The following is a 143,094-nucleotide window of genomic DNA, read 5'->3' as shown; positions in this document are numbered from 1 at the left end:
ATAAAACAAGTAATGACACGATGAAACAAAAGCTGAAAAAAACCTTACAAGAAGATATTTCAAGAGGTTTCATTTCTAGCTGGCAAACTTGTGTTCCTAAAATTCAACCTCTGAAACTGAAAATTTCATTCCTTGAAAATCGTTACAATCCCAGATACATAGGACAGTATTTTCCATACATTTTATGCGTGATTTTTTTCCCTGTTTTGTTTTGTCATCAAATACAGTTTACAATGTGTTAAAAAAAGTGTGTTTTATCAAGTTTGTGTTTAAAGCACGTTGGTGGATAAAACTATATGAAAACAATATGAGGTCTTTCTACGTACACTTTTTCAACTTGTGGATTTTTTTTTCCAAACAGACGGCCACCATTTATCAGCACTTGTAGATTTACAGCATTTCAAGTTTCATTTTAAATATAAAAAAGGCAATATAGTACATGTTGTGACATGCTGTTTACAAATGAATAATAACCAGCCATGGGTCAGAGTTTTTTTTTTTTTTTAATTTTGAAGCAATCACTTACCATTTTTTTTCAAAAGCCTTTCATGAGGGTACTGCTGCTACCTTTGGTTCTCTGACTATTTCCTGCATTTGCATTCACTGATTGTTTGGACCACCGTCCCTCCCTAGTGGGCGAGCCGGCGATCCGCATCTTTGAGCAACCCAGGATGAGAGGAATGCGCTTCCGGTACAAGTGTGAGGGTCGTTCGGCTGGCAGCATCCCCGGTGAGAAAAGCACGGACAACAACAGGACCTACCCCAGTCTGCAGGTGACGACTGTTTATTGTTTTATTGTCCACTCAAATAAACTTGTCGCGACATCCTTTCTTGAACTCACTTACTGACTTTCCTTGTGCGTGCTTGTAAATCAACTTTTCCACCCACTCCCTCTTGTTCCTCCACAGATTCTGAATTACAGTGGCAAGGGTAGAGTGTGTGTTTATTTGGTGACAAAGAATGAGCCATACAGGCCACATCCTCATGATTTGGTGGGCAGGGACTGCACAGATGGCTACTACGAGGCCGAGTTTGGGCCGGATCGCAAAGTAATCGCGTGAGTTTCACGGGGCTTGTACTAACATGCTAGCTGAATCATTATCACCTTCGTCGCTATTTGAATAGGTCAAGCATCACAAATAAATAAACATGCCTGCACACACACGAAAAAAAAATTAAAAATGGCATCATGGGAATTCCCCACGTGACATCACTGATACACCCCGAACGTGTGGTAGAAAGGGAAAACTGAGGTTGTGCGCGTGCGTGCGTGCGTGTGTGTGTGTGTGTGTGTGCTCGAGCATGTGTGAATGAGTCAGAATATTTTGGTTTGTCAAATTTGCAATTCTCTCATGGACCTCGCTATAGTAAACATTTACATAAAGCACAAGGCTTTGTTCGTCGATTGAGCATTTCTGATGCCATTTTGGCTCCATGAAACAGGAAGTAGCCCGCTAACTAATTGTTCGGCAAATTGTTTGCGAAGTTTGTGCCTCTGTAGTTGCCGTGGCTCATGTAGTATTTCGTGATTGGCTTAGTTTCCAGAATCTGGGGATCCGGTGTGTGAAGAAGCGGGAGGTGAAAGATGCCATTTTACAACGGATTAGCAAAAGGATCAACCCCTTCAATGGTGAGTCCTGGGATTGTCTCAGTCTTTTCATTGCTCTTTGAGGAAATCTTCCATAACAAAGTCATGTGAATGAAACCAAGTGGTGACAAAAAAGGGGGACAGTTTGTTTGCTTGTGTTCCCAATTGTGCATTCCACCTTTCATTCAGTCGGGCCCAGCGTTAAAGCTGCCCTCCATGTAGATTCAAAACCACAAAACCATTAGTGTCTCGGGTGACCTGGAGCTTGTCCCAGCAGACTTAGGGGAGAGAGGCAGCGTACACCCTGGACGATAGCCAGTCATGCACATATTGACAAATTCAAATTCACATCTAAGGACATTCAAGAGTCACAGATGAACCTTCCACGTATGTTTTTGGAGGAGGAAGCCACTCTACCGGCAGTATACCCACAGGAGCATGGGAAGACCATACAAACTCCACACAGGAAGGCCGTTGCCAAGAAACCCCGGACCTCAAAACTATGAGGCAGACTTGCAAACAGCATGAAATATTTGCGTGACAAATACTGCTTGACTTCCATTCGCATTCACGCGGCTGTTAAAACATTGTGACATTCCGACTGTGGCGATTTTATCTGAACAAAAACCACAGCATGACCAATCTTCGATTGAGCTGAAAATGACTGTTCCATCAGAAATTGAATCGAAATGTCGCAAAAACAACAAATGATAGACATTAATTGAGTTATATAATGCCACACGAGACAATCCTAGCAATCCTCTAATAACAGTGCATTGAAATGAATGTTCTCATTTCTTTGCTTGTCGTCAACAGAAAGGTCCAATTCTACAATTTCTCAACACAATTCAATAGAAATCGCATGCCAGTGTTTTCTCGAGTTTCCCTTGATATTTCCCTAACGATTGGCCGGCGACCAGTCACCCGGCCTCCAGTTTACCAGTGACCTCACAGAGGACGAGCGCTATGGAAAATGAAATGGATGGAAAATTACAAACTGCAATCGTCTTGTCAACTTGTTTTTTTTAATGTTGTTGCTAAGCCAAAATACAAATAAAATAAACAAAAGGGGGGAGCATAACCCTGCTTAATGCATCGCAGTGTACACTAATCCTTAATCTTGAGATTCAGTACTAAAATGCCCCAAAGGTATGCAACGTTATGACATCTTGCTTTTCTTTTTCTGGGATCAAAGTGGCGTAGTGTGACTGCTCATATCTCAGCGGTCATGAAATAATTGAGATAGGCATCTGGTAACTATTTTCTTCCTTTTGTTGTTGTTTTTGTTTTTTTTTATTTTGCTGCTGTTACAATATCATGTCATCATGTTATGAGCGTATTATCTTTATCAGTACTGAGTTGTCTTTGCTCATGATCCTTTTGTTGACGCCGCTGCCGCTGTGGTTGAAACATTTCAAAAGAGCCTGACCCAATTTTTTTTTCTCACGTCCCACCAAAGCTCTGATTTTAGATATCTAGTGAAACGCCATTTCCCCTCTCTTTCCATTTTGCGCCTGTGCAGATAGACAGCGGCCGCTGTCACGCAAACAAGCGTTAGGCTACTTCCCCGTTCTTGGTCACAGTTGCTCAATTGAGCACATGGAAAATGCCGCGTGAGATATGGGAATGCAGGATTCATTCATAGGGGGGAGGTGTTAACTGGGAGCGGCGGGGTTGAAGTTAAAAGCGAAGTTAGCTATTATTTTCGTCATGCAGCTGTCAAACTACGGGGAGATGCGTTTAATTCTTAGACTCCTGCTTTACGTTTTGTCGACAAACATGGCTGAGTGCCTCTGACCTTGAAGCCTACTGAGGATTCATAGGGCCTCTGGTTGTTGTCACTTTCATGTTTTAATCCTCACTGAGGTAAATTTGGCAAGCTGTACAGAGACGAGGTGCGGAGACTGTTCACGTCGGTCAGTGCCTTAGCCAATCAGGATGCAGAACGCAATTCACTGTTTAAAAGCATTAAAAAAACTGCACTAAAAAAATCAGTGAAACAGCGAAGCCGCGGAAAGTGAACCGCGTTAGAGCGAGGGATCACTGTATATCGGACATTGAAATATTGGAATCAGCCTAAAAAAAATACATATGGGTCAGACCCCATGAATCTATTGCCAAATTTTGAGTGATGCTGAATCAACAGCCGCCATGTCCAAATTGAGAATTATACACATGGCAAATGGGCCGTCACTTGTCTAGCGCTTTTCTACCTTGGGTCCTCGAAGCGCTTTACGCTGTTATCTCATTCACCTACTGGTAGCGCAGCATCAGGAGCAACGCCAAAGCAGTTTGTAAATCTTAGTCTGTTGTGTGTCTTGAACGTATCCCCCTCAGGCAGCTCACATGATGCGAATTGAGGGCTGCTGCAAAATGACTGCTTTTAGGGCTTTAATGTACATCCTGAAAATCCAGTTCCGTTCCTACGGTGAGACAATACCTAAATTTGTATGAAAATCACCATGTGTATCTACGCTAACACAGTCGTGAAATAATAATTAAAACACTCCATCAGTATTAACAATCAAACAGCAAGTTGTGTGGTAATTGGGCAACTCTTGTTGTGCCGCATCACAACGTGCAGTATTCTCACGTCGCTACAAATTAGCTCACTGCATGCTGTTAGTAACCTCGAAATGTCATAATTACAGCCAATATTTATATGACAAGCGGAAAAATTACAGTTCACCCTAAATATAAAACAATCACATGAACAACAGTAAGAATATCGCTAACTAAATGGGCACCATTCACAACTCCCAAGGCAAGGAAAAATCGACTTGCTTGATGCCGTATGCAGTGAGCTGTGAAACCACAGCCATACTTTATCATGGGAACTCTATAATTTCCAAATTGTGGGTTGATCCGAGCTCCCCCACAGCCCCATCGAAGTACTGTACCTTTGAGCGAGATTTTGAAGGGCTCATTGATCCTGAACCCGTTAGCTTTCTTGGTATAACAAGCGGTCATCATCGTCAATTGTACTTTTAAGTGAAGCCGATTTATAATTATCAAGTCAAGTATCAAGTACAACTTTATTGTCAAATGTGATGTACAGCACAGATGAAATTTCTTCCCTCTCACAACATACAACAAGAGGAGCCGCTGCGGGTGCCCGCACCGCCATCAAAAGAAAAGTTAACATAAAATGACAAAATTATACAAGACAACACATTAGACACAGACAATCGTGCAATCTTAACCACTTTCCTGCATACACTTTGTTGTCTGAAGCATTTATAGATGAAAGAGGAGCAAATCAAAGTGTCCTTTTCACCAGTGGATCAAAGACGTCATACTGCTATGTGCACACGTCTGCTACAAGCTAAGCTTGAAAACAAGAAGAAGCTGTAGCATCCATAACGAAAAAGAGGTTGGCTCTCTCCTCCTGTCCCATGTAAATCCGCTTCAATTCCAAGCCGCGACTCCCAGTTCGACATCCGCATTGGCGCTCCGCGCTGACGCTCCTTTCTTCTCGTCGTCGGCTCCTCAAGCCATGCATCATCCAGCCTCAGACTGTCCATCAGCACCGACTTTTCCGCTGAAAAAAATCGGGGCTGTGAAAATGCTGCCTACTTCAGGCGCAAGACACAAGCGCCCTGGAACTGTTTATACATTTATTTATTTTACGTTTTTCTTTTGGGTTTTTTCCCCTTCAGTTTTGTACACATATGCAGCCGATTGAGAAAAGTATGTTCACGTTTGGCATAATTTCAACTTCCATACTTTGGTGGGCTTGAATTAATTTCTTGTCTACTAATCCTAGTGAGACTAACATCAACAGAGTTAGGGTGGCATACATTTAATACAGAAGTACCATCTGACCAATGGTTTTCACTAAAAGCAGTACTGTATTGCCACCGTTTGTGTGATGTACAATGTAGCTCTCTTGCGCGCTGTCTCTCATTAGCTCACTTCTGCTCTGAAACTTGACTTCTCCCTGCATCGGAGGGCATTACTTCCTCTCTCTATTCATCCCAACACACTCAACCAACCTCCATTAAAAACTCACAAACTCCCCTGACAGATCCACGCTTGTAAGCGTGAAAAAGTGCCTACTTGTCAGTAGTTAAGCATGTTATCTGTTCACAGATGATGCTAGCATAGTATCACTTTAGTTTCTTTAATTCATTCCAGCCTTTTCAAGAACCACAGAACCAAAACTTTACACACAATATACTGTAGGTATACACATTTGTCAATACACTGCCTATTTATTCATAAGTCCTTCAGCATGCCTGAAAAAGAGTAAAACGAACAAATCTTTAATTCTACCCGTACTCCAGTCTTCACCAATCACCGCCGATATTAATCCCAAATCGCGTAAATCCTGTCCAGCAATACTACAAGCAACAGTTTTCTTGTTTTGAAGCATGATCCCCCCCGGTACCATTATATTTAGAGTGCTAGCTCCCTATATTTATTGATGACCACCTTTTAATAGAAAATGAGTGAAGGGCATGCATTCTTTTTAACCGTCGTTGTCAGTTGGCCTTCGGCGCCAGTGCTCAAGATCATTTGCAATATACTGTAATGTCGGTCAATTTACTATCGGGCTGACGGGATTGTAATGCAAGAAGTACATCGAAGAAATAGAAATATACTATTTTAAAGAGCGTAGTGCACTCATCAAAGATTATTCATGTGAAAAATAATCAAGCACGATACAAACACTTTCCATTTCATCGATATATCCTCATGCACCCTGTAACCGGATAACATGATAAGCTGTCCACTGTAGTAACCACTGTCGCTGAAAGGGTTAAAAACAGTGGTCAACAGCACTCACTCACTTCACTTCCAGTGTACATATTGGTGAGAAGAAAATTACCACCCATGCCACAGGAGGCGAGTCACGCTTCTCTGCATAGATACATTGATGTTTGATTCTGCAAGCGCAGAGAAGCGAGCAGGGAAAAACACCCACCAAGCTAGTTGCAATATTTATGCTACTCAACACGTTCTAGATGAATGAGTTTCCATCTCGTGCGTCGCAGCACCCCAGTCAAAGATTCACGCTTTCTGGTCCCACTACATTACTTTCACATACGTCACAAGCCATTTTCAGGCAATTGTGTTGGGAGTCTCAGCTCTCAGTTATACACGCAGGCACACGCACGCGCGGGCACACACACTTCTTTCCACTCGACTGTGACATTGCTCAGCGTCACTGTGGCAACAAATTGTAGGTGGGGAGCTGAAAACCGGTGTTTGACAGCTTTTGTTTTAGCGTATCTCAGTCTTGCTGCAAGGTGTGTTTAATGTGGGGGTGTCAAACTCGATTCACATTGTGGGGCCACATACGACCTTGGTAGATGTCAAGTGGGCCAGATCATTAAAATTATACCATACTCTGCTATAAATAACCAAAATAATATGTCTTTCCTTTGTTTTGGTCTAAAGAAGCACAAGAACATTTGGAAAATGTCATATCTTTTACAAAACATTTCATGAAGCACCTTAGATTTCCTTATCCTCCCACTGATTGTACAAAGGCACAAAACTTTAACAAGTAATTGGTATTGAAAAATATAGTAATGCACTTTAAGATTAAACGAGATTTATAAAGAAAGGAATTTTTAAACCATTTACACATGTGCATATAAAATCTAAATTTAATCCCTGCCTACACCTTACAAACTAAGGAGAGTGCTATTAAATGTGGAAAGAATAAAGTATTCACATATCCTTGATATCGTCTGCGGTGTTGGGTGTGTCTCAGCGACAGACTGAGGCTGCTATTGTCTTCTTCTCTGATCAAAACAATGTTGTCTTCTACTCTGATCAAAACAGTGTGTCCCCTAGCGAATACTCCATGAATTGCACCTTATTAAAAATATCCATTCCGTGTCTTTTATCCGTTTATTCACTTTTAAATGATCCTGCGGGCCTGATCGAACCTCCTTGGGGGCCGGTTTCAGCCCACGAGTCGTATGTTTGACACCACTGGTTTAATGCCTATGATGTGAAGATATTTGTACAAAAATTCAAAATCATTGTTCATACAGACGTTCTCAGGAGTCATTTCTACATCGCGTCAATGATTGCCGCTTTAAGTGCGTTCAGCTATGTGGAGTTTTCTTTTTACGTTTTCTGTGCCGTCTACTCACGAATGAGCTTGTTATCTGCGGAAACGAGTCGACTGTAATATCAAAATATGCTTTGAAATTGCTCTCCGATAATAACAAGTGTCTTGGTGTTTTTGTGCATGTGTGTTTGTGCATGTGTGTGACCACAGTGCCGCAAGAGCAGCTGCTGCAGACAGAAGAGTATGACCTGAACGTGGTCCGCTTGTGTATACAGGTTTTCCTGCAAGATGACAACGGCCACTACACTCGAGTACTCAACCCTGTAGTCAGCAACCCCATCTATGACAACAGTTAGTGACATTTTTTTGTTCTTGTTTGTTTCTTTGTATCATGTTTGGCTTCAAAGTTTACTCCGGAAAATCATAATGGAAAAGTAAATAAGTAATTCTTGGCTCCGAGCAACTATCACAAAAGTCTGCAGTACCCGTACAGGTCATGTTTTAGGTCATGTTTATCATCCTTCATCATGCAAGTGGATAAGTAACCTCTGTTAATATTAACATTTTAACTTAAGACAAATAATGCAATACATCACAATCATGTGAGTCACTTTTTAGATGCGCTTTAATCATCCACAAACCCAATTCCAATGAAGTTGGGACCTTGTCTTAAATAAACATACGGTGATTTGCAAATCATGTTCAACCGATATTTAATTGAATACACAACAAAGACAAGATATTTCATGTTTAAAATGATGAACCTCATTGTTTTTAGCTACTGATCATTAACTGAATTTTTTTATGGCTGCAACACGTTCCCAAAAAGCTAGGACAGGTGGCAAAAAAGAAAATTGAGGAATGCTCATCCAACACCTGTTTGGAACATTCCACAAGTGAACCTCAGGCTATTCAATGAAATATAGGTCAAGCATGATTTGCAAATAATTGTGTTCTGTTTTATTTATGTTTAACACAACATCCTAACCTCACTGGAATCGGTTTTATAATATTTAATTTCCTTTTTCTGTGTTTTGTTTGACTGTTCAGTGTGTTTCGGCAAATACGACCGTAAGATAGACGTCCTCATGTCTTTGGACAATCTTCGAAAGAAAAATAACATACCACTCAATTTGGAGCAGAGGACGTAAAATTTAAGCCTATGATAATACTTGTGCAAAAGTAGTATAAAAACATTGCACTATTTATTGTTCAACCTCATTTGCGCCCGTTAGAATTATCACATGTATCTCTTAAAACAGTTGCAGGTGCTTCAGTCACTTGTGAACTAATTCAGTGTTTTATCTCACACACACACACACACACACACACACACACACACACACACACACACACACACACACACACACACACAGACAACCACACACACACATGCACGCACGCACATCCACACATTGAGAAAGGGGAAGTTGTATACTGTACACATGAACCCTCAAACAAGTGTCACCATGGAGTACTTCCTCTTCTGACAACAGACATGTGACTCAACTTGGCGAGGCTTCAACTTGAATGCTGCCCCTCAGTTTGTTTTCATCTGCCTTGATGGCGCTCAAAATGTGTTTCCGACCTGACACGCCACCTGTGATTCCACCCGTTTGCTCTCTTGTATGTTTCAAACGACAGGGGCCCCAAACACTGCAGAGCTGAGGATCTGTCGGGTCAACAGCAACAGCGGCTCTGTTAAGGGAGGAGATGAGATCTTCCTCCTTTGTGATAAAGTGCAGAAAGGTACACTGTGTGAAGTGTCTTCCTTTCCATTTCTTTTTTGGTGTTTAATTCCGATTGCTTCCTGTTTCTTGTTCTAGACAGAGGTGGGTCGCGACATTTACTTGACTGCTTTTATTTTTATTGTTGCTTGTGCAATCTATTTGTTTTTCTGTTGCCAGCGAGACATTTGTCACATGACTATGTTTCACCAATCTACCGTAACCAGTGGTGATTTTTTGGCACATTTGGACCAGTCAACAGGAGTTAGCAACGTTTCCAAAGTGACGCATTTACGTGACACGGAGCATGGTAGAACACTGACTTGATTAGATTTTTCACTCAATACTTACCCTTACTCAAGTCATTATTTGGGGGTCTACATTTTACTTTAACTTGAGTCATATTATTGCAAAGTTCTGGTCCTTTAGAGCATAGGTGTCAAATTCAAGGCCCGGGGGCCAGATCTGGCCCGCCACATCATTTTATGTGGCCCGCAAAAGCAGATCAAACATGTCAACTTCCACGATGTTTTCTAAAACGTCTACCAAAAATTTAAATTCTCATATGTAATAAATAAGAGAGATATTCTTAGCATTTTCTTGTGACGAAACCTCTCGTGATAGTAACTTAAACAAGAGTTGAATCAACAGTTAACTTGACTTCTTTACATGGTTTCAGTCATCACGGCCCTCCAAGGGAAACGGTAACTAAAATGTGGCCCGCGTCAAAAATTAGTTTGACATCCCTGCTTTCGAGCATTGGTACCGAGCCGCACAGAAAGACTAAATAACTTACATTACTTCCGTTTTATTTATTTCACAATCTGAAAGATGTTTTATTTTGAAAAAAAAACAAACCGAATTCTCTATTACATCCATCTACAGTGTGTCATTATTGACGCAGCTCAAGGCGCTTTTCTTGGTCACGTGATAGGTTACTGCTAAAATGAAACCCAGGAGCGAGCAAAATGAGTAAAAAAACAAACACCTTTGGAAAGTTTCTTTGGGAAGGGGAAAAGGCCCAGCCAGGAGACAGAAGAGGAGCGTACGACTTTCAAAAAAAAAAAGAAGGCTACATTTAATAGACAGCATCAGGGGTCCTACTTAAAATACGGATTTATCTCAACGGGAGATTCCCACACACCAAGCCTACTCTGCATAATTAGCAGCGATGGTGAGTCGTATTTTTCATGCACTTTGTATTTGCAGTGTATCTTATTTTGAAGGCCGTTTAAACATTACCATAGCGTCCAGAGAGTGTTGCAGCCAGATAGGACGTTCCTTGTGTCATGATTCGTGTTTATTATTATGTTTAGAAAATACCACAGTTTTCATGCAGGTCATATCATATTATTTGGGTGTATTTAGTCGCCACAGCTCAAAGGCCGGTCCCTGAAAATATTGTCTGACATTAAACTGGTCCGTGTGGGCAAAAAAAGTTGGGGACTGCTGCTTTAGAGTACAATTTTAAGCGACTCCACCCCGATTCTGATCTGAGGCTTAGCCATTCATCTCTTTGCATACTCATGTTTCCGTCATCCCGCTTTCCTTTAGATGACATAGAAGTCCGATTTTTCTCTTCTAATGGCTGGGAGGCCAAAGGCTCATTCTCCCAAGCCGACGTTCATCGCCAAGTGGCCATCGTCTTTAAGACGCCGCCTTTCTACAACACCTCTATCACGGAGTCGGTCACTGTACACATGCAGCTACGCCGACCGTCCGATGTGGAAGTGAGCGAGCCACTGGACTTCCGATATCTTCCCGATGACAAAGGTGAGCCGGTATGCCGGGAAAACATGCACCGGATGGTGGCCGCCCTTTATTACTTAGTTGGATAAGAAGCTGCACGACCTTTCTCATACAATACATATTTTATGCTTTTTATGCTTGTTTTTTTTCTAGACCCTTATGGCTATAATAAGAAAAAACGCAGTCGAGAGAATTTAATGAAGATGTCCGGATTGTCAGGTAAGATTTGCCACTGAACGTAATCGGTTAAACATTAGCCCTATGCCCAGTATGTTCACATCCAGAGTGAGTACCTAAATGCATGAATGTGACAAAGGTGTTTCTGCATTTTTCTAGCTGTTCCCTTTTCTAGTCTGGCTACGAGCAGGCAAAGGGCAGTGCCACAGAGCACCAGGAATCACATGCAAGGTACAGTAATGACTTTGATTCATGTAGTACCTTAAAAGAGACTCTAGGACATACAAAAGAAAAGATCCCGAGACAAATGGTGTCAGGAGTTTTGGATATTCCGTGACCTTCTATCTCCATGATTGCAATGTATTGCCAGGTCATCTTTTTTCAAAACAGATTTACTCACAACACTACCAAAGATTGACCACATTTACCCACAACACTACCAGTGCCCATTTTCCATTTCAATTGATTCATGAATTATGTTTGTCTGTTGCAAATAGTTATCTGTCCCTACATTCATTTCCTATTTTGAAGTAGTTACCAGTTCCAACAATTTCCAGTTGCGTGTTCAAAATACAGTCATTCCCCATTCCATCAAGTATTTATATGGATTTATTACACCGGTAAAATGAGAAGTCCCAACTGGCAAGTGGCCACCCTTGACAGTCGCATTTTACGGTAGCATGATGATGGTATATTGCACAGGTGTCAAACTCAAGGCCCGGGGGCCAGATCCGGCCTGCCAGGTCATTTTATGTGGCCCGCGAAAGCAAATCGTGTGTGTCAACTTGCTAAAATCTGTACTGAAATGTCAAATTGTAATGTGTTATAAATAACGTTGCGATTTTGCAATGATTTTGTTACCCCGTTTACTCTCACTTGAACAATAATTGAGCAAACTATTACACTTGACTGATTTTTAAAACGGGTAATCTATCAATTTGTTGTGTACAAGTAATAATTTTGTGGTTTCATTGTCCTAACGGCCCTCCGAGGGAAGACGTAACTCCGAATTGGCCCGCGGCTAAAATGAGTTTGACGCCCCTGCTATAGTGGGTCCTAGCTAATTTGGCAGTGATCCTTCATTTAATGACTATACCTATCACGACACCAAAATCATCATAATTCTATGTTGATCTGTCATAAAAGTTATTTTATTTTTATTTATTTATTTTTTGTTTTGTCCCCAGGCCTCAGCATGTACCCGAGGCAGCCTCCACCTCCAATGCAGCAGCAACCTGCATTCAACCAACCCTACCATGCAAATGTTCCAGTCAGCCATTCTTGGACAAACCCCAACCAAGTACTTCCGATGGATACGGCCTCCGTCAATCCTTCTAACATCATGGGCAATCCGCCCCGGCCGAAGAACTGTCGGCCACAGCATCAAAACCATGGTTCTGCTTTCCCCTGTGAAAGCAGTCTCCTCCCTGAGCTCTCTATGAGGGACTTGCAGTGCTTGGACGCAGTTCCTCAAGTTCCTGTGATGAGCCAGCCTGAGTCCCACCCACTCTTCCATTCACAGCACCAGGGGCCAGGACCTGCCTTTGATAACCGGGTCCAGAACCACCTTGGGAGTCAGAACCAGGGCTTTCAAAATGCGTGGAACAATTTTAGTGCCCTCAGTCCATTTCAGATGGAGAGCACAGTTCCTGGTTCAGAAAAGAGTGCTCAGGGGCTGGGAAATTTCCCACTCCTGGAGGGAATGGAAAGAAATGAATTTATGAAGGGCCAAGTCGGAAGAGAATCTCAGACGGGGTTCCAACTGAAGCAAGAGTCTCACGTCTCAGTCAAGCAAGAGTCTACCTTGCCTGCGATGCCTTTTCCTCAAGAACCCCACGCGAACACATACACCAACCTTCTTCCTCGTTCTATGAGTAACGGCACCAACACGAATGTTTTAAGGCAGGACGGTGGAAGAAAACCACACCTTGCTCACCCGAATCTTAAAGACCCTTACTCTACCAATCACATGACTTCTGAGAGTCACTTTTCAACTTTGGAGGACTGGATCAGAGCCGAGACAAGCCATTCCTTAAAACAGTGACCACTAGGAATCACATCAACAGAAGGTGCTCGGATCCAAAGAATTCATCTCGTCGCATTGAGCATTGAATTCCTGCAAATTGAAACCGATACTAGTCCTAAGCATGCTAATTGGGCATTTGCTTTGCCGTGTAATGTATTGTGGATGACATCAGTGGGTGAGCACAATCATTGGTACAGTTGTTCCACACGCTAACCAGCGCCAGGGAACGATTTCATGGCACTTGGTAATGCAAATCTTTATTTGGTGGAGTACTTCATTATTTTCACCAGATAATAACTAATCATATTCCATTTTAGATCATTTATGACAGGAAAAATTGCTGCAGTTCCAATGCACTTTTGTCTTCTGTTATTTTGAGCTTTCGTCAGATTTCTTAAACGTAAACCAGAACAAGAGATGAGCTTGTGATGAAGGCCACGAAAGTTAGAGGAGGATATCGAAGTGGGCTCGTGGTACACTCGCTTGACTTTGGTACAGGCAATGTGGGTTCAGTTCCCACTCAGTGACAGTGTGAACGTGAGTGTCAGTGGTTGTCTCTCCCTATTTATGTCTTGTGATTGTCTGGCAACTTGTTCAGGGTGCAAGTTGCCTGTTGCCATAAGTGAGCTCGGGTCGGCTCCTGTTCCTCCTATCCATAAGAGCAGTGTTTTTCAAACCTTGTGCCGCGGCACACTGGTGTGCCGCAAGATATTGTTAGGTGTGCCGTGGGAAATTATACAATATGTATGCCTGTGCGGTCGATTGCCTGGAATAGTAATCATGTAGTTCTCTTCCATACCAGTAGGGAGCAGCAGCAGCTGGAAATTTCCTTATGTTTCGAGACAAGCGAAGTTTCCGACGCGAGGCAATACAATGAAAGGTATCTTTCATTTCGATTTACTTTTTACCGGAGATGCAACGGCACCAATGTTCCCTCTAAGCTGTGCAACTGCGCACTGGTCTCACACTGTCAGCGCACAAGAAAACCTATCCAGCACAGTAAACGCACTGCGAATGAATTAGATATGTAACTTTTTTTTCTGTATCAATTTGCTGTGTAATTCAGTGAGTGATAGGTGTCCAGCCAATCACACGATACGATGCAATGACACTATGCAGCCAATCACGAAAAGAACCCGCTGTCACACAGAAAAAAATCCGACCCTGAGCAAGTTAAGGTTCTAATCTTTTACTTGCCATTAAAACGAATGCACCAAATATGAGATTGATGTTGATTTGATTCCTATTCAAAGTGTAATAATATTGCATTAATTTTCAATGTTAAAAAAAAACGCTTATAGTAACAATATAACACTTAATTGTTAAAATAAGCTTTTTTTCACATTTTCAGGTAGTGGTGCGTCGCGGGATTTTTTCAATGAATGAAATGTGCCTTGGCCCGAAAAAGATTGAAAAACACTGCATAAGAGGATAAGCGCTAGAGCAAATGGATTGTTGTACTTTTTTTTTTTTTCCTCTTGTGATGTGTCATTCCTTGCTGCTGCGAATCAAGTGCAAATGTATCATGATTTCATTGGAGGTTCAATTGTTTGGGGGGGAAAAGATGGGGAATTTTCAAATTACCGTGGCTCTTTGAATTGCTTTGTAAAAGAATGCCACATATTGCGCATGTGCATTTAGATTTTTTTTCCATTGTTTTTTGTCGAACAACATTTTTGTCATTTTAGCCGTAATTCAGTACTCGCTGAAGGGCTCATGAATTGACAAGGTACTAAATTTTCCAATGAGGAAGTTGGAGGAAGCACGCAATGTTGTGACTTTCCTCAGTAATGACTATGTCACACTAGTGATCACATGTGTTATTCTCAAAGAGGCAAACAGATGTGTGACTGATACAAATGTAAATATTTTCTTGTTTTATTCATTCAGCTGAGGCTTCTTTGATTGTTTTCTTTTTTTTTTTTTTATCGAGAAGTGGCTAATGAAGGACGAATGTTCGCTCTTGTTCAGAGCTACTTTGTCATCTGTGGCCAAGCTCATCATGTCTTTTACTTGTACCTCCTTAAGAACAATTTTTGACTATATTTCTGGGTGATTGGAGGGTTTTGCAGCATGATCAAATCTTAATAAACAATGGTATTCAAAATCTGATGTCACTTACTAGTTTAAGATGTATGATAATATTAATAATAATAATAATCACAATAATAATCAGGCAAAACCTTTATTATGATGATGATGATTATTATTATTATTACTACTGCTATGACTACGAATACAATGGTCAATGGGAAATTTTAATCAGAGATGGCTTTATGTGTTCCTAAAATTATTCTTTGAGGGTGATTAAAAAAAGGCCTTTACTTTTTTCGAGCACATCAGGTTTTGGAGATATTTTCATTCCTTGATTTTAAGTTTGACCAATGAAAGATTTTATGTGTTTTTTGCTGAACCTAAAACCTTCAGCCACAAATGCTATATTACATATTAGATTAATAGTAGTAGTAATATTATTAAAACCTGATGTGCTGGTGGACCAACGAGGAAAGATTCAGAATCTGTGTAAAAAAATTTGCAAGAAATGTTTACTTTCATCTTCGATTCAAAAAAAATTGTAAAAAATTGTTGACCATTATTATAATTATCATTCTCATCATGATTAATACCATTCTTCTTCTTCTTATGATTATTATTATTATTATCATTATTATAGCAAAGTAACAGGACGCCATAGAAAACCCACACATGCGTGGAAAGAATAAATAAACTCCACAGAGGACCCCTTACCTCAGAGCAGTGAGCCAGCCACAACCAATTTTTATGCGCTACATGACATGTAATAGTTTTTCCAAATTTTGTTCAGTTGATTTGTATTTTATTAAATCTATTTTACAGTGAGTATAAAAATGGCTACACTACGCGTTCAAATGCCGGTTTATTTGTGTGTTTTTTTTTAAATGAGACACAAATGAATGATTTTAATAACTTGTGCAAACTTGAGCAATGAATTATAAACTGCACAACGCAAGTGGATAAAAAAAGTAATTTCAAGAAGGGAAGTTAAAAATAAATACAAATACTGAGGTAAGGTGGATGGTGGCTGTGTAGTTATTGAGTTAACCATTCACATTCAGTCATATGTTAAATATGAGTTAGCACGCACCTGCCACCATTGACTGTTCATTTGATTAGCCACAAATAAAGTTAATAAAGAGTAGGTTTTTTCTGACATTTGATTACAATTTGTACTCACAGCACCAGCCATGGTCCATAAAAAGCTTTCACAGCATCAGAGGGATCTCATTGTTCAAAGGTAACAGTCAGGAGAAAAGTACAAAAGAATTTCCAAAGCATTGAATATGGATGTGACAGTTTGACATTTTCCTGACAGTGAAGACAGTCATTATTAAATGGAGAAAATATGGCTGAATCGTGAATGGGGACCAGAACCCCCGCCCCCTGCAAAAGATGAAAAACCGCTAGGTAGGATTTGCACCCCCCTTAGGAATTTTCGTGTTTGTAGGTACCAGTATGTTTAAAATATTTGTGGCGCTCACAAGGCAGTGAGGAACAGTTGCACATTTGTAAGCAGAAGAACAAGCTTACTTTTTTGTCTAGTCACACAATGCCAGGTGTTGCCAAGTCATTAGTCAGCATATCATGCACAATCATGGTGTCACGTCAAAACTGAAATGATCACATAACAGAACTATAAAGACTGAAACAACAAAAACAATAGAAGAAATAAGTAACAGAAAACATGCATTTAAACACTATTTACAATCGAGGTACATTTGTATGCCGTAAGCGCTCTTAACGTGCGTCGTGGGAAATCAAATTTCACTCAAACGGCCCAAAATTTACATATTTATAGTAAAATAATGTATCTTTGTTTGTCGATCTATGCAAGTGATTTATTGAGGCAGACAGACCTAAATTCATAATCTTCGATTAGATGGCAGAAAGTATAGAATTGGCATGTAGCCACTATTTATGATCATTTTGTTTGGAGGTGTGCCGTGAGATATTTCCAACTTAAAATGTGTGCTTTGGAAATCACTGTATTGATGTATGCCTGTTTGCTATTTTTTTTTTCCAAATCCATACTGTGCTCCCCTCCTTCCAGGAGTTCAGTTGCACCGAACGTTATTTTCAGTAATGCTGTAATAGGCTGTTGTCGATAAGAATGGGCATCAATCAAGTATAATCATACTTTTTTTATTTTTAATGCCAAGTGAGCCTGTGTTTCCACAACATGTGCATTGTATACACACACACACACACACACACACACACACACACACACACACACACACTGTACTTGCAGCTAATTGGACCTGGGTTACAAAATTGCTCTGCGTGAGTCTGTCTACACCGCAAATTAGTCCATCATTGCAGTATTTATTCATCTCAGACTCATGTGAGAATTTATTTTCATGAGGCTTTCAAAAATAAAGCTCTTTTGTGAAAGGAAAAAAATCAAATAAAATGTGAATTCAAGTTTAAACATTTGAGATTAACACAGGTTAAAAATAAGAGAAATTAATGAGAAATCCGTCGTCAAGTTAATCAAAAAGTGAAACATTATTAGAGTTTAAGGTGTACAAAATTCAGCAGTGGAGGTAAAGGTATGTGAAGCTAGAATACAGGTATACAGTGTTTACTTTTATGTATGATGTATAGTTCCAAAAAAAAAAGCTCAGCAATACATCAAAACAATTATTTTTCAAGATTCTAACATAGTCAGTGGCACTATCAAATGTTGACTGATTGTTTGAAAACGAGGAAGTGAGAGATGAGAGCAAACTAATTCTATTGTCCTGCTTTGCCACTAAAAGTATAAAAGGTAAGTACCGTATTTTCCACACTATAAGGCGAACCTAAAAGCATTCAATTTTCTCAAAAGCCGACAGTGCGCCTAATAATCTGATGCGCTTTATATATGGATCAATATCCTGATTGCTTGGATGTAGTATTTTACATGTTCTGTAAAATGCTTTGTTATAGCTGCAGGCGATTGAGAAGTCTATATAAATAAAGCTGTGTTGAATTGTATTGTATTCCCTTTAGCGCAGCTCCATCTAGCGGATGCATAACGCAACCTCAGCCACTATTGTAGCTTCTATTCGATGCGCCTTTTACTGCGGTGAGCCCTATATATGAAAATAGTTTTAAAATAATAGGCCATTCAGTGAAGGTGCGCCTTATACTCCGAAGTACCTTATAGTGCGGAAAATACGGTAATGTATATGGTAGACAAATGATATTTTAGTCCGTGCTGTGAACTGCTAAAAACAAAAGGCCATAGGTTTGGGCACCCCGAAAGTAATTGAAAATAATAATAATTTCAAATTCAAACGATGGCCCACCCCTACTCTAGAGTCCAACCAGTGCGACGAAGGAAAAAGTAGATAAAAATAGTCGCGATGAAGTTAGAAAAAGTTTTTTTTTTAATAAAATTTGAATAAAAAATAGCTCGCGGAAATTCTGATTGGCTGGTAACTTTATAGAGTCACCAGTCAGATTGATTGCTGTTCAAAAAAGTTAATTTAGAAACCTGTTCATTTGATTATCCAACAGTAATTAGTAAACGGGAGTTTGTCTTGTTTTGTCCCACTGACCTACTTTTTACATAATAAAACAGGTTTGGGATATTTTTTCTTTCTTTTATTCAATTATGTCACCAGTTGCGTCAACAAAGAAGGATCCTAAAACTGGTTTCTGCAATCGGTCATCAAATCTCCTATAAAAAGACTGACTCTGCTGTTGTCACGCATCAAGTTTTCATTTCTTCTGGAAGCTATTGCAGTGAGTGTTTTCACAATGCATGCATGCACATGACGTATGCAATGATGATGTATGCAACCGTTGAGAAATTTTGTCTGTGAAGCTCGCTCATTGCTACACATCGCTCCGTATCATATGATTATGAACATCGATGTGGAAAACACACGCTGGACCAGTTGGGCCACCCGTTTCCAGTCAAGCCCGTCTCATCTGGCTGCGGATCCTCACCTTTTCCTTTCCTGAAGCCTGTCAGACTCCCACATATCAATCAGGCTCACAAACCCACAATCACTGGTAACCTGGCAACGCAACGCACTGTAGTACAGTGAGGTTATCTAATCTAATTATACAGTTGTGTTTAGAAGATAGCTCTGTGATTTTTTTTTTTTTTTTTTTTTTTTTTACAACCAGGGCATTGGCAGCTGTGTTTGCACTTATGAAATGATAGATTGTTTTTGTTTTTTTTAGTACTGGTACTTTTTATATATATGTGTCTCAAGGGTTTTATGTATGAACAAACAAATGTACAAAATCAGTAAAGCGCAAACTCAAAACAAAATGTCAGAGTAAGATTTACAAATTGCACTTCGATCAAACGCCTTGTCAATGGAAGAAGAAGTTGAAGATAAGTTTGGCCCTCTTGGGGGAAAACTGCTAATATCTATCTATCTATCTATCTATCTATCTATCTATCTATCTATCTATCTATATATCTATATCTATATATCTATATCTAGATATAGATATATAGATATATAGATATAGATATAGATATAGATAGATAGATAGATAGATAGATGATTTGAATGTTTTATTCAGCATTTGTAATACATTGTTGTAATCGCTGAATGTTTTATGCAACAATCGCATCCTCTGCTCAACAAGTCAGTGCAACAGTAAACGTAAATGACACCCTGCTCTGATTTAATTAGTGGTGATCTAACTGATGGAAGGAAGCCCAGTCCGCAAACTGTCATCTTCAACGTCACTATGCTCGCTTAGATAACAGACAATCTCAGTGCCGCAACATTTAGAAACCTTCTGCAGCACATTTTAATTATAGCAATTAAAGCTTAAGAGTTAGACTCTGCTTGAAAAAGTTACTCACAGAGCTGGGAAAATCCCACCCACACTATGAGATTATTTAAGAGTACGGTGCAGTATTTCACAATAGTCAGACACGCCTCCCCCTAACTACTTGTTTTTTTTTTTTTTTGTTAATGTTCACAGTGGGATCCTGTGTGGGACTCTGCCACTCTGGTTCCAAATGAAGTAATTTTGCATAAAATTCTTCAACTCGTTAGTTCATTTTTGCTATTTGCTATTTTTAGTGTTTGATCATTCATGTTTTGAGTTTTTGTATTGTCATATTGGCATACTTTCCAAATAAGACATCTGGTTGGGGATATTCTTGGGGTTTTCACTTTACCTGAGTAAAAAGTTCTCATTAAACTAGCCTGTCTAATAAAAATACGAGTAGCTGTAATTCGAAATGGAATCACCTATTCTTATACATACAAAGGCAAAATTGTTGGGACGCTTCTGTTCAAGAAAAACAAAAGAAAAATGCACAAAAGGTCACTGAAACAAGTGAAAATGACTACAATAATGACAAATAACGGTTTGGTGAACAGTGAACTTGAGTGTTTGAAGGCGGATGTTTTAATTTTCAGTCCTGTCGTAAGACTCGTGAACTGTGGCTGAGACCCAGCCATCTGACATATTTCGGTCCAGGTACACACAGTTTGCTTGACTAACAATTTAGCCTCTGTGTGGATGTCACCATTCTTTATTTCTGTGAAAAGTTGAGTCAGTGACTGCCTAAGAATGAGAGAACATTTTCATATCGCGAATCATACCGGAGTGGGCATGCACGTGCATGTAGACATGGCGTTTAGTGACGATGTGTGCAGAATACTGACACTTGCAGCAGCGTGCCTCATTCAAGTTTTCAAACGAGAAACAAGTTGAGAATCAAAGACAGTTTCACTGACATTCTCAACCGCATTTTAGGAAGCGCCATGTTTTATCCTGACTTGAATGTTGCTGGGTGTGCCAAATATGTTTGTCTGCCCCACGTGCTTTGGCTGTCACTTTACTCCATGTTATGCATGGGATTTTGTGCTCAAAGGTCACATTTGATTTTTAAATTGAACAGGGCCAGGTCATTTGCAGATGTGCCGCAGAAAAAAAAAAAGAACAAAATTGTTCCTGCTGTTGTGATCGTTAGGGTTCCTCGCAGAGTGTCACTCACATGATTTGTTTGGTACAGATTTCAGATTTTACTGCAAATGTTCGTCCTGACACAACACCCACTTGCTTTTGTCAGGGCTTTTGACCAGCTGCGCCTGGTAAATTCAATATTATAATGAATTAAATGAATACAGGTGATCCAGTGGTTAGCATGTCGATCTCACAGTGCAATGGTACCGCGTTCAATTCCAGCTCCGGCCTACCTGTGTGGAGTTTGCATGTTTTCCTCGGGCCTGTGTGGGTTTTCTCCCGGTACTCCGGTTTTTCCTCCCACATTCCAACAACATGCATGGCAGACTGATTGAATACTCTAAATTGTCCCGAGGTGTGGGTGTGAGCATGGATGGTTATTCGTCTCTGTGTGCCATGCGATTGGCTGGCAACCGGTTCAGGGTGTACCCCGTCTATTGCCCGAAGACAGCTGGGTTAGGCTCCAGCACGGCCCGTGTCCCTTGTGAGGATAAGCGAAAATGGATGTATGGATGGATGGATTATTAATTAAGCAACTTCAGGCAAAAACTGGCTAAAGTAATACAATAACTAGAGCAGGAGACTTGATCATGTACAGTTACTCTGTGGTCTGATAAAAGAATTGAGCCAGCCGTATGTGGCCCGCGAGCCCTTGTCTGATAAAATGCAAGTAGTCTTTGTCTCTAATCTCCGTAAATCATGACAACGCAAAAGGTCATGGGTTCTTTTCATTAACCTCAAAGACCAAGCCCACCATCAACTCCAGCGCCTTCCCACACGCTTTGACATCAGAAGCCAATACTTTCTATTCCCAGGAAAAACGACAGCATCATCTCACAAATGGCAGCCAAACTTTCACACGCCCACAGTAATAATACCATGCAGGCATTTTATGCAGTTCGCCCCACAGCAAAGCTGCTGTGACGGCTCTGCACACACGCCTGCACCGCAGCATTGACATCACTTGGCTTGTTTGATGAAACCACAATACACACCTCTGCACTCGCTGCTTGTCTTTAGGAGAAGCTCTCCTCATAGTGGCAGCAGCCGCCTCTTCACACACCTCAATCCGGTGTCAGTGTCACTGTCGCTTGACTTTACTCTTCACCGCATCATGGGGGAATTTCACGATAATGTCACTTTATAGCTATAATTGCAACTATTGCGTTAGGTACAGAAATACAGGCATTGAGTTTTAATCATTTTGACTTTAACACAGTCGAACAATTATGCATAGAAATGATGCATATCAACAGTATCATACAGGATACGTATTGGGTGTCTAATTAATCATCGTTATATTATATAGCAGCACTGTTAATGATATATTTCCTACATGATTTACCACTCACGATCAATTCAATGCCCTGAGGATGAAATGACCTGGAGGAATGAGAATATTCACAAAGACTTCACACTTGCACTCATTGTACAAATATGCTTGAATATAGTTCGTAATCGAACTATATTTATTATGTACCACATACCACATATTAATCCCCCCCCCCCCCATTCTTATTGAGATTAGATTTCAATCTCTTTTAAATTGTTTTGTTGTGTTTTCGTGCGAGTCTTGCTGGAGTCACCAGCAAAAGGAAAACAGTAGCATGATAGCGAAACAAAACAGACTAGTACACTTGTCACGAGAGTAAAAAAAAAAAAAAAAAAAAACAATTCGCATAGCTGCGGGACTGGGGACTCTTCGCTTTGCCCGACAAAAAGTATACTTGGCTTGTTCTGAAAAGTATACATGTACTCTTAAAACTTAATTTCTTCCAATTTAGTATGAAAAATTACACTTTACATACTTATACTTGAGTATACTTTAAAAATTATGCCTATATCTACCACTTTTTCGTAATGGGTGACGTCCTTGTGTTCAGGGTGCAGGAATTTTGCCCCACCCAGGCCCTATATATTCCATTGAATTATGAGCCACCGTGCATGTCAAACTTTTACGCAGGAGGATTTTTTTTGCACTTCTGAGCGGCTGTTTTGTCACTAAAACAGCAGAGATCAATGCAATAACTTTACCCATAATTACCTATACTGTTTAACCTGATCATCTCTAAATAAAAATGCTCATATTTCAAAATATTTTCACTTCAACGATCAATATTTGTTATTTACTGTTTTGTTCTCAAATTAAGTAATGTGCTGACCACTGCCAGTGTTGTGGCGGCACTCTGGCGCCCTCTACCGACCAGTAACCGAACTGGGTACTACCGGTATATGCAGTTTATCCGCAACATGACATATTTTTTGTACTGTATACACTTTTAGGATTTATAAAAGTAAACCTTTAAAATTATGAAACACTCTCTAAAAGGACAGCAGTCTAGTCAAGTCTTGATGGCCTATTGTCGTATCTAATTTTCCACACGAAAAAAAACATTATCTATCTATCTATCTATCTATCTATCTATCTATCTATCTATCTATGCGGCTGTCTGTCCATCTATCTGTCTGCCTGTATGTCTGTCTTGTTGTGGCCTTTGAATGTTTTACTTCATCATAGCTCTCTCTGCCGGAAGAAATGTTGCAATGCATGTCATATTACATTTTGCAGCACAGCATGAGGAAATAGAATGTAATACAACGTCACGTTTATCTGCATCGCTTTAATGTCTTAAATTGAAAATAAATGATGATGAAAATGAATGTAGAGCCCCTGTCACCCTTGGACCCGTATAATCCTCTTGATTTTTCGTCTCACAATAACTCACTACTAGTCCACCGTGCGGAAATAGGACTACAATTAAATCGGACTACTCTCTGCAACAAATTTTAACAAATACTAGAATAAAACAAATGCTCTTAACAAATACTAGAATAAAACAAATGCTCTCAACATCCCCTTTGAATGGTCCAAAATGCAAGATATAGAAATATACGAGGAGACATAGGAACGCATCACGAGAGGCGTTCAGGGGCTTTTGGTCTGAAACGCTTCGGGTTATTTTGACACTTCGGGGCCATTTTTGTGCGATGGATTCGCAACCGCCGCCAAAGCCGTGGGAACGGCGGATTCCCGGGACCATAGGTGCACCTGTAAATTACAGGTAAACGAATGGGGCTGTTTTCTTTCGTAATATCTGTTTTTTGAAGTAACATTTGTCGATGTAATCGTAGTGCCCAGTTCGCGTGCATGCTAACTAGCCATGCTAAAATCCCAATTCGATGGACTGTACCTAATAAATTAGGCGTCTGTGAAAGCCTGGTTGCGATCAAGAAGAATTATATAACTTTCCTCTGTGCTCTAACGTCTTCTCACCACCTGGAGAAGTTGCAAGGAAACGTTGTTGTGTTGTTTTGCTCACTTAGCCTGGCCTAACACCATGGCCTTCCAATATGTTGTGAAATGAAGATACCTCATTACACAATACTGTACGCCTCTGTTTTTTTTAACTTGTCAATATTTGTCCACAGTATTCAACCACGCGGTGTTTATGCGTTCCGAGTTTAATGTGTTCGCAGTTTAACTATTTTTGACTATTCGTGCTTATTCTAACACCAAAGGATTACGATACGAATAACCTATGCAGAGGTGGCAAAAGTACTCACACTCTGTATTTAAGTACAAGTACAAACTAGTCAAAGTAGAAGTTGTCAAACTCTTAATGAAGTAAAAGTTAAACTAAAAAAAGTTCACACTGAAATGTAATTAAGGGCAAGAGGGAAAAATACTATCAATTATATCCAGCACCCCATTTGATAACTTGGCTCAACGAAAAACACTAACACATTAAGTCTTTTCTCTTTTATTAATTTAAATAACGCTTATACGGTGAAGTTGGGGGCAACGATAGATGAATAAACCGTTATTCTTGACTTCTTCATATGGTTTCAGTCTTAACGGCCCTCCAAGGGAAACTAAATCTAACTAAAAACTACTAAACTAAACAAAAACAAAAAAATGTAACAAAAATCTGGCCCGTGACAAAAATGAGTTTGACACCCCTGCTCTAAGCTGTCCCAAGGTGTGAATGGTTGTTTGTCTATGTGTGCCCTGTGTTTGTCTGGCAGCCAGTTTGCATTTAAATCTATTATCACCAAACAGGTCGACGGACTTTGGACCTCCTGCAGGCTCCAGTATTGGCCCTCCCATCCTGACCAGAGTTGCACCACCGCTGCCCCCACGTCCTGTGCAACAATCTTACCGTCCAGCTTACAGCTCCTTCACCTCCTCTTACAGTCCCTACGGGAGCTCCATGTACGGGGGCTACAGCCCCTACAGCCCCTACAGTGGTGGCTACGGCCTCGGAGGTTACAGTCGCTTCTCTCACGTGGAGGATGCCGCCCCCAGTCGCTTCGTGCAACAGGCTGAGGAAAGCAGCCGCGGCGCTTTCCAGTCCATCGAAAGCATCGTCCAAGCCTTCTCTTCAGTTAGCATGATGCTAGACGCCACATTTTCAGCCGTCTATAACAGCTTTCGTGCTGTGCTGGATGTGGCAAACCACCTGACACGGTTACGTGCGCATCTCACCAGGGTTTTGTCAGCATTTGCCTTGGTGCGCACTTTGAGATACCTCTACCGACGTTTACAGAGACTGCTTGGTCGAGGGTCCGCTGCTGAGGTTGAGGATTTATGGGCGGACAGTGCAAGCGATGCTCTGGCAGTACCCAGAGGCTCTGGAGCCGGAATGGACGATCAGACCGTTAAGTCGTGGCCAATCATTTTATTTTTTGCCGTGGTCCTGGGTGGTCCTTACCTCATTTGGAAACTGCTGAGCTCTGCCACTGGCTCTGAAGATAGGGGTGAGATTTGTCTTCCACAAAAGAATTTATACTTGAAGAAAAGATTGTTTATGACACAAAAAGTTCTTTTTTTTTTTTTTTAAGAATTATCACACATTATGCGCTCGTACGGGGTAATTTTTGCAATGGTTGAGCACTTTTGATCAACGTCCTGTTAGTATGATCCAGTGATGTGAAAAAGTATTTGCCCAGTTCCTTATGTTTGTCTTTCCATATTTATCACACACACAGATTTCAGTTCATCAAACCAATTTTAATATCACACAGAGACAACCCAAGGAAATACGAAATGCAAATTTTAATTTATTTAGACCAAAAAAAAAAACATTTATTCAATATCCATGACATCCAACTTTAGGTCCATGTACTAGTACGCTCTTTGTCCGCACTAGTACGACAATACAAAGCAATAGTAGACCAACCAAGCAGCACGAACGATGTTTTTTTTCCTCACAACCACTCTCTTGATTTTAATGGGTGTGATTGTGTTGTCTCGTAGCGACTAACTGGGCCAGTGGAGAGGATGACCATGTTGTGGCAAGAGCAGAGTACGACTTTTCAGCTTCATCCGAGGAGGAGATTTCTTTCCGGGCTGGGGACATGCTCAACCTTGCACCGAAAGGTGAGGATAGGGAAACAGGCGTGAGTGTCTCATCTTAATTAGTTCGCTTTCGTTGGCATTTTTAGTTTGCAAAGATCATATTTGAGTGGAGTACTTGTAATAAACGCTCTATTCAAGGGAAAAAAGCCATCTGCTTTGTTTACCATTCTTTCAGATTGAGAAATAGTGTAAACATTTTTTAATGGAGGTTAGGTGTATAAAAAAATATTCCTTTATTATTCATTTTCATGCTATTGCAACATGAAATACGGTCAAACGTTTTTTCTAGCATCCATAGTCGCAAATAAAATAGGTAGGGAAAAAAAAAAAATCAAAACTCTTTTATAAGAAGTATTTGTTAAGGAATTCATTCCAGAATGTTAGTCCACCACTGGTTTGTTTGATTTCATTTTTTTTTTCCCAAAAACAAAATCCAGCATTAAATTGTTCCCATTACAAAAGCTTCATCAGTTTACTGTTTGAAAGCACAAAAATCATATAAACAGGCAGGCTTACCGTAATTTCCCGTCAAATACACAATTTTTGTCGTTGAAGAAAATTAAATAAATACCCAAATTTGCCACCGATATTGTACGTAGGTCATTGAAAATTATGAAAATGTTTCACATTTAATAGATGTTCACCAATACCAAGAGCAGGAGTGCCCATTACGTCGATCGCGATCGACCGGGACCTCGCGCGCTGGTCCCAAGTTGATCATGAGGGGTGTAGAGAGAAAAAAAACCCCAAAACAATCCAAAAAAATTTGTGTGTCTGTGTGCGGGTTATTCATATATTTTTTTTGTGTTCAACCACACTGCACCCTAATCATCCTGTCAGTCTCACTTTCACAAAAAGTATAAAAAAAATAAAATAAAGCAGGTCACCTTTAAACTACGATGGCGGGTGACCTGCGTCACCATGGGGTTGTTAGTGCTCAGCAGTCTGCAATTGCAACATGCGTCCAGAGCTGTTGCGATATAGCTTTTATTTTTATGATGATTATTATTTTTAGTATCAGTCAAAAGTTCCTTTCGTGTACCATTCACCGATGGCACTCGCACATGGCAATCTGGAGGGCTGAGAGAAGCATTTTAAAATGGTGCACGTAGTATATTATGCCACTACCTTTTCTTTTTCATGTGATTTTTATTTGTTTATTTCGTCTCAGTTCATTCAGCCATGGCTCCCGTTGCATTTTTACAAGCTGAAAGTATTTTCCTCACTCTTTCTCTCATCCTGTTTAGAGCAACAGCCCCGTGTGCGCGGCTGGCTGCTGGCCAGCCTGGACGGTCAGGCAACAGGCCTCATCCCCGCCAATTACGTCAAGGTCCTCGGCAAGAGGAGAGGCCACAAGCAGGCAGAGATGGAGAGGCTCACTCAGGTGCAGCAAGAGAACTCGCAGGACTCCCGGGCTGCCCTCTCCGCAAATGGGAATCCTTCGTCCGTGGAGTTGTTGGAGTCAGTGTACAAAGAAACACCAACTTCCACCAGTGTAGGACTTCCAAATTGCAGTTCCAATACAGTCGTTAACATCCCGGAGAAAACTGACCTGTGAATCTACTGCTAGTTTGAATGTATGCAAGTCTGTTTTTTTTTTTTTGTAAATGACTCACTTTCACTGTTCAACTGTAAATGTTGACTGATTAACAGTAAAAGTAGTATGTGGAACTACAGTATCTTATAAAGGGTCAATTCACACATTTTCATGTTTCTTGGTTTAGAACCTGCGTTGGAACTTCGAGAGTTGTAATAAAATAATATATATAATTTTATTTGTGTAGTCCTGATGTTGATCATGTTTAATTCAAAATGCGTGTGTTTATAATGAGAAGCAACTGATTTTGACCACCCCCGGAAACAGCATAAATACATAGTAAAATTATTTTGTCAAATAAATCATTTGAAAAAGCTTAATCGTGTAGTTTTGCCTACTTTGAGGACATTGTTTCATTCATTGTTCACGTCACTAAGACCTAATGGCTCAAATCAGGGGTGTCCAACTGTCCATACCTCAGGCGCTGCTGTCCTGCCTAATTCAAATACTGTATTAGAATCGTCCTCCTGCTGGTTCAGAGCTGGCTATTAGCTCATCAGTTGAATCAGGTGTGTTGCAGCAGGAAGAGATGGAAAAGAGGCAGGACAGCGGCCCTTGAGGGCCGGAGCTGGATATGCCTGGCTTCAATGAAGACAAATTTAACTTCCTGGACTTGTTTCTACTAAAGCCGTCGTCTCTTAGCAACGGGACGCCCAGCTTCCAGTTTTGGTTTACAACTAGACCAAATAAATCAACTAAACCAGGGTTAATATTCGCATGATGAAGCTTTGCTTTTAAGATTCGTCTAACACTGCAGTGTATTGTCGGCGCAAATTTGGTAATTATGATTTACCGGTACATTTTTTTGCTTCTCTGCTTGCGTTACCCTTATGGAGCATTCAGTCAACAAGTAATTTGACAAAACCAAAGTAACGTTGTTACTTTGGGTATAGTATAGCCACGATTGTCAATAACATTAAATATCCTAAATATGCTTTAACTGTAAGGATATGTACATGGACATTTATTGTTTGAAAAGCCAAGTATAACCATTACAATGATCTCTGCGGCTCACCTGCCGCTAATCGTTCCCGAAATTACGAGGAGTCATTGAAGGCACCAAGTATCCCTCAAAGTTAGCTCGCGTTAGCAATGCGGTTCGCCGCCAATAGGACGTCTCAGCATCAGCATCACCGATTCCCAATGACAAAACGCACGTCGACACAGGTTCCTGTATAAAACTGCAAGAAAATAACTCTTTGACAGCAGATAAGTATGTAACTGATGTTTTATGCGTGTGCTGTTTTCTATCTGGGTTCATTTAGCGAACAAGATCGTTAATTTCTTTGGGGGCGGGGGGCATCGTACAGGAGAGACACTTGGCCTGTGTTAGCATCATCCGCCAACACCAGTGTAATGGTGTGGACACCGCAAGCATGTCTAGATATCCTTAAATGCTGTTACTGTCGCAGAAAAAAAAACATCTAAAATGTGATGACAACTGAGTCATTTGCTGTTATACATCTGAACTTTTAATCTGCATTAGTAGTGAGTGAAGTATCTAATCCAATAAATAATAAGTAAAAAAATCACTAACTATGCTGAAAATTGCAATAATATAGTGACCTTGTGTTCTTGCCAGAGATGAGTCACTGCTCCTTGGACAACAACAACTTTCCCTACGACAACAATGTGCTCGTTCTGGACATGGTGCTGGGCTCCCTTTGGGGACTGGCCCAGCCAATAGACTGGGATAGTGTGGCAAAGCTTGTTCCAAGTTTCACTCCCAAAGAGGTACATACTGTACATACAGCATATGAACGGTCTGGCAGCCTGTGATTGATTGCCTGTCACTAGGCACCTGGTTTGTAATATGGAGCTTCTTACTGGATTTTACAGTGCGCACTCCGCTTTGAGGAGCTGAAAAATTCTGGAGGTCTTCCTCATGTGGATGACCAGTGCAATGCTGTCACAAAAGGAATGCCCACAGATGGCGTGTCAACCGTACTGGAGATTGCTCAAGCAGTGGGGACAGAAAGTAATCACAGCGCTGCCTATAAAGAAACAGGTAATTCACTTCCTAAAAATGCCTTCTATTTCTGGACTACTTTACCTTTTTTTGGTCTTAATTTATTGAAAACATCAGTTTACAATAAATGTCATGCATCAAAAACAAATTTCAAGAATGGCTAAATAAATTGGCTATTAAGGGTGACTGAGGTGATTCAATAAAAGCTATATGTACTGTATGTAAAGATAGATGATGAAATGGGAATTAATTGGTTCCAGAGTCAAACATCATCTTTGTATTTTGTGTCCGTGCAGGCCGCAAATTAACACTCTCTGAGAGTGTTTGCACTTTAGAGAAGAAAGACAAAGGAGCCTTGACTGAGGGGGGTGACAAACCTCAAAAGCTAAGGGAGTAAGTTCGTATCTTTCTTGTTTCTGCAGCGCTGCCCAAACCACAGCGCACATTCGTACTTGTCTTAATGTGACATACATTGTCAAATCAGTGATGCAAAATTGTCCCCGCACAGTCCCAACATGATCATCCACGTGTGTGACGAGACCAAGAACCTGAAGCAGGATTTCACATGTCCCAGAGATCTTCTAGTTAAAGAGATGCGCTACTTTGCTGAATATTTGTCTGTGGACACACAGAGATGGGAAGAAGTAGACATCTCGGTTCATTGCGACGTTCAAATCTTCGACTGGCTTATGAACTATGTCAGGAGGAACTCATCCAAAGACAAACCTCGGCTCGGTAAAATCTTGGAGGAAACTCTTACTGTTTTCACATTCCATTTGGGAGCAGCTGAGCTGTCACTTCTGAACTGGCTTGACTTATTGTTGTGTTCGGTGGCGTGTTGTTGGTTGGTCGCATGGGGTTTGTCACTTACAGAGCCCAGCAATGTGATCTCAATCCTGATCTCCTCCGAGTTCTTGAAGATGGACACATTGGTAAGTGGAGTGATGTGTAATGTTGGGTTATTGGGGTTAAGGCATCTTGCTTTTCTGATGTACCGTATTGGCCCGAATATAAGACGGCCTGATTATAAGACGACCCCCTCTTTTTCAAGACTCAAGTTTGAAAAAATACTTTTTGAACACCAAATTAATTTTTATACAGAAAATAATTACAGTACATCTGAAACAAATGATTCTAACAATATATTTGAGTGAAAAAGCCTGTTATTTTGCCTCATTCAAATTTTAATATCTGAACATTTAAATACGTAAACTAAAGTGCAATCACATTCGTAAATGAATGGCGTCTGGTTCTCTTCTATTATTTTCTTCTCTTTTCTTTCTTACCGCTATTTTTTATTTTTCTTCTTCGTGCTACCGTTATTTTTATTTTCATTCTTCGTGACGTGTTCACTTTGGCCTGGGGAGTCAAGTTCAGCATTCGCTTCAGTGATATCTGGCGCCATCTAGTGTTGTGAATGGGTATAATGTCTAGACCCCGAATATAAGACAACCCCCACTTTTTCAGTCTTATTTCAATGCAAAAAACACCATCTTATATTCGGGCCAATACGGTAATTACTCAATTAGAGAAGTCTCCCTCTGAATGTTCGGAAGTCCACTTTAGAAGCCAGTACGGGATTGAACAAAGGAGAAGAAAGTAGTTAGCATAGCATAGGTCTACGTGGATTATCTCCTCTTCCCCTCACTGATGTCATGTTGATGTTCTTTACACCACAAACCTGTTGAGGCTGAATCAGCTGTGTCCCTGCCGGTTGCAGCCAAGTAATGCATTCCATTTGGCCTTAATTATATATATATAGCTCCTGGGATCATATATATATATATATATATATATATATATATATCACATACATACATATATGTCTGGAAATTACACAAGAAAGTAGAAAGAGCCGTAACATAGATATTACTGATTAAATGCATCCCTTTGTACCATTCTAAAGGATCCTGGTAACTTCTAATATTGTGCATTTAACCTGTAACCCGATAATAGTCGGCCATTGTCTTACCACGTTTCAAAAATGTGCAAGTTTGGTTCATTGGACACATTCTTAGGTGTGAATGGTTGTTTGTCTTCAGCATACAGTATGGAGACTGTATTTGGCTGGTGATAGGTTGAGCTGGGAAGGCTCCAGCTCACCCGCAACCCGAATGAGGCTAAGCTGGACGGATAAATCCAAACAAAACTTTCGACATTCTTTTGCCACGTTCTTGTCTCATTTCCAGCCAGCAGATACCATTTGAATGTCATTGAAATCACTGAAACTGATACGTTATCTTTTGCGATTGTATGGCATAGTGCAATGAAAGGAACAATTTCCCAAGAACCATTATTCCTCTATCTCTGCACAGGTGGAGGAGTGTGTCCAGTACTGTCACAAACACATGAGCGCCATCGTGGCGACGCCCTGCAACATGAACTGCATCAACAGCAACTTGGTGTCACGCGTCGCCGAGCTGTTTAACCACAATGAGGCAGACGACATCAGGGACAAAAAAGATAAGTTTAAGAGGTAAGAAGTCCTGTCAATGGATTCACGGCACCTTTCCAATATCCCAAAGCGTCGAATCATACACGTGTGATGTCATCCTCATACATTACGTTAAGGAAACATGTCACAGGTATTGATAGTACATGTGTACTTTAATTCATGCAGTCAGGTCAAGTGATGTATGGACACCCTGATTTGATCGCCTCTCAGTCACTGCGCTGAGGTAAAACTGAAAAATGTGGCAGACATAACACTGAAATTAATAACACTTTTTTTTCTCTTATTCTTCCCTCATTTTACAAAGCAAATTGTTCCAAAAGAAGATTGAGCTTCTCTTCGACCCGAACTACAAGAACCGAGATTCTCCAAGAAATGCCACAACCCTTTACAGGTCAAGACAGACAGAAACATTTTCGTTTTCAACGACACATTTTTTTTTGTACTCAGTAAGTGACATTTTTATGTGGGTGGGTGGGAGGATTGCATCATGACTACTTAATTTGGGTACTTAACACATTTATTAGACCACCTATCATAAAGCGAGTGGCCAACGTCATGAAGTGCTCTCATGCATTACCATACCATTTTCAGCATGCTTGAATGAGTCATTTCAAACTGAATTCACCGTTTATACCCAAGTTTGGGAATGCTTTGCTGGGCTTCTCTGATATTTTTTTTTCTTCTTATCAGCCATGTTTTATTTGAAACTGTAAATTTGAAAATTTGTGCGTAAAAATAACACTGGTCAAAAAGTTGTGATAATTTTATTTTATTTTTTTTGTCAGAGTTGCAAGTAAACGTTTCTAGATCAAGGTTTTTCACTGATTTCCAATTTAGCCTTCCTTCTTTCTCAAGCGCTTTACATTTTTATAATAATAATAATAATAATAATAGTACATTATGTCATATTGCTATATTGTGCACCCCTACTGAGAAGTCATTGTTTATCATAGCATCCTCAGTCATGGTTTCATGAAATAAAATGCACATGCAACCAATTTTACACACACACACACACACACACACACACGCACACACACTCTAATACAAACAGGAACAAACTTAAGTTAAAAAAAACAAACAAATGTTTAGAATTGTGTAGAATTAAGATATGTTTGTGTCTTAGTGCTTTTTCGACGATCTGAACGAACGAGCCATTGATCGCAGTATGTAAAATGGTGTTGGCCATTGGTTTCGATTGTCCACTCTCTTTGGCTGTTAGCTCCTCAATCGGTGCATGAGAAGTAGACTATGAGCAAAGAAAATGTCATTAACTAGTAAATTAAGATCACCCTATTGTTGCTTTTGACTGAAACTTGCTCCTGCTTGATTACGAATGTGACGGGCGTTGTTCTGGATATGTTGCAGTTTTATTTCATGAGACCTTGACTGTGGATGGTATGATGAAGTATGATGCACACATGGAAAAAAAACAACTACAAATAATACAAAGTTAAAAAAAAAAAGTCCATACCTCGCTTGGTCATGCATGGACCCAAACAGTATTCTTGACATCATGAGTGCTAGCATTCCTCTGGCAATTATGACCCCAAATATAACAGCCATCCTACACAATGGCTTTGTATGATATGAAATTAGAACGGCACTCATGAATGATCCGAACAATGAATGTTTAAAGAGCAGTGTGAGTGAGTGCTGGTCAGTGGGGGGTATGAGAACAAGGGAAATCTCAGCCATGTCCTTTAGGGTTCACATGAGTTCACATCCTATGAGTATGTATGAAAAGACAAAATGTGACATTTGGCCCTTTTTCTCTTATTGTCATCAGGGATGTGAAAGTACTTCTCTGACCTTCCACACTGTCACTGTGCATCCTTGAACGTTGACTGTGTCTCCCATTCAGGTGCGGTCTGTGCTTGAAGATGCTGACTGAAGACACGCAGTGGAAGATTTCTTGTGTGCCAGGCAAAATTAACATCGACTCTCATGGAGAGATTGTGTACACACACTCAAGGTATGACAGAACATCTTTTGGACTCAGCATGACTCCACACCATGCTGTGATGCGCTGCACTTGGCCAATTGTGAATTTTGGACCCCTGATCACATGATCCTCGTGTGCGTTTTTGCAGACAGAAGAACTGGGATGCCAATGAATACATTAGCGAATTGTATGAGGAGCTCAAATCATGGGTCCTGGTCTACTGGAGAATCTGGGGGACCATCAACTGTCTTAGCTGCTCCCGTTGCCATCAGGTTTGCAAATACAAGGAGAAACAACATCAAATTGGAATGATTTTTTTTGTCCTAGTGTTTGTGTTGTGCGTTGTGTGTAGGAGTTTGTATGTGCAGAGCTGACCCACTGCTGCTACCACCCAGAAAGTGTGACGTACCCCAGCGCAGGGGTGGATAAAAGCTGGAATGGGACGGGAATCTACCCCTGCTGCAAACAGACGGTACTGCGCTTTGACCCCAGTGGTATGCCCAAGGTACACTACACGGACACGCACACTCATGATCACACAAACAGGAAAATATGATTCCGCCTCTGTCCTCGGATGCCCTCGTGTCATTTTCAAGTACTTCTTTGGCTGGTGACAAAGCACAAACGTGTGTTGAGCAAAGTGTACTTTCAGGGTTGCAGAACGCGAGACCACATCGTGAAGGTTCCCAATGAGGAGGACTGCGATGAGGCCACCTCGGCACAGACCAGAGTTCTCAATGATCTCCTGCTGCACAGAGACTCCGTGTGTGTGGTTGACTTAACACCCGCCCATGTGTGAGTGTGTTCACCGTATGTCGGTCCAACATTGGAATCACTGAGACTGTCTCCATCATTAAAACTATTGACTGTGCAATGTGTTTCGTGATGGTGTGTCTGTCAGAGGCGAAGAGTGCCCAAGCAATGTGGAGAAGGAGTGCGATGTCCTCTTGGAGCAAAACCTGCTCAGAATCCACAGAGGAGACTCGAGCACTGTAAGTCTTTCTCTCTTTCTTCTTTTCTCTTTTTTTCCCTCGCCCATTTCTGACTTGTTTTTCCTTTCTCTTTTAACCAGCTTTCGCTTTTGAAAAACTGGACTCTGCAACTGGTAGAACTGCTCCCTTTCTATGTCTGTAAAAATTCCGCTAACCCATCACTCAACTGTAGGTTGCATTTTTTTTTTTGTCTTGAAAGTAGGTATGAAGGTATTGAGCGAACAATTTAGAGGTGCATCATAAAGATGGGTGTGTCTAATATTTTTACTCTCGTGTAGAGTCACATGCATATTTCTACACGACTGCAAACTATAATTATTTTTATGAGGGACTGGTTTGATATCCTTAAAATTCATTCAGTACCAGCCAAGTACAGCCCCCTTTTTTGTTTTTACCCTAAGTCTTGGAAAAATTGAAAAAAAAAAGTATCTGGGGTTGAACGTGTGGAGTGTGAAAAGACATATAAGTATGTCTTTGGGAGTGAATGAGTTTTAAAGAGGAAGTCAAGTCGCTCACCTGTTTTTTGGATTTGGCCAAGTGGCTTTCATAAATTGAGCCAGAAATGATAAGATAAGAAAGCCTTTATTTGTCCCACAATGGAGAAATTTGCAATGAAGATTAATCATAATTCTGCGTGTTTAGACTAGTGGGGGTAGTTGCATTGAACATATTGTAAAGAAAATGTTTTACTTGACTTGTCCTTTGAATCATGATCAAGCTTTCCCTTCCAGACAAAGAGGAAGTTAACTTAAGTTAACAGTAACAAAAATATCAGTCGAGAAGTCACCCCTGCGTGCCTGTTTTTAGAACTCTGGCCTAGCATGCCAAACTGTCTGTCTGCGAATCATGAAAATATGCAGTAAAAACAAACAAACAAACAAAAAAAAAAAAAACCTTACAATTTGAACTTGTCCTTCCAGAGGCAGCAGTCTCTCCTATCAGAGGATGAGGAGTGCACCACGGGGTCCGAGGTCACGGAAGATGAGGTGGGAGATGAAGACGAGCTGTCCAAGAAGCAAGGTGATGTTGTTGCTTTGTGACAAAGTGCGATGTGTGTGTGAGGCCCATCATTGATATCAGGACACCAATTTACAACCGGTTCACTCGACCGCCATCGTGTTCCCTTTGTCGTGAATTATAAATCCCTTTTATAGACGACAAACAATGCACATTTATTTTTCAATCATAGCCTCAGAAAACATATGCATGCCATCTTTAGGGGCACTTAACTACGACTTGTGCAAACTGCCTTTCAAAGCACATTTTTATCCCCCCCCAAAAAATTAGTTCAGGTCAGTGGTAGTCAATGGCGTTCTAAAATGTTCGACACATAGTTGAATGATCCAACACTTATACAATCGAGGGAGCTTGCAATTGCCTCAATGATGCCCATTAAATTTACGTTAACTATGCTGTTGCCAGACGACCTCAATTTTAAGGCCATGTTTCCATGGCAACACGCTTGTTTCAGGCAACATTTTGTTAGGGCACGCTGACACGACAGTGATGATGGCGCCGAGCAACTGTCGTGTGAAGAAGCCGCAGCCTGAAGTCTCAACATGACTACTGGGAATTTGTTGTTCTGCGGCGCAAGTCTTCGGTGAATTTGTACTTTGTGTGCGGGTCACGCCCTTTTGCTCACCCTTTAACGTCCATTTCATGTCGGTAGTGAAGGAGTGTTGTTGGCGAAACACAGTTTTCATCCCATCGCCCAACACTCGGATCAGCTTCCCAAATTTAACTCTTTCATTCCACAAGATGTACTTGTACTCTTTTTAAAATTAGGCCCCACCTACCAAAGACGTACTTGTACGTCTAAGTCTTTTTTTGCTTCATAGAGAGGAGGAGGGTCTGATGCAATCTGTGAATCAGAATAAGCCGTTTGCATTGTAAATCATATAAAAAAGCGGCCAGTAGGTGGCAGTGGTGCATCATGTGCTTGAAATGCATGCTTTTACAAAAAGCTCTTTTTCTCCGTTTTTTTTGCCCAGGAATCGCCATTTTCATGAAATTTAGCCATTTTGTAATGCCGATTGCTGAAGAATGGAAAAAGATAGAAACATTTTTTTTTTCTGCTGAAAGAAGAGAGTCCAAACTTTATTTTGGTAGGCTCCATGTTTATATCGCATTAGAACCAAATATTCTGTGGGCCTTGCACGATCAGTCAAAATCCAGTTAAAACGCTGGGATTGAGGGGGTTGCTCCAGTGAAAATGGCTGGGATTGAATGAGTTAAAATGAAGTGGCCTCGTTTGAATTATTCATCGGAACAATCCAAATCCAAAGCATGTTAACCGCGGCTACAAGTGGAACCTCAAAAGTGGAACATAAAATGTTTCAGGATGCTTGCAGACCTCAGATTTTGTGAACCCTTTCATGCACCCTGTAACCTGGTAACATGATCAGCGGTCCACTGTCGTAACCACTGTCCCTGAAAGAGTTAAACTGCCATGCAAGCCTAAAAAGAAATCAACTGTCGCGAATATTGAAATGGGAAATTAAATTGTAATATTTCACGGTGCCCTCAAAATGTTTCTGACTTGGAGGTCCAACAACTCCTGGTTTGTCTGCTCGGAACCAAAATAGTGAGCCTGTCAGTGACACATAGAGTCAATGACGTGAAGTGCACACAGATTAAGAAACTATTTTTAACAGCTTGCCTCACTGTTTGATTCCTATCGTTTCTATTTCAAGCGGCTACACTTGCGCACAAAGACTTTTAATGCTCTTTCTTCTTTTTTATTTTTTTATTATTATTCAACTTCATTTTGACATGCAGCCCTTTGTTCATTTGCACAATATTAATAATGCAGTTGATGTCCTCAGCATGTACTCCGAATATCAAGCTGCATTACTGTATACGTGAAATGCCTGATTTCCCGGTTTTATCTTGGACATTTAAATTGGCTTTACTGCTCCCTTTCTGAACAGTATGCTTTGAAAAGTCGTTTGCCCTTCTGCGAAGTAATTGAGTGTCTTTATGCTTAAAAGCATGACATGTATGTGTATTCAAAGGCTTTTCTTCTTTTTTAAATAAATGCACTTTGTCTCTACTATAGTGTCAGAAAAGAGCGGCGATTATTTACATTATACTGTATTATAACATGATGTACACACACACACACACACACACACACACACGCACACACACACACACACACACACTACTAAATGCTACAACGAAATAGCCTTCAAATAAATTGTTATAGTGTTGATGTTTGTAAATATTGAACAATATTTTGCCATCAAAAGCACATTTTCATTGTTGTTTTTGTTGGTATTTTATCGAAAAAAAGTACTGCTCAGATGATTGAGGGGTCACTCGAGGAAAATTTATTAGCATCAAAATCAAAAGCTTGCTTTCTGCATTTTTTGTTCCAAATAGGTGATTTTGCAGAAACCAACCCATATTCTAGTGCTCGATCCTAAAAACTGGAATGAGGTAGAAACAAAATTTGTTTTGGGATGGAAGAAGAGAGTCAAATCTTTCATTTGGTAGTTGCTGTGTTTACGTAGACATAAAACGAAATAGTCATTAAGTTTTGCAAGATCAGCTAAAATGCTCTTGATTGGCTGGCACTTAATAGGTTCGCTTTTTTTCTTTTTTCATAAATGGCTGTGAGTGATAGGCTCGGCTCCAGCACCCCCGCGACACTGTTAAGAATAAATGGTGTTGAAAATGGGTTGATGGCAATGAGAGAGTAAACTATGTACAGATTGAGGACAAGCGGTTCAGAAAATGAATGAATGAATGAATGTACACTTTACATCGACACGTCCAATTTCTTTCCTTGACCAGCAGATGGTGTCAGATGTCTCCGAAAGTTATCTGCTCATGTTCTTGTGTGTCTGCAGCTGCCAAGAAGGCCAAGAACAACAGAGTTCTTAAAAAACAAATGTCCTCGCCAAACCTCCACCGAAAAGTCAAACCGGACAAAGTGAGTCACAGTTCGGATATACATTATGAACGGTACTACAATGCTGAATAATATTATTTACATTAAAAACAGTACTTGACATATTTGACTTTTCAAACTTGTGTTTGATTTTCTTGCTACAGTCACAGCCCAGAGACAACAGCCCTTTCGTGTGAGTTCATCTTTGGAAACAATAACATTATTGTAATGTTGTCATGATTCAATACATTGTCCAGGCCCAGGCAACATCAATCACTTGTGTCAAAAGATGTCAGTCACACCCATCAAGACTGTTTTGAGTCCAAAAATATCTCATGAAACACATAATATTCATCGATTCATCCGCTCCCACATTCCAAACGCGTGTGTGCTCGACTGACTGAAGACTTGAAAGTGTCCATAGAGGTGAACGCAAGTCTGAATGGCTGTTTGTCTACTATGTACCCTGTTATTGGCTGGTGACCAGTGCAGGTTGTGACCTCTCACCATAAAAGTGAGACGGGATTGGCTCCAGTGCACCCTTTTGACAAGAATGTGGACAAGCAGTCAAGAAAATGAATGGAAGGAATTCTGCAATTAGATCACTGCTCTTTGTGAAGAATAAATAGGGGGAACACAGCACCATCTGGCATTCCTTTCACTCTTGAAAAGCGGCTTTAACTCTACAAGATACTTTTGCTAAATAACTAAGTGACCACTTGTTATTTTTGTGCTGTAGAGTGAGTGTCCAGAAAAGTAAGTGGGACAGTTCTCGTTCCATGCGGTACAACCAGGATGCTCAGAGAGAAGAAGGTAAACACATTTTGTGGAGATGTTTAAATAGCTCTCAGCGCTTGCAGTCAAGCACATTTACATGATAACACCTCAATTGTCTCCTTAACAGATCAGCGTCGCATGGCCGAGATCATTGACTACCTCACCAAGATGCGCTTTGGAGACCAGGAGCAAAACAGATCCAAGGACACAAAAGAGGTGTGTGTCCAATATGTGGCAATACATGCCACGTATGAGTTTCCTTGGATTTATTTGCTGTGTGTGTAGGGATGAAGCTATCAAATATTTTGGCATTCAGATATCCTACTGAAAATTATGTTGAATAATCAGGCATTCGGATAAATTACACTCATGCATGGCATGAACAATTGTGGCTGCAGTTAGCTTGACTTCTTCCTGACAGCGTACGCGCAAATGAATGGTCACTCAAGGCACAAAAAAAAAAAAATTCTCAACCAAACCAAATCGCTCGAGGACTTATTTCAGCCCAATGTGAGTATGTGTGAACTGTTGCAGCCAGCAGGGGGAATCTACTCCAGACTGGAGGCGCAATTCAAGAGTACCACTCAAAGCCGACACACCTTTGACAAGACACCAAGGTGGGCTACATCGTAAACCCCGCATCGGTGCAAATCAGCAGTGAAAAAATAAATAATTGACCAAGTATCTATTTATTTCTCTGTGTCACCCCCTTGTTAGACCGAAAATACGCTACGCTCAGATCCGGACAACCATAGAGAAGTAATCCCTGAGACTGTACAGTAACCTAATAATGTGCACCAGGCACATCTGCTTGCTCCGTGGCCATTCATCGACCCTGCCCCCTTTCCCCTCCCACCCGCATTTCACGTCGAGCGGCCATCGAGCGGCCTCTTCTGCTAAACTCAGGTGACCGTCCGTGTAGGCCCTACACATGCTGATCTCCGCCTACACTGTAGGGGATCAGCACGCTCTGCAATTTGTTTATGCAGCTGTGTTCAGTCCTTGGAAAAACAAGGAGCTCCCTGGGCCCGGCTCAGTTCGGAGGAAGCGCCACCACAACTGGTTGCACTTCTCAAGTGTTTCTGGACGATTTTTATTTTTGGACCACAGACAAGTGGTTGCAGGGGAGGGGCTATCCAAAAAAAAAAAAAACAATGAGAGCATATCATAGCGTGCACTAACAGTTTCCGGTTTGACCTGTGTTCCGCAACGGCGCAAGAACTGAGCATGAAGCAGGAGGGCGCATGTGTGTGATTGGTGGGCTCTGTGACACCCCCCATCTTCATCACTTGCAACCTTTCAGTTACCACAATCCGCATGGAATGAAAGGGAAGTGTGTGATATGGTGATTGTTGACCAATCTTGATGTCACTGCTATATTAGTTTGCTTTTACCATAAATAAAACAGCTAGACAACACTGCTTATCGATTTGCATTTTTCCTTTTTATATTCTATGTACCCATTTCTGGTAGTACATTGTACTTTGACGTGATGTGGACCCAAGAAAGCAAAGACACTTGTAAAACTCTAAACTTTAATCAGTTCAAAAAAAAAAAAAAAATTCACAACAAATGTAACACCTTGAGAAGGGAGATTTGCCATTCGAGACGGGTACTTACTCGGAATTTATACATTCTTGAGCCTAATTGTTTATTTGAACAGAACTCAACACGTATGGATGAAAAAGGCAAAAATACAAAATTAAATGTAAACCCGATTTATTATTTGTCATTTTGCTCTACAGGTAGTGTCTTGAAGCACTACTGCGTGGTAAACAATCTAAATGAGCACAACCGAACACGTTGAAAGCCGTCAACCAAGAACCCATAAATACCTCTGCCACTTTAAAACGTCTCATTCATGGAGGCTCGCAAATGAGCAACAATCCTCTTAGAGGAAAACAAAAGCCTGATGTCGACTACGCGACAGTACCCATACACACGCGCACACACGCACACCAAAAGAAACAATAGAATAAGAGGAAAAAATATGTTCCCATGGTATTAAAGATGCTATACAATTGGGATGATATGCACATTGTTGCGTTCCTTAGAAAAGTGTTCAAACAACTCAGGTGTCGCACAAATCACAATGAAAAGATGTTGACATCTTTTAAGCCTTCATTCATTAGCCGTTCCATTCATTCTCCCACCAAGCGGTGTATGTGCCTCAAAAAGACCTTCCAACTCTACAAATCTTGATGCCGATCAACAGAAACCTCTCTCACTGTATATAAATATATATATTTAGCACACACATATATATATTTATATATCAACAAATATATGGGGAGGAGGGAGTAGGGGAAGTGGAGCAAAGAACAAAAACAAGATGGTTGACTTGTTCATGCAGTTCAGCGGCAAGCCGGACTGATAAAACTCAAGTTGTGGAAAGAGATTAGAGGAAAAAAGTCTCCATACAAAACGTAGATTATGTAAAAAGGGCCACGGTTCATTTACATGTTATTGGCGTTGTTTTGCACGACCGGCATCCTCTCCGTGGAGGGAGCGGAGCCTCCCGTCAGTCATCGCGCTGAAGTGCCTCTCTTGGCTTTTGTTGTCTTTGCTGCGGTTAGTTGAGTTAGTCGGACAGTTTGACGTGGCGGCCCAGCGAGCGGGAGTCAGTCGCACATCTCCTCGGGGATCTCGTGCGGGTTGAGGATGCCTGGAACCGACATTTGGATTTTGTGTTTCTCTTCCTGAGCCTGACGAAGCGACGCTTCCCTCTCCTCCAGGAACAGGTCCGTCGTGTCCTCGCCAGCAAACTCCTGCGGAGCCACACACCAGCTGGTTACACCCCGCGAATCGCACCGTTTATTGCTTTTAAAATCATGTGACGCTTTGGTGACAACTTTCCAACACTCTCGGAAAATGAGCAACAAAGCGTTTCCGTAGAAATACAAATTTAAATGTCAATCAGGGGAATGTATTTTCTCTTGCCAGATGTTAAAGTAATTTATATTATCAGTCATGAGAACTGAATCCTGCCACAAATATAACCCACCCAAAAAAATCCACAAAATGACGCCCACACAAAGGTTTATATTTGGCTCCAGATTAGGGATGAATAATTAATTGAATTTAAATCAACATTGCAATGCAGTCGAATGCAGTTTTCAGATCGCAAAGAAAGCAACTTGGCTCATTCTAGTGGGTTGGTCGGTTTATTTTTCCATAACTACTAATGAGGTTAAACAGTATGGAGAATGAATGAAAATGAAACGATGAATATTTTATTATCATTTGTACTTACTATATTTATTTATCCATTAACTGAAAAACTCACTCAGAATTTACACATCTAATATGTACTTATTATAAAACAAATGAAGTTATTGTTTGTTTTCGGAAAAAAAAAACATTGGAAGAGAGCCTTGAAAAAAATTATTTCATATTAAATTGCAATCGTAACCTTGAGGAGAAAAAAAATATATCGCAATTAGATTATTGCTCTACAATCATTCAGCCATACCGTAGTGTCCAGTTCGGGTGGGATCAATGCATTTTTTGTTTTAGACAAAGATCTGGCCTGACGAAATGAGGCTCCTCCCCTCAGTTCAACATGGAGGCCTGGCACACAATGATGCCACTCACTGGTGCCAAAGCAAAATTTTTATAAGACGCGGCCTTAGTCAACGTTAAGGTGACTTTGACTACTTAAAGCCATCCTGCAGATTTTCTCACCTTAATCTGGACGAGGAAGTCCCGAAGGTGCTCCTTGAAGGCAGGAATGTCCTGGTTGAGGCTGAACAGTCCAGTTACAAACACCTTCACCTGAGCACTACGGAGAACATACAAAAGCTGACATTAGATGAGGAGCGGAGCAGAAGATGGGCTGTGCTTGCACATGGACTTACTCCTGCAGGTGAGGGAAGGCCGTCTTGAGCAGGTTGGCTACGTACTCCTGAATGAACACCTGGTTGCTGGCGGGAGAGGCGGGGTTCAGTACAGTGGTAATCTTGCCTTCCTCCACCAGGTTGAACATGTAGGCCAGGATAGACGCGTGCATGGTCAGACCTGAGGAGAAACGGGGGAAAAAAAAGGCACCAAATGTCACCAACGGACTAGGGAGGAAATGGGATAACAATTGCCGGTGGCATGACCAAAATGGTCAAAATGATCATGAGTGTACTAAAAGTAACATGAGCATAGAAAAACATACACACTGCAGTTGATTCGGAATGCCCAAAATATACAAATTAGAAACGCAAAGTGACATTGGAAATTGTAAAACTGGGCACTCCCCCGCACAACAAGTACTTAAAATGATTACGACGAGAGAGATGCATTTCATAGTGGTGGCACTGTTAGTAATGAAATACATATTTGGAAGAAAATTGTTATTCAAACTAAATTCGAATCGGATGTTTTACCCTTCAAGTTAAATGCAGTAATCAGGTGAATTAACATTCGAAACGCTTAGACTCATCATGATCACAATTTATCGTCAAATTGTTCCATTCCGTCAGCGCGGTCGCGATGCTGCGGGCAAACTCACCGGCAGTGTGAGATGTGTCGGTGACCACGGAGAAGATGTGTTGGAGGATATCACAGAAATACGTCTGGTAAAAGCTCTGAGCTGCGGCTTCCTCCTGGGCCACGTTCTGAAGCATCGTGTAGAGAATCTGCAGACCTGGTCAGCACAAAACAATTGCACGGCGCTATTTCAAAACCCACTCGACGTCAACAAAGTCTCCGCACTGTCATCCTTTGAAGGCGCGCTCAACAGCTATGGTCTATTGTCTCCATGTGCCCGCATTTGTGACTGTGCCATCATACAGCATTCTTGCTCGGTGACATTTTCACAGGGTAAGTCGGGCCCAGTGTCATTACCGGTGTCAGCAACATTCCTCATGGTGTGTTTGAAGGCCCAGATGATGGAGTCCAGCACCAGTTTGAACTGGGCAGGGGGGATGGCGAGGAACGCAGGGAAGCAGTGCGAGTTGACGGCTTGCAGCAGGTAGAAGAAGTGAGTTCGGTGTTCGGGATACTCTTCAAAGTTCTGAAGGACACGACGACAAACGCACTCAAGATTTCATGCGTGCGCTTCATTCATTCACTCTTTCCAAATATTGAATCACGCCCTTCTCATTAGAAGTGAGTACATAGTCGTAATTCAGTCAAATGTATTTATTGGTGTGCCTGATGAAGTGGTCAGTGACTGTCAGCGATTACAACCAGTTAAGCCGCCATCATACTGCCTGGAAAAGTCGGCATAAAGGCATAGACCTAATATCAGAGGTAGAATCATCGATCATCAACCCGTAGGACATCCATGGACGGCACCGGTGTTGGGAGCAGGGGTAAAATAATAGATTTGGGTTGTTCATAAAGAATAGTTTTTATTTCAGTTTGACTTTTGTTTCATCGATCCAGTTGATTTGATTCGTTCTGAGAGTAGGTCTGTTAGATGTTAATAGTTTGCTTTTTTGAGTAAAAAAACAAAACTAAACACAGGTTTAGTTTTGTTGATATGATATGTAGTATTTGTCAAGTGCGAGTTAAAAAAAAGGCCACTAAATCATGTGTAATAAATTAAACGCCAATTCTCAAAAGACTGACATTTCTTCTTCTGTACGGCTGTACAGTAACACTGAAATAAATCAATTCAAAACAAACACCAAAAGCTCATGCATATAAAATTATTGATGAAAGAAGATGAAAACACAGAGGACATTTTCACTACAATTATACTTGCTATTGCAAAATGGAGTGTTGTCTGTGTTTTGTTTTTTTTAAGCACTCTTGTTTCTATTTCATTTCCTTCGGGGAAATAATATTGTGAAACTTTGGTTTTAGTTAGTTTCCATTCAACTATAATAACCTTGGTTGGGAACGCAGAACAATGTTATGTAGTTTGACCCGCTCCCTTTCCTGTTGTGCAGAAAGCAATCTTTGCTGTCTGTCACACCAACAGCTGACACCACCTTGACTCGGGTGGTGGTCCCTGCTTTAAAGCTAGGGGACTCGAGACACATCAGTTAGCACCGTCCTCAGTTGGGGAATTTTGGAAAATTTAAAGCTTTAGAGCAGACTACAATCCATCAGTTGATACGAAGCCATCTCACTGCCTGCAGACAGGTAAAGCCTGAAATAAAGTGATATAAAATCTCAAAAGTCCAACCATACCTTGTTGATCATGTTTAGAGTGCACTCGAAGACAGCGTCAAAGATTTGGGGGATCTCAGTGGTGAGGTGTCCCCCCAGTTTGTTGACAATAGTCGCCATGGTGCTCAGAACCTCAGGCTCTCGGGCAGCTGGGACGTTGCGTTGATAGTCGATGAGGACAGCGTCTAGCAGCGGAGGGACAAAATTCTCTCCGACCTGCAATGGACAGGATGGCTCAAAAGAGACGCTGCACCAAGTACATCAAGAAACTGCAGAGTTAAGGCGAGTCGGTGTAGAGTCCTCATTGTTTTCAGTAATGATTTCATGACAGTTTCTCACCATCTGCGGATCATTAGATCGGCTGACCCAGCCCGAAATCAATTTCAAGGTCTCTCGTTTCACAGTTCTCATGCTCCTGATCAGAGGCTGCTTGGTCACCATCTCACCTGCACACACAGAGCAACATGTCAAACACATCGTACAACCAAATTCACAAGGGAAAGATTCTGGTGCCTGGATTTGCCTTTTGGTAGCTCCACCACACTACTGACCTCGAAAAACGCTTTTCCACTACAGGTTCCAGAACGGCCTGACACCACACCGCACAGGCCTTTCCGTTGCGTTTCCATTATAACAGGTGCCAATCAATTGGAGTGGAATCAACTGAAATGTGCAAGCCTCCACTGCACAGTGCATATTCACAGTGTGCAAGTTTCTGCCATAAAATTTCCGGGTTTAAGCGAGAGACACAGCCGCCCGCCACCAAGACAAAAATACACTATACACAGTACAACATTTACAACAATGTGTAACCATACTGACAATTTCAGATGTAGCAATGGATGAAATGGTGAAGCTTTTTTTTTTTTTTTGCAAGCAACGCGCACTGCTTGCCGGGTCTATTCACTTAAGATAGAGCTCTCATCCATATCGAATATGGAGAACTCTGTCTTAGTCACACTCTCATTTACGTGACCGCCTCTTCGAGTTCTGTCTCCAGCTCATCGTTGTTACCCTTCGGCGGCCGGAGGACCGCCAAGGCTCTAGCCTGTGCTGGAGGCCTTTTCATTCAAGTGAACGCTGCATGTGCTGGCAATTTTATGTTTTTTTTTTTTACCACAAGCTTCTCTATTTCATCCATTGATACAAATAAAATTCTAAGTATGGTTAAGTGTTGCTGTAAAACACAATTGTGTGAACTATATATCTTGTATTTCCAGGACTTGGCAGGGGCCGACAGGCGGCTCTTGTCTCGCAGGACATGCATGTGCAGTGGAGCTACTTGCCACGCCGTTTCTGTCAGCCAATCAGATGACAGAGCTCTCACGTCCCTACTCAGCCTGCATTTTAGAACCACCTCGGAGGAGGTTCTGAAGAGTGGTTCCATTGTAACCACACGGTCTTGGGAATAGTGTAAGGGAGACACGACCCCTCGGGTGGAACTGGTACAATGTACAATGGAAAAGCGGCTTAAGACTCTTCAACCACCATTACCTAAAGTGTTTGCTATTATTTAGCTTCTCAAGGAATACTAACATCCTTTTAAACTTAAAATTTATATGAAAAATCAATTTTCATTTTGTCATGTAGCTGAACTGTCTTGAAGCAAAGTTGGCATAATTGATTTCATGGATTAGAGGGAACCAGCAGAGGGCGTAATTATCTCAATTCTAACAAGCGTGCTGTTAAATGAGTGGCTATGAAAGATAAATTCATCCATTTTCTCTACAGCTTACGCTCGCTGTGCACTCTATTAATGCCAGAGGGAAATTAATCGCATGTATCACCTGTATACCTGTGCATATCCACAATTTTGTTCTACTTGTAATATGCACTTGACTTTTAGAAGGTGCAGGGGAGAACACCTGCTTTAAATGAACTGTTCCCCCCTCCACGGTCCCCATTATATGTAAACAAGGACATTAATTTTTAAAGGAAATCTCTGCCTTGAGGTCTTTTCCTCGAAACTGTTGAATCGGTTTAAAGTGAGCTAGTAATGGGCGAAATGTCTGATTAATTACTTATCCTAAATAAGAACAAACAGCAAATTAGTTGCTGTGCCATTACCTAAAATAATAGTTACTCTAAGATCTTTTAAAAAAAAAAAAAAGAAGAAAGTATGACGACTCAATCACCACGTTGAATTTGGATACTCCTCAAATATGTCCAAAGTCCAATCACATAAATGCCATAATGAACACACACCTCCCATACCATTTGTCTGAATGGCAGCAGATATGTTCTCGCTGAGGCACTTGTACACATTGAGCATGTCGAGGTAAATCCGTCCCAGTTGGATGACAAATGGGTGTCCAACAGCCTTACAGGCTCTGACATTGGTCTTTAGGATGCTGCCCAGTTGTTTCACAGTCTCTGGATCCTTCAAAATGTCCACATTCTGAATGTGGATGCGGCAGGAGAAAGCAGAGAAATTGGATTCATGTGAATTCAACAGAAAATCAACAGCACGACTCAAGTCTTCAAATAGTGCGTCACAAAATATGATTCCCTGTGGTCATACATTTAGGATGACGTTCAAATGTTCAACATGCTGAATGAAGGCGCATGGATAGGAAAACATGTCAAACGCAAATGTGCATGTAGGTTTACGTGTACGTCATACTCACACTATGTTGAAATACAATACTCGAAAGAGACCGTGAAAGTTACCTTGGTGGCCTGCTGAATGATACTGTCCCAAACTTGATTTGGGAGCAACATGTATTTCTCGATAAGATGCTCCTGTACAGCCTGGTCTGTCTGTGCGCCGATCATATAACCGACAGCTTCATAGAACGTGTGCACCTTGAACACAAACGAGATTAGGTGAACAGACGAGTTGAACGCGATGACCGTCTTTCTGTACTGCACCTGTGAAACAGAAGCGCATCTCTGAACTGACCTGCTGTGGCTGCAGATCACAGATGATGGTGTTGATGTTGTTGAGGATCTCGTCAATAAAAGGCATCACCTCTCCCACCTGTACCTGGATGAAGTGCCGTCGACACTTCTGGGCAATCTTGATGAATGTGTCACAGGCCATGTCCTGAACTCCATCATGGGTCTCTGATGACAAGGGACCATTAACAGCGCTCAGATTATTACGTGAAAACACGATACAGGACTAAATATTGTTCACTCTCAAAATCTCACCATGCATGAACTCAAAGAGCTTGTTGACCACCGTTTTGAGGAACTTCCAGTGGGCTCTGAGAAAGCGAGGATACTGGCCGACGATGTACATAATGTTGGAGGCGATAATGGCCTTGTTGTCCTTTCCCCGCTTTTGTTCACACAGACCCAACAGATCCTGGGACAAACAAGTCACATTTATAACAATTATACCTAACATAGCTGAAGCAAACCAACCGAAATCCTTTTCTGCGCACATTCTTCATCAAGTCAGTTTACAGGGTGACCACAAAAACACTTCCTCATGATATCGAAAGCAAATTAAAACATATTGTTGAGTATGGTGTCAATAGATTCCCCTTGTCAACGATGTATTTTATATTATTTCCATGACTAGCTGATGACAGTGGTGGGTGGTGACGACCTTTTTCAGCAATATTGTGCACTTGATGAAGAACAGCCAAACCAATTGATGGGCCATGCTGGTTAAGACGATTCGGTGTTCTACGGGTGACCTGCAACTTCACTGAACCTAACGGATTGGGACATCTTTCAAGAGTAAAGTTGACACATCTCCACTTTGTGCAACTCTGCATGAGATGCAAAACTATACCACAGAATCACATCAGATATGCTACAGAGAATACAGAGGGGTGTCCAAAGATAGACTATCGCATTAATGCAGAGTAACTGCAGGGGCGCACATTAAGTGAGGGCTGGTAATGCTCCCCTTCGACACCCACATGAACCTGAAGGAAAAAAATGCATCTGTAGCTACTAAGAAAGAATGAAGTGAAAGAATGTTACAATTAATTTGCATCTTACACCTCTTCAAACTCAAGAAGCATTTTGTGGACACCATGAAAATCTGTATCAACTTTATTTGCTGATTAATATCTCCCACATCATTTATAACGTCTTACAATACCTTTATGACTGTGACCAAGAACCTCTTTTCATCCTCTTCATGCATTGCCCCACTGATAGATCCAATGGCCCAACACAACGTGTTGAGATTCTTCCAGGACCACTCAGTGCCATTCACCTGGTTGTGAAGCTTCTCAGTCATTATACGCTCTGTGTCTGCATAGTCCAAGTGAGTCAGGTATACTGCAGAGAAGCAGACAACATTTATGATCAGCGTTTCGCTGGAGCCAGTGCTTGTCTAGAATGGTAATGGGACAAAATATAAATATACAGCACATTTTTTCATACCCTGTTCCAAATCTTGACTATTAGAGACAAGGAAGGAAAAGAAAATATTGAAGGAAAAACTTCTGAATGTCACTAATATTTAACTACAGCAACTGCACAAGTCAGTGATCAAACTAAACATTACAAGAGTTTTGAGCATTTTTTTTTGTTACAATGTGCACAGTAAATATTTATGAGGGTGATTTGGGAGGAAGGAGTGGTTTTTAAGAGAGCTTTACAAGAGAGAACTGAATTGACATGGACAGAAGACCCACCAAGTGTTTCTCTCATGTTCTTGTAGAGGTTTATGGAATCTGTGTCCTTCATAAACTCTCTGACCACCTCCCCTTGGTCATTCTCCACCACTAGTACTTCCTCTGGTTTGGCCATCCTGCTCACCATCAGCAGACGAACCTGTTGGGCAAGGGTGGCAGCAAAATAAATAAATAAAATACAACTAGTCATGTATGAATGAGTTACACAACAATTTAATCATGGATATTTGCGTCAGAAATGATGCTTTGTGCAGCACAAAGTTTGTGCTCAAACGCGTAGACCAAAGCAGATTTATTCCACTCACAGCAGAGCAGTTTTTACAACTGATCAGAATTCAATAATTAGAAAATGCAAGATGCATTGGAAAGCATCAAAAATCAAATCATATCCTTGCAATGTTACTCAAACCTAATCATGAGATGGTTACAGATTGCAGCTCTTAATGCTGAGAGCAGGAAGGCATGTCAAGCTAGGGCTGAACGATTTCAGGAAAAGATTGAATGGTGAGTTTTCTGACAGAAATATCAATTAAGATTCGCTTAAGCCCCCCCAAATCAAGGTTCAGGGCAATATTCCGCATGTATATCAAATTCAAAACATTAAAAGCTATTGAATAATGTAAGGACACTAAGGATACTGTGTGAAAGAGGCTCTCCTATTCAAAAAAAAAAACATTTTAACTGGTTAAATAAACCAAGATTATGAAGAACATTAAAATCTAACGACAACAAAGATTCCCAATCTGATCCTGGCTAATGTAATAGATTCATTTGGGGATTTTTTTTGTGTCTGCTTACAGATTTGATGTCCGCTGTTGATGTTGCTACACCTTGTCTGCTTTTAGTGATAACAATGTTTTGTTTTTCCTTAATTTCCGCCAGGGAGGCCAGGATTTGTGACTTCGAGGTGAGGAACTGCAGGCAGGTGGATAATGTTTACCCATGGCACCTAGCATTTGCAGCTAGTAGCTTGTGGCTCAGCACTGTGTGTGTGTGTTAGTGCTAAGTATTTTGCCCCGTTAGCGAGCACCAGGTTCCAGGACCTGTCAGAAATTGCATGTCACTTCTGATTGGTGAGCATGATGAGAGAGGAGGGAGACTGTGTTTGTGTGCGAGATTGTTGATACAACAGAATAGTGGGTCGTAGGGAGTGCTGCAATACATCAATAAATTACACAAAACCTTTACCATCACGTAATCTGTAATCACGAGTTCGATTTTTAAAAATCGTTCAGCCATAGTGTCAGCGCACACACTCAGGAGAAGAATCTGCTCACTTGCACACAGAAACTTTGCTCATGTGGATCAATGCCAAAAGGCACGATATGTGATGGCTTTCACCGCCAGCAAGACTTCTATGATGACTGAAAGATTGCAAGCAATATATTTGTACTGATTCAAGGATTAAAATGAATCAGTAAGTGGTACCTTGGACAATACAGGCAGGTACAGCTGCCTGCGTGGCGGCACGTCAAAGTGCTGGTTGCCAGACAGCAACGGGGATGTGGACGTAGAGAACGGACTCTCTCTGTACAGCTCGGCCGCCAGATGGTTCCAATATTCCAGACAAATTTTAAAGATTTCAGTCTCTTCCACCTCTGACACCAGCAGCATGTAGTGAAGAGCCTGAAGCAGGGCAGTAAGATCAAGTTGGCATATCATAAACCTGTTGTACATGCCCTGATCCGAATACATTGTCTTCAACTCTCCTCCTGACCCGCAACTTACCTCCAATAATGTATCTCTCAGGCTAATCCGTGTTTCAATGAGTGTCCCATGCTCTTTCAGAAAGGTACAGAGGAACAGACTGAGGTTCTGGATAAAGTTCTGCTCCTCATCCTTTCCATTGGCATAGGCCAGCCGGATGTTAGTGTTGGGGGGAAGCATCTAAATACATACGTGTTGGGTTAGAGTTCTATTTTGTATGAGCCAAAAGGATGCGATTTTGCTTATCAGAGTCCATCAAGAAGGTCACCTGCATGAGCTGACACATCGTCAGGGTGAAGAGTGTGACAAACTGCTCCTCGTACTGGCTGACACTTACTCCGGCAATTTCTGTCAAACACTTCAGTGTCACGTTCCGGAACATGGGCACGTTCAGGAACTAAAAACCGTTAGAAAAGTTACTTTGCTGCGTAAGACCTGTTTGATAATACTGTATGATCAAGTCTTACATTCATTCATTCACTCACTCACTCCATCACTCTGCGCATGCCTACCTTATACACTAATGTGCTGATTAGCTTGGTTTCAAAGATATAGCCCAAAGGAATCCAGTTAAGGAAACGTAAGAGGGTCTCCAGAGTAGCATGAACCAGGGGGGCATTCTGGGAATTTTCCTGCGATACAAGATGATAAGATTTATAAGAGAAACACTCTGGAAACCAAATGATATGATAAGGGACTGGGAATTAAATACCATAACAAACTGGCAAAGCTGGAATATCTGGGAGAATTCATTGCACATACTGAAAGAAACACAAGGCCATTATTGTGGGCTACATACAACAGATAGTCGGGGTTGTCTTTTTAAGTACAATGCTCTACTAACCTGTCTTTCAGATGTTTCGCTTTGACCTGGGTCATCTGGCCACTGGAGAAATCAAAGACCTCCTCGCTAAGCAGTTTGAGAATGACCATGTTGTTCTGACAAAGACTCTCACTGGTTCGGCTTGCTCCGACAATGTCGCTGATGAACGTGGGCCAGTGCTTGGGCCACTCCTGCTTCAAGATCTACACACACAAAATGATATGTACAAGTAATGTTCAAGTTATGGTCACATATTATAACGCAGCAACAGAGTGAACCCGCCATCCATTTTATCACTACCCCTGAAACAGACACATAATGGAAACATTTTCTGGCCATTCCTGTACACATTTCATCATCCCATCATTTCAAATATTCTTTGAAGACTTACCTGAACAAGAATCATGTTCAGCTTTCCAATGTAGACCTTTTCTTTCTAAAAAGTTCAAATGGACAACAAATCAGATCTTGGATTGTTTCAAAGGCAACAATACTGACAATATTTGGCCTTGGCAATTTGTTAACCAGGACTATTCAAGGCTGTGAGTACCACCAGATGATTTTATATGGTTGTTGTAAGTTGGGGGAGGGCTAACAAAAACACCACTGCGAGACCCCAGTGTCTTGAGATACATAATGACTTGAATTAGGAGTTTTGAGATGAGCCAACATCCGACCATGTTTTTTTTTTTTTTAACTAACTTGCAAGCGCAGCCTTGAGACACAAGCATTGTATGGTGGGATCGACTCAACTCACTTCACAAGAAGCCACAGTTTGACAGATGCACAAGTGAACAATTATTCAAAAAAAGAATATTCATGCTGTTAAATGACTCTCATGTCAAGTTTATGGTAAAACTAAACAAACAGAATTACACTTTGCGGATTGAAAACCGCCTTACAGTCCCTTAAGCTTAATGCTAAAAAGCATCTATGCATGGGGTGCCCAAGTGCGGTCCTCGAGAGCCCCTGTCCAGACCGTTTTGGATGTCTCCCTCCTCCAACACAGTTTAATAAAAATGATCCGTTCATTAGTAGGCATTGGAGAATCCTGACAGAGATGCTGATCATTTGAATCAAGTGTGTCGGAGGAGGGAGACATCTAAAACCAGCTGGACTAGCTGGGACTCTTGACGGCTTGACTTGGGGGACCCTGATCTCTGCTTTTACTTTTAAGCAACGAATTGGACGTAGACGGCGCAGAAACACATGTAGACAGACATAACAGAGCAGTCATAAATTCATTATCTTCTGTGAAAAATCCCTGTATTAAGGCCGTACTGATAAAGCTGAGAGGAGTTGAGCTGTGTCAAGGAACAATATACATGTATATTTCTGTCTTATACTTCCCCCAGACTAGACTAAATTCATCATTTAAATGAGTCTAAATTCCACTTTTTGAATAGAACATGATACAAAACAGTGTTACATACCTCCACATTTGCAGCATCAGATGACGTCTTAATAATGAGACCGACAACATACTTTTTTATCCCTGGAAAATAGAGATAGTACAAACACTGTCAACTTATTCCAATAAAAAGTGACATAAAAATAGCCTGACATAAAAGTTGCCTGCCGCTAACATCCTTCAATACAAACTACGCTTCTCCATTCACAAATAATCAACTAGTTGTTCTAACAATGTTGCGGGTTTTGAATTGCTTGTTTAATAGAAATTACATTTACTCAGGCAATGTGCCAGTGTAAACAGAGTGTTTTAAAAACTATTTTCAGCTCCCTCACATTGCTTTTTCAGGCCAGCAGGAACATTGAATTTCTATATCAATGTCGCTGGATGAAGCAAGTGGAGATGAAAAAAAAGCCAATACTTTTCCACAAGGTGGGAAAAGGCATTCTTCCCAGTCACCATTCATTGGATTTGCCACAAAATGTATTCATGCACCTACAGCCAGAAATAAGGAAATCTCAAGGTCAATTTAAAAAATAATAATGAAGGAAAAAAAACATCTTCTGGATCAATGAGAGACCAGCAATGGTATCACCCATATAGCATTGGCTTGGCAAGCTGGAAACCACTGAGAAGATACTGTGCAACGGCAAACATAACTGGGATATGATTGGAGGTTTTTAGAATGTTTTGACAGCATCATATGTAAAAAGTAGAATAAAAATGTACCTTCACATTGATTCCGGGGAAGAATTTTCCATCTTGTTTTGATAACAGTTTCCAAGATCTGAAGAGCATAGTACTGGAACAAAGAGAGGTACAAGATACAGCAAACATGACCGTTTTGTGCAAACTTTTGGAAACGCATGAATAAAATGGAAAAGCATGTGCTAATTTATTTTGGAGGTAAAAAGTTGACAGAACCTAATCTTTCATGTACGTAGATGTTCTATCATTTTGTATGCAGTAAGATGAGAGTATTCAAGACTTCTGTTTCTCCTAGCATCATAACAGACCAGGCAGAAAATAAGAAAATCCATGAATTGCAAGGGTGATTCTCATAGGCGAGAAGGTACAGCTATAAATGTGTCTTTATCCCAAGATGAACCAAGGTAATGGAGGGTTGAGCACTATGAATGGTTTGGAACAGAACAGGAACTGGTACCAATATGACACCAATGACAAATCTTTTAAATTGTGCTTGCAGAAATGTCAAAACCCAGCCACGGTCACCTTTTCATACATGGAGTTCTGTAGTGAGGTGAGCCTTTGACTTGAAAAGTAAACTCCATGTATTTAATTTACACAGCACCATATATACGGCGTGAGTGCCAAAGCCCGAGATACAAACAATTAATGCAAAGCCCTATAATGTGGGCTTCGACCAATCTCAACCTTTTCAGCAACACAGCAAACATGTTAAGTCAAGCAAGTCAATTCCATCATGCAGAGGAGTCTGGGAGACGGCTCGCTGTTGTTGCTGTAGACCAGTGGCGCTACCGACCAGAGGATAATCGAGGAAGCAATCCGAAATTTGCTTGCCTCATCAGAAAAGGTGAAGCGAATTATAAAGGCTATCTCGGCATTTATTTTCAAACATTTACATCCCTTTTCCATCGTGGAAAATTAGGGACCTTTGCTTGGACCATTGCTACTTACATTGGAGCACAGGTACCCCCTGCCATCCTAACGCTATTTTACCAATACAAGGATGCAGACATTCTACAACCAAACCAAAACAGAAGTCCAGGTACCACTGTTGCTGGAGAACGAGTTTTAGACTGCAGGACATATTGTCACTGCACAACGCACCACACCATTATCTGAGCATGTTGATAAGGACTGACAAGCTAAGCACATTTGAATTGACCTGCATTGACATTTTATAGTGGCCTGATTTTTGGGGGAATTTTTTGTAGCACTGACCTGTTGAAAACACTTTTAAAATGAATTGTTATGTTTTGTCAATTAGATTCTGTGACAAGCATTTAGTCTGAAGTCAAGGTGGTATTTTTGTAAGATGGAGCCAGATGAAGTTTTTTTCTTAGTTTTAAAACACAATTGAGTCATAAGTACAGAACTATACATTCATGTAACTCAGGTGAGCCTTTATAATTTGTTGAAGATTGAATTGCTGTGCTGCTGATACAGAAGAAGTATTTTATTACCATTTGATGTTTACAGACATTAAAAATCAGCAAAGCACTTTTTGAGCTGCTTGTACTGAAGTACATGCACATTTGGTAATGTTTGTATTAATTTATTATTAATAATAAATTATTTTATTTATTTAATTTTAAATTATTATCATTATTATTATTATTTTATTTATATTGAAGAGCCAAAACATGCTTTTTGCTTGGTTGGGTTTTTTTCCCCCCAATATGCTGCCAGTTATTTTGGTTGAGCAATATTTTGTCTCAATGTTATTGATTACAGCATTCCACAAATGTTGTAACTTTACAGTTTGCATGAATTTTCATCAGTAAAATAGAAAGGAAATGAATTCATCACTTTTTTTCTTACAACTTTCAAGTGAATCCTTGATGAGACAAAAAAAATCTGCGGTGTGAAAAAGTGCATCAATATAGATAAATTAAAGATGCCTCAAGCTGGAAAAAAAAAAAAATCACATTGGTAGGTTAATGTTATTTAAAAAAAGTAAACCAAAATGAATTATTTCAAACCTTTTCCACCATTAAATGTGACCAGAAATCTCTTAAGAGGTTAAGAAAAAATAAACAAGATAAATGTGGTTGCACAAGTGTGAGAAACCTCTTCTGAAATTGGAGATCTGGCGGTGTTCAGAATTAACCATCCACATTCATGCTCATGCTAAATAGGAGTCAGTACACACCTGCCAACATTTAAGGCACCTATGATTAATCCCAAATAAAGTTCAGAAGTTCTATTCGGATTTTCCTGACATTGTCCACAGGGAGTATTTATATTGAAGAGCCAAAACATGCTTTTTGCTTGGTTGGGTTTTTTTCCCCCCAATATGCTGCCAGTTATTTTGGTTGAGCAATATTTTGTCTCAATGTTATTGATTACAGCATTCCACAAATGTTGTAACTTTACAGTTTGCATGAATTTTCATCAGTAAAATAGAAAGGAAATGAATTCATCACTTTTTTTCTTACAACTTTCAAGTGAATCCTTGATGAGACAAAAAAAATCTGCGGTGTGAAAAAGTGCATCAATATAGATAAATTAAAGATGCCTCAAGCTGGAAAAAAAAAAAAATCACATTGGTAGGTTAATGTTATTTAAAAAAAGTAAACCAAAATGAATTATTTCAAACCTTTTCCACCATTAAATGTGACCAGAAATCTCTTAAGAGGTTAAGAAAAAATAAACAAGATAAATGTGGTTGCACAAGTGTGAGAAACCTCTTCTGAAATTGGAGATCTGGCGGTGTTCAGAATTAACCATCCACATTCATGCTCATGCTAAATAGGAGTCAGTACACACCTGCCAACATTTAAGGCACCTATGATTAATCCCAAATAAAGTTCAGAAGTTCTATTCGGATTTTCCTGACATTGTCCACAGGGAGCACTGCACAAAGGCATCAGTCAAAGGGGTACAAATTAATCTCCAAGAAATTAACTATAGCATAGAAATCAGTGAAGACAGTCATCATCAAGTGGAGAACAGATAGCACAACAGTGACAATGCCAAGAAATGGACATCCCTCCAACGTTGATGAAAAGACTAGAAGATAACAGGTCACGGATGTTCCCAAAAGGCCGATAGCAGCATTTCTGGTAACTACTGGATGTTTAGTATCTGTGACATGATTTGGAGCAGTTTTGGCAAAGAAGTGTGAGCAAATGTTGCCACTGATGCTGATATTCTATGTTTGCATAGGTTTCCGCCAGATCCTCCGACTACCAAAGGTGTGCATGTGAGTGTAAATGATTGTCTATGTGCCCTGCAATTGGCTGGTGACCATTCCAGGATGTCCCCTGCCTCTCACCCAAAGGTTAGCTGGGATATGCCTGAGCTCATCAGTGAACCTAATGAGGACAACTGTACAGGAAATGGAGGGATGGATGTTCTGATCTTGATGAATTCCTTTTTTTCTCTTCAAGAAGACTGAGGCCACACTAGCAAAGCAGATGCTGCAAATATTTCCAGGAGTCTTCCTCTACTTCCAGTGGGTCCAAAATGCTCCCACAATAACACAGTCACACTGCTGAATAAACAATAGTGACTTTTCCAAATTGAAAGGCCTTTAAAATCAATATCAAACAAAATACCGATGAAAAAAATACTTCAATTGTCAAGCCATCTTCTCTGTGATGTCCCGTGAGACAAACATCTTTCTTTGGCCACCACCGAAGGCTCCCAGAAAAATCAAAAAGCCTAACATGATGAGGATCATGCGTACATATTCACTATAGCAGTAGCATGGCAACAATAGTAGCATACACTTCTGTTCAGTTCCGTCCGAACTTCTGCTCGCTCTTTTCATTTTGTCTTCAATGCTCACTATACTATGAATGACCAGATAGAGAGCTGTGAGTCAAAGTCTAATAGATTTAGTACCAACAAAGATGAATACCAGAACGATCGACACATGGCTGTGAAGCCTTATCAACCACAAAGACATCAAAGAAATTCTAAACTGTCCAAAATGATTCCCCTGTTCATATATTGCCATGGTCAACGCCCACACAGGGGGCGACAGCCTAAACAAATGTCTGTATGTGTACCAAACTCTTGTCTTGTGGAAATAGTACCTAGTATGTAGTGGAATGTCTTCACAAACCCTCCCATGCTTTAAATGTGACAGAGTGAATAGTTTTATTCTACGTATTGATTACTTTTATACTTGAATGGCTGTTCAGAAAGTTATGTTCCATGAAACATTGCCTGTACAGTTTTTAAAGTTTTTATGGTGGTGACAGTTTGACACTAGAATGGATAACTAAGATTTCCAGTCTCCCTAGGAAAAAAATGTTTCGACCATTGAACTAAATATTGGTCAATTAGTGTACAAAAGTAGATTGTGTTTGACTACATGCCTACATTGTACATTACTGTACTTTGTGTATTCACCAATTTGGTCTCTGCTGGTATGTGCCAAATTCCCACATTTAAAATAAATCACTGAAGACGGCTTACTTTGGTGTTCATATTCTGGGAGAACTCCAGGATGGTGTCCACTCTTGTCCAAGCATCTGGGTGTTCTTTGAGGTGTGTCAAGACTTCTTGCGCCATCCTTTGCTGCAAGAGAATTATTCAAGACACTAAAGAATTCCAATTTACAAGAGAGGGGGATATAATGTGTTGAGGTACAGAAGTGTAGAGATTTAGACTTGAGCTGTGAAATTCAGAAAAATATTAGGCCACGGAAATTATTTTTTAAAATGTATTTGCAACATAATTTACCTGTGGTCCCACCCCATGATATAAACAGTTCACCACATTATCCAGCAGGTTGATATCCAGTTTCTGGTTGAAGTCCAGCAGCTGCTGTGCTGCATGGTCTGCTAACATTGTCATAATTGCTGGCATAGAGCTCTGCAACAACGACAGGAAAGAGAGGGGGGGTTATGGAAGCACCGAACTCATTCAACAGGCAAAGTCATGTGCACCATGTTTTGAAACAATTCCAAACAGCTGACAATGAAACTACAACATCCACTCAACCCACTATCTGTCAACAACCAGGCAACATGTCTGAAAGCATTCAAAAGGACATCAAACTGTCAGGTTTAGAAAAGTTCTAGTCACGATGGGCAGGGCAAAGTGAAATTATAGCACCCAACAAACTGTACAAAGTGCAACAGTACAGACCAAAACGGTTACCTTAACATAGTTGTTTGATTAAGTAGTTAACCAAGTCACGTGTCGGATACAAAAGTCGACGTCACTTTGTTTACATCTCGAAGAAACCAAGCTAACACATCCAAAGTCCAACTAACAAAAGTGAGCAATTAACGAGCAGCAGTTTCAGCCATGTCAGCATTCACTGTGCACAACTTGACACACAAAAAGCGAAACATTAAATTGCCCTGAAGGTCTATTTTGTGAAGCTCTGGCGTGGCTAACAGTTCCCATGTGGTCCAGCAATGGCGTGGTACAACCCCTCCCACCACAAGCCACTCAGCGCCACCGATTTGCTCAGCGGAACGTGAAAGGAGTTTTGGTACTGTCCCTTGCTCTTACCTAAAAATTTACAGTTTGTGCTTTTAAGATGGTACGCTGCGTACGCGTGACACGTGACAAAGAGAAGGCTAACAGTGGCGAGCAACTGAATGCCTAGCAACACCAACTTGACATCCGCTGCCATCACGTACACGAGTGATGCTGGCGAGCTGGGAGAGGCGTGGATTCAATCACACTACGTTGCTTTCAAACCAAGTTCAAACAAATTTCGGGCAACACGCGTGACTTCCACCGTCGCTACACAGCACACGCTAGTCCCGCGCGTGGCTATTTGATTACACAAAGTATGTTATCAATGTGATTTAAGAGCCGTTTAGTGAGCACAATGAAAAGCTCTGCAAACATGACCTAAAACAATACAATATCCGCTAGCTATGCCCGGCACAGGTATAGAATACAGTCAGCCTAACGACAACTTGGCGCTTTGCGCTTCACTCCAATTTACGTACCTATAGTCCGAGGCTCTGATTGAAAAGTGCGGCGTTAGCTACAGAACGCACAAGATATAGTGAACACTTGAAATCACAGTTGATAAGAAAAGCTTTCCTATTTCTGCAGCGTTGACTATCTCCAGCTCCAGCAGCGAGGGATGTCTGACTGCTAATAACCACTGATTGGATCCCAAAACTACTATCAAGGCAAAGCCAGCAATCCGTCATTCCAAGACATTTTAACGAAACAAAACAAACGTTGATTCACAAACCTAATAAATGCGTTACTCTTATTAAATTTCCAGCGGGGCGGTATAGAGGTTGTGTGCCTGCGCCTCCTTTCCTCTCTCAAGCAACTAACTCGCAACCGGTTGAAACCGGTTCAGACTGGGAGATTCCATCTCGGTTTAGTTTTCAGCCGATGGCGCCGCGTAAAGTTTGGACTGGAGTTCCGCCCATTGCGCGCGGTGATTGGCTGTAGCTTGAGCTGAGAAATCCCGGCTGCGCTTTCATTGTACGGAAAATCCGTCAATCAATTTCAATTGGCTCAAGCGCCCACGCGACCACTCCGCCAGGAGAGAAAAAGAGGGCAGACTCCTATGTAGAATGGATTTCTTCACGAATCTCGGTCAGAATAGCGAACGGGTAAAACACATCATTAATTGCAGTAATCGAGGCTTAAAAGACAAAACACTGTCATTTACATCGCATCTTATTATTATCACATACGCGAAAGGCAGTTAAAAATTGACTCCGTTCAATAAATCTATCCCCTGGACTCTAAATTTGAGTTGTTTCCAAATTGTAACATTATTTTTTGAAAATATCGGCATGTGCCTCCGACGATGAGATCCACTGCAAGTCCCATCCATGTGCCTGCCTGTTGCTTGTAAGCTGGTAATTTTCCACCAGCCACGAGTGGGAGTGGTTACACGATCACGAACGCACGAGGTTACAAAAACGACCTGGAGGAGAATTTGCTTGGAGAATGGGAAATGACAGGTGGACTTTAGGTACAAACATCATTCGTAGTAGCCTAAATAGATCATGAAGTAGAACATTACTGGTTTAGCCCGTCCCGAGCCATACTCTGGCCATTGCTGTCAACTAGGATGCAAACATGACAGCACCCCCACCCGCTCTTCACCCACCCTCTCTGGTCACGTGGTCCAGCGCGCTACTTGATGGAAAAATACTGGATTTGGTGTTGAGTGGAGAGACAGTACACAACCTAGTACAAAGTCATTCACGGAGGATTTTTCTTCGGGCGTCTTGGGTATCACCCAGCAACAACGTTTTATGTCTACGTGAACCATAAAGGACCATGCTTGTTTGTTTTTGTACGTTCTTTTTTAGTTTGCTGCAACGACGGTACTAATATAAAGTCACATTATTTCAAATTCTGCTTGGGCAATGTTCATATGCGCGATTTACTAAAAATGCAATGCAACATTCATTGCAATTCGTTTAGTGGCAAAGGGGTTGTCATTCGATATGCAAACAAATACATTGGCAAGCATAGCAGGTGCATTTGTGCGTACTGTACTGTAATGCAGAAATCACAATAAGGTGCATTGACGAGGAAGGGTGTCAAGCTCATTGTGGTTCAGGGGCAAATAACATCCACATTTGATGTCACGTGGATTGGACCAGTAATAATATAGCATAGCCAAATGATTGCAAATAATAACTTGTCTTTTTCGTTTGTTTTATTTGTTTTATGCCATTGTATGAATAATAGGATTGCACCAGTCCAAACTCTTTTGTAATTAAGCTGTTGACTAATATTTAATTGCACATTTTACAGTTATCAGCACATCAAGAATTCATTTTCACAGAGCAGAAATAGCTATTCTGTATAGTTATATGCCAGACAGTTGTCTTAGATCACTATCTTCAAAATTAACACTAACATATTTCAAAGTCTGTTGTCCATGTGTCACTTAAAAGTACATTTCAGTTTGTCCTTCATGCCCCACGTTGTTTGAACCCCACTACACTTACATTCAAATTGGCAAAAAAAAAAGTAACAAGAAAAATGAAAATAATTTGTTTTAAAAAACGCCGCTGTCTATTTTGTTAGGCGCCACTTTTGTTGTGGCTGTGATTTCCTCACATAATAAAGTAAACCGAACCTTATTCCCTGAATGCTGTTGTTCAGTGTACTAATTTCCATCTTAGCAAAAAAACATGGGCTCAATTAAGATTTCACTCGCAAGTCAAGATAGAGTTTATAGAATCAGTGCTATTCTTATTACTGATAACAAAGTGCTGTTTTTGTAAGTCAATTTCTGAAAGTAGCCTATTTGGAGTAAAGAAAGAAAGGAAAGAAGTCCAGTTGCCTTCCGGCTTTCTTTTTATATACAAATTGAACTCCCCTCAAAGCAAACAAGAAGGAATGTATTGTTATACATGTGCGAAGTTCGGGAGAGAGCGAGGAGAGTCAGGTGGAGGCTGGTTATAGCTTGTTTAGTCTGGTTGACGCGTGACGCTTCATTTACATGTATTATTACGCCACACTATGTGTTGACCAACACGTGGAAATCGGTTAAACAGAATTATTTTGAAACAACAATATGCTGTTATCTAAACCATCGGCTGAATGCGTCTAAAAAAAGTGATTTTTACTTTTTTATTTCATTTGAGTCAATGTATCTTTATTCATATGCTTTTGCTGTTTAATTTTTACTTGTAACTGTCGAACAGAAAATGTGATCGGAAAATGACTAGTCACGCTACTCCAGTCCATGCTTTCAGACAACTTAAAAAATATCAACAATAAACAGTGCCATCTTCTGATTCTTCTGTGGATTACGTTGTTGAGTTCAAATGTGAATCTGTACTGACCTCTGGTGGACAAATATATTAGCGCTGTTATAGAAACGCCAGACAAATTCGAATCCTGTAATAATAAAATGAGGCAGATACGAGCTATTTTCTATTACTTTTGAATCCGATACACCTGTAGAGACGAATTTCCAATTCATAATCTTGAGGTTTTCTAGCATTAACTGAATTATAGGTGTTCTGAAAATCCTTGCCACATTTATGGTCCAGTTGAAACATTATACATTTACATGCAGTACAATCACTTTGTTTATTGTCGATGGTTTATGTTTTGTTGTATTATTTTTATTATATGTTAAATGTTCTATAAAACGTTTTCTCACAGCTGCAGCTTCCGTGAAAAGGCAATTTAAAGATATGCGGCACAATAAATAAATAAATAAATATGGGCAGCATGTTTTAATACAGGTTAACACCTCTGCGCACAAGTTTTTATTCATTGCCCACCCTCTCTCATCTGTCTTTCTTCCCGCCTCCACGCTCTTCTGTCTTTCTCTGCGTGACGTGCGCATACTCACGGCAGACAATGCGTCACTCTAAAGCGGCTATGCTCGAGTACTAACTGAAGAGAAGATGCATTTTCGGGTTGTCGAAATAGCTAGCGAGTTCACGGTATACAGTACTGTACTGTAATTGCGATGGATCACAACTGATTTGAATGAAAGCGCTCAAGTCCTTATATAGTGGGGTAGGGGCGACTCATGCCGCATACTTTAGCCACGCCCCAAAAATTTGGAAAGCAGAAACAAAACTTTTTTCCGCAACGCTCTCTGGTCGCTATGGTAACTGTAGTGTAATCGTGTACGACACAGACGACAGAGTCACTGTGCGATTACGTCACTGGTGTGCGTCGAGAGCGGGGAGACGAGAGAACCGGAGAGAAGCATACACGCGTCGTGAAGTTAAATAAAAGTTATCCACGTTAACACTACAGCTGGACTCACGTGTGCCTCATTTGATAACACGACATGGTGTCAGAAGTCCTGTCGTTGACGTGGAGTGCGTGAAGAGGATCTTTTGTACACGGCGGTAAAGGGGGAAAGGCGAACGGAGAGGAAGGAGCCTCGGCGCTTGGTGCACAGCGGGCTGCTGGACTAGTCGTCACCGCGGGGCCGTGCGACACGTTTAACATCCAGCCACCGGAGCCCTTTGACTTTTCAAAACCGCAGGAGCGGGACAAATGGATCCGGAGATTCGAAAGAGTCCGCCTGGCAAGTAACCTGAATGCCAGCTCTGAAGAAAATCAAGTAAACACACTGATTTACTGCATGGGTGACGTGGCGGATGATATCCTGCGCCGGTTGAATCTGACAGATTCAACGGCGCACATACCAAGAAGTGCGAGGGGGACTCCGAAACGTCTTCGTTGTCAAGAAAAACGTCATCTTCGAGCGTGCTATATTCAATATTCAGAAAGGAGGGGAGAGTGTGGATTCGTTCGTCACTGCACTCGATGCGCTGGCAGAACATTGTAGCTATGGGGCTACACAACGAACTGATCAGAGACACAATTGTCGTCGGACTGCAAGACAGGGGACTGTTTGAACGCATGCACTTGGATCTGACCCTTGAAAACGCCGTAAGAATAGCACGGCAAAGCGAGGAGGTGAAGAGGCAGCAGTCTTATCTGCAAGGGGACACCAATTCAGAGGCAAGTGTTGCTGAATCTTTTGACAGAGTGTTCAAGAGCAATTTACAGAACTAAAAGAAAGAAAAAGTGGTTAAGATTGCCTGACTGTCTGTGTTTTATATGTTATATGTGTTGTATTAAGTTGTCATTTTATGTTAACTGTTCTGTTGATGGCGGCGCAGGCATTTACAGCGGCTACTCTCTCTCCTGTGGTTGAGAGGAAAGAAATTTCATCTGTGCTGAAAATGCCTGAGGACAGCCGACACACTGAATCGAGCTCCCATGGACAGGGAGGAGACACCAGCCGACCAAGAATTGTTCGAAGACACGAACATCTACGTGGACATGGTGATGGAGAACCGACCGCAGAGCACCGACTACCGAGAAAAGCTGAAAGCAGCTGCGGAGAGACAGTAGGGGTGTTCACACGGCAACATTTGGTCCGACACAGCACCGGCGCTGCGCCAGTTGAGCGTTCACACGTGCAAATTTGCTCCGGCGTAGCGCCGCTAAACAGCTTACACCGGACCAAATTTGATCCACCTCAGGGAGGTGGTTTAAAAATTTGCTCCAGAGCAAATGCTCGTTTGCGGCGCAGCACCGATGTAAATTTGCACGTGTGAACGCTACAATTTGCTCCAGAGCAAATGCTCGTTTGCGAGGGGGGAGTAGCCTCGCTACGCATGAGAAGAGTTGATTACGTACGGCGAGAATGCATTGCTTTCGTGCTCTGTCGCACTTCCGTCATGTGTTTATTTAATAATGACACAAGACAAGGCTGGTAACAGTAGCAAAGCACCTCTTGGGTTATACCATCTCAACTAGAACGGGGGGGGGATAGTCTCCAAACGTCATCTTTCCTTTTGTAGGAGACTGGACTGTCTCGGAGTTGTTTGTGTAGTTTGTTCCTTTGTTGTGTGTTCACAACCCCCGTGCCCATTAGAATTTATTTCGTGATTTCCTCTCTTGATTTTTCTGTTTGGCGCATTACATTTTTGCTTTTCTGAGTGTCATTGAAGTCATCGTTGAGTTACGTTATCGGGGGTCGGTCACTCTCGAGCAGAAGGCACGGAGACCGAGAAGGAGAAGGACGTGGCTGTACAGTAGTTGCTTGAGTTGTGTATACGTTGAAAAAAGAACCAACACGACAACTCATTTGTTTTCTGTCGTTTTGCTCCGCTGCAGAAACTGCCGTGTGAACGCAAGTGGAGCTGCACCGATGCTGCGCCGGTGCTGCCACGCTCAGCGGCGTTGTACGTGTGAACGCTCCACAGAAATTGCTCCGGTGTAAACTATATCGCAACAAAATATATCGGTGCGGCGCCGGATCAAATGTGTGCCGTGTGAACACCCCGAGTGTGTGTGTGCACGCGTGATGCAGCTGTGCACAGAAGGTTGGCCTGAACAAATGAACCGGCACTCAGGCTGTACAGAGCAGAGCAGGTGTGCCTTACAGTCCATGATGGAATCCCACTGAAGGGACAGAGACTCGTCATACCTTCAACCATGAGAAACGACGTTCTCGCCAAACTGCACGAAGGTGTTTAAGATTGTATGACTGTGTCTTATGTGTTGCGTTGTATTATTTTGTCATTTTATGTTAACTGTTCTGTTGATGGCGGCGCAGGTACCCACAGTGGCTCCTCTCTCTCCTGTGGTGAAGAAAGAAATTTCATCTGTGTTGTATGTTGCACATAGAGCACATTTGACAATAAAGTTGACTTGATCACCAAGGCATGGTAAAGCGTCGACAGCGGTTGCGGTGGTCGGTATGGTGGCCTGGGCTGAGCCAGCAGCTAAACAAGTTGATTCTGGACCGCTGCCGGAGAGATGGAACCACTGATTTGCTGTACCCAGGCCGACCATGGGAGAATTTAGGAGCAGATTTGTTCGTCCTCGGAAGCAAGACCAACTTGCTGGTTGTGGACTACATGTCAAGGTACATGGAGATAGCTCCGCTGGCCGCCACAAAGTTGAATGAGGTTGAACTATGCACACCATGGGATCCCAGACCTTTTGGTTTTATGTATTTACTTATTTATACATTTGAGGATGTTGGACAGTTAAGAATTCACCATTCACATTCAATCTTATGTTGGCCAATAGATATCAGAACTGCATAAATGGAATCCAACTGATATATGTACAAAATGTGTGTGTGTCTGTGCAGTATCTATATTCATCTATATGTATTAATAGCGCAAATTAAAATTATACCGATAATGGATGGATTTTGTTTTTGAAAACAATACAAGCACCAACACATTAGGGGGGGCTTGGCCAAGCAGCGTGTGCGTGTTTTTTTTTTTTTTTGAGGGGGTGGGGGCCTGCTGCGTATTCTGAAGGCCTGAATTTTCGTCCGCCAGACGTCTCTTCCGGCGCAACTCGACTGCACGTGGTTTCCAAATTCTCGAAAGACAATTCGCAGGCTGGGTCCTTCGACGCCTTCAAAGGATCCTCCTTATGTCACCTTCGTGGACCTCATTAACCGAATTCGGACGGGCTTTACAGGAATTTGGACACCGCGTACGGTCGGGTCGTGCCGGAACTGACGTCACATAATCGAAAACGCGGCCGTCGTATAGGCCAGGCTCTGAATTTGGACACAGCAACACACACACTTTATTCTGAAAACTACAGACCGGAAGCGCTACTCTCACTGCTCACTGAGATGCTGAGAAGAGAAGACCGCGAACACAAGTCACAATAGGAAGTACACGTGTTGACTTTTACTCCGCGACTTTTTTCTCCTTCTTCTTCTTCTCCTCGTAACTCCATGTTATCCCATTAATGTAACACATTAAACGACCGAGACACACGCTTTGCATGCTTTTGAGGTGATTTACTAACTCCAGCCTTCCACGTGCAATTGACTGCGTTTGGATAACTTGAATCTCAAGTAGCAGTACAAAGCTGGCGGGCTACACCTACGTCAAACTAAACGTAGTTTTAACCTTACGTTTTACTGATCGACTCATTTTTCTTACTTGCGGTACCTTAACAACGCTCAGTAGGCATTGTTATTTTGTGGGTGGTGTGGGTCGCCGATTTTTGGGAATGTCAACCTCTCCATGTGGTAACACCAGACATGGGTTCTCGGGCAGCGATTCAGAAGACGAGGTAACTACTGTTACACACTGCAAGTCATCAACTAGCTCTTGTTCTTTTGAGTTCAGCAATAGGTTTAAAAGTATACATTGCTACTTAAAGATTTGTGGCAGTGCAACATCGTTTATAAATGGGCACGAACAGTCCTGAATATGATCAAAAGTGTTATTTTTACCTAATGTTTCTAGGATCTTTCGAGGCCATTAAGTTGAACATAATTCACGATTGTTTCATCCTTAATGATCGATGCATACTTTAATGTATAGCTGCAGACTATTTTACCCTACCAGACATATAATGCATTTTAAAAAATTCTGCATCATGTTAAGGAATTCCAAGGTGTCATGTCAGAAGATGCCTGTGAAATGTTTTCGTCCGAATACTCCCAAGGATAAAAAAATATCACACTTTCCAAATTCAATTTCTTGTTTTAGGTCGACTAAGAGCGCGGCACTGTGAGTGACTGGACACTAAGCCTCATATGCTGACCTGCATCATTTGATGCACATATTTACATCACATAATATTAGTTGGTCCAATTCCATCCATCCATTTTCTAATCCGCTTATCCTCACAAAGGTCGCAGGTGTGTTGGAACCTATCCGAGCTGTCTTCAGGCAGTCACTGTACACTCCGAATGGGTTGCCAGCCAATCGCAGGGCACACATAAACCAACAACCATTTGCGCTTACACTCATACCTAAGGACAATTTAGAGTGTTCCATTAACCTGCCATGCAAGTTTTTGGAATGTGGGAGGAAACTGGAGTACCCAGAGAAAACCCACCCAGGCATGGGGGCAGCAAACTGCACACAGGAAGGCCAGAGCCAGAATCAAACCATGCACTGTGAGGTGGACGTGCTAACCAGTCGGCTACCGTGTCGCCAATTTTCTCTTTTTAAGTCGAGGTATTAAAAGTGTGTTCACTTTTTCTGTCATTTTCTGGGGGACGATTGATTTTCCCTCATGGCTGTACCAAATTCAAATGATGGATCAATTGGAGACACCGAATGATCAGGGTTGACAGCAACAAACCGAGTTGACTGATGATGTAACATTTGATTTGATACATTTTCATTTTGGTATCCGTAGCCGAAGCTTGCCATCAATCAGTTCTACCCTTACATCCGATGTGGCCTATGCTGCGGCTTCCTCATTGATGCCACCACCATCACAGAGTGTTTACACACATGTAAGTAGGTCCAAAAGTCTGCACTCAAAATTATAATTACAGTGATAATTTTACAGTTTACCACCAGCGAGTCCCAGGGACTCGCTGATCAGAAAACTGAGTCCCATTATACATTTAGAGAGTCCCAAATTTCGAATTCTGAAATGGTCTACTTATTCAATTGCATATGATAATAACACAAACAACAACATATACATACAATTATAAACAAATGCTGCAAAAATGTAAATAATTCAGTAGCAGGCCTGAGGATTTTGGAAATTCACGGTAACCGTTTTTCAGTTCCGTCGGATTACCCAATGGGAAACCACGGAAACTAATTTTGGGTTCCGTAAACGTTCATCATGGGAACCCATTTTTCTATTTTGACTGATTTTCATAATCAAGAATTCTGAAACTGAAAAGTATGTTTCAAGGGTAAATGTTTGAAAACTATGCATTAACAATGAACATTACATCAGCAGCTGTGTACTCAAGGTTTATTCAAAAAAAATTAATGGATCAAAATATGATGTACTCATATGGCATCATGAATACAGCATACCATAAAATCAGAGTATTTTTTCCAATTTCACACTGCAAAGATTAATTCACTGGTAATCATTAATACAGGTAAGTATTGATGTGGCTTGACATCCTCTTCCCAAGACGATGCATGTGTAATCTACTATCAATTTGACGAAAGAATCAAACACACGTCATCATTAGTTCTGTAAATTGAGAGATTCGTAGTTTTGTAGTAGATAGGTCTACTTTAAAAATGGGCAAAAGGAGAGATGGAATCCTTTGAAGGGAGCTTTTTATTTTCCCCCGTCTGCACCTCCGCACGAACGAACGAGAACACACCTCCTTCCTGGTAACACAAAACACTTCCTGGTGTCCTTAACCAATCAGATAATACAACTACCAACAGTTAACATTAGCATTACTACACCTTGTGACGAATGTTTTATTCATAAAGTTACCATGCTACAACCAGTAAATTACAGAATAACCAATACTGTTTCATCACATTTTTCATAGCGATTAGCCTATAGATCTAATGACCAACTTGCCTCGTAATCGTGCCTCCCGTCGTATCTCGCTCTCGCGTTCTGTGCATACATCACAGGGGAGTTTAGTGATACGCCCGTCGGACGATTCATACGAAAAATCAGACTGGCATTCCCATTTCTTAAATGTCGTAATGAGTAGACCTTTGTGAGTTTTTTTCGCCGCTATCTCAAACTTTCATCCGCGCGATTCCTCAGTTTGCGGACTAAAATAGCAACCCGCATTCGCACATAACGTTATGTGTTACGCCCCTCCCCCCCACACTGAAAACAAAACAAAAAGAAAGTAAATTGGAAGAAACACTCACACGTCTACTCTAGTTGTATTATACCATAGGTGTCAAACTCAGGTCCTGGAGGGCCGCTGTCCTGCATGTTTTCCAAGTCTGCCTTTTGCAACACACCTGATTCAAATGATCAGATCATCAGCAAGCTCTGCGGAAGCCTGGCATCGAACCTGTTCATTTGAATCAGGTGTGTTGCAACAGGGAGACTTGGAAAACATGCAGGACAGCGGCCCTCCAGGACCTGAGTTTGACACCTATGACGTAGAGTCACAACTCGTGTGCGGTGACTTTTATGGTTAAACGATTTTTCCGTACCGTCAAAATGACGCTACGGAAACGACACGCTACCGGTAACGACGTTACCGTGAAATCCTCAGGCCTGCCGTATTTTTTATTTTTATTATTTTTTTGACTGAGAAATTTCCTTGCGTCCCAAAAACGCACATTATTTGGAACTGTGCGTCCCGCGGGAAAATTATGCGTCTAGGACGCGGGGCGCAGAGGTAACGAGATGGCTGATAATTTATAGCTTGACTTTGTCGTCTTGGTCAAGTTGTGTTAATATTTTGTAAGTAATGTCACAGTGCTCAGCCCAGTGTTTTGTAAACTGGGGGATTTGAAAATGAATGAATAATGGTAATAATTGTAATTTAGCATTACAATAATCATCTTGGCAAAAGAACTTCTAGAGACCATTGGGAGGGGGGGGGGGGGGGGATTGGGCAATACCAATGCCTAAATGAGGACAACAGTCACACAAATGCAGGTGGTCTTCTAAGATGTTTGCTCAGCACTTTATGGACACACAGACATTCTTAAACTGAAGTAATGCTTGCATGTCCATGATGGTTGACCTTTTCAATCAGATTGTTTGATCCTAGTACAAGTGGATACACTAACCATTCATCAATATTTGAAATAAATGCATTTAACACAAATGAATGCCTTTCAGTTAAAGTCATTGTTCTGTCACAATTTAAAGTCATCTGTATTCACTGTCGGTAATGATACAGGATATCATTAGATCTTTTGTTCCGATTGTTTGGTATATGGTCGATTTATGATATGCTCGTAGTAACACGTATCGTCAGGTTTCAAAGTTGACAATCATGGCTGTATCTAACTTGGCTCTTTTTTTTGTCTTTCCTTAGTTTGCAAAAGTTGCATCGTGAAGCATTTTTTCTACAGCAACAGGTGTCCATCATGCACCATTATAGTCCACCAAACACAACCCCTTTACAACATAAGGTATTTGTTTCTTGCCATTGTAATATTTGCCCGTATTCATTATTGTATGCATTAAATATTGGTACAATAGTTTGACATATCACTGTTCAATTATGTGAATTACCTTTTGTTGTTAAAAATCTTCTGACAGGCCCGACAGACAACTGCAGGATATTGTGTACAAAATGATTCCTTTCCTGGAGGAGGGTAAGCATACTGCACACAACTCTGAAAAACACAGGTGCAATAATTTACTCTATTTTTTATTTGTATATTCAGGATGCACCAAAAAGAAAATTCTTGTCCGAAACTGAAACTGAGGACACCAAGGGCAAAAACCAAAACAAAAAAAAACACAGAATACCTAAAAGACCGGAAAACAAATCCTCAGCTCGATCATTTTCTGCCCTTTGCCAAATGTGTCTTAGTGTGAGCTCTCTGGTTCCTTTGAGGCAATGCACATTCTTTCACAGCTGCCAGAAAGGCAGTCCTCAGCAGCCAACTAGTCTTAACCCCGAGCTCCGAAGGATTGCGCCACGATGACTGGGACGTCACGGGCACTGCCAGGCAGAGACCGGGGTTTCGCAATCGTTTGCCCACCCAGAGTACTTTCATTTTGTTGCTTGCATCATCACAAAATCCAATTTTGGCCTTGTTTTCATGACAAGGCTTTGAGTTGAAAACCCAAAATGTACTTTTTTCTTTTTCGAACAAAAAGTTTTGATGCACCCCTACTGTACAGTTTCGAATTTCTGACCTAAGCTTTGTATGTTTCAAACTGCAGTTGAAAGAGAGCAAATGTGCAACTTCTACAAAAAGCGAGGGCTGGCGATACCCAAATCAGGTAACGTTTTTTCCATAAATGCTAATAACACAGGACACAAAACAATACAAATGAGTGAACCCCGGTGACGAAATGACGGGAACAACTAAATAGTGGAGCTGTTTAAGACAGCTGCCAACTCAGGGTGCCTTGTTGGGGAAAAAAACTGTTAAAAATGTTTTTAGTATGACATCGAAACAACTGCTTCTGAAAGAAAATTCAAGGTTTTCTAACAAATCTGTTGAGGTGTACTAATTTGGAGCACAGTATATTCGAGGTCATGGTATATTTTCAGTTGGTATCAATTGTATATTACTGTAGTAATAGTGACAATCGAGAAATCCCTGGATGTGTTTGCCACCAGGTTACACGAGCGGCTATAATTACACATTACAAATGTCATTCTTACATCAACTGGCCACATAATTGATTGATAATACAGTAAGATTCAGTACAAAATCTGTATCAAAAATATGATTAAAATACTTTGTATAATCACGTTTGATCGCGAAAGCAGTCACAATGTTCTTGTCTTTCTGTGTGACAGTGGTGGTCTCCACTGCAACTCCTGTGGTGTTGAAAAGGCAAAAGAAGGACTCAACGCCTCAGTGTGTGCTCAACATTCCACCTGAGCTGGATGTGTCACTGTTGCTGGATTTTGTTGGGTGAGTCTCCTTGACTTGCTTCGGAAGCACTGTCGTTCAAGTCACTCATTGTCATTCTCAGGTCTGTGTTTTTTTTTTCCTTGAGTGAGAACGGACTCCAATTCAAGCCTAAAAATGATAAGATTGCTTTAAGTTGTTTATAGAAAAATGTCTTTGAAATTCTACTTGTCACAATTTTGCAAGTCAACCGCTGTCACCGCGCACATTGTAGGTTAGGTTGGAGGTTCCGCTCTCATTTATGGCGTAGGTAAAGTTGCGCAGAAGTGCTAGCAGATGTTTCTGATGCTGGCTTATACGATGAGCCAAGCATGTATTGACTGTAATTTCTGTTTCAGGGCTGAAGAGGGGATAAACAGTTACAAGGTAATTGCTTTCCATCTTCAGGGCTTTTTCAGAGGATTCTGGTCAGCGTTGACTTGCAATTCACACTACGATTTGCAGGGGGGGAAAACACAATACACGGTGGCAACACCTGACAAAATGTGCCCCACTCCTAATACAGTAATCCCTCGTTTATCGCGGTTAATGGGGACCAAAACCACCCGCAATAAACGAAACTCCGCGAAGTAGCGTCCAATTAATTTTTTTTTAAAGTCCACAAACGGTCCGCGAGAAGCTGCAAAACAACAGCGAGTCACATAGAGCAACATATACAGTACTGTTCTCCATGTATATGTAAAAAAAAAATATATATATATATATATTATTATTATTTTTTTTTTTTATGTTTGAAAAAATCCGCAATGCACTGAACCCGCGATAAACGAACCACGAAGTAGCGAGGGATCACTGTATAACGATCTTACTGTCTGCAGTGTCAGCTTTTCACCAACAGAGAGTGCTAATAGACTGAAAAGATCATGAGGGGTTTAGATAAGAGTACAATGGACTTATGCTGCCTGCAAATGTCTGTGTGAATGGCATAAAATAGTGCCATCAATGCTTCAGGGGAGAAAAAAAATTGGGGTCGACCATTAGTTGTGGCCAACTCGCTCAATTTTTTTCCTCGAGCCATGGTTGTCACACAAAACAAGCCACACTCAGTCTCCACTGAAATTACGGTGATGTTTTTCATGTGTTCGTTTTCTTATATGTCAGTAACGGTAATTATGATTTTACTACTGTGTTAGCGCAGGTGATAGGTCGATTGGCGTGCTCTGCCTCGGGTACCAATTCGGGTTCGTCGCCGCCATAGGAACAGACGTGTTGTAAACTGAGGGCCCCCTGTACAACTTTATGAAACATGTTAATTTGTAGTCTGTTGTACTTCATTGCTGTCCAGCCACTAGAGAGGCCCTATGTGCGTGTGTCAGGTGAGGCCACCATTCGCCATGTGGAGCTATTCATTAGGAAGAAGATGGAGCTCAGCCCAACTTGCCAGGTGAGTCGCCAAACTCGCTTAACGAGCTTAATCAGTCAGCAGAGTCTTCTTGATCCTGGTTGTTTCGGAAGAGGTCAGCGCAGAATCTACTTGACTGTCACATGCATACAGAGCAGTGTGACGTCATAGCAGAGCTTTAGAGGATGGGGCCCGTTATTGTTCAGTCATGCGATTGAACTTTTCGACAGGAAGTCGAAAACGGCATCTCATGTCCTGAACAATTATGCTTACCGCGACAATTCCAATGATATTAAAGTACTTCTTAACAAAGCCGTGACATAGAATCAGACAGGCTGAGTTTTATCTCTACCTTTCAATTAAGTGACACCAACAAAGAGCCACTATTTCTTATTTGAGTTTAGCTCAAAGGTTGGGTTGCTTAAAAAGCATTGCGTGATTAGGTTCACACCGAGCCCAAGTCTATCGTTTGTATTCTGTCGCACCTGATCATGATTAGCATCTTATTTTAATTTCCTGGCCTCAGTGCAACCTGCTGTGATAAATGTAAGGAGAATGGAGGAAGACCAACCCAAGGCATTTTAATAAATTGTGTAGAAGTGTGGAAGCACTTTTTTCTTTATTTATTTATTTATTTATTTTTTAACCATTCTGTGTCTTGTAGGTAGACGTGGTTTGTGGAGATCATCTCCTGGATCAGTATCAGTCACTGAAAGATGTCCAGAATTTTGTGGGATCAGAGGCCTTGCAGGTAAGCACCACTATTTTTCTTATTATTTATAGATAATTTTGTGGCTTTTTTTCTGTGAAGTGTCGGCATAGATTTCCACGCTATTTCAATATACCATTGCTGGTTACACTGCCAAGCATAGCAAAATAAACGTACGTGCTAACGTTGTGCTTTTTCTCCTTCACCTCTGAGAGTGCCGCTTTATGTTTCATATTCTCCACTCGGCAACAGCCATTTATGAATCTGCTGTCATCAGCCTTTAAAATATGTCTCATCATTGTGGCAAATAGACTTTTGCTGAGACTTTCTACGAATTGGAAATGGATTAAAAAGAGTCAAAAGTAGCTCTCGAGTATTCCTGTGAGTAATGTTGGATGATGCAGGGTAACAAAACTAGGGCTCAGTGATATATTTATCGTATCAATATCTAGATGTGAATATTTAGTGTATTAATATTGAAAATGTTCACACTTTGACTGCATGTACAGCTCAGGCCACCCAACCACCGACCTCCTTTCAAGTTTGCCGTTGATCGACAGTTAAAGCCAGCCAATGACAATCATCGTCAGTCGTCAGCAAAACGGGCATCCGTCAGTGACAGAGTGACAAATATTCTGTCAAGACTGACAGAATGCCCTCCTCTGCTACTCAGTCTACATTTAGTCGGCTATTTATAGGTTACAGAAGAAACACGCATTATTCACGCTTATCCTAAAAGATACATTCTTTTCATGTGTCCTTAGGATGGTCTGCTGGTGCTGCACTTTGGTCTGGTCCTGTCCTGTCTGTCTTGAAAGGAAAGAACGGAATGATTCATAGTGTTTCACACCTCCTGTAAGGCAGAATACCTGCAAAATGACTGGAGAAAGTTACTCGGGACAGCAATATGAATTTTATTGAGACTTTTTTTCAGGGCATTTCTACTACTGTGCTTACTGGACACAAAGTCCCACCATTCTCCATAAGTGGGAGCATGGTTTGAGCCCAAAGGAGTCAGGGTGCTTTTGGGGAATAGGAGCAGAGCAGAAAAGCGTCTGCCTCCATCCAGAGCCAAAGACGTCTCAATCTAACTATTGTTCCAGGTACAGGGTCAGAAAGGTGCTTTTTTTTTTTTTTTTTTTTTCCGGCAACCGATGAGCTCAGTTTTTTTTAAATTTTGTACATTATTTGGGATAAGACATGATAAAGGTGAAATTGACTTCTGTGAAAGACGACTGTCATCAGATTTAATGAAATGATTGGTGTCAGTGCGACTGCTTTGAATAAAAGAATTTCAGTACTTTTTAACTGATGAATGTTCTTCATGCCTCTATACTTAAACAGTCATGTAAATCATCGTGCTGCCAATTTCAGAAAAGTTGTTATGCATTGCAATATATCAGTGGGGAGAAGGTAGGCACAGATCTTGCAATTGTCTCATTCATCACACGAGAGAACAGACAGAACCGTTGGGTTTTTTTTGGGTTTTTTTTTAATTCTTTCAATCATTCCGTGCAAATGAATCGCACAGTGAGCAGGGAGGCCTAAACCTCAATGAAATGCAGTCGTCTAGCTATGGTGTAGATTTACAGCATATTTATAGGCACTACCCATCATTTTCTGAAATCAAGATTGATGTTAACCGAAAGTACCGCACTAGTCACACACACAATCTGGTTTGCTAACATTCAAGAAAAAGCATTAGCCTGAAAATTTAAGTGATAAGCAAACAAAAGCATATTTTAGTATATGAATACGGTTTAAGTTAGCCAACACACTTTGACACAGATGACTAGAATTCTAGCACATTGTTACTGTTTTTTCAGTTGTAACATACAATGCCCCATAATCGGTTAACGTCATCTGGTTTACATCTTGATGCAAGCTTCCATTTGAAAAATATTTAGAGTCCAAAAATGTTCTACATGTTTCAGACTTGTGCACTATGGAAAGAACGAATTCACTTATAGCCTGACTTGTGTTTTGAGATTGAAATGTTCCAAATTAAAATGATCTCTCCAGAAAAATTACATTTACATAGGACACGATGTCTGGGCTCCTCTTTTTGTGCATACACAGTACTGACTAGAACTTTAGAAATGCAGTACAAGCTATTTGTCTCCCTTCCTGCCTGCGTCCATGACTTCAGTTGTTGGAATTGATGTCTGCTTCGTCCTTCTCCTCCTCCTTGCCGCTTTCCTTCTTGGCTCCGTCTTTGTCTCGCTGGCTGCTTCTTGATGATCCGGTTGAGGCTCGGGCCTGGTAGCTGTAACTGGCGGCTCCGAAAGACATCCCTGAGTTAAAGTGAGTCTCTTCGCCTTCCAGCAGCTTCCTTGTTGGTTGAAAGGACATATATATTAAAGTAACAGTATGGAATTAATTGTACATATTTATTCACATTATATATATATATATATTTTAATAACCTTTCAGATGTACCATCTCGGGCTTGCTAGCCGGCTTTGAGTGACGTCTTTATTTTTCCATCCTGATTGGTTTCATTGTGCTATTAAAGCGGCAGTGCGTAGCTTCGGAAGGCCCTATAGCACGGTGTCAAAAGTCAAGGCGCGGGGGCCAGATCCGGCCCTCCACGTCATTTTATGTGGCCCGCGGGAGCAAATCATGTGTGTCAACTTTCATGATTCTTGCTGAAATCTGTACCGAAATGTCAAATTGTCATGGGTAATAAATAACATTGAGATTTTGCACCGGCCCTCCAAGAGAAGCCGTAACTCCGAAGTGGCCCGCGACAAAAAGTGAGTTTGACACCCCTGCCCTACAGGCTGGAATTCTGCATTCCAACAGCATAGGTGTGCCTTTGCTGTGACTTAGACTATGCCCGTTATGTCGAGTGTCATCAAACAGTCGCTCGCCAGGAAAGTGTAGACCGATTCCATCGCATGAACATTTTCACGGCCAGTCCATCCAGTTTGACACGATTGAAACAAACAATAGCTGCCTGTCAACGGCAGTGAAAGGGTTAAAAACAACAACAACAAAACAAGTGGACTATTTGACTCTCATCATTATCTGTTATGAACTTTGTCATTTGATTAATGTACAGGGCAGCCAGTCATACACCTGATTCTGACCTTGTGGTCATGCTTTAGGCAAATTTATTTTAGTCACATATACTAGTTACAATACCGATAATGATTATGGTCATGACAATCTTGAGACATCATATCGTTTCATGTCCGCCCACCTGTATGCAGCTATCTCGATGTCCAATGCCATCTTGACATTGAGCAAGTCCTGATATTCTCTCAGGTGCTGGGCCATCTCCCCCTTGAGGTTCCTCAGCTCAGTATCCAGGTGGCCAATCGTGTCCTGTTCGAAGAAGTCAAGCATTGTGATGAAACGAAAGTCATTGAACGGTCACACGGTTAAAGGGTTACTTTTGTCTTTTAAACGACAAGCATAACCTTTGAGGCTTACTTCGTTTGAACTTCCCTAAATAGCCGCTGAAAACAGATGGCCTTCCTGTATCCAATTTAGCGGCAGTCCGGGTTAATCTCGATACACAGGATCAGTTCACTAAGAACTTTCGCTGTCTAAGCCCAAGTGACTTCCACACTAAAGCAGTTTTATTTGGAGTTTGTCATGCCGTCCGCGAATGTTCATGCACCCGGATGGAACAGCTTGAGATCAAGTCGTGATTAAATTTTAATTCATTTCTGGAGCACAATATTGTCCTTTTTCAGGCAATATTTTAGATACAATCATTTGTTTCACTAAGAAATCTGAATACATTATGTATTCTGAATTTATTGGAAGACAAGAGCAATTTGGACCCGGGACTAAACATGAGGTGATCATCTCAAAAAGGTGAGCATGAATATGTCATAGGTTAGATTTCGCCAGCTAGTTTCTGCTCAACTTGGCTGTGACATTGACAAGTTGGGGCCACCTTGAAGGATGCTCTTACCTAATGGACCTCAAGCTGTGACATAATTGATGAGTTTGAACTGCTCAATCCTATTAGTTGGAGACAATCGCAACCTTCACTGCTGTGCTGCTGCATGGTCAGGTTCAAGTGACACCGGGAACACCGGCCCGCCGCTATTTATTGTGTTGAACTTAAATCACCCGAGTGCGTGAACAAACACGGAGGAATACTTAAAAAAAGGTGTTTTGGAAAGTTTGTGTGTTTTAGTAAGTTGAAATGTGTTTAAAGTGGGAGGTTTTGGAATGTATCGCACGATTAACGGGAGTTCACTGTATTGCGCACCTGCAATGCTGTGACTTCAGAATTGTGAGCATCCTCCATCTCTGTGGTCTGCCTTTCCAGAGACTCGTTGGCACCCCTCAGAGTCTCGATCTCCAGAGTCTTGGCCTGCAGCTGCCTCCTGAACTCATTCATCTCCTCCCTGCTGGCCCGCATGGCCTCGTTGCTCCTGGTGGCCTGTTCGCTCAGGCTGGCGAACTTCCCCTTGTACCACTCCTCAGCCGACTGCAGGTTTTTGGAGGCGATGGACTCGTACTGGTTGCGGATCTCTTTCAGAGCTGAGGTGAGGTCGGGTTTGGAGAGTTCCATTTCCACGGAGACCTGCTGTGCTTCCATCAGGCTGCTCAGCTCCTGGATTTCCTCATCGTGGACTTTGTTCAGGAAGGAGATTTCATCCATCAGCGATTCCACTCGACGCTCCAGATCCAGACGAATGGCTGCCGCGTCATCCACATCCTTCCGGAAGGACCGCAAGGTTTGTTCTGTCTCTTCACGCACAGTCAACTCCTCCTGATACTTGACAGTGAGTTTCTAAAATGGAGACCCCCCCCCAAAAAAATGGACAAATGTGATGCAGTAAATAATGAATTTCGATGTCCAGTCCTTAAAACTGAAAGGGAAACATTTTATTTAAAAATGTATTTGTTGGTTATATGTATTAATTTGTCTGTAGCGTTCTGTACAGCCGAACTGTATCATACTGAGTGCTGTTCCTAATATTTTTGAGTAGCTCATATAACTAATTGTATTCACCATATTATTTGACAAATCTGGGTTCGAAAAAAAAAATGCAAAATACAGCCACAATATTAAAATGAAATGAATTCTGTTCTGGGCGGCACGGTGGGTGACTGATTAGCTCGCCGGCCCCCCAGTGCAGAGGTGGAGGGTTTGATTCCGGCCCGGGCCTTCTTGTGTTGAGTTTGCTTGTTACCCCCGTGCCTGCGTGGCTTTTCTCCGGGTACTCTGGTTTCCTCCCACATTCCAAAAACATGCGTTGCAGGTCAATAGAACACTCAAAATTGTCCCTAGGTGTGAGTGTGAGCACAAATGGTTGTTTGTCTATGTGTGCCCTGCAATTGGCTGGCAGCCAATTCAGGGTGTACTCCGCCTGCTGCCCGAAGACAGTTGGGATAGGCTCCAGCATGCCCCGTGACCCTTGTGAGGATAAGCGGATTAGAAAATGGATGGATGGATGGAACATTTTTCTTTGGATACAAACAGACCATATCGTAATCGGGTAATTATATGCTCGAAAAACTTTGAGGTAGATTGGGTTAAAGAAACTACAAAAGGGGATGATTTCAGTCTATAGGTCTATCTAAAATCTATCATTTTAATCATCATCGTATTGAAAACATTGATTCCATCATATTTTGAGTGCATTCCTTTCGTTATGACTTTCATCTTGTACTGTATTAACAGCGTGGCTCAAAGACTCCTCCTTGTCATTTGATGGTACAGACGGTCATGGTTCCTTTCATACCTGCAGTTCATCTTCCATGTTGTTTCTCTCAATCAGGATGCGGTTCTTGTCCCTGTTTAGGTCCTCCAACTGGGCCCGTAAGTCCCTCATCTCCTGCTGGTAGAGTTGATTGGCCCGAGACGGCTCACTCTGCCTCTGCCGCAGCGTCACCAGCTCGGCCTCCAGTACTTTATTCTGCTGCTCCAGGTGTCTGACTTTGTCAATGAACATGGCGAAGCGATCATTCAGACCCTACGCAACAAAAACAAATGCCTCATTGGTACCAGCTGCTGGTCTTTTGCATTGTTCTACGTTAACCTTAACCTGTTTAAGATGTTGGGTAGCCTGCAGGCTAATAATTGCTACTTTTTACCTGTTTTTGTTGACCTTGCTGACATTTTCTCGGTACATTATGTTAAGGGATGCCCTAAAATGGGGATTTGCTTTTCTGTAGGGGGGACCATTAAAAGAGATGTGGTTAAACCATATTAAATTGGTCGTTGGTCTCAAAACAGTATTGTGTTTTCAGGTACAGTAGGAGCATCCCTGCTGGTGGTTTGAATGCAGATGATGAAGGACTGAAGCAAGAAAATATTAGGGGCAGTCAAGCCTTTGTGATAGTTTTGTTGGTAGTGTCACTGATGTGCTGTTCAGACTTTTCTAATGTAAAGTGTGTCTTGGCTGAATAAAGGTTGGGAATCACGAGACTGTGCAAATATGTAATGTGGCAAATAAGTGCATTTTATTGGACATGGTTGTTTTCTGTATGTGGATATTCACTTTTTGAGTTTTCACAATGGGCTGAAGTAATGAGGTGCAAATACTTTGTTACTATGGTTGAGAATATTTTTCATGTATCTGTACTTTAGCTGGGTATTCGTTTTTGTGATATATATTTTTTTACTTTTACTCCCTGCACCTGAAAACAGATTATCACAAAGAGACAACAAATAGGCTGCTTACTTTTTTCTATCTCCACGGATGATGACACGACTTAAAAGGGAAAGGCAAAATCCACTGCACTTTAGACTTTGCTGGTGTTACCAGATTGAGAAAATTGGGACAGCAGTGACAGGGAGGAACGTGAACCAAGGAGCAATAACGATGACAAAATATTCAGAGAAACAAGATATTCCCCTTGCGCCTTTTTTAAATACCGTACATTTGTGATGAGTCTCGTCTACTCGAAATGTTTGTAGTGAAATTGTCTTGTGTCAGTCTAAAACGTACCATCACCTGGCATTCAAAAATTCCTCATCTAATTCGAAAAAAAAAAAGTATTTTTTTTCAATTATCAGTTAACACCGTCAAAAATGTTTTAAATTTTTCAAATCAGAGATGCAAGTAAACTACAAAAGATTAATTAATTCCAAAACTAATTCCAAAATCTATCACTTTGCCCCCCTAAAGGACATCAGGTTTTCATAATATCCTCCTGACTACCAGGAAAAAAAATGTTGTCCAATCACATTTATTTTGACATTCCCCAATCTATGTGAAGTAATTGGACTCCTCCAAAAGAAATTTTTGAAATCCCACTACATTTTTTAAACAGGCTCAAATACGCTTAAAACAACTCAAACAACACTTTAACGTGTTCATAAGAGTCTTATAAATAAAATGCCAACAGCATTTCAAGACAAAATGTGGTCGATAAAAAGTATTACTTTTCCTCTTCCCATAAAAAGTGCTTGCACTGAGGGAAGCCATTTTCTTACTTTTTCTAACCCCTACAAATTTGGTATCATTGGAAAGCACTGAATGTCCTCTTTAGAGTAGCAAAAGGAGTTAATGCGATTGGAGGCACTGGGTGGGAGATATTTAGGTTCACAAATGTCCTCTACAGAGGACAAATTTGAACTACTGGTAGTCAGGAGGATATAATAAAAATAATACATGTACTATAGTAATATGTTGTGTAATGCGATATTAATTCAGGTAGCTTAGCATTTTTGTAAATCACTCCAAAATGTGAGCAAAGCTATGAAAACATGCTTTGATGATAGCGTCTGTAGTGAATTTCCGTCTCATTGCGCGAGCTACGCAAGTTAATGACATTAACGTTAATTATTTCACGTGCGTTTTTTTTCATTGTGCATATGTTATCAAAATTGTTGTTGGTCTAATTGACGGTTTAAAATTTTTTTTGTACATTTCAGAGCATTTAAAAAAAAAGTTTTACTTCAGTACAGAAGTTGAATCAGTATTTTTACTTTTTATTCTTTTTATTTTTAAAATCATCTTACTCTTACTGAAGTACAGTACATGAGTGCTTTTGCTGCCACAATTTGTTATGGAGTCCACATTAACGAAATAAAAACTGAAAAAAATGTCCACCTTTTTTCAATGACGTCACATACCTGCAGCTGCTCTTTTTCGTTGGTACGAATTACTTTGAGTTCATTGTTGACCACTGAAGTCTGGGTCAAGTCGAGGGAGTCCGTGGCCGTAAGAGAGAAGGAGGCCGGAGGTTGGCCCAGCCGTCTGAACATGCCCACGGAAGAGGTGCTGTTTCGGGACACGGCCATGGACCTGAGCCCGGGGGAGACCTGGGGCACGTAACTGCTCATACGAGAGGAGGCGGAGAACCTGGAGGAGTCCCCGAAAATCTTGCGGTAGGAGGACGAAGTGTAGCGGTTTCTGTAGTTCATCTTTGCAGTAAGTTGGAGCTCAAAGTAAGACACTGGCGAGAGATTTGCTGCAGCTTTTGGCTTTTGGCAAACGCGGCTACAGGTGGAGCGAACCATTTTATACATGGGGATTAAATGTCAACAAACAAAATGTGTTGGTCCACGTCATCTGGTGATGAAAACAGCAAAAGTATTTGTACAGCTCCACGATTCCACACTCAAAAACATGAACTGAAACATTTGTTAAAGTTATCTTTATGGTCAGATAAAAATGGAACTGTCCATGGTGAAGCAACTACAGTACTGCAGTAATTTTACAAACTCGTTGTTCGTGGCCCACATCATGGGGACTCTTAATTTGATGTCAAGGCAATACAGGTACATAATGAAAATAACTATACTTTTACAATATATTATAAGATAACCTTTATTTGTCCCACACTGGGGAAATTTGCAGTCTAATTTATATATATATTATTCATTCATTTTCTGAACCGCTTGATCCACACTAGGGTCGCAGGGGGGTGCTGGAGCCTATCGCTGTCTTCGGGCAGTAGGCGGGGGACACCCTGAATCAGTTGCCAGCCAATCGCAGGGCACACAGAAATGAACAACCATTCGCGCCCACACTCACACCTAGGGACAATTTTGAGTGTTCAATCAGCCTGCCATGCACGTTTTTGGAATGTGGGAGAAAACCGGAGTACTCGGAGAAAACCCACGCAAGCACGAGGAGAACATGCAAACTCCACACAGGAAGGCTGGAGCCGAACCCAATATCTCTGCACTGTGAAGTCAACGTGCTAACCACTCGTCTACCGACCTCCCCCCCCCGCCCCCCATATATATATATATATATATATATATATATATATGAAGTTGTATCTTTTTTCAATTTTAATTTGATGATTACTTTGTTTTTTACATGTTCGCAATACATACCTGTCAACTTTTCGGAGCGCCAACCTCTATAAACTACCAAAAAAAATCCTAATAAAGAGCAAAAAATCCTTATAACATACCAAAGCATTTTATATGTCAAAATAACGGCAGAAAAAAACCCACGAAATATGAATGATATATTTGTTTCCTTGTAGAACTGGCTTGTACACTACCGAAGTATGCAATGAATACTCTGCTGTTTTCAGCTAGGAACCACGTGATTTACTGGAAAGTTACCGGAAATGAAAGCATTCGAGTAGACTAGCACCATTCTGGGCAAAAGCAAACGGAACTACCTGTTAGGGAAAAAAAAAACCCGGAATTTTTCAGAATCCGTATGATTTGTGCGATATGGCCATATACGTAAGATTCACCACAAAATCCGTATGAACTATGGCTAAACCGTATGAGTTGACAGGATGGCAATAAAAACAATCAATCAACCATCGTGTCGTATTACTATTTATTTTCGTGTGGTTGCAGTTCCATCTGATTGCCAATGGAGGTCAGTACACATCAAAAGTTTTTCAGCCTCTCTGGTTTCATGGCTGCTGTTGGAGCCATGAATGAGACCGAGTGAATCGTCATGCAAATGTCTGACAATATGATTGAGGGACAGAAAAGTTGTGAATAAAGGTTGATGAAAACTGGCTTCTGCAATCGCCCTCATTTATTCTATTTCACTTGCTGAAAATGTTCGCGTAGTGTGTTGTTGAATAAAGTATGTGACTTGAATAGTTAGTCCTTTATGAAGCGATCAAGTGCAGCAAGTTACGTACTAATTTCATACTAATACAGTAGTACAATAGGTCATCCTTAATACTGAATGTGCACACACACTGTGACTGTCTAAGACTCCAGAACCACCCCCAAGTCGCTGTGGCGTCCCCCGAAACCGCGCACAGTCAGACTGTGGGGGATGGTTGGCTGTGCAGCGTGACAGCTCACTGCCGTGGCGGCTACCGTTTGTGCGTTATTGGCCACCGCCGCCGTGTAGGACTGTAGGCGGAGACACGACGCTGTGACTCAGCTGTGAGTCACCATGCAACGTGCCTGCCTGCCACACGCAGCGAATATTACTGTGACTCCTGCTGCGTTTAGGTGCAGTTGGACGCAAAGCAAGTACCCTTTGCTCTGAATTAGCTGAATCAGCCTGTTCCATAAGTGGTAGAGGCCGTGGAAAGACTCATGAACAATGTCTCGTCTAGGCACGTGGGCTACTAGTACGCTTTTTGTCCACACTTGTAATTCAGTGTACTACTAAAACGACCAGGGGGCATTAGCAGAGCGTCTGTTGTACTAGCAAAATGTTTCTACCACTAGTGCCATTTTTGGCCTATTCGTGCAGTATGTTTCGGATGTCAGGGACATGGTTAAATGTTCAAATTCTGTCATATAAAGCAATTATTCAATACTGTATCCTTGTTATCCAGCATAATGCTTGAATACGGACGCATTCTGTTCACATTTGAAATGACTATACAAATAAGTGAAATGAGAAATGTCATATTTTGTGGACTATAAGCCACTTCCATTTTTTTCCATCCTTTTAACCCTGCCGCTTTAAATATGACACATTTTATTTCAGAATTTTTACACCATCAATAGATTTACAAATTGTCTCGTCAAGTCTGATGAAGACAAATACCGAATGTGTCGCAGTGGACCAATGAAAGTTGTCCTTATTTCATTGGCGGATTACAGCGCTTTGGAGCATACCGCCACCTACTGTACAAGAAGTGCGAAGCGTTTCCCTATGTAGTTAATGCAGTCCACTCAAGCAATCCCACCAACAAACAACACGAGACAGGCGGGGCGTGTTGCTGTCAGTTGTTAGTGAAACGAAAGTCCAAAAGTGAAGGACTTAAAGGTCCGTCGGTACTTGATGATCACGCCGATAGATGCATGTCCAATTCCCTCAACTGCGTAGTACATCATTGTTTTTAAGTTTCTCATCCTTCGTCAGTGTTGGGGGAAGAGTGGCCTCCTCTTCCCCGCGTGTTCATTGAATTTCGGATGAGGAGAATGTTGGTAATCCAAATAAAGGCTGGAGGCGATGTACAGTTCCTTCGAAGGGTTTTAATTTATTTTCTGCAGTTTACGAATCGATTCGGGCTCCTGAGGGGTCCAGATTTGAATCAGGAAGTGTAGAAGAAACACATTCATGAGATTATATAGAGACAATATGATAATGAGAGGCCGGGAGGTACGCCTCTTATGCAAATCCCGGAAACAAAGAAAGTAACATGACATCTGACCCGGCGTGGCTGTAAGAAGTTGGGAGTGGTGAGGTGAGACCAAACCACCACTACCCACCATTTGGTGTGATGGCAAGTTCCAGAACCCCCGCTGTGCATACATCCTGAGATAAGAGGTCTTCCCAGAGGGGCTTAACAGCGATCAGGGACCGACCCAAGGTGCGGGGGCACAACAGAAGAGACACTTGGGGGGCCGTTAATCAACCAAGGAGGAAGAAGATAAACTTTAACACTACATATGTTGTTTTAAGTGTGCAAACAGATGTTCAGGAAAGAGACTGAGATCAATAGTACTCATAGCAAAGCGCAGTCCCTCAATAGCTGCAACACAGATACTTGAGATAACAGTTCCTCTTTTGATGCTGACATGTCCTCTGGAGGGGTCATAAAAGTAGTGGGGGTGAGGGGGTACCAAAGGTGATTGTAATCACAGTAAGCAGGAAATACCTTCAACAGCATTCTACATTGTTTCTTTCAAATCCAGCTAACAGAGAGGAATCATATCTTAACATCAGCAAGACGTGCGTCTGTCAATCTCTGCTGAAGGCGTGGAGAACCGTGGCTAATAAAGGGAAGTGGCAATTATTTACACATTTGTTTTTATTGCAAAATATAGCTGTTGGCTTTTAATCAGGGGGCGCTTTACAGTCTGAAAATTACGTTTCGTTTATAGTTTTTTTAAATGAAAAACTGAAAATTGGCTTGTGCATATGTAATCACATCCTTGGTTATGAAGCCCCTAAAAAGTTCAGATGCAATTAATTACCTTCACAAGTCACTAGTCACATAATTAGTGAAATTAGGTCCACATCGTGCTTTCAAGTACATCCACAGTTTTTCCCAGAGGCTGCAACAGCAAGTGGCACCACTAAGGGAACACAGCCGTGAAGATTCTCCAGGTAAATTAGGGGAAAGGTTGGTGAGGAGTTTTGTTATTACTGTCAGTCTTATCTCAAATGTCTTCTGTGGCCAACAGGCTCATGCCAATATTTCAGTTGCATTATGGTAATTGGAGTGGAGCGAGCACGCCTGCCCCACAGTGAAGAGGTTGCAGGTTTGAATCTTGATTCAGCCCCTCGTGTGTGTTGCTTGCATGTTCACCCTGTGCCTGCACGGGTGACCCTCATGACCAAAAGCAGGATAGAAAATTTATGGAAATGCGGCAATATAATAGAACAGGACTGGCTGTTTTTTTTGCAAAGTGGGAAAGTGTTCAATGTCTTTTATAGTGCCATAACTTCATTGATATCGCAAGCATTTTCAGTCCCACAATTTTCTGAATTTGACTTGACGAATCTGCTACATCCTGGCCAGGGATTGCCATAGCCACCACATGTCACTCTGTGGCTACCCCCAATCAAGTAAATAACATTCAATTGTTACTATGAACATCAAAACAAAATCATTCGTTTTTTTTTCACCACAGCAAGCAAATAACATGGCCGAGAATTATTTCTTTATTAGACCATCCAGTCATAAAATAAAATGCAGACATTTACCAATCTTGCACACACATTCATAATACAAGCAGGAAAGAACCAATGTAAAAAGCAACATTTAGAATTGTGATGAATTCAGAGACATTTGTGTTATTATGCGTTTTTGGAATGATTTGAATGAATGAGCCATTGATCGTAGTTTACAAAATGGCATCACTATCTCTGACAGTTGATCACTCTGATCAGCTGTTAGATCGCGTGCATGAGAGTGAAGTCGACTTTGAGATGAACCACTTAATAGAGAATGGCATAAGCTTGGAAATTTACCTGAGAAATTTTTTGATTTTGACTTCTTCCTGCTTGAATATGTGTGTGATGAGTATTGTTTTAGATATGTGTGAATTTTCATTTCATGAACCCTCTCTTTGGAATGACCTCCCGCCAAACATACGGCAAGCCCCCTCGCTGCCCATCTTTAAAACTCCCCTCAAAACTCATTTGTATTCTTTGTCCATTGACTCGGCATGACTCAGACTTGATCTTAGTTTTACTGTTTTGTGCCTTCTACCGCTTTTCTTATTAATTTATTGTTTTATTGCTGTATATATGATATTTGCTCCATGTACAGCACTTTGTATACAGCGATGGCTGTTTTAAAGTGCTCTATAAATACAGTTGAGCTGAGTTGAGGTTACGCACGATGGGTTTGTGATGCCTAGACGGGATCATCGCTGTGCCCTGAAAGTGAGCAAGATGCGCGTGTACGGAATTGATTTATGCGGGAATGGGGGAATATTCCCCCAAATGAAATGCCGGGTGGGCATATATTGACTCTATACGAAGTCCAAGTAAGTGCAAGGACAAAAAAAAGTGCATCTCGAACGTCTCATCACCTGTCCGGCAATCATGAATCTGCCACCATTCTTAGAGTGTATGATGTCACTCGTATGACATTGGGTGGAATCTTTCCAGTGGAAAGTCGGTGCCTTTATTTTGAGCTGAGTGTTCACAATCATTCCGCCCCTGGAGGCACTGACCTCCTTTTCATTATTCACACTGCCAGCACCTCTTGCTCCTTTTTCCCTCATTTGGCTTTTGTCGTGTTTTTCCATCCTCAGTGAAAAAGTGTTGAATGTGTTCACTCAAAAAAAAAAAATGTTTTCATTGCTGTCACAACAAGAAAAATGGCATTCTCAGGAACCGACGAATCACTTTGAAGTCAAAAGGAAAATGATTCATATTTGATTATTCATAATTAATGTGAGTCTGAAAGACTCTTTGTCTATATGTGCCCTGTGATTGGCTGGTGACCAGTCCAGAGTGAAAAAGTCAGACGCAGTAATGCAAATGAAAATGGATGAATAAATACAACTGAATAAATACTTTCAATTTAAACCTGATGCCCTGAGCCGTGTGTATGTGCTGTGTGGGTGATAATAATACTCTGAATACTAAATTAACCTTTTTGCACCCTTTAACCCGATAACATGAAACGCTGTCCACTGTAGTAACCGCTGTCCCTGAAAGGGTTAATTAACACTTCTGGTGCAAATACTTGAGTTAGCCTGATGACTGGCAAACTACCACCGCCCGACAGGCTCAGTGTTTGACATTCTGAGTACGCTCAGCTGACTTGTGAATGAGCAGTAAACCCACATTCCTGTTGGACTGTGGGTCGTCTAAAGTGATTCATACATGCCTCATGTTTTTTACTCTAAGCCACAGAATCAAACTTTGTTAACCATGTATCAGAAATGATGAATTGTTTCGAGAGGGATGAGGCCAGCTCTGATGTTTGGACACTATCTTGGAGCTGATGGTGATCTACTTTGGCAGCATCTACTATTACTCTATTCTCCAAATTATCTTGCATACAGGAGATTTGAGTTTTCGTTCTTCTGGGGAAGTTTATTTGTTAAGACCACTGATGGAAATGTCAGACATGTTCGTTTTTTTCGCCCCTACCTCCTCACGTCCCACATGCACACAGTGAACTGCCTCCTTGAGGTAAAATGCTTTTGCCACAATTTTTATAAAATGAAAAAAAAAAGATATCTGTTAAAACAAAAATTAATCTCTTTGTCTTTTAACAACCAATTTTTTTTATAGGATGAGCGGGTTTGAAAATTGATACTGGATAATGGATAATTGTCACTTTGGTGTTCTTGTTGACTACAATCTTGAATATCACGAAAGGTAGTGACATTGAATATAAAAACATGTATAAACTGTAAATCGAATTGACTATTTAGAAAAATGGAAAAAAAAACATAACATGAACACAAAATAGGTTAACTGATTTTTAATCAGCCTATCGCACCATGCAGACTGTTTCTTCAGTGTGTTCTGCAGTATTATTCCAACTCATCAGTTTTGAAAAAAAAAATACAATTTACATAGATACTATTTCTCTTAAAGTGCCATACTTCTTGTGTCTCCGTGATTACTGTACTTGTAGTTAGTCGCTCTCATATTTAAGTAGCCGAACAGACAATTCTGAAAAAAACCTCTTTCGGTGCAGTGCACAGAAGGTGCAGATCGATGCCACTGCAAACTACACGTCCCATACCAAGTCTACACACCCCTGGTCAAATGCCAAGTTTTTGTGATCTAAAAATGTGTGTGTGTGTGTGTGTGTGTGTGTGATATGGAATATGGGGGCGGTATTTATGATTTCTGTCTTTCTGTCTGGCTCAAGGACCAAAGCACAAAATGGATGGTAAACTTGGAGGAAATTGAACTGAGCTGAATCCAGTCCAGCCTCATCTGCTCCAAATAGTGGACAAACATAGTTTCCTTTCAGGTTGGACCTGTGCACACTCACTTCTGAACATGGCTGCAGTCCACACTGTTCCGCTTTGGTTAACTCTAAAGTTGGAACTAGTGTGCCACAGTTTTGTCTTCTGAAATATTCTCACATCTCCTAAAACCACACACACACGCACGTATACACGCATGCATGCATGCACGCACGTACGCGGGCACACATGCATGCATACGTGCACGCACACATGCATGCATATGTGCACGCACACACACACACACACACACACACACACACACACGCACGTACACACAAATTTGTGATGTTAAGGGAACATGTCTCTGCTCTGTTTATTTGAGAAATTTTGGGCAAAAAGGGTTGGAGGCCAAGTATTTTTCTTTCAACTTTGGTTTTGGCTCATCATCAATGCGCTGAAGGAGCAAGTCAAAGTAAATATTTAGTAGGCCTATAGTTGTTCTTTCCCCTTCGTGCCATTGAAACTTCCCTAGATGTAACTTAGATGGTGGATTTGTTGGATTTTTCTGTTTCAATGCACCAAGCACTACAAAAAGAATTTAATGCAAGGTGAGCATATGAGTTAATATTTTGCATAACTCAATGCAGCATGCTTTAAACTTCAGCCACATGTAGTGTATTGTCATATTAACCCAATAAACATATTCTTTTCGCATTACAAAACATCTGAAATAAAGACTTCTTCAAGTTTACATGCGTGGCTTGATTGGTCATAATTCTATCAGTTTAAGTTGGAAAAACGCATTTTATATATTTCATTTTTATGGTAATGTACATTTTCAACACATGAGTAAGTCCATGATGGGTCACGAGACGTAATGTGTGTAATATACTGCTGGAATATAGACATACATTGGACACTGAGGAGGACACAAAGAAAAGCCATCCCATAATCCATGGTAAAAATTTGGAAGGAATGAAGCGGAAACAGCAAACAAGGTGCACACAGGCATGTTATTCCACAATTTTTCCGAAAAATGTACTTATGTTTTGTTGAGCCCCTGTGTGCACTGCTGTACAAGAACAAGTAGGCACATGCGTATGTGCAGTGAACAATTCCACGAAAAGGAGTGATTTACAGGTGGAAAGAAGACATGCCATGTGACATTAAAAACAAATGCCGTGCTGAGAATTTATACCAAGCAAAAAGTGCGAGATGAGCTTAACTGCATGAGAGAGGACCTGCTTTTTCTTAACCCTTTGGGATTTCCTGTGGATACAGGCAGCGGTGTTGTCGTTGTTATCTCTATCATGCAAGCGGAGTCTTTTCTCGTAAATTAACCCGCTGAGACCCTGGACCAAAGCAGCACTCTGACCTTCCTGCGGGTAAGGTAGGAGGAAATATGAATTACAGCATTGTCCATGTGTGTGTAACGAGCAAAGACATGACAGGCATGGTGCTGTCTGCCATACTTCCTTGTCTACTTGTTCCCCAAAGTGTATTTTGTGCCCTCAAAACACCATACAGCGTTGCATCTTTTACATCAAAAGCGGAATCTCACTCGGTAGGCTTATTTGATCGTATTGGCTGGAAATGATATGGCGTCATTCTATCAGGATTAATGCTATGGATGCATTCCATTTGGCGACGCTGTATATCATTGTGCCGTTGAGTCCAACATCTACATACATGTGACAGTTATCTAGAGACTTGTTCAATGAACATGGCAGCCAGCTATATCATTTTAAAATCGTTTTTAAAGGTATTCAATGTACATGAAAAATAATGACGTTATCAAATTAGTGATACATTTTAACTTCTTACTGCTGCAAATGGTTTAAATATGTGGAGTATCGCTCTGAGCGAGTTGCCTCACTTTATGTGCGTGTAACAAAGTCTGTTTATTACTCAGAGAGAATTTGACGTTTTACTGAAAAAGCAAAAAGCAGAGTTTAATGAATATCGCAATGGAATTTCATTGCAACCTAATGAAACGCAGGAATTTATATTCTCCATAATGCAAACCAATGGCACCCATCATTAAACATGAAATGATGTCTCATGCTGTCTCCTCAGAGCACTCGCTAATCACCAAACAGGAAGTTAAAAGTGCAAGAAAGACCCTGTCCGCCTCCTTCTCACCAACCTTTGCAACGATAATGTCCATCCATACTTCACTACCACTTCCTGGCGCTGATAAATACCGGCACTTGACCTTATAATGGACCGCAGTGTCAGTCAAGTAATCATTTCATTTTCGATTGACTCTTTGTATCTTTATCTTTTGTCTGAAATGCAGTTTCCTAAATACAAGTACCGGTACACCTAAATTTCAATTACGAGAGGTGACAGTAACATTATAGTATTTTAATATCTTCTGGAATGCGCTGTATTGGCACCTATATGCGTTACAGTATATTGAGCACATGGATAGTTTTTATTTTTTTCAACAAATGTATGTATAGATTTGTGTATGTAAGTATTAAAGTGTGTGCAATAACCTTCTATTCGTATCTAATTTGGACCAATACATGTTCAGCTGTTCTTCCCCCCCCAAAATATTTTTGGAGCAGATTGTGGACAAAGGAGTGGGTGTCTGGAAAGGGTGCTGAGGAGGGGAGAAGGGGACGATGGGTGGGAGTCCACAGGGGACGGCTGGCTGGCTGTTTATGGAGGTGAGTTTGAGGGGGCAAAGGAGGGGGTAGGGGAGTCTGGGGGTGCTGCGTGTGTGTGTGTGTGTGTGTGCGTGTGTGTGTGTGTGTGTGTGTGTGTGTGTGTGTGTGTGTGTGTGTGTGTGTGTGTGTGTGTGTGTGTGTGAGTGAGTGCATTCGTCTGCATAAGGACATGCAGGCACTCGTCTGCCGGTGAGACCGTGTCTGTGTGCGCATTGGCTGCTTGTTCATCGGCCTGTGTGTGTATGTGTGTGTGTGTGTGTGTGTGTGTGTGTGTGTGTGTGTGTGTGTGTGTGTGCTCTTTTGTTTTGCTCTGGGTTGCTGGGTGATGGGACCAGCTGGGAGGGCTGAAGCCATTCACTTCCCTTCTGCTACCCTGAAGGCAGCCAGCAGGGAGAGGGGGGAAAAAAAAAGGTCGCTGGACTGAAATAATGAAAAAAAAAAGAGAGAGGAAAAGGGAGTGAGGCTTCATGTGTTGATGTTTATATCTCCCTGCAAAAGAGAAAGTGAGCAAGGGAGTGATTGCAGTCACAAAAAAGAAGGTGATTGTGAGAGCTCATGAAGAAGATATTCATGATGGAAAGTGGTGTGATGCTGAGGGGTTGGGGGGGGGCTTGTAGATGAGTCGTGATCGAACTGAAGAGCTGACTCAGGCAGTCTGCTTTGGCAGAGGAGGTAGATGACCACCTATTTAACTGGATTACAGTCATCAGGTCACCACATAAAATAACATATACTGTATCTCATTATGAAATCAACAGATTCTAGATGACAATCACTATTTTCTGATTGAATTACTATACAGTAAATATTAAAAGAGGCTTTAGATTGAGCAACCTTGATTGATCTCAGAGCGGGCAACTCATTTGTGGGCTCAATCGGGGTTATTCTGAATTGAACGATACATATAATTGTATGTAATCTGATTACGACAAGTGAAAAGAGGATGCTCAAGTTCTGATCGAAAAGAAGAGCATGGGGCATTTTGCAGCAATCTCTGCAGGTTATTAAGTGTACTGCTCTGTTTTAAGACAATATTCACAGGAGCCCCCATGTGTGCGGTTGTACAAAGATTGAAGCGATTAGTCTTGGTTGACATCATGAGACAGAACTTCAGAATTACACAAAACACACTGAGTTATTTGTTGGTAATTAGGAAAACTTTGAAGACTTTGCCGAGTTTGATAGAGAGCAAGTGAAAGTACATGAGGGAAGAGGCCGTGTGCTATCTGGGCTTTTGATCAGGTGAGAACCCGAGAAGCAGAGTTCTGGACATTTTGGAGCTTGTCCAGGGCCTTGGCAGAAAATGGTGATGGGTGTAAGATTGGAAAAGTAGATTGTCTAGGATCTGCCTGTACAGTTCTGGGCTTTGTAAAATAAATCATTCTACTTTATGTAACAGATGACTGTAATTCAATTTCCATTACTAATTGGAATACAGTATATCAAATGCCAAGCAGCATTAAATTATAAAACAAAGTAAGTTACTCAATGCTACTAGACCTTGAAAATGTGTAATGTGACCAGGAAAAAAAAAAAATTGTCTTTGCTGTCCTGTGTTGATTCTCCAGTCAAGATAACTTCAATGCAATGTGCACCTTTTAAATTGTAATTACGTATGTTGTCAATGCATTTTAAAACAATGCCGTTGGAATAGAAATGTAGGGGCCACAGACACACGCACACACACACACCACCACAACTGATTGCGATCATGAATCAGTGAGTATAAAAAAAAGAATTGCCTGCGGAAGAATAGGTCCGCGTCCTTCTTCTGGTTTGGAAAGAAGAACAGCGCTTGTATCATGAAGCCGCCAGAGGGTGGGAAAAGCGAGAGAAAGTTGGCAAAGCAGCTAAACTGTCGCTGCAGGCCCCTGAACCGCTGTGGCTGCTTCCTTGTTCCTGACATGAGTCGGTACAAGATTAATGACCTTCCTGTTTTCAGCTTCGGTATCTCCCGCACGACAGTTTTTGAAGTGCACTTCCAAACGTAGCAGAATGGTTTGGAGGGAAGTATACAAAGGTTGCACATGCACTTATAGTGTAACAATACCAGTAAACTTTTGACTGTTCCCGAAAGCTATCTTTTCCATTGCAACTACTAGGAACTGCACTGATCTGTCAGCTGGAGTGGGTGTCAACAACCGCTTGCTCTATAAGCAGTCAGATCGCTCTTCTAAAATTCAAATGAGTTGCTTTTCAGCTAACCTGTGGCCTCAATTACAAAATAAACCAAGAGCCAAATTTCAGTAGTGATAGTACTTATGAATGGGCCAGTTTGTTATTGTCAAGTGCTTTCAAGTACAAACAACCGTGGCAGATGTGTTGAACTGCTACTCCGAAGCTACTATGAGACTGTCACGTTCTCCATTTTGGCTCTACAGTACACACAAGCACACAGTCTTGTCACAGTAATTCAAGGCTAAAGTCATAAAACACACTGCTGCACATTTGAGATGGTAGCGTTACATAATTGATGTGCGCCAGATAATGCTCACGACGACGAGTTCACATTTCCTGTTTGGCAAAGAACTCTTCCCAAAGAAGCCACTTTCGTTTTATGATTTAAAAAATAAACAAATCAGAGAGGGAAGCAAAAAGACATTCATGAGAGAAAGATGGTGCAATATTGAATGTGAGAGAGAGCAAAAGAACGTATTTCCTGTAAGTCACCTGACCGTGGAGGCGTTACATTGCATCAAGTAAACACCACTCTCTCTCTTTCTCTTCCTGTATGATGTTCATGTTGAGAAGGCGAGCTAAAAAGTTACCCTGTAATTTCTGTATCTGTATCTATCGCTCTCTGCAAACCGTCCCTCTTGATTTCAAATCCCACAACTGGTCAAATTACCTCAAGCACCGTCTGTAGCATAGTTTGCTGCAAGTATTGTGGACTATTTTTACCAGTGGGTTGACATTACTGCTTTACATTTGCGACTGTGTTGTTTATTGATGTGTTTCCAATACAGTAGTTCTTGGACAGCCAATAGCAGCGGTGTGACTCAGAGAAATAGGATTCATCAGGTGGCGGATGGACAGACGAATCAACCTTAAGGTTTAATCTATGATTAGTTTGGGCCTCTTTACTATTTCTAGCATGGTGCTTTGTTTTTTTTAATGGCCCCTCTGGTTAAGATGTTTCCTTCAGCTTCTAAAAAAATATTTTTCCCCAAGTATCGGACCAATATAAAATAATAATAATCCGCGGACAAGCATTTCAGAATTCAGAGTTGTGTGCCTTCAGTGTAGCAACATGTTGGCCAGCACTGAATGCTTCTTAATATACAGTAAATGAAAAGAGGCAGAGAAGGCCCCTTACTAAGCATCGAGAATACTCTATATGCCTCTGAGAAATGTACTGGATGCTTTGGTTGAATATGTTGGTGTTAAAATGTCCAATGTTTAACTCTCTTTTGATTTTTGTATGGTCAGCGGGATACGTTCCCCACCCACCCAGATAAACGAAAGTTCACTGCATTAGCCTACTGAGCAAGGAGTGCATATACATGCAGCTTTGACATCTGGGCAAGCCTTAAAAAGATACTACATAAACTTAACACAGCCCTACTTCTGTCTTGCTTTTAAAGTTGACTGCAGTTGATATATGCCCGGGGGCATCCGGGAAATCACAAGCTTTATTTGCGACGCTGTCATGACAACTACACATATTTCATGATGCTTATTTAATAAGGACCGACTAATACTCGCCTGGCTCCATCCTATGCGTGTGATTCTAATGGGGTTATTGGTCTGGCACTTTGGCATGACAACACTGTTGAATTTAAGTATCATCTCTGTCACAGTGCCGGCTGACTATTCAACACTGAGATGAGTTCAAAACACAATCAACATATTGCCATTGTCTGTTTGCACTTATATAGGATTGTAAGGTGTTAAAATGTGTTAAAATGGGCGACCATCAAGGAGGAAATGATGTACATTAAAATCAGTACCCAGGTTTACTAACTGCAAGGACAGCATTTTTAGCACCAAAATCACAACAGAAATTGCTTCAGGGCACTTTACACATGGAGCAGGTCTAAGTCCACGCTCCTCACATATTAAAAGAGTAACTGAACCCCACGTGAGCAAACACTTGACAGTGGAGGCAAGGGAAAATTCACCCTTGTGAAGAAACCTCAAGCAGGCCCAAGACTCAAGGCCCTATTTTTGTGCCCAGCGCCAATCTAACACAAAGTGAAGTCTGTGTGCATGGGTGGAGTTTCTTTATGTATTTTCGTAGACGGGCACAGGTAGAAAGGGATGTTTGGACTGTAGTGGGAGTGAACACAGCCTGCTTGTGTTCCAGCCAATTGTTCGCGATTGTTCGTGAGCACAGAAGGGGTGCGCTCACTTGTCTGTACACATTGTGGAAGCGGAAACTGACTCACTGTAGCCCATGCAGAGTATCAAAGTGTGCTAGGTAACTCGAAGAGTAAAGAAAACCTCAGTTTGCGGGTGATGTCAAGTTGGCCAAGGTAGTCACAGGTCACATCTGTGAAGTGGGCATTTGGAGACTGTCCCCCCCCTCGGTCATTTGTATCCATGAAGCATGAAGTGGGCATTTGTGGTGATAGTCATAATTCAGCCATGCAGACGGATCATTTATTATGCGCTGCAATGACGTGATGTCATCTTTAGTAGACATCTCCATCATGCCCTGCAGTGTGAATGTAGCCTTAATCACAATATTGTGTTTTGATTTCTGGGGGCATTTTTTTTTTTGAGTTCTCCTTTAACAGAACCAATTTTTCAGCTCAGTCAACCACGTTCTTATGGGTTCCCTGCTCATCATCTTGCCCTAGCACGACATAAGCACTTTCACACTACATCCCTGGTAAAATGCTGCATCAGTCAGCAGTAGAGCTGGGATTTATTTTACCTGACCGTTTCAGATGGAATGATGGGCGGCGACACACGCGCGACAACTACAATTGCTTTCAACAGAAAAGGTAGCCCGTACCAGTTGTGCAATAAGACTTGAAAAATGATGATTATCATGCAGTGGCACCTTGACTTGTGAGTGCCCCAGCTTACAAGTTTGTACTTTTTTCCCATCTGTAATTGTGAAAAGCCTAAAAACTCTACAACCATTTATATTGTGCAGAGTACTGAAAACAAAAGCTAATCTACGTGATAGGATCACATTGGCTTGTTTGCGCCATGTTTATGTCTTCTTGTTGCTGCAGGAAATCATATATTTTGTGAGCAGATTTCACTAAAGTGGAAACACCGCAGAAGGTTTATTGACTAATACTTCCTCTTTTTGGTAATGTGTGTGAGTCAAGGTATTTACAAGGATCGAGGAAGTCTTACTTTATTTGGTAGAGGGGAAAATGTGGCTGTGTAGGGTGAAAATTTCACACAGATGTGTTTCAGCTTTGTGTACCATTGAAGGCGTGAAGCTTGCGATGCATGTTTAAGGGTTCCTCCCTGTTTTTAAATCCAGAAAATGAAGGAAATATGTCTGTGCTCGATCCCTACCTATAGATTTAAACCATTTAAATGAGATGAAGTTGGATTTATTTAAATAGAACTTAAATAAAACTTCAAGGTATGACCAAGTGAAGTGTTTGTTTGACAGCAAGTTCATTGTCCATATTAGCAGTTCCAGCTGAAATGGAAATGTTTGTAACCAATTTTCTGTTCTCCAGTCTGGTATTTCAAAAGTATTTTGAACTTTAAAGGCATCCATTTGTAATATTATTCACTGATTGGCCTAGTTTTTACTTAATATCCCATTCTATGTAGATTTATTATATGCATTAAATACGTTTCTGACGTTTTTAGCCATATTTGGGAAAAAAAAAGCAAAATGACTGATGTCCTGTGTGCCACTGACATGTACAGATCAATACAATAGAAGCTCCTAATTAAAATGCACCTGAAGTTGGGAATGCTACCAAATTTGCTTCGAAAGTAAGAAAAACTCCAGAGGTCAAAGAGTTGTCATGAATGATTTCACGTGAGACTTCAGCACTGTGAGTTGGCTTTGACGATGTTTTTTTTTTTTTTTGGTTACTGTGTGTTTTCCTGTGATGCCACAATGGAAGGGCAATTGTGATAAATAAAGAGAAAACGAAAAAGGAAAAAGTGTGATGATGACCATCGAAGCTGAAAGTGCACGTTTCTGTCCAGTACAATGTGACAAGCATGTAAAAAAAAAGAACAAAATATACACCACAAAGTCTCACGACATAATGTGAAGATTCACCTTGAAAGCACAAGGAGTACTGGCCACCGTGTACCCATGAGAACACAAGAGATTTTTTTTTTCCCAAGTTACAATTAGCAAGCTTAAGTTAAATGCCTTCATTCTGCGCATGCTACATGCCAGTCAGACATAATCACAAAGGTAAGTTTCATTTTAATTTTAGTTGTATTTGATCATTAACATCGTCAAACTCTGGGATTGGGATGGCAATTCATAATGTTTTTAGGATTCTGATTCCATTCTCAATTCAATCGATTTCCATTCTTTATGGATACTTTTGAGGAAAAAATGGAGACTAAACAAGTAGATTAGCACCCACTTTGTTTTATGACTTTATGACATCTGTAACCAAGCGACATTTTTAACATGCAACCTAGATTTTTCTGTGTACTCATGTCCAGTAAGATTTCAACACCCATATATGACATAAATATTATTAGGTAAGCCAGTGAGATATATAATCAACTCAGGTCCAACTCTGATCTGGAAACTCACTCTCTACTGCCTTGGTGAAAGGAGAAGCTAACCGTAGCCAGTCAGACTCGTCACGCGACAGGTTCTACAATAAAGATGAAATGGCACGAACATCGTTACCTGGCGTATTGACAGGAGAGGACGTGGGTCGTTGCCACTGCTGCTGGGTTGAGCACTAAAGAGCGTATCAAAAGCGTGACCGGAATGAAGTTATCGCATGGTGTGTGTGCAAATGCTTTGGCATATTAGAAGTGTTGCCTCCCTTAGACGAAATATTTATATGATTTGCAATTACTGCGAGTTGACCTGTTGTGATGATTTCTAGTAAAATGTAAAATAACCTTTGGGCGAGTTTTTGGCGCCATGTTTCGTGCTAGCCACGCTAGTAAGTAACGTTGCTACGCAACGTGTGTGGCGACCTCATTCGTGCTGATTGGAATTGATACATCCATCCATTTTCTGATCCGCTTTTCCACACAAGGGTCGCGGGTGAAACTGGAGCCCATCGCGGCTGTTTTTGGGCAGTAGGCGGGGGGCACCCTGAACCAGTTGCCAGCCAATCGCAGGGCATACATAGACGAACAACCATTCGCGCTCACACTCAAACCTACGGACAATTTAGAGTGTTCCATTAACCTACCATGCATGTTTTTGGGATGTGGGAAGAAAACCAGAATACCCGGAGAAAACCCATGCAAACTCCACACAGGGAGGCCGGAGCCTGAATTGAACCTTGCACCTCTGCACTGTGAGGCCGAGGTGCTGACCAGCCGACTACCAGGCTGCCTGGAATTGATACAATACAACTTTATTTATGTAGCGCATTTCACAACAGCTGCAGATTTAACAAAGCATTTTACAAAAAACATAAAATAACAACAACAACAACAAAAGAAAGTGAAAGCTGTAAATTAAAACATGAATTAACATGTAATAATATACTTGTATAATGTATAATAATGAATGAATAATGATTAGGGAATAATTTACAAGAATGATGCCATGGAATGAATACTCTGGGAACCAGTTCTCAACAAGAACCCAAGATACAAATCACTACTGTGTAAGACAGGGATGTTGAAAAGTGCAGTGAAGAAAAGTTTACTTGTAGAGCTGATCTGTTTGACATACTATATTTCGATGACATCCTATGTTGAAAATAGTAAATACAAAAAACTGAAAGCTGACCAGTGTCTTCAACAGCGGTTATGTTCCAACTCAGAGTTTATGTGTAAGGACCTGGGGTCGTCAGCTGGAGTGTATCAATAGAGAGGAAATATATCAGGGCAAAAGGAGTGACAAAGTGGGAATTAAAGCAGATGGTTAGTTTGTGGGGGGGGGGGGGGATCACCCCCGAAACTCCCTTGTTGTTCACCCCAGCCGGACCCCCAACCCCTCTTTCTCCTTTCTACCCCCAACCTCTCGCCACAATGCTGAGCTGTGACACGCCCTGTTTTATAGCATATGATTATCGAGTCTTATTCTTCACACATACTTCCAAGCACACACAGATTGGATTGTTGTTTTTTTTTCTGTTAAAATATCACTCAAAAGTGAATCAAATACTTTTACAAATATATACATGTAATTATGATAAATGATCTTGATACTTTTTTTTGTTTTTGTGCGTCATCCATTTTTTACACCTAGTGGCAAGTTTCCACTGGTCGCCTGCATTGCACAGATGTTGAGATATGTATGACATGATTATCAGCAGTCTGTTACTGGTAGGTGGAGATGTCTCACAGTTTGGTGAAGTCCTGCCACATTTTATATCAGGGGTCGAGAACCTTTTTGACTAAGAGAGCCATAAAAGCAAAATATTTATATATATATATATATATATATATATATATATATATACACATAAAACTGCATTTTAAAAATGAATTCAGCAAAATGTCAGTATAATACGGTTCTGAATGTATTCTTTTAAATAGTTTTGTGATAATGCTCACCATTAATGTGAATGGTTTTCCATTCCTCACGAGTGCTAAAAATCCAGCAAAACTAGCGGAATTATAGTGAGTTTACCGTGTCCATACGCGGAGTTGTTGCTGGCTAGCTTGCACCCTGCTCAGTAGCTTGCACGCTTCCTTTCCGCTGTCTCTCGCAGGGTATTTTGATGCGAACGTAGCATGGCGCGTGTCAAAGTGCCGCTTCACATTCGACCGTTTCATCGATGGTATTTTGTCATTGCAAATCAGACACACCGCGGAACCTGTTCTCTCCACAAAGGCGAATCCTTTGGTCCATTCGTCCTGAAGTTGACCATACTTGTCATCTTTTTTTTCTTTTCGCCATCTTATTCGTTTAGGATTAGCTTTGAGCTAATGACCGAGCGGGCTGATTCAAAAGGGGGCGTTTACATGTTTCCTCAGCAACGGCCAACGTAGGCCAGTATTATCCAATCAAAATTGCTCCTGGAGCCAGCTGCAGCCCTGAACAGCAAAAAAATCGATGGATGGATTAAACAAGCAAGAATATTCTGTTTTATCTGCGAGCCAGATACGATCATCAAAACAGCCACGTATGGCTCGCGAGCCATAGGTTCCCGACCCCTGTTTTATATCATCCATCCATCCTCTTCTGTTTATCCAGGGTCGGGTAGCGAGTGCAGCAGCCTAAGCCTGGATTTCCCGCCCTCCAGCCACTTCAACCAACTCTTCCCTGGACCTGTGTAGTGGATGTTAGGCATATTTCATTCATGAATATGTGAACAGCTGGCATCAAACCCTCTGAATCATTGTAATATATTTTTATTAGTGGTCACCAACGTTTTTTAAAGAAAGAGCTACTCGTGGGTATTGATTAATGCAAGGGCTACCATAATGCTACACAGTTATTTAAAAAAAAAAAAAAAAAGCTCAATTTATGATTATGTGTTGATTAAATGATATTGTATCTACGTGAAGACATTCATCCTGTTAATAAGTTCTCAAATTACTCACATTGGTCAATCATGTTTTAACAGGGAATACAACAGATAATATCAGTATGCAACACTTTCTTTTGATAAATCTCTGCAAGTGTTAGCATTTTTTAAATGATTGCTTCGATATGTTTCCAGTAAATCACATTGTCTCAGCACTGGTGAGGTATTTGAACTGGCCCACCGGCTGCTCATGTATTCCTTTCGGGCTGCCTGTTGCCTGCAGGCACCATGTTGGGACTTCTCTTTTAAATCATCCCACTGAGCAGCACAGCTCTGGGATGCGTGGGCCACTTGAACAATTTGAGGTGAGTGGGGAGGGGATGGTGGGGGTCTCCAATTGCCCACTTCATGGCGCAGATGTGCTTCCACTGTGTTGAGATTCCAGTGCATGACTGGCCCGCCACATTTAAAACGATTGAAAGGAGCCGCTCAGATTGCTCACAATTGGAGCTGGCTGTGACCATACCCACATAGGCTTTGCCCACCTCGCAGATCCGCCAGTCTGTGCTCCCCTGCCAAGTTACCAACACCGGATTTAACCCGCCGCTGTGCGGAAATATGTCATGCGTTGCGCCAGATTTATGCCAGCCATAAAAATAGAGCCCACAGTCTCTCTATCATGTCCTGGCTCGTACCGTTGGGATTTGGAAGGAAAACTTAACTGGAGAGACCATCTCTCTGAGCCCCTCTGGATAAATGAGCATCCCACCCTTTCTGTAAGGTAAAGCAAACTTATTTATTTCTTTGGTCTTTTAGTTATGACCCACAGCACGTGACCAGAGGAGAGAAGAAAATAGATTGACTGGAAAATTGAGAGCTTCACCTTTCCATTCAGCTCCTTCATCACCACGACACACCGATGTCCCCATCAATGCAGGCGCTGCACCAATCCTCCTGCCGATCTCCTCTCCACTCTTCCATCACCCATGGACAAGACCCAAAGATACTTCAACTCCTTCACTCAGGGCAGTCGTGCTGATCTCTGCTCTGTAAACAATGTGCTTCACCTGGGCTGAATTTTAAGGGAATGAGTGGAGAGGTTTCGATTGGCTGGCAATCATGTTAGCTGTGTTTACTCCCACAATGGCGCAAACATCTATTTCTATCTGCGCCCATCTCCAAAAATGCCAAAAGAAAGAAAACTCCACCCATGCGTTCAGTTAGACTGCACTTTGTGTTTGACTTGTACCGGGCGTGAAAATGGGGCCTCGAGCGTCTGTGTGGAGTTTGCATGTTCTCCCCGGAGCTTGTGTGGCTATTGTCCATGTAATGCTTATTCCAACGGTCTATAAATTTTAGGTTAATTAAGACACTCAATTAAGCATTTGTGTAAATGTTCGGGTAAATGGTTGCGTGACTGGCAATCAGTCCTCACCTATTATCCTGAATAGGATAAGCAATAGAAAATGAATGGATGGAAGTCAATGGTATGATCTAAACCCAAGTGTATGCTTTGCACTCATTGAAGACAAACGTGAAGGCGGACACACAAACAAACAAGCAATGAAGTTCTAGCAAAGCATCCCTGGAGAGGATTTGCTGAGATCCCTCAGCTGCAGTTATTGACTACAAAGGAATTTCATCCAAGTTTCAGAAAAGTGGTGGCATTTACAATAATATCAATCGCACATTGTAAAAAATGAAATGCTTCTACTTAATGGTAAATTTGATGAAACACTGAATTAAAGCTGAATGTCGACACATCAGTCAAATCTTGATACTGTACGTTTATTTCAAATTCATTGTGATAGCGGATAAAAGAAAATTGATAAGAACTGCAATTGTCCAAATACTTTTGGTCCTAGACAGTGGAAATAAGAAACGCAAGAAAGAGGAGCAACCGGATTTGTCACCATGAAGGAGATAAAAGAAGAGCGAGAGAAATACAGCTAAAGGGAGGGAGGGATGTTGTGGGTACAGCGCTCCAGTTGGTGTTGCTATGGCCCTGCCCTCTCTGCTCACTGAGCCATTTCCTGTTTTTGACCTGAAATCTTTATTTAGAGTCATTCCTCCTCGCTGCTTGGCATTCATTCACGACACTGTAAAATCTAAAATCCAATTTTAGTGGTTAGTCATTTGGTACGATGAAGACTATTATCGGACCAGAGTTGCTTGCTTGAATTTTGACCAGTTACAAGGCTTTCTAATTGGTGATTAATCACAAATACCTACATTTGAAACAGAGATTATGTAACTGACAAAACCCTTGCAGGATGCTAGTAGACCTCTGATTTGTTTAGATAGGGTAGCAAATGTTCCCCATTGAAAATAATAGAGCTAGAAATACAGGGCCCCAAAAATCCAACGTTTGGAGGTTATGAAGAGTGCACAATGAAATACTTTGTGCAGCGGGGTGAGAATATGTCGCCACGCCGCACGAAAAAGCATGCTCAGTTACCGCCTACTTGCTGTTTTTCGTGATTGTTTTAAATTGATGGCCTCGAAGTATTTTTTTATTCAAATATTTACCGTAATTAGGACTTTACTGCCGCAGTTGTTTAGGTTATTGATAGACTACAGCGCATTTCAACTGGAAATAGTACATTACATTTCATTGAAAAGTAGTAATAACTACTAATACCTAATAAACTAACCTTAACTTTTGACAAGTGGCAGTCACTGTTGTCTCAGTGCGTTGTATGTGCGTGATGACTTCAGATGACTTCCTGGGTATATTCTTCTCTTTTCAGTCTTTGAACACCCCTCTCTCAGGCTGCACCTTCTTTTGGAATAAACGTTGAAAAAAAAAAGTCTCACACAGCATGCCGGCATCACATTTGTTGTCATTCATGGTGGCAGACAATTTTCTTTATTAAAAAAAAAAAATAAATAAATAATAAGCAAAGTGAAGTTTGACTATTGTACCCGCTACTTCATATTTAGTAACTGGGTAGTTACCGTACTTCATATTTAGTCATCACAACAGTCCTGAAATGGTTGAATACTATTATCCTTGTTTCTTGTTGCTCAATTCTTAAATTTCTCTCACTGGATTAATAATTTACAGCAGTGGTGGGCAGTGAGTTTTGCACCTAGGCCTTCAGTTGGTATTCGTGAGCGAATCTACCTCTTAATAGCGCCATAATGTCACAATATGTACCCCCCCACCCAAAAAAACAAAAAACAAACGCAAGAACTCCAAACTAATACAACACAATATATTACCTTACAATCAATTTTTATCAATATGAAAACGTTAAATAAATAAATAAATGACAGTAGTAGTCTGACTTGTTTACTCAACCATAACCACTCTGAAATAACCCCCCCTCCCCAACACCCCCAAAATTGAAAAGAATCCAGTCCGCAAAGCAGTGTTGGTTGAAATAGCTCCAAAGTGCAGTTTTTTTTTTGAAAAGTATGCCTTGAAAGTGAATTTTCAATCATGGTCTCATATCGTCCTCCATCGGAAATCAAGCTTTGGCCACACATCGAGCTGAATCAATCAGAAGCGATAGTATCTGAACCAATGAGAGGATGGAGAAACTCATGCATCACAGGGCCTGCAGAATGTTTTTTTTTCTGCAGGTGACACATCGAAGCTGAAATCTGATTGGACTAAAAAAAACAAAATTATCCACAAAGAACTGGAAGCTCGTGGCCAAGACATACACAATGAAATGAAGACAAAAGACTTGGAAATAAATTACTGCACAGTATTTCCATTTCTTTTGTGTTATAATTGTAGGTCTAGGCTACTGATTGTGTTTATGCCTGCAGAGAAGGCCGTGAAGGCCCGAAGGAACGCCACTAATTTACAGTATATCTGTTGATCGAGCCTGGCATATGGAGCATTGTGTAGTTGTGTTTAAGAAATAAAAAAAGTTCACTATTTAATCGCTGTCTAGGCTTTCACAGCATGAAGTGTGGAGGAAGGAAGGGGGAACATTTTTTATCCAGTCAAATCTCAGTGATAACATCATTTGCTATGCAACTTCCAAATATTTGTGGCATGCCGTTGAAGGAAATTGGATGTAGTAGTGTGATGAATGTGACTCTGTTGTGTAACTTCATCAACTTTTATTTTTATCCTCATTAAGAGTATGATCTGCATAGTTTGTAAAATGGTAGCAGTAGCAATTTTTTACAAATATAGTGTCACTTTCCACATTTCACCTTTGCATTTTACCCTTATCAGTGCTAATAGCCTGGAGAAAGACTGTCACTGTGGCCCACAGATTTTGCCTCTCAATATCATTTGTTGAAAAACCTCAACCTTTATGTTGCGCTTTCACAACAACTCAAATAATCATGTGAAAACAAAGTCATTCCCAATAGTTCACAGTTACTAATACTGTAGGAATAAAAGTTCATTTAAGAGTTATAAAAACTACGATCTATGCTTTTGCACAGATTCTAAGGAGTAATCATAATTTAGATCGTACTTAACAAAACAGATGCATCTCATGTGTTCCAAATATCCTGCTCAATAAAAACTGGAAATCCTCGGAACGGCTGTCTTGATCAAAGTCTGTTTTGAGAGTAGACATACTGTCTGGACAAACATGGAGCTCTGCATTGTTTTTGTGAGTGTATAGCAGCACAACGGTGAGTGTGCAATGGGGGGTGGTAAGCGCACACTTTCAGTTGCCCCGTCTTCTACACTCTAAAGCCCCACTGCTGTTTTGTCTGTTCAAACAACTGCCTATCTGTTATTTTACTGGTCAACCTGCCATCTGTTAATTTGGGATGCGATTTACTGGCACCACAGTGACCGCATCAACAACCTGAAAAACATCCTCATAGTTATAGTAATAGCCAGTTTAAAACGCAGTGGGTGGAGGGGGGGTGTACTCGGGGTGGAGTTAAATGAAATGGCGTCACGTCAGGGCAGCTGCTGCTGCTCTCTCGTCTAGCCCTTCTGTGTCAGCCCAGAAAGTGCGTGGCTATAGACAAAAGTACAGTGCAAGGATCTCTGTGGTGTAAAATGTTTCTATACCATCCGGCAGTTACATAAAAGCAAATATGGCTTGTACGTTTTGCCTGAGTAGTGGCTTTACAAGTTTCTCATAAAATTCCATAATAGACGTGTGACACAAGTGACGGTTAATAGGTTGAACAAATGGCAAGTGTTCTATTATTAATTATAATGCCCTCAAACACATCACTTCGCTGACAATGTATAATAAACACTGTAAAAAGGTGTGTGCTTAAGTCATGGTAACGGACTTCTTTTCTGTATATACAGTATATCGTGAATGTTTATTGTGTATAATTATACATTTCACGTGTGCCAGGCTGGGCTCATACGTTTTTTTGGCCCCATTTCCACTCAGGCGTCAAACGTCACGAATCTGTCAGTGGGTAGCCGGTTTTCGAAGTTTGTCCGACAGTCCGCGAAGGTAGCAGCGTTCCTCCGAGCTAGGCAGTTTCTCCCTGCGATCAGCGCCATTGTGTGACAGAGTCTCCAGCAGCGCGGACGCTTTGTGTTTCCCCCTGTAGAGTGGACTGTTTAAATCTACCAATGTTTCTCTTCCAAACTCCAGTGGACCTGAATCTGGTAAGACACTTAATCTCACTTCAAGTTGATCTCGAACATACACGTCAAGGTAACCGTAACTGTACAGAGAGCACCGCCGGGTTAACACAGTACATAATTTGTACCGAATTATAGACACGGGAATGCGGTCGTGTTTGTTAGAGCTGTGACCGATGGGACCTTAGAGAAAAGAAAGTTTTCGTAATAAAGGTCTTAAGACAAGACCCAAGCTATACTTAAATCGTCCTTCAATGTTCTTTAACAGCCAAGACAGTCGAGGGAACCTCCGCCGCTTTGCAGTTTATCCCAGTCGAGGAAAGTGGATCTTAACTTTTCCAGTTACCGTACTGTTTGCGTTTTGGCTCCAGCGATATGTTAACGATCACAACATTTTACATGTGCACCCTTTTAATGCTCGTTCTAGTATTGTTTGCCAGTATAGCTGCCGTAGCGTGTAATGTTTGAACCCGATTCAGTGGGACTGTCTCAGTCTTGGAGAGGGGGGTAGTGGTAGTGTTTTGTAACATGCACCACAACACAGCAGCCTGTTAGAATGACTGCAGTTCCTCTTCAGAGTCACTGACTGATTCTCAAGCGTCATATAGGTCGTGTCAGAGGTGTTAGGTCTGTCTGGAGCTGCAGAGGTGTTTGTCTGGTGGCATCTTAAACAATTGGAAGTGCTGCAGGAAAGTCGTCCAGGAGAGTACATGTCTTCAAGCAGCTCATGTTCCATAAGAAAGTGCATGGCATGGGACAGCTTTACTTGCATGTTATACCTATGCGAAGTACGTTTCTGTTTTGGTCAGAGCAGTGACAAGTTTCATTTTATAGCATGCAGTTTAACGGTGAAGTTCAAAGCTTGAATCTTGTTGACACTTCAATAGTTTAATCATTTATGGAGGGGCAAAAATTACTTCTTTCTGTAAATATATATATATTTTTTTTTTTTTTTTGGGGGAGGGGACAACCAACATTTCCTCATTTGTTGATGGTGTCATACTCCTCTAAAACAAGGAAGAATTTTGGAAAATTGTGAACGTTAAGGAAGAGTAGAATACATCCCTAAAAGCTTCTTTCTTTACTTTTGGAAGAAACATATGGACAAGTAGTCACTGATGATGGAGTGGTACACTCGCCTAACTTGTGTGTGGACAGGTGGGGTCGGTTCCTACTCGGTGACGGTGTGAATGTGGGCGCGGATGGTTGTCTGTCCCTATATGTGCCCTGCGACTGACTGCCGACCAGTTCAGGGGGGAGTCGGCCTTCTGCCCAAAGTCAGCTGGGGAAGGCTTCAGGAACACCCCACCACCCTGTTCAGGATAAGCAGTGTTGATAATGGATGGATCTAGACAAGTGACATGTTAGTTTCCAACACCAAAGCTTTGATGCAGTTATTCCCAACCAGGGTGCTTTTGCACATTAGTGTTTCGCAAGGGATCATTAAGATCATCAGGGGTGCTGCGGGAAATTCTCCAGTAATGCTTGTTAATTTGCTTGTAAATGTGTATTCATTAGTTATAAATGTATGTATTCGTCTACCTATGCCAGCGACATATAATGACACACAGATCAATGAAATGTTCTTCCAATATACGGCACAACATAAAATTAATTTGTGTATCTACTTGTTGCCACTCATACAACAGATCTAAGTCCTGTCTTCATGCGAGTATATCAACTTGCTGTAGTGTTCAACAGGCACAGACCTCACAGTAAGTACGTCAAGGTATGAGTAAATTGAAGCGAGATGAACATTATTTCAACAGTCATAATTTTTGTGACACTTTTGTGCAGTGAGATTTTTCGAATGTGAAATGGGTGTCCTGGCTGAATAAAGGTTGGGAAACACTTCTTTAAAGTCTGACATTAAGAGAGTTATTGGAGCCATTGTTGGTAGCTGAACAAGAGATGTATTAAACTGGGATATCTGGTAGTTAGCTGTACATCATTTCTGCAAAAGTAAGGTAGGTGTACTGCTGTCGTGAGGCAAGGAGAGTATACTGCAGCTGCTGGCGAGTACACTGCAGTAATAATGCTGGCATACTTTCGTATTAAGCCAGCTACACTACAATAGCAGGTAAGATATATTGGACTTAGGAGGTGAATATACTCCAGGATCACTCCATCATTAAGGCAGGGATGCCATAGTCGTGAGAGTCATTCTGTAATAAGAGGAAAATAAACTGCTGTAATGAGACAGGTGTGTAGCAGGTATACTGCAGTCGTAAAACAGGTGTACTGACATGTTAAGACATGTACACTTGAATAGTATGGTAGGTCAACTGCAGTAGTGGAGCAGCCATTGACAAGACAGATTGAGGTTGTAGATTTCAGTAGTTCCTGGGGCTGTCGCTGGAAGTGTCAAGATGCGTTTTCTCCCACCAGAGGCTAGCAAGGAAGAGAGGAGTGCTCCACAGCATGCAGACACGTCTGCTGACCTAAATTTACTTACTCCTCTGTCTTTTCTCTTCATACACCTAATGATAATAATTTAAGGAAAGAAACACTTCAGTGGCTGCTATTATTGCGAATGGATGTCATTCCAGAAAGCGCTTTTCATTGTTCAGTGTTAACATACAGTACTCATGATGCGTCATGCGTGTTCTGCTTTAATCAGACACTGAAGCACTTTCTTCAGTCGTTTTAAAGTTTTCCTTTTGAAAAGGGGAATAAAATTAGATATAATATTTAAAATTTGCCTCCAATCCTTGTTGCTGTCAGTCATCAAAAGGACAGTATATTGAAATCCATTCATCCATCCATATTCTTTTCCATTTATTTATCACTGTTCGGGTTTTTAACGTGCTCGAGGCTACACATCGGTGCCTCACGCCCAAAGCCAAAGGCGCGATGCACCCTCGACTGGTCAGCAGCCAATCGCAGGGACCATTCAATAAACAACCATTTACACTCACATTGACAACTAAGGACAGTTGACAGAAATCTCACACAAGCACAGTGGGCACATATAAACTCCACAAAGGAAGGTTGGAACCCGGATTCGAACCCTCAACCCCATAACCAAGACGTGGATGTGCTCACCACTCATCCACCATGCTGTCTTTTTTTAAATCCATCCTCTGAAAGTTAAAGGACACATTTGTGTTCGTTTAACTTTAAAGTAAACACGCATTTTCCATTGAAATCAGCATACGGACAAAACAAATACAAATTCTGTTGTAACGTAATCAATTTTGTATTCACTCACATGAGCATCACAGGCCTGTCCACTATCTCCACGTGAATATGCTCTGCAGGACGTCTAGTAGAAACTGTTGTGCTTTGTAACGAAGCCTGTCATTATGCAGGACGCTGTAGTGTTGTGAACTTGCGGTCTGATACGCAGCTGACCTCTGTCATGTGAATGATATCATGACGTGAGACAGAAACAAACACGTGCGCACACACGCACACAACCAAAGAACATAAATATGTCCCAGGTGAAGTTTGTATCACCATGATGTTAACTCAATGTACTTGTTTGGATCAGTCTGTTACTAAATCCTGAATAATTTGGTCACAACAAATGACCAGGATACTTCGACTTGCAAGTTTTTGAGGTATGAGCTGTTGATTTTTATTTGTTGGTTTGACTTGTGAGCAAAATTTAAGACACTTATTTGTTTGTTTGTGTCTTATTGTTTGGAGATAGTTACCAATTCTTCAATAAAGTGGGCAAGCGTATGCTTAAAGTTTTTTTGCCACTGTAATTTGAATTTTACCGTCAAACTAAATGTCAAATATGGAGGACTAGGCCTGTATTTCAAACAACCAGAAAACTGCTTTGCGAAATCTGCTAGCTTAATACTAACACAGTTCAAAATGCCATTGACAACCTGACAAAAACCATCGATGTTGGGGTGTTATGACTCTTTAAGAGACAGATATTTGAACAAATGGTGCAGCAGCACATATAGACAGACAATATAGCAATACGCACAGGCATATATTCTTTACGCTTTCCAAAAAAAAAAGACTAATATTACCTCAGCTTACTGAGCAATTGTGATCGTCTTTGTGCATATTCATATGCCTGGATTGTAATGCCCCCTGGTGGCCACACATTGGAAAGAGCCATACAATGATTTAAGAATATAAAGTACTGTTTTTATTATCAACACACATAACACATGACAATTATGATGAAACATGCATTTTTGGGAAGGATGGACCAGTTTAGTGGCATTTCCATTCATTTCAATGGGGAAAGATGACTTGAGGCACAAGTGTGTTGACTGTGAAGTGTGGTCATGGAACGATTTAAACTCGTAAGTCAAAGCAGCACTAGGGGTGGGCACTATGGGCTAAAAACAAATAGCTCGTTATTTTTTCAAAAACTCGATCGCCACCACTTGATGATGTTATCCCCCCAAATACTGGAAATCTGCACTTGCCTCACAGAATGGTTATGAGTAGACATCGTTTCTGACCAACTCTTGTTTGCATTTTACCTTTTTCGATACATCTTCTGCAAAACGTACAACCATTTTTATGGCAATATTTAACAATAAAGAATTTCAAATTATGTGCAGGCAATAAAAACAATTCAATATACTGCATCTTTTTTTATATAGCGCTTTCACAACAGCTGCAGCTGTGACAAAGTGCTTTACAGAACATTCAACATAAAATAACAAATATGATAGAACAGAAAAACAGAAAACATCGACAGTAATGCAGTTCGAACAACTGTTCCTACATACGCTTTGTTATTTGAAATGGTTATCGATGAAAGAGGAGAGAATTAAAATCTTGTTGGTTCAAGGGGTGTTTTAATTGATTTTGGAGAATATCTCTGGCAATTTATTTAATCTAGCTTCTCCTTCATGAGAGATATCAGCAAAGTCTGATGTGTAGTATGTAAATGTCTACCATTTGCAGCTACTACAGCAGTCAGAATGAAAAAAAAATAATAAGAGGGTTTCATGGGCGTGTTTCTGTAGCGGTAGTGGAGTCGCAAAATCATGTAATCCTTCACATAGTTCGTGGTAAATCACAAACATTGGCGAATTGTTTTTCACGGTGCATCGTACAATTTCTTTTTTGTTTTTTTGACCGAAGTCAGTCTTGTCAAACCCTTGCAAAATGAGGACTTATCAATTCCTCTGACTTGGCCGTCGACACATGCAGGTTTGCCGAATGGGGATTGCATCACTTCCTCTTCATTTGCAGCCAATTAGTGGACCCCTTCGTTTTTGTACGGCTTTGGACACTGTATTAATTATCGATAATGAAAATCGCGCATCGTGAAAACATCTTTGACGTTAATATCGAGGACGATATCTATCGCCCACCCCTAGGCAGCGCTGTACTCCATTTTATATTCAAAACATGGGTGGGGTGGGTCTCTTCAGGAGACAATCTCAAGTTGCTCATCCTCTGGTTTTGTTTGGAATGTGTTTATGGCGACCACTTTGTGTGTCTTGTTGGCATGCGCGCGCACACACACACACACACACACACACACACACACACACACACACACACACACACACACACACACACACACACACACTGTCGTCTTCATGTGTTGAGCTGCATGTCAGAGTGCAAAGCTGGGCAATTTGAGCAAAGTCCTGACCGAATGTGCCGCTGAATTTGTTCAACTACACACGCACTGTGTTGTGCTACATTCATCTTCAGCGGTGTCTTGTGTGAGTTAGTCTCTTTACTTTGTGCATCCAGAACCTGAAATAGCACTGTATATGCGAGGGGGAGGGGTGGATGTGTAGCACAGGCATGGAAACCAGGGTATCCGGTTTCAGGATCATAATATCACTGCAGTCCATCCACTCGCTCTGCGCTACTGCACAAAACATTCTAACACACTCACTGCGACTGCACGCACTTAAGTATGTTTGTCTAAAAACTCATTCCCTGGCATGATTTTGGACATATTTTTATACATTCAGATCAAAATGGCCACTTTCTCCTTTCAGGATCTCTGTTCAGTTGTTAAGACTTGAAAATATTTGATTGTTTTGATAAAACTTCCAGTTGAAAGCCTGCGATTGGGTTGACATCAGGACATTGGAGGATATTCGTGTGTATAGGCCAGGGCTGCCAAGCTCATTTTTGTTGCAGGTCACATCGGAGTTTCCTTCAGAGGGCCGTTATGAAACTATAGATGGCAGTTCGCGGACGAACTGAATGGTAATGGGTTAGCACGTCAGCCTCACAGTGCCGAGGGTGCAGGCTTCGATTCCGGCTCCAGCCTTCCTGCGTGGAGTTTGCATGTTCTCTCCATGCCTGCATGCATGGCAGGTTAATGGAACACTCTCTAAATTGTCGCTCGGTGTGATTGTGAGCGCGACTGGTTGTTTGTCTGTGTGCCCTGCGATTGGCTGGCAACCTCGCCTACTCCTCGAAGACAGCTGGGATAGGCTCCAGCACGCACGCGACCCTTGTGAGGATAAACGGATTAAAAAATGGATGGATGGATAATTAATTCGAGGAGACATAATGCATATAGTAGTTGATTGTGTTGGAACGGGTCCTCGAGTAAAAAGAATCCTTGAGGCATATTTTCTGACTCAAATACCTGCTTATTTACGTGGGCACTGTCAGGATTAAGTCACGCCAACTGTAGCAACAGTTGTTCCTGTTGTACTATGGCTAGGTGATAGCGCACTATGTATCGCGATAGACACGCAATCGATATCAACAGACAATGCCTTCGATAAAATGTTTGATATAAAAAAAAAAAATCTAGAGGCAAACCCCCAACTATGGCATTATGCGTGCTCTAGGCAAATGTACAGCTTCCTCTAAACACGACGAAGAAGCAGTTAAACCAACAAAGAAGAAGCATCCAAACCAACAAAGAAGCGACATACTGTACTCGCGCAGCACGAGACAATGGCATAATCTTGTTCAAATAAATGACCAGTCGTCCCAATACAACTCTTGCATAGTAACTCAATTAAATACCCCCGGATGGACACGTGGTATACGAGTCAAGGAGTTTCCTGTCTTTAATTAAATATGTCTCTATATTGACCCGTTTATTTGACTTTTTCATAGTTAGGTCGACTTCTTAAGTGCTATATGTTAAAATAAAATTCCCTAAATTCTGCCTTTTTTCTCCAGCTCCTTATTCTCAATAGTAAAAACACACAAACAAAAAAAGACTAATATAAAATACTTATATCGTGATATACTTTTAGATCATATCGCACAGTCTAATGCTGTACATCTCACAAACACGCCGCCAACACGAAAAGAAGGCCAACTTCAAATTCAACCTTACCCGACCAAATAATATATGGACACCCAGCCATCTCATTACCTCTGCATCCCGCGTCCTAGACGCATAATTTTCCCGCGGGACGCACAGTTCCAAATAATGTGTGTTTTTGGGACGCAAGAAAATTTCCCAGTAAAAACAAAAAAAACTACGGTAAATCTTTTTTTCCAGCAACAATCGCAGTTTGACCATCGCCGCCATTGTTGTTTTGATCTCGCGTGATAAGATTTCCGTTCTCGCGAGACGAGATTGGCGAGATCGGCCTTCACCTCGCGGGAAGCAGACGATTTCCAAGTTGTGTAACGTTAAAACAAGTGTTGCGAAAGTTTATTGCAGAGATATCACAGAGGAAGCAGCTAAAGTTGGATCGTTTTTTGTGATGATAAGTTGAGTTTGAGAAAGCCTTGCATCATTGGAAGCAGAGTAAAGAGAGGAGAATTTATGAACTCAAAGACTGAACCATGGGATGAAATAAGAACCTATTTTTCAGCAACTCTTGTATGCCTGAATTATAAAAAATTTTGCAGCATAAGAAATAAACCTATTATCAATGTATATTGTTGTTGTTTGTGTTATTATCACATGCAATTGAATAAGTAGACCATTTCAGAATTCAAAATTTGGGACTCTAAATGCATAATGGGATTCATACTTTTCTGATCAGCGAGTCCCTGGGACTCGCAGGGCTCAAACTTTAAAATTATCACTGGACACCAATGCCTTGGAATGCCTTTATTTTGAAATTGTTCCTACCAGTGTGTCGTGGCGTTATGGCTGACTTGACTCGTTTTCCAGACTGTGTTTGGGGCTTGAAAAACAACCTGTTGCTACCGACACAACGTTATCCTGAAATAATGTTCAATCAGTAATTAGGGGCGCTATAAAAACGACTTAATTATGCTGATACTGTAGTGTATGGTTCGTGTTGCCAGCGTTTCGTGCTAGCTGCTGGCAAAGCTCAAGGTAAATGACCTCTGCACACTTTGATGACAACCTGACACAGTCGCAGTTCCTACTGATCACTTTTGAACAAACCAGCCTTTCTCAAGTGTAATCACTGCTGTAGTACTGACGTCATTTCATCTCATAGACCAAAATATATGGGTAGAAATGTATCTAAAATGGTGTGCTCCTCTGTAAGGTTAAATTTAAGTACAAAATGTTGAATATCTAAAAATGCAGACCAGTTGATCGTTCATTAGTAAGTGGAAAAGTGTTTTTTTTTTTTTTTTTTTTGCTCAAATACCCGATTATCTGATCGAATTTTCAACACGAAATCCGAATACCAAAATATTTGATAGCTACAGCCCTAGTCTATAGCACGTCTGTTTCACAGTTCTGAGTTTGCGGGTTCAAATCCAGCTCTGGCTTTTCTGTGTGGAGTTCAGATTGTCTCCCAGTGCTTGTGTGGGTTTTCTCCAGGCACTCCCAACTTCCTCCCACATTCCCCAAAAATGTTTCTTCGGTTAATTGAAGACTCCCAACAAGGATCAGAATGGTGACGTCTGTCACTTTTTCATTACATAAAGTCATGTGATCTGTCCGTTCAAACTGAGATAGCATGAACTTATTTGTGTGGGGGGGGGGGGAGTGAGGTGGTGAGATGATGAGAAGGCATGGGATGAAATAGAATGAAAAAGCAAAGCAGAAAAGTGTAGAGGTGGGGCAGACGGGAAGGGAAGAGGACGACACTGAAGTGGAATGTAAGGGGTGGGGCACCTCTGGTATGTCAGCCCTGTACACTGCGTGCATAAGTGGTTGAGTTTGAGTCCAAACACCCTGACATGAGTCAGACAGGCACACATGCGCAGCTGCTTCCACTCTCAGTCACACACGCAGGCAAACTGCTTTCAAACTATTGCCGCTCACTCTTTAATGTTCTTCTTAACGACAACCCCGTTTTGTGCAATGTACGTATGTCGGCACCACAGAAGTCAGATTAGTTTATTCTCTCTAAGCAACAACATCGCAAAGCGCAAACACGCGAAAGAGATTCTATGATGCGTCAGTCAGCCTTTCAATTAAAATGTTTCTTTATCAGTGGAACATTTTTACATTCTTAACTGTCCATCCATCCATCATTTTCCTTAAAGGTATAAAAACAAGTTCACCACGATAATGTAAGCATTAAAGCACAACAAAAAAAAAAAGCAACACGCTACCTACAAGTCACTCTGCGTATTGTGATGCTGGGGACTAACTGCGTTCTTCTCTTATGTTCTTCTTCTATTGGCACCTCATTTGATGCTTCACCACCTTTTGAAATAGGTGTTGTTTTAAAAAAGGTCTCCATAAAAACAAAGAAATAGCATGACGCTCAACTTTGCTGAGCTGAAGACCTGTGAGGTACACCGAGATCCTGCGCAATCATTTCCCGTGTGACGTCATACGTGACGTCGGCTTGAATAGGTATTACAAAAGCGAGTGGAAAAGCAAAACACAGTCAGAATGAATCCTTTTGTAAACGCTTTCCGTACCGAGGTTTTGTAAGGTAGGTGGAGGTTTTGAGCCAATTGAATACGGCACACACCCACAACAGTTAATTTAGTGTCACGTCAGGGGCATCCCAACCCCAGTATTTGACACAGTTATTGTTGTGGTCGAGAACTGCTAGCATTGTACGAAGAGTGAATATATCTGTGCCCTTATTTATCTGCACTTGAGACAAGCATACACCCTGAAACTAGCACTACCATTGAATAAGCCTTGAATAGAAAGTTGTCACTCAGCAGGGCGTTTACAAGTGCCTCAGTCCTCTCTGGTGGTACCCTGCTACGAATGGCCTTAAAGTCTCAAGAGAGTGTTCTGACTTCTTGATATATCCAGTACATTAGAACATAAGTTTCAAGTGGAGTCATTATTTCGGTGAGCTGTCTGTTTTGGGTGAACTTGTGTTCATGAATGAAGCCTCAGTTCTATGAAAAGCATAGTCATTTCTTGCGCACGTGTGATCTGATCACCCCCTTGTTGACCTAAGCAGCATGCAGCAGCCAGCATGGTAAGGCGAAATGATTTTTCTCATGTTGCCTGCTGGATACACTTGCCGTGTGTAATGTTGCTCATTCTGCTCCTACCTTTGACTCCACCTTCTTTTCCTCCTCCTCTTCCTTCATACCCCAAAGCCACCCCCTCCACCATTTCGGTCGTTCTTTGTCATCTCTTTGGGTGAATTCCCAGCTGAATTTGTTTGTCATGGCAACCAACCAGTCATGGCGACTGGGCTTGCAGCTCACACTTCCTGTGTGTGTGTGCGCGCGTGTGTGTGTGTGTGTGTGTGTGTGTGTGTGTGTGTGTGTGTGTGTGTGTGTGTGTGTGTGTGTGTGTGTGTATAGCGGCTGGCTCTATGAGCCTGTCAGCCTGGATTAGAATCAAACATACTGCAGTGATGCCTGTATTCACCCTTTCAGTGTTGTTTGTCTCATTTTTTTTTCTGCTCTTCTCCAATCAGATAGGAAAAGTATTTCAAACCGCTGGAATAGTTGCACTTTTTAATATACTGTGTCTCTGTCTTGTGTCTGTGGCGGTATGTCTTGCACACTGAGCGGCTCTGTGCTGTATTCACATAGTGGGAGGGTGGAAGGGGTTTGGCTTCAAATGTGGCCTATGGTCTTGTACTACAGCAGGCAACGCTGCTATTACATAACGCGCGTGTGTGTGTGTGTGTGTGTGTGTGTGTGTGTGTGTGTGTGTGTGTGTGTGTTTGTGCATGCATGCACGTGTGTGTATGTGTTGGGCCCCAGTTTGTAGCAAAAAGGCTCCTATTCTATCTGCTCTTTGGTTTAAATGCTTGCTTTAATCAAACTACTGTTGCAATAACCCCACTGCTTTAAAACAGCCTCATGAAACACTGTACAGTGGTGCCTTGACATGCGAGTGGAAGTAGTTCTGTGACTACACTGTTAACTCAAAATGCTCATATCTCAAATCGTCTTTCCCCATTGAAATGAATGGAAATGCCATTAATCTGTTCCAGCCCAAACCCACCAAAAAATCTCTATCTATCTATCTATCTATCTATCTATCTATCTATCTATCTATCTGTCTGTCTGTCTGTCTGTCTGTCTGTCTGTCTGAACATGTGAAGAAAATGCCACATTTACATTACTGTCAACTTCATTCACATTGGAAAATGACAACAAGAATTTGAGCAGTATGATATTGAATCGAGTCGTAATCGTACTGAATCAAACTGAAGTGGATAATTTCCCCTTCACGGAACTGTCCATGCATCGGGATAATTGAATCGTCTTTAATTGGAGAGATGTACACCTCTATTAGCTATACATACTACATTAATTAATGACATTTGTGGTTCCTTTGTATGTCTATAAAAAAATAAAATTGGGGGACCATTGGATTTGGTTGATGAATTTCACACTTGATAGTTGGGCAGGAACTCCTGATATTTGCAAAGCAATTTAAAAGTGAACTTTCCATAATTTGCCTTTTTTTTTCTCTTTGCGTTCCAGATTTATGTTCAGTAAAGGTGCCAAGCGAAAACTGGATGAGGATGAAGAGGTGCTGGAAGGCAAAACGCTGGAGGCGTCGGCGGCAGGAGGAGGATTCGGCCTGGGCCACGAGGGCCTGTCCAAGGTGTCGTACACCCTTCAGAGGCAGACCATCTTCAACATCTCACTAATGAAGCTGTACAGCCAGCGGCCACTGAACGAGCCCAGCCTGGAGCGTCGCGTCCTCATCAACAACATGTTGCGGCGTATCCAGGACGAACTGAAGCAGGAAGGCTCCTTGCGGCCATTGCTTCTGCCGCCGTCGCCGCCGCCCGACGATCCAATGGACGAGGGCTTCCGTGAGGCCCCGCCCACATTTGGAGTTCTGTCAGCAGCGGTGACGGCCCAGGTGTCCCCACCTTCCGCGTTGTTGATGCCTATGATCATTCCTCCACCTTCGCCACACCCGTCTGTGCCCCCCGCCTGCCCGCCTCCGTTGGATGTCTGCCTCACGCCAGCGTCTTTGCTGGAGGACGACAGCGCGGATTCTTCCTTCTGCACGTCATCTCCGCCCACTCCCCCTCTCTCACCTCCCCCGTTACAAAGTCAGACGTCCGCCGCCATCTCTCCGCCTCCTGCCTCGTCCAGTGACGTGAGTGACATGGCTTTACGTCCTTCTACAGCCATAAACAGGACCGCAGCAGCCAATTCAATGACAGTAACTACCTCCCTCACTCCCACCACACTCACCCACGCCTCCCACTTGACGGCCTCGTCCCCTGCATCCTTGGGCCCGGCAAAGGACTGCAGAACGTCGGGCTCGAAAACCGAAGCAGCTTGTGTCTCCTTAGCAGAAGGCTGCTGTGCCGAGCTTCGACCGATGGATGCCCTGCCCGCAGTGGCCCCCGTTGCCCCCCTTGACCTTTACCCCTCTCATTCCCCCCATTCCACACCCTCTGGGTTCCTCACCGACCTGGCGCTGGACGACGTCCTCTTCGCCGACATCGACACGTCCATGTACGATTTTGATCCCTGCGTGACGGCGGGGGTGGTTAGCGTGTCGGCCGGCACCAGCCTCACCAAAATGTCCCCGGTGGTGACGGCGGATGACCTCCTTAAATCCCTAACGGCTCCGTACAGTAGCCCCACCCCACAGGTTTCAGCCAATCAGCCTTTTAAAATTGATCTGACAGAACTTGATCACATCATGGAAGTGTTGGTTGGTTCATGACAAGCAGGCGCCCCCCACCTTTTACAAACAGACACTGCAATCTAGACAAGAGACTGAAATGAATATTTCGACAGATCTGGGATTTGTTTTTCTGCTTGTTTTTCATTTTGTGGTTTTAAAGTTTGCAATTTTAATTTTCCTACTACTACTAGTACTACTACTACTACTACTACTTCTACACTGTGCATGGACTGTCCTCACCTTTCCAAACACAGAAATGAAATTATTGGGAAGCAAATATAGAAATCAGTTTACATTTTGATGCTGGTGAGGACCTCCAAGGAATTCATTTGCTCAGATGAACATAAGTCTAGTTTTAACCTGGAACATTGACCTTAGCCATAGTCCTCAACGTGTCGCTTTTTTTTTTTTTTTTAGCAGACAATCCTAAGAGGGTCCTCACCAGTACAGAAATTTATGGAGAAACACACTCACACAGACACGCTGACAAACACACACACACACACACACACACACACACACACACACACACACACACACACTGAATGTGTGTCTTTTAGGAGATGAGTGCCTTCCAAAAAACATGACCACTTATTCAATTCTTGTTTTTTTTCCATTTCCTCTAAGTTGTTGTTTTGTCATATTTTTTAATTTATTAAATTTACTGTTCACTTAGTGAGTAATGTCCTCATGATCAAATAATAATAATTTCATTGTCTTTTATTACAGATGCCTTCATGTTGAAAACCCATCTTTCTCTCAGAAGGAAATAGTCCGCCACTCATTAATCATTCTTTGGTAATATTTCTGACACTCTTCAGAGCGGGTGATTCGATGTTGATCTCAGTTCAGGTCTGGCTTTACAAACCTGCTGGTGCAAAGCGGTGTGAGATGCTATTTTCTACGGGCTTTTTTTTTTTTTTTTTTTAAATGCCGGGCAGAATTCTGATCCAATACAGAGTCGATAGACTTTGTTGTGTTTACATTAGAAACGGTTGCGGAATCTTGTGCTCCGGTCAGGTGGACAAGTGTCTAAAGTCCAACTGAAACAGAGACATGCACAAGAATTGTAAACAAATCAGCTATCACATATCGCAGGCAAAGCCATGGTGGCACTTTGGTGACGCAATTATTTTCTTAAAATTGTATGAAGACAAATGCGTAAGTGTATTTCTAGCAATGCCTTCTTTTGTTTGTTTGTTTGTTTGTTTGTTTTTTGTTACAGCCGATTTAGTAAGTTGAGTGACAGGCAAATTACAGCAAGGCATACAGTATTACACAAAGCCCATTTGCACAAACCGTATGGTTCAGAATAGAAGCTCATATTTACTAAATCTCAGGGTTTTACTCACTATTGTGCAGCACTGTCATGAGGTTTACCCCAAACACCCTAGATGTTTATAAACATACTCAATTCCTGGAGGGCTAAATCTGCCCAGTAATCACTTTCAAACTGATACTTCCAGTTGTTGCACAGTTGTGGCCGTAAAGCGTTTTGTCTCACACGAAAAAAAAAATAAAATTATTACAACTTTGCCAATGTCGGTGTCACATATTAAGCCAAAATGTGCACCGATTCTATAGTACCGTATTTCCTTAAATAGTGGTCTTCACTCTTAACCGATCCCTGAATAGATCCTCCTTTCCCCTCCCCTCTCAGAAAAAAATTCCTTATGCATCTACTGCATTAGTACAATTCATACAAAAGTGTGCTGCAGTTGGCTTGCATCTAGTCCAAGGGTGCCCCCCATCGCTTCCCCAAAATCAGCTGGGAAAGGCTTCGACCCCTATGACCTTAATGAGTAAAAGCAGTATACACTGTGAAAAAAAAACAACCTATAGAATCTACCCAATAAATGACGCAATTTACAGCCACTATAAGTGGGTCAATTTTAATCAGATATTTTAGATAAAGGGCGGCCCGGTGGTCGACTGGTTAGTGCGTCGGCCTCACGGTGCACAGGTGCAGGGTTCGATTCTGGCTTCAGCCTTCCTGTGTGGAGTTTGCATGTTCTCCCCGTGCCTGCGTGGGTTTTCCCCAGGGGCTCCGGTTTCCTCCCACATTCAAAAAACATGCGTGGCAGGTTAAATGGAACACTCTAAATTGTCCCGAGGTGTGAGTGTGAGTACCCTAATGCAAAAGCTATGAAATAAATTGAGTAAAGTTTCCCTCACCTTTATTACATTCTGCAATAAAATTACTCATAAAAAAATTGAGGTAAAAATGTTGGTGATGTGTAGTAATAATTTTACTATCAACAACTAATTATTACTCAAAATTAATTAATATGAGTAAAATGGTGAATGGACTTTTACTCACAATTGAAAGCTCTTTGACAGTCTTCTCATTCACCCAACTGATGACATAGTATCGAGAGAAACCGGGGGCTCGGTTTCTTGCTCAAGGGCACAACGACATGGTCACAAGTGTTGAGGATTGAACCCACAACCTTTGGGTTGGGAGTCAACCACGTGACCATGGCGCGGATAGCCTAGCACGTTGCGTGATTATATTGCAGTAAATATAAGACTGTAACCAGATGTGAGGTAAACTTTACTCAATGTATGTATTTTGTATAGCTTTATTGAGTAGATTCTATAGTTGTTTGTTTTTTTAAGTGTAGGGATATTTTACTACATTTTTCTAGGTCTAACCTTTATTTTATAATTGCTTTTTTACCTAAAATAATCAGGGAAATGTTACATGATTTTCATATTTATCACTCCAATCATTTTTACAGTGTCGGATATTGATAGATGCCTGGTCCCCCCCCGCAGTTGAGAACATAAATATCCCTGACCACTATGTGAGGAAATAAGGTATTTTCCTGTTTATCATGTGTATGTAGCAAACAAACAAACAAAAAAAAAATCTTTTAATCGGCCACTTTGGCTGTGTTCATATCTGTACTTTTTTTCCTATTTTTTCCAGTTTGCTTAGCGTTCACATTGGGGTAGTCGTAACTGACCAAAAGGTGGCCAGTCTACATTAGACGCATAAAGTCACAACTGCGTTTCTGATGTCTCATTGGACAGAAGTCCAAATTTTCCTTTCAAAATACCTTTCAAGTCTGGCCGGTCGGTTTGTTTTGGCGCACACCGGGGAGCGGATAAAGGCCGTTCACACTTGACCAAATGAAGCGCACAGTTGGAGCAATCGCACCTGTGTTCGTTGTAACCAAGCCAAGCAGCATCACAAAATTCAAAACTGCCTTAACTCAGATGCATTTTTTGAAATAGGCAGCTACCAAGATTTGGTTTGTTGTTTGATTTCATACTTGACGAGCGGTAAGGCACACAAGAGAGCCTCTTTGTGGACACAAGCAATCCAGTTTCCATAATATCTTCTCTTTCAAGCTCATACTTGCTCTCATCCGATATTGGTTGCACTCCCAACATTCACAATACATCAATTTGTCATCTTGGTCTTGTCCATGGTCACGACTCAATGAACTATTTTTCTGTAGTTGTCCCCCCCGGCAAGCAGCCAAGTCGCTGCCATGTTTTTAGCGTGTGGCCCAGCTCGTTTGCCTAAAGAAGAGCAACACTTAGCAATTGGCGAATACTCAATTTCCCTTGTGCAATATATACCTAATAATTATTTGCTAGGGTATTGCTATAAAACGCAACGATAAATGCCGCTTTGATATTTGTACCCTTTTGATTTCTCTCCCATTGCGCTTTAGTGTATCAGCTGATGAGAAGAAGTCAAGGTTGTCAAGGGAGCTGCCGACACGATATGCTCAGTTTACTGCGCTAGCCAAAAGTGAAAGGTGTTCAAGTAACTTTCCCAGTCTGCCTTTGACCCCTCGCAGTACCATCAGCACCGCTTCTCATTTTTTACACAACTGCATCAGGTTTCTGTCCCTATGTTTTAAGTTTGTTTGTGGTGTTTTTCTCTGTCGAATGAAGTTATTTATTCTTTTTTTTTTCCTGCTCTGTGTAAATATATTTATTTTAATTTGAAGTGAACTTTTGGATTGTAAATAAGTATGAGATTGTGTAGTCAGAATGTACTCCGCTCCAGATAGGATTGTATCTGAGCGTGGAATTAGCATGGACTTTTGTATACAGGGGTCTTTTTGGTTCCTTTTTTGTATGTCTTTTATACTCTTCTGTTGACTGTTTTCCAACTGAACTGTTTATGCAGCAATACGCAAAAAAAAAACTAAACAAAACAAGAACCCACCTGCAAGATATCAATATTCCAAAGCTTGTCATAGATGCCTCAATGCCAAATGTGTACATAGGATGAATGACAAATGAGCTCCTGGGACTTCACGGATCAGTTTTCCTTACTGAATTTGTTCAGCACTGTGCAAGCATGTGACACAGCACTACTTCCTGGGATCGACTGACCGGAGTCAAGGCTGAGTTCCTCCAAAGGCTGTATTTTTCACAGACCTTCGAGTTGTGCCTTGTTCTATTCAATGGAACACAAAACCCTCTTTCTCTTTGTCTCTCTCTGTCTCTGTCTCTGTCTCTCTCTCTCTCTCTCTCTCTCTGTTTGTAAGAGAAAAAAATATATATATATGAGATAAACTGACTGCTGACTATGAATTTAAAAGTCTTACTTTTGTAGTTTTATAAATATGAATATAAACATACATACACACAAACACACACACACACACACATATACAATAAACTGTAAAAGAACACGACTTGTGGATTTCTTTTAAAAACTGGAATCAATCTAGCCACTGAGGCACATTCCCACCTCAGCTGTGCACACCTGTCACCTTAATTCATCCATCAATCCATCAATTTTCTATGCTTCGTAATCTGCGCACAGAGAGGCGGACAACCTTTCACCAGCCCATTCACACGGCTACTGTGTGGCAACTAAAGCAGTGCTAGTTGCATCGCAGTAAACCACTAAAACCAGTACATCCACCATCATTCGATGAAAGCAGTTACATACATACATACAGTATACATGAGAGTACTGTATAGAAGGGTTCCCATGGGTCCTTAAAGTTCATCAAAATCCATAAAAAATACGTAAAATTATGTTCTTAATTGTCCTTAATTTTCAGGGAAAGCCTCAAAAATCAATAAAAATCCTTAATATTTTTTTAAAATTCAGTTTTAGATTTCCTAAATTTAATTTTTTCTTCATGTACTTTATTTGAGAATCAATTCAAGTTTTTTTCATTTTCCTGCCTGTATTACAGGTAGGAAAATGAAATTTTGACAAAGTATCTCAAATAAAGGGTTAGCTCGGGTCGGGAACCTTTTTGACTAAGAGAGCCATAAAAGCAAAATATTTGGAAATGTATTTCAGTGAGAGCCATATATGTAAATGTCAGTATAATAAGCCTCTGAATGTATTTTTTAAAATAATTTTGTGATAATACTTACCATTAATGTGAATGGTTTTCCGTTCCTCACGATTGCCTAAAAATCCAGCAAAACTATCGGAATGCCGGGTCCATACGCGAAGTTACTGCTGGCTAGCTTTCACACTGCTCAGTAGCTTGCTCGCTTCCTTGCGGCTATCTCTCGCACAGTGTTTTGATGCGAACGTAGCATGGGGCGTGTCAAAGTGCCGCTCTGCATTCGACCGTTCCATCGATGGTATTTTGACATTGCAAATCAGACACACCGCAGAACCCGTTCTCTCCACAAAGGCGAATCCTTCGGTCCATTCGTCCTGAAGTCTACCAAACTCGTCATCTTTTTTCTTTTCGCCATCTTATTCGCTAAGAATTAGCTTTGAGCTCATGGCTGAGCGGGTTGATTCAAAAGGGGGCGTATACCTGTTTCCACAGCAACGGCAACGTTGGCCAGTATCATCCAATCAAAATGGCTCCTGGAGCCAACTGCAGCCCAAACAGGAAATAAGCAGTGAAAAATCCATCGATGGATGCATTAATAAACAAACGAGAATATTTTTTTTTATCTGCGAGCCAGATGCAATCATCAAAAGAGCCATATATGGCTCGCGAGCCATAGGTTCCCGCCCCCTGGGTTAGCTGATTGCCCCTGAAAATAAAGATGTGCCCTTCCTTTGGCAGCAATGATTTGAACACCGGCTCAGTGATATGTGGCTTTCTGTTCAGTCCACATATTAAATCCACCGTGAATCCCCTGCTGAATGGAGAAAAAGTCCTTAAAATGGCTAAATTAGCCCTCAAAAGCCCTTAAAAGGTCCATAAATAAAAAGCAAGTGGAAGAGTGGGAACCCTGTGACCGAACCTCAGAACTGTGAGGCCGACATGCCAACCACGAGGCCTTCTTGTACTTGAATGACTTTGCATACCTCTTGATGCCATGTGACATTTCCATTTTGACAGGTTTCACTTTCGTCACCATTAAAAATAAACAATGTAAATGGGCCTTTCACCTTTTCTACCTTAGGTAGTCAGAGCGCCTGAATGCTTTTTGCTCATGTACCAATTAATTATGCAGTATCAGGAGCAACTGGCGGTTCAGTATCTTTCTCAATGACACTGCGACGTGGTCACAATGGTTCAGGATCACTCACAACCTTTGGATTGGGAGATGCCCACTCTTCCATTGAGCCATCCTCTCCTTTCTCTTGCGGTTGGAGCCAATGACGTTGGCGCCCAAATTCAACTCTCTTACATTGCTGTTGGACATTGTGAGCAATACAATCTATTCTCGACACCATTGGGTGTTGCGATGCAGCATCACAAGAATTAGTGAATTCAATGTGGACATTGAACGTCATCAAAAGTTATTTTTGTACCACGTCTGTCACAGTTCTGCTCCATTGTTGAACTGTGTGCTCTCTCGATGACTTTCCACTGACCCCACCACTGCTACATTCATATTCTCCCCCGTGACTGCCTGACTCCAGTTTTAATGTTTCCAGTGGACCCATGCTTTCATGTTTTCTTTGCCGTCCGGGATCTAGAAAATCTGTGGTGCTCCTCCAGTGATTCTTGTGGGCCACCCTTGAAGAGAACACAGGCAAGTTTGTTCGTTGCCACGGACCTGGGCCCAGGCCAGGACCACCCTCCTCCTTTCTGCCAAGCAGTATGCAACCCCTGCCAACTGTCCCTGGACTGAAGCCCTCACCAATCAAACCGGCCAGAAGTGTGGTTGCCCACCTGAGACCTTTTGGTAGGACCCATAGACGTTGGCACCCAAGTTCAACTATCCAACATTGCTGCCAGATATTGTGAGTGACACAACATATTGGCTACATGATTGGGTGTTGCGACGCAGCATCTTATGAATTTCAGTTTACTGAGTGGCAGTGGGGGTGGCCCAGTGGTCGACTGATTAGCTTGTCGGCCTCACAGTGCAAAGGTGCAGGGTTCGAACTTGGGAAGCTTGGGTCTCTAAAAATAATGAGATTTTTTATTTTTTTTAAATTACAGAATTATTTCATTATATAAAAGGCCCTAGTATGTTTACCTTTACTATGGTTACTAATTTGCATACTTTGTGTCATATTCTTACGTGAAAAGCGAGTTCATGTGACTTTGGCATGGAAGGTGTCACACGTGGCTGGAGGAACGGAGACAGAACCTGCGGCATAGTCGGAAATTTTGAGCTAGTGTGTGCACATTGTTGTGAGTTCGAGAGGCTCCAGCAAGCCCGGGACCCTCGTGAGCATAAGCTTTTCTGATAATAGATGGTTGGAGGGATGATTTGTGCAACGTTTTCCATGTACTCATGTCACCGTGTCGTGTGGTTAAGTCAGGGGTCTGCAACCCAAAATGTTGAAAGAGTCATATAGGACAAAAACAAAAAACAAATATGTCTGGAGCCGCAAAAAAATAATAGCCTTCTATAAAACTTACAATGAAGGGAACACATGCTGTATGTATGTATGTAGGAGACTGGACTGTCTCAGAATTGTTTATGTTATTCATTCCTTCGTTGTGTGTTCACAAACGCCCCCATAGAATTTATTTTGTAATTTCCTCACTTGATTTTGATTCACGTTTTTAATTATTTATAATCCTTTATGATAATATTATCTAAAATGATCTTTATCTTTATTACTTAAGTAATAAAGTGGCGTTCGTCCCACCCGGGGATCGACCCCGCGGGCCAAAAACTTTCACTTTTCCATTTTGTAGGTTTCTACCAAGAGAATGCTGGGAAAATTTTGTATTGTGGAAAACAAAACGCCGAAAGAATCTAGATCTTAGTCTTGTAAATAGTAGTGGCCCTGCACAATTCAGTCTTTGTAAAATCTCAGTCTGAGACTAGGCTGAGACCAAAAACTCTGTTACTTGTACACATGTGAGCACGTGTGATATGATAGTCTTCCAAGGGAATTCTCAGTCTTCAGATGTGTAGGTAGCTTAAGGTGTCCTCCTATCCGAGGCGGACCACAGATAGTCGGATAAGCATCATTGCTATCTTTGATATGTTCAAATGGTCTGTCAAGTATATCTTACAGTATGTGAAATGTAGTTAGCAATATTTTTTTAGCTGTTTAGCTCATACTACCTAGATTTTGAAAACAATACATTGTCTTCCAAGGATTGCGTGAGTGGGGTTAGTCAGTAAACTCGTGTTTATTTCCAACAAAACACCAATTGTATGGACGTATAGCTGACGGAGGAACGATGACATCACAAAAAGCAACTGAACGACTATAGGCCTGTCGCTCTGACATCTGTGGTCATGAAGTCCTTCGAACGCCTTGTGCTGAACCACCTAAAGAACATCACCGGACCCCTGCTGGACCCTCTGCAGTTTGCCTACCGAGCAAACAGGTCTGCGGAGGATGCAGTCAACATAGGGCTGCAATACATCCTTGAGCACCTCGACAGCACAGGGACCTACGCAAGGATCCTGTTTGTGGACTTCAGCTCTGCGTTCAACACCATCCTCCCGGAACTCCTCACCTCCAAACTTTTCCAGCTCGGTGTGTCCCCTACGATCTGCCAGTGAATCTTCAGCTTCCTGACGGGACGGACACAACAGGTGAGGCTGGGAAGGACAACATCATCAACACGCACCACCAGCACTGGAGCCCCGCAGGTATGTGTCCTCTCTCCACTGCTCTTCTCCCTCTACACGAACAATTGCACCTCAACACACCCAGCCGTCAAACTCATAAAGTTCTCAGACGACACCTCAGTCATCGGTCTCATCAAAGGCGACGACAAGTCTGCGTACCGACAAGAAGTGGAGCAGCTGGCGCTCTGGTGCAGCCAACATAACTTGGAGCTGACCACGCTCAAGACTGTAGAGATGATTGAGGACTTCAGGAAAAATCCTTCACCACAGCTGCCCCTCACACTGTCCAACTGCCCTGTGTCAACCGTCAAGACCTTCAAGTTCCTGGGAATCACACTCTCCCAGGACATGAAGTGGGAGGTTAACACCAACGCCATCCGGAAAAAGGCCCAGCAGAGGATGTACTTCCTGAAGCTGCTGAGGAATCATGGCCTGCCACAGGAGGTGCTAACACAGTTCTACACAGTAGTCATCGAATCTATCCTGTGTTCTTCCATCACGGTTTGGTTTGGGGTCGACACACAAAATCCGACTGCAACGGACAATTAGGACTGCGGAAAAAAATAATTGGCACCACCCTACCCACTCTTGAGGACCGCAAAATCCAAGACAAGGGCACGGAAAATCTGACTGGACCCCCCACACCCTGCCCACCACCTTTTCCAGCTATTCCCCTCAGGCAAGCACTACCGATCCATGCGCACCAAATCCAGGAGACACTTAAACAGCTTCTTCGCTCTAGCCATTAACTCCCTAAACAGTAAACCAAATCTACCTTTATAGTGGCTCTTTGCAATTTTGCACACCCCTGAGGAACAGCATTACGGCAATAATCATTGTAGCTCCAGCTCGGTACTTACTTGAACCATTGTCACTGATCTATATTTCACAGCACCAGACACTCAAGCACTCAAGGACATCTGTACAATTGCACACTGAAACTTTTTCTATAAATACTGCTACTGGTCACTTTAAAATGGTGCAATGATCATCTGCAACAACTGCACAACTGTTATCGTATTGTATTCTACCACTGATCACTTTAGCTCTGCTTGATACTTTGCACATTGTCTGACAGCTGTCATTGAGTGGTACTACCCCACAACGGCACCCTTACATTACGGAATGTCCTTCCATATTTATTTGTCATGTCATAAATGCTTATTGTAGTTGCTTGTTATTGATGATACTAGTGTAGTCTGTACTACCAGAGACAAATTCCTTGTGTGGTCTACATACTTGGCCAATAAAGACGATTCTGATTCTGAAAAGCACACACTTCTTTTGTATGGTAGCTCGTACTGCTCTTCTCTATAAGGACTGTGTCCTAGACTCCTTACCATGTGACATGTATAAAACATGCCAGCCCACGGAATGCAGAAAAGGGAACCTGAACTTGCAACTGAACCTCCTGCCACCCCATGTAAAGCTTCCAAGAATCATCACTGCTTATCCAAATACTGTTGCTGCTTTTTGACCTGCATGGAGCTCTTTCTCTGAGAAGAAAAGTTCAAAAGTACCGAGTCATCTGACCAAAGATATTCTCCTTGAAGCGTTTGGTTGAAAAGCATTATTTTAGTGATACATTCTGTAATACAGATAACATTGAGTGTTATCCATCTGTTTTCTATAACACTCATCCTCATCAGGGGGTGAGCGGATACCTAACCCAGCTAGCTGACTTTGACAAGCTTTCAATCTCATATACTGTACACTTAAGGGCAATTCAAAGTCTTCAGTGAAGCTAACATTCAAGTTTTTGGAAAGTAGGAGTAAGCCAGGCTCCTTGCAAACGTACATAAGCATCGGTCAAACACGCAAAGTAGACGCAGGAAGGCACACGCCTGGATTTCACCCCAGACCTCACAAATATGAGGCGGATGTGATAACAGTGAGTCCTTGGGAGTTGAATTTTATTGATGCCTGTGGTGCACTGGTTGTTTATCTTTGCACCAAATCTTGACTGTCTGCATAACACACTATCTTCAGAAAAAAGCTCAGCCTTTCGGTCGGTCTCCCACTGTGTTTGATTTCCTTTCTCAATGACAGTGGCACAGCACCAACATTTGCCACTGTTCGACAGTCATGCCTTCTGGTCCGCAGGGCTGCTGGTTATTTCCAGCATTTAGGCCACACAGCTGTGAGGGGAAGGGGGACAGTCTGTCTCTGTTGGCGAAGAGAGGGAGGGATAGTTTCGCTCAACTTAGCAACAGCCCAGCAAAAGTCAGCAAGGACAACGCAGAAGACAGTTAAGAAGGCAGGCGAGGACACGGAGGGCGGCTTCTCAAGAGAAAGACCAAGCATTTCCTTTCAGACATGCATCCATAAAACATGAACATGATTATCTGTCACTCGTATTTCTCTTTCTTTTGATCTCAAACATACTCATAAATATCAAATGTGTGTGTTTAAAAAAATGCAGTAAAATCTCAACTCGTCAATGCTTCTTTTGAACAAGAAAACAACCCAAAAAAACGAACAATCATCACACCACTACCTGTATATGATTCCCAATTCCAATAGCCCAATGAGGATTTTTTTTTTTAATAGATAGGTGCATGGGGTGCAAAACTTGCAGATCATGAAATTGTATCAATGACATTAACATCAAGCACTGTCTTTGAAAGAAAACAATTATGGTAGATCATTAACCGATTTTTTTAAAACAATCTTTATTGAACAAGTCAGGATACAATTCTCAGTAAACAGAAAACAAAACGAACACGTTACATGCGGATCATTAACCGATTCCAGAAAGCGGTGCGTGCGTGACTGTTGACGTCAGCAAGCGCCGGTAAACTGCAGCGTCATTCTACCGCCATCTTGTGGCGGATTCAGGGTCAGATCACAGACACATGAATTACAAAACGAGGAAAACGTATTTAGGCCGTTAGCGTTGGCTTGAGAAGACCGTTTGATTTGTTTTCTTGATATGCTGTCTTTCAGCATTGCTGCTCGGTTTAGCTGTGAATACGGCATGTGCATAAATAGTATCCAAACCGGCTGTAGCGCCCCCTAGGAGATTGAGCGCTGGCCATGGTGCTGAGACCATGCTCCTGTCTCGTCTTTTCTGCTCATCCCATGTGGATTTTTCAATGCATTTCGAAACACTTGAATTATTTATCAGTGTATGAGAAACTGGTGGACTTAAGCACAGGGGACTGGTGGCTAGTGCGTATCCATCAGAGTTGAGAGGTCTTCTGCGCTTCCTTCCACATTCCAAAACATCCATGATAGGTTCATTGGGAGCACGAATGGTTATCTGGCTATAGGAGCCTTGTGATTGACTGGCGACCAGTCAAGCTTTTATTCCGTCTCTCGCCCAAAGGCAAGCGCTTAAACGCTTTAGAAAAGGGCTGGGTTCAAGGATTCACTGAATTTCATTGTCATACTGAAACACATTTCCATATGATATGGCATGAAAGACGATACCCGAGGTCCCTGGTTATCCCATTAAATTACGATTCCCTAGACTTGTGAAAATAATATGATCAAATAAATCTGATCAACTCTGTAAGGCAGAGGTCCCCAACCTTTTTTGCACCACAGCCCGGTTTCATGTCAGACAATATTTTCAGGGACCGGCCTTAAGGCCGGATAGATACAACAATATAATATGATTTGACCTGCATGAAAAGTGTGGTATTTTCGCAACATAATAATAAACAAGATTCATGACACGAGGAACGTCCTATCTGGCCGCAACATTCTCTGGTCACTATGGTAACGTTTAAATGTGCCTTCAAAATAAGATACGCCGCAAATACAAAGTGCATGAAAAATATGACTCACCATCACAGCTTATTATGCAGAGTAGGCTTGGTGCGTGTGAATCTCCCGTTGAGATAAAGCCGTATTTGAAATAGGACTCCTGATACTGTCTATTAAATGTAGCCTTCTCTTTCTTGAAAGTCGTAGGCTCCTCTTCTGTCTCCTGGCTGGGCCTTTTCCCCTTCCCCCCAAAAAATTTTCAAAGACGTTTGTTTTTTATGCGGTAACCTATCACGTGACCGAGAAGCGTGCATTCACCTGCGTCAAGAGTGACATAGTATAGACTGATATAACAAGAGAATCTGGTAATTTTTCAAAATAACACATCTTTCAGATTCCGAAATGAATAAAACAGAAGGAATGTAAGTTATTTATTCTTTCTGTGCCGCCAAATGACTGTTATTGGTCCGCGGCCCGGCGATTGGGGACCTCTGCTGTAAGGGAGATGCTTATTCACAGTTTGACTGTATGCAACGTTGCAAATGCATGGTGTTGATGCAGCAAAAAACATCAAAATTGAACATGTTATTTACAAATGGTTTGTACTTGAAAAAAGAAGAATCAAGGGTTCAATGTGCAGGGAGGAATAGCCATGGGTTGGGACGAATGTCAGGGCGACAGAGCACTGCTCAACTTTAACAGTCTTACAGCTTGCAGAAAGAAGCCAGGTGGTCTGTACCCTTCTGGCTGAGGGCAGAGGATGGACAATGGTGTGTAAGGGATGGGTTGGGTCCTTAATGATGCAGTGAGCCATCTTTCTGTATCTGCTGTTGAAGATGCCAATGGTTGCGGGAACTCTGTACCGCACAATCTTCTGTACAGCCTTCACCATCATTTGAAAATCCTTCCTTTCTGCAGCCTCTGTGCAACACTGTGATGCTGGCTGGTGCTGAGAGTGGTCTCCACCACATCTGTAGAAGTTTGATCTTCCTGGTTTGGCACATCTGCAGGAAGTGGAGTTGTTGATGAGCCTTCTTTAGCAAACGGGTTGTTGGCTCCAGGTGAAGTCTTATCGGAAAGGTGGACCCCAAGGTACTAATAGCTGGAAACCACTTCCATTGCTCCTTCTCCAATGTGCAGGAGTGTGAGGGGAGCGTCTGGTCCTCCTGATGTCCACCACCATCTCCTTTCTCTACTCTTTATTGATGCAAAGATTATTTGCACCAATCAATCTGCTGATGTTACTTCAACACTATGGGGTGTTAATTTTAACTCCAGTTAAGTGCCTACATGCACCCAAAAAGTAACATTTATTAAAGTGTGAATATGTCCGACACCCTGTAGTGTGTTATAGCAACAAAATCTAGTGGTGACATTGCAGTAATAATGACACTATTGCGTGTTTAGATGAACAGGAATATGTTCATTCCAACACTACATACCTAGTGGGGAATACCCCATGCCTCACTACATTAAATAAGATGCGTTACAAAATTTAAATTGATAACACTTTTATTAAATCCATCTTAGAGAGCTCTTATAAAACAGCAGTAGGGCACAATGTATGTTCTTTCATGTGAAAACTGGCAATGAATTTAGATAAGAGACGCAAATAACAGTGAACAAATCCTTAATTCTAAATGCATTCAGGAAATCATGAAAACCCGTCGTAATAACATTTGCGGTCAAAAGAAAGAACTTATCGTCATGAAGATGTGTCGGGTTCATAATATGATTTGACAAATATGCATTAACAAAAAGGAAGAGAGGAGACATCTCTTTGTTGTTTTTGTTTGCGAGGAGAGGAGGAAGAAGGCTGCGCACATTTCCCTCAGCTGTCCTAAAGCAGCCCCTCCCTAAACCTCTCTTTTTATCTGGTCTTGAAGTCCCTAGGTTACATGAACGTGAGGACACTAAGGGGGAGTTTGGGGTATCGGCAAACTGGCCACACCCTAGCTTTCGCTCCAAAGTACATAATCTTTTACTATTTCATCACATCCTTAGCAAGTGCATAAGCCTGATAATCATTTTTAATACGTCAAAGCAATTTTAATACGCCAATTCCGCATATCTTGAGAAATGCAGAAGGGTCGCCTCCGTTGGTTTCTTCTTATCTGATCGTCTACTGTAGGCTCCTTGGAACCATGTAGAGTTGAGCACGTTTCGCACAGCAATATAAATGCAGAATTAAACATAATAAATCATATTGAAACAACTGTCTCCACATTTTCCTCCATCATTCCTCCTTTTTTATTATTTTAATTCTACATTAATCCCGTAATTACCATTGCAAGAACTCCCCGTTAGGGTTCTTATTCAGGCAAATCACAAACCTATCCATTGCAATTCTCATAAACTCGAGGGGCCCCACAGTTGGAACAGGAGAAGTCCTAACGGAACAGAATAATTCTTCGAATTTGTCCTCGACATCAGCATCACCGCCATCAACTCGATTCTCACATTAGTTGGTGAGGCCTTGTCTTCCGGATTGGGGAAGAGGATGACAATTCAACCGACGTTGATAAGGCGGACAAGTCACGTGCAGCTCGTCAATCCAGTTGACTACACCTGTTTCAACCAAAACATGTTAAATATGTTCGACCTGCTGCTGTCGGGGAGGAGACTGTGTTGTCTCTGTGCTAAAACCACCAGGCTCAAGAACAGTTTATTCCACCAGGCGGTCAGGAGACTAAATTCCCTCCATGTTCTGTGTCAGTGTTCACCACCATCAACTGCCTACTTTGCTGATCCTCAACCCTCAGATTCTGTTGATCTTGGCCCCAGGCTCATCAATTTATTCCAGGCCAAAGTGGACCCCATCCACCTGTAGCTACTTGCGCCTGTACCGCGCCCACACCACCGAACCTAATTACGTGATCTTCAAACCAGCCTCCTCTCTGTCACTTCACCCACAGAAGGCCAAAGTGGACCCCATCCACCTGTAGCTACTTGTGCCTGTACCGCGCCCACACCACCGAACCTAACTAATCACGTGATCTTCAAACCAGCCTCCTCTCTGTCACCTCACCCACAGGCTGTCTTAAAACTATGTCAGTATACGAAATCTTTATTCAAAGAACAAAAACTTGCCTCTAAATTTTTTTTACCATTGCTAAAAAACTGTTTAACGCTATAGCTCCACAATTAAACGTTACATAGTTCGCGGATGGTTATTTCGCATGTGGGTCTCATATTTGGTCTGTCCAACATGCAGTTCCAAAAACAAATCAGAAAGGGACTGTGATTTCACCCGAAAATCTTTTAGTCACAATTGCTCCCAAAATAACAAGCAGTTTCCCATAAATTGAGTCGTCATCATTCTTGCATGTTATCCCATTTCCACAATTTCTGGAGCAATACCATATAATCTTGCATCAGGTCTGTCAACTAGTGCGCATGTTCCTGGCAGTGGCAACCCGATTGGTTCCCACCCCCCGACTTAATCCCCCACACCGGCTCCAACCCTCGTTGTCGAGTGTGAGTCCAAACCACGCTTTCGTTGAGCACAAACTCGGTTCAAGCTTCCGACGCTGCCGTGCGTTCAGAGGGGAAAACCCAAAGGGAAAAAAAGATGGAGAAAAAGAGCGAAATCAACGGCCACGCCATGGCCGGCTCCGCAGAGCGCCTGCGAGAGAAAAGTGCCTCGAAAAGCTTGCAGGAGAAGCTAGTGGGGTTTCTTCGCCGGAATCTTCTGGTGATCATGACGGTCTCCGGGGTTGTGGTGGGTGTCGGGCTCGGAATGGGGGTGCGCAACATGAGTCTGACCAAGGCTCAGATGACCTACTTCGCCTTCCCGGGTGAGATGCTCCTCCGGATGCTGAAGATGATCATCCTTCCCCTGGTCGTGTGCAGCCTCGTCTCCGGCGCGGCCAGCCTGGACACCCGCTCACTGGGCAAATTGGGAGGCATCGCGGTCGCTTACTTCCTGGTTACGACCCTCATCGCCTCCGGGATCGGCGTGGCGTTGGCGTTTATCGTCAAACCCGGCGTGGGCGCGGGCGCCCTCAATACCAACAGCCTGGGTCTGGAGAGCGTCAGCAGCGATAAGGAGACCACCGACTCATTTCTGGACCTGGCCAGGTAGCGTATACGTACTCCCCAAACAAACAACAGTGTATGAAGCAACAGCAGCATATATGTTTTCCAATGTAGGGAGTAAAAGTTAAAATGTTGTCAGAAAAAGAAGTACTTAGGATATTTGACAAAGCTATTAAAGTACACGAACAAATTAGTTGTACTTCCCACCGCTGATGTCAGGTGATTATCTGAACTACATGTGTCGAAGGTTTGAGTGCGAAGTGACTCGGTTGGAGAGCAGGTCAGTGCCGCCTGCTTTGATTTTACAGTATTTGACAAAACCATGCGAGTGAAGGAAAGGCACCTTTGTCAACAGGTGTAAACACTGTTAGGAAATTATAAGATGGTCATCCTTCTCCCCTCTAAACAAATTAAATGAACATTCAGCCACTGGATGAACCTTGTAGCAGAACTTGATCACCAGTTTCAAATAACAACATATGATCTTAAAAATAGAAATCGGCTTAAAAGGAAGAAGGAGTTGATTCGCCATTGGTTTGAGGCTGTTTTCCTGTTTTTAGTTAGTCCTGCATGTTGAGAAGCTGATAGAAATCGGCTTAAAAGGAAGAAGGAGTTGATTCACCATTGGTTTGAGGCTGTTTTCCTGATAACAAATTCTCACCGTACGAGTGAGAAGACAGCTGTTGTGGAAGAGCTGTGTATTTTGGGTAGAAGGCTTCATCTGTTGCGGCTCTGTTCAGTTCCAACCAGTCACACACTGGTCTGGTCGGCACTTCTTGCTTATGACCACAGTATGTTAAATGTGCCACCACATCCTTTAATAAATCTGGATTCTATGCTAAATCAGTGTGCAAATGTCGACCACAAGTGTTATTTTAGTGCCATTTTTTTTTGTTTTTACTACAGATGATAGTAAATGCTAGGAGAGACATCCAGACAGTTTTAAATAAGCTGCGTCTTGTAACTTTACACTGCTGTGCAACTTCGTCATGCACTTTAGTCTTAGGAGGGATTCTGAGTTACATTTCACTCCAACACAATATTATACTATGTATACACTCATGTGTATACACGGCATTAAAATACATGAACAGAAACCCTAAAACATTTAAAAGTAAAGAACTAAATGTAGGGTTCTAAAATAACCGAAAAAACAATTTTAAGACCCTAATGAAAGGGAAACGGCAAGGTTTTTGAGCTGCATTTAAAAGCAGTTACACTCGGGGCTGACTTCTTTTGGTAGCTTATTCCATTTGTGTGCAGCATAACAGCTAAATGCATCTTCACCATGTTTACTTTGATCTCTGAGCTCCACTAATTGCCTCAAGTCTGCAGATGTCAGAACCACACAAGTTCAGAATATGATTCAGTGCATCCAAGTAATGGGGAACAGGTGTTTATATTCTCATGTGTGTTTGTCGCAAACAACCCGCTTAAGCAGAACAACAACAATTCCTATTGCCTTCCCTCTAAAGGGCTCCAGCATGGCCTATTTCTGCTATTAATTAAGGAATAAAGATACCATTTAATGTGAGATCTTTAAAAAACAGTCTCCATCATTGCAACTTCTCGAAGTTAACACAGTTCCTTGCCTTGGTCATGTGCTGTTAAACGAAACATTATGACTCAAAGACTTTAATTAAAAACTGTGTGTGACAGCGATGTAAGATTGAAACTAATAATGTCCCATCAGTTTTACAAAAGATGTGCCGTGTGAAACAACTGAATCGTTGTCCAGGTTTTTAAGTGCTGAACTCATCAGACACTGTGGGAAAAAGTTGTGTTTCTTTGCACCATGTAGTGTGACCTCCGGGGAAAAAGTTACCCCACACACACTAATACGTGGAAACAACCCAAAGCTTCCAGTAATCCTTTGTGTGCTTAACTGATAACAAAGAAAATAGAATCAGTGTGGTGTCTGGGAGGGAGGCCCGAGTAACGCTAGACTAGAAAAACGAGATGGGAAAAAAAACAAACTGAATCATTTTAGAATTAAGGGTTGCCAGCCAGCTTGCGTTGAAATACATCAAGTAACCCCAGTGAAATCACTTTCATTAAATACCCGTCGTCGTAGGTGGTGTGAAGGCCACAAGCATGCAGATTTACAATTGACAAAGGGTGACGTGAGACAAAAAGCAAGTCCTGTTAGAAATATTTCTAGCCCCCCCCCCCCAACCCACCCGGCAATTTATATATTTATGTTTAGAATTATTTAAGTTGATTTTTTTTTTTAAATACACAAGTAGCCATTCTGTTGCAATACAATTCCTGTCTTTCATTGTCTTGCGCATTTAGGGGCACCTTCGGAAATAATCTCTGAGCGCGCACTGGTTCATTGCGACCATTTGGAAACTGAGAGCGCCCCTCAAATTTGTCATCCCACTATTTAGAGTACAATTAATATGGTGCGAGGCACGAAGCGATCTGATTGGGGACACGGTGCGCCAGTGCTGGCTGCATTCGAAAATGAATGGGAGCGCAGCACACGCTATCTCTTTGAACACACCCGCTCTCAGAATGGTGCACGGGTGTCAAAGTGAATTTTCCAATACGCCTTAGAATTAGTTAACTTGCAGTCCATCTCAATAATGGATCGCTTTGTAATTTAAAAAAAAATAATCACCCATTTGCTAGGTAGGTAAAGAAAATTGAGTGATTAAAAAAATAAGTGCGGTCCAACTCCTGAAGGAGCCGAGCACTGAAGTTAGGAGGCTGCTAAATAATGTGCAACAAGTATTCCCCAATAAGAACAGGGGAAAACAACAAAGTGATGCACACGTACAATTTGGGTATTTCTGTTACACTGAGCAGTGCGCACGGAACGGGATACAAGAACATAATCAATTACAATGATCCCTCGTCACTTGGCGCTTCAAGTTTTGCGGCTTCAGTGTTTCACGTTTTTTTCCCCCAAAATATATGAAAAAAATACAAACGAAATTAAAAAAAAAATACAGCCATATCGGCAGCCATATTGCAGAAAGATGCGTACTTTCATGTTGATGCACGAGAGAGGTTTCCCTGCATGCTGAACAAAGAGCCGACGTGACTCAGAGGCTTTGTATATGCCTGTACTGTACTGTACATGTCCACTCACTCAAGGTGCGTGATTGGTACGGCACGACATCGAACAATGAGAACACGAGTGGATTTATCCCGTAAGCTGATTGGCTGCACATCATCGCAGCCTCACCCAGCATTTTCCCTTGTCTTGCATACTGTATCTTAGTGTTGTGTTCGTGATAACTTGTTTTAAGCGAGAAGTTTTTTTGATTAGTTAAGCTGTGCCCCAACCCCTTGCCGCCACCAAAGCAATGCATGTTTTCACCTTTCGCGGGGGGGGGGGTTCTGGACCCCATTAACGACGAAAAACGAGGGATTACTGTACTGTGATTGGACGGAAGGGTCCAAATCTCTAACTTTTCGCAAATCCATACCTTACCCGAATGAAAAAATGATTGCTCGATAATCAATTACACACCCATCAGGAATTCTCAGTCATCAATTTCTAATCTCTTATTATGCCCCTGACTAAAATAAAAGTCCAAAACAACAGTTTGTTTGTTTTTCAAGATGATGTAAATGCATGCCCAAACAAACAGACAGACAAACACAGTGCTGGCGCTATTTTTTTT

At 41.6% G+C, this 143,094-nt stretch overlaps 8 protein-coding genes and 1 long non-coding RNA gene across 17 annotated transcripts in view; 7 read left to right on the top strand and 2 right to left on the bottom strand.

The window, feature by feature from the left end:
- Positions 1-14,327, top strand: part of rel (v-rel avian reticuloendotheliosis viral oncogene homolog) — a 16,117-nt gene extending 1,790 nt beyond the window's left edge. The window contains exons 3-11 of the mRNA XM_019882209.1: positions 634-773; positions 909-1,057; positions 1,539-1,630; positions 7,827-7,967; positions 9,261-9,365; positions 10,898-11,116; positions 11,246-11,311; positions 11,429-11,500; positions 12,457-14,327. Of these exons, the coding sequence (XP_019737768.1) occupies positions 634-773; positions 909-1,057; positions 1,539-1,630; positions 7,827-7,967; positions 9,261-9,365; positions 10,898-11,116; positions 11,246-11,311; positions 11,429-11,500; positions 12,457-13,313 (1,841 nt within the window). The 3' untranslated portion in view covers positions 13,314-14,327. The remainder of the gene's footprint in view (positions 1-633; positions 774-908; positions 1,058-1,538; positions 1,631-7,826; positions 7,968-9,260; positions 9,366-10,897; positions 11,117-11,245; positions 11,312-11,428; positions 11,501-12,456) is intronic.
- Positions 14,328-24,182: 9,855 nt separating this feature from the next.
- Positions 24,183-46,002, top strand: pex13 (peroxisomal biogenesis factor 13). Of its 2 annotated transcripts, XM_019882052.1 has the most exons (6): positions 24,183-24,328; positions 25,327-26,024; positions 26,524-26,646; positions 27,873-28,214; positions 30,941-30,944; positions 45,973-46,002. In XM_019882052.1, exons 1-4 carry the CDS (start codon positions 24,255-24,257, stop codon positions 28,181-28,183), a joined length of 1,206 nt encoding a protein of 401 aa, XP_019737611.1. In that variant the 5' UTR covers positions 24,183-24,254; the 3' UTR covers positions 28,184-28,214; positions 30,941-30,944; positions 45,973-46,002. The 2 variants fall into 2 exon arrangements, with proteins under 2 accessions (XP_019737611.1, XP_019737609.1); XM_019882050.1 differs by lacking the exons at positions 30,941-30,944; positions 45,973-46,002 and having other exon boundaries at positions 24,184-24,328; positions 27,873-28,542.
- On the top strand, positions 29,253-41,676 carry sanbr (SANT and BTB domain regulator of CSR). 3 transcript variants are annotated; one of them, XM_019882049.1, is made up of 21 exons: positions 29,270-29,435; positions 29,805-29,956; positions 30,062-30,230; positions 30,488-30,584; positions 30,700-30,926; positions 31,065-31,123; positions 32,507-32,667; positions 32,951-33,037; positions 34,511-34,621; positions 34,740-34,863; positions 34,944-35,096; positions 35,244-35,386; positions 35,493-35,583; positions 35,664-35,696; positions 36,504-36,603; positions 39,438-39,520; positions 39,643-39,671; positions 40,218-40,291; positions 40,383-40,471; positions 40,794-40,872; positions 40,973-41,676. In XM_019882049.1, the coding sequence occupies exons 2-21, from the start codon at positions 29,807-29,809 to the stop codon at positions 41,008-41,010; spliced, it is 2,097 nt and encodes a 698-aa protein (XP_019737608.1). In that variant the 5' UTR covers positions 29,270-29,435; positions 29,805-29,806; the 3' UTR covers positions 41,011-41,676. The 3 variants fall into 3 exon arrangements, 2 of the variants coding, with proteins under 2 accessions (XP_019737608.1, XP_019737607.1); XM_019882048.1 differs by having other exon boundaries at positions 29,272-29,435; positions 40,790-40,872; XR_002169707.1 differs by lacking the exons at positions 40,794-40,872; positions 40,973-41,676 and having other exon boundaries at positions 29,253-29,435; positions 39,438-39,552; positions 40,383-40,409.
- xpo1b (exportin 1 (CRM1 homolog, yeast) b) lies at positions 41,777-62,394 on the bottom strand. Of its 3 annotated transcripts, none has more exons than XM_019882047.1 (25): positions 61,789-62,394; positions 60,306-60,437; positions 60,039-60,140; positions 55,635-55,707; positions 54,928-54,989; positions 53,886-53,930; positions 53,516-53,697; positions 53,384-53,432; positions 53,184-53,303; positions 52,940-53,068; positions 52,693-52,851; positions 52,393-52,590; positions 50,965-51,103; positions 50,424-50,605; positions 49,517-49,673; positions 49,266-49,429; positions 49,034-49,168; positions 48,578-48,761; positions 46,703-46,809; positions 46,385-46,579; positions 45,089-45,257; positions 44,754-44,888; positions 44,113-44,272; positions 43,940-44,036; positions 41,777-43,023 (listed from the first exon to the last, which is right to left on the bottom strand). In XM_019882047.1, exons 2-25 carry the CDS (start codon positions 60,429-60,431, stop codon positions 42,877-42,879), a joined length of 3,216 nt encoding a protein of 1,071 aa, XP_019737606.1. In that variant the 5' UTR covers positions 60,432-60,437; positions 61,789-62,394; the 3' UTR covers positions 41,777-42,876. The 3 variants fall into 3 exon arrangements, with proteins under 3 accessions (XP_019737606.1, XP_019737605.1, XP_019737604.1); XM_019882046.1 differs by having other exon boundaries at positions 48,569-48,761; positions 61,535-62,393; XM_019882045.1 differs by having other exon boundaries at positions 48,569-48,761; positions 61,789-62,392.
- A 5,264-nt stretch (positions 62,395-67,658) lies between these two features.
- On the top strand, positions 67,659-77,705 carry pcgf6 (polycomb group ring finger 6). 2 transcript variants are annotated; one of them, XM_019882225.1, is made up of 10 exons: positions 67,659-67,932; positions 70,194-70,293; positions 72,784-72,880; positions 73,011-73,066; positions 73,644-73,703; positions 74,230-74,347; positions 74,683-74,710; positions 75,630-75,728; positions 76,351-76,437; positions 77,160-77,705. In XM_019882225.1, exons 1-10 carry the CDS (start codon positions 67,858-67,860, stop codon positions 77,208-77,210), a joined length of 771 nt encoding a protein of 256 aa, XP_019737784.1. In that variant the 5' UTR covers positions 67,659-67,857; the 3' UTR covers positions 77,211-77,705. The 2 variants fall into 2 exon arrangements, with proteins under 2 accessions (XP_019737784.1, XP_019737785.1); XM_019882226.1 differs by lacking the exon at positions 67,659-67,932 and adding an exon at positions 68,287-69,113.
- A 175-nt stretch (positions 77,706-77,880) lies between these two features.
- LOC109523218 (alpha-internexin-like) lies at positions 77,881-85,116 on the bottom strand. The gene is made up of 5 exons (XM_019882224.1): positions 84,449-85,116; positions 82,110-82,340; positions 80,627-81,154; positions 79,601-79,725; positions 77,881-78,727 (listed from the first exon to the last, which is right to left on the bottom strand). Exons 1-5 carry the CDS (start codon positions 84,842-84,844, stop codon positions 78,541-78,543), a joined length of 1,467 nt encoding a protein of 488 aa, XP_019737783.1. The 5' UTR covers positions 84,845-85,116; the 3' UTR covers positions 77,881-78,540.
- A 9,439-nt stretch (positions 85,117-94,555) lies between these two features.
- On the top strand, positions 94,556-124,593 carry sertad2b (SERTA domain containing 2b). 2 transcript variants are annotated; one of them, XM_019882206.1, is made up of 2 exons: positions 94,556-94,773; positions 121,588-124,593. In XM_019882206.1, the coding sequence occupies exons 1-2, from the start codon at positions 94,556-94,558 to the stop codon at positions 122,795-122,797; spliced, it is 1,428 nt and encodes a 475-aa protein (XP_019737765.1). In that variant the 3' UTR covers positions 122,798-124,593. The 2 variants fall into 2 exon arrangements, with proteins under 2 accessions (XP_019737765.1, XP_019737766.1); XM_019882207.1 differs by lacking the exon at positions 94,556-94,773 and adding an exon at positions 109,645-109,893.
- On the top strand, positions 104,194-106,099 carry LOC109523208 (uncharacterized). The gene is made up of 2 exons (XR_002169718.1): positions 104,194-104,698; positions 105,150-106,099. It is a non-coding gene; the product is annotated as an uncharacterized LOC109523208 (long non-coding RNA).
- Positions 124,594-138,879: 14,286 nt separating the features above from the next.
- Positions 138,880-143,094, top strand: part of slc1a4 (solute carrier family 1 member 4) — a 13,847-nt gene continuing 9,632 nt past the window's right edge. The window contains exon 1 of one of the 2 annotated variants that reach the window (XM_019882096.1): positions 138,880-139,501. In XM_019882096.1, the coding sequence (XP_019737655.1) occupies positions 138,993-139,501 (509 nt within the window). In that variant the 5' untranslated portion in view covers positions 138,880-138,992. The remainder of the gene's footprint in view (positions 139,502-143,094) is intronic. The other variant, XM_019882097.1, reaches the window with a different exon arrangement.

The sequence above is a fragment of the Hippocampus comes genome, unplaced genomic scaffold (assembly GCF_001891065.2).
Source record: "Hippocampus comes isolate QL1 unplaced genomic scaffold, H_comes_QL1_v1.1 scaffold36, whole genome shotgun sequence".
Lineage (NCBI taxonomy): Eukaryota > Metazoa > Chordata > Actinopteri > Syngnathiformes > Syngnathidae > Hippocampus > Hippocampus comes.
This window is presented reverse-complemented; position numbering and strand designations above follow the sequence as displayed.

Excerpts from the sequence above, each read along its gene's own strand:
- LOC109523218 (XM_019882224.1), bottom strand. The coding sequence starts at position 84,844 with ATGTATAAAATGGTTCGCTCCACCTGTAGCCGCGTTTGCCAAAAGCCA. Across the intron at positions 79,726-80,626 it reads CTGAAGTCACAGCATTGCAG|GACACGATTGGCCACCTGGA; the intron begins GTGCGCAATACA and ends TTCTTCGAACAG. Across the intron at positions 78,728-79,600 it reads ATCGAGATAGCTGCATACAG|GAAGCTGCTGGAAGGCGAAG; the intron begins GTGGGCGGACAT and ends TCAACCAACAAG.
- pcgf6 (XM_019882225.1), top strand. The coding sequence starts at position 67,858 with ATGGGAGAATTTAGGAGCAGATTTGTTCGTCCTCGGAAGCAAGACCAA. Across the intron at positions 73,704-74,229 it reads GCTGGCGATACCCAAATCAG|TGGTGGTCTCCACTGCAACT; the intron begins GTAACGTTTTTT and ends TCTGTGTGACAG. Across the intron at positions 75,729-76,350 it reads AGCTCAGCCCAACTTGCCAG|GTAGACGTGGTTTGTGGAGA; the intron begins GTGAGTCGCCAA and ends TGTGTCTTGTAG.
- pex13 (XM_019882052.1), top strand. The coding sequence starts at position 24,255 with ATGGATTCGCAACCGCCGCCAAAGCCGTGGGAACGGCGGATTCCCGGG. Across the intron at positions 24,329-25,326 it reads GGTGCACCTGTAAATTACAG|GTCGACGGACTTTGGACCTC; the intron begins GTAAACGAATGG and ends ATCACCAAACAG. Across the intron at positions 26,025-26,523 it reads CACTGGCTCTGAAGATAGGG|CGACTAACTGGGCCAGTGGA; the intron begins GTGAGATTTGTC and ends GTTGTCTCGTAG.
- sanbr (XM_019882048.1), top strand. The coding sequence starts at position 29,807 with ATGAGTCACTGCTCCTTGGACAACAACAACTTTCCCTACGACAACAAT. Across the intron at positions 35,097-35,243 it reads ACCCCAGTGGTATGCCCAAG|GGTTGCAGAACGCGAGACCA; the intron begins GTACACTACACG and ends GTGTACTTTCAG. Across the intron at positions 35,584-35,663 it reads ACAGAGGAGACTCGAGCACT|CTTTCGCTTTTGAAAAACTG; the intron begins GTAAGTCTTTCT and ends TCTTTTAACCAG.
- xpo1b (XM_019882046.1), bottom strand. The coding sequence starts at position 60,431 with ATGCCAGCAATTATGACAATGTTAGCAGACCATGCAGCACAGCAGCTG. Across the intron at positions 52,591-52,692 it reads TGAGAGATACATTATTGGAG|GCTCTTCACTACATGCTGCT; the intron begins GTAAGTTGCGGG and ends GCCCTGCTTCAG. Across the intron at positions 44,037-44,112 it reads GCCTTCCCTCACCTGCAGGA|TGCTCAGGTGAAGGTGTTTG; the intron begins GTAAGTCCATGT and ends TGTTCTCCGTAG.
- sertad2b (XM_019882206.1), top strand. The coding sequence starts at position 94,556 with ATGTATAGATTTGTGTATGTAAGTATTAAAGTGTGTGCAATAACCTTC. Across the intron at positions 94,774-121,587 it reads CTGGCTGGCTGTTTATGGAG|ATTTATGTTCAGTAAAGGTG; the intron begins GTGAGTTTGAGG and ends TTTGCGTTCCAG.